Source organism: Phyllobates terribilis, unplaced genomic scaffold (genome assembly GCF_046119375.1).
Source record: "Phyllobates terribilis strain yellow unplaced genomic scaffold, ASM4611937v1 Scaffold_1__5_contigs__length_1240528914, whole genome shotgun sequence".
Taxonomy (NCBI): Eukaryota; Metazoa; Chordata; class Amphibia; order Anura; family Dendrobatidae; genus Phyllobates; species Phyllobates terribilis.
The window spans coordinates 904,463,679-904,607,857 of NW_027362761.1; the positions used below are offsets into that span (position 1 = coordinate 904,463,679).

Sequence of the window (144,179 nt, forward strand, 5' to 3'; positions counted from 1 at the left end):
GTCATTCGTCCAAACTAGTCGGCCATGCAGGCCAGAAGAAGATCTTCCTGCTCATCGCCCGGCATTACTGGTGGCCTTCTCTACGTAAGGATGTTGCGGATTTCATCACGGCTTGTTCCTCCTGTGCCCATAACAAAGTTCCCAGGCATCTTCCCGCCGGCCATCTCCTGCCTCTACCCGTACCTTCCGCTCCGTGGCAACACATTGCAATGGACTTTATTACGGATCTCCCTGTTTCTGCCGGTTGTACTGTCATTTGGGTGGTCGCTGACCGCTTTTCTAAAATGGCCCACTTCATCCCTCTGCCTGGTCTCCCGTCCGCATCTGTGCTGGCTAAGGACTTCATCCATCACATCTTTCGACTCCATGGCCTACCCCTCCACATTGTGTCTGATCGCGGGGTTCAGTTCACTTCGCGCTTCTGGAGAGCTACGTGTAAGCTGCTGGATGTCACCCTGGATTTCTCCTCTGCTTATCATCCTCGGTCCAATGGTCAAGTGGAACATATCAACCAGGTCCTTACCAGCTTTCTTTGACATTTCGTCAATGCTCACCATAGCGATTGGGTTGAGCTCCTACCTTGGGCCGAGTTCTCCTATAACAACCATGAGAGTGAGTCTTCTTCCAAATCCCGTTCTTTGTGGTCTACGGTCAACACCCCTGCATTCCGTTTCCCGTCTCCGCTTCTGTGGACAATCCTGCCGTGGAGTCTCTTGTCAGTGAATTTTCTACTATTTGGGAAGACACTAGATCCACACTTCTGTCCTCTGAGCGGATGAAGAAACATGCCGATAAGAGACGTCTGGATCCGCCTCAATTCATGTTCGGCTCAAAATACCATCGTATAAGTTGGGTCCGCGGTTCATCGGCCCGTTTGAGGTTCTCAAGCAAATCAATCCCGTGGCTTACAAACTAAAACTCCCGGCCACCTTACGGATTCCCAACTCCTTCCACGTATCTCTCCTCAAACCAGTTGTTCTTAATTCTTTTTCTGATGATACAGGTACCACTCCAGCTCCGGTCTCTGCTGAGGACGTCTATGAGGTAGAAAACATTTTGGCCACCAAAAGGGTAAGAGGAAAAAACTTTTTTCTGGTGTATTGGAAGGGGTTTGGCCCAGAGGAGAGGTCTTGGGAACCCAGGGAGAACATCCATGCCCCTCTACTTCTTAAAGAATTTCTAGCTTGCCTAAAAAAGAGGGGGCGTAAAGGGGGGGTACTGTAGCATCGGTTTCTCTGCCCCTGCCAGGCAGAGACGCCGTCCCCCTTACAGCCGCAGTCCTGCTCCGGCATCTTCCGGCCTCCCTGCCACGGCTGCTGGTGCACGCAGCTTCCCTGGCTCTGTGCTTAGGGCACGCGCGCGCTCCCTCCCTCTTAAAGGGAGTGAGCGCGCTTCCTCTCTCTTAATGGGGCCGAGCGCACTGTCCTAAAAAGTCCCCGGCCAATGGCTGGAGGACTTTCTATATAAAAGGCACTTCCTCCAATATGGAGGTGCCCGTGCAAGGTTGTTGCTCTGTGATACTTACTTTGCTTCAGCCCTCAGGTCCTCTGCTAGTCAGTCCTGTCCGCCAGTCTGATCTTCAGTCCAGTCCACCAGTCTGAATACTTTCCAGCCCGACAGTCTGCCTACAGTCCAGTCTGCCAGTCTGTCTATGGGCTCTGCCCACCTGCTTACCTGGAAGCACCTGCCTGTTACCCGCGGTGCCCGCCAGCCTGCTTACCTGGAAGCACCTGCCTGTCACCTGCCGTGTCCGTCTGCCTGCTTACCTGGAAGCACCTGCCTGTTACCTGCCGTGCCCGCTTGCCTGCTTACCTGGAAGCACCTGCCTGTTACCCGCCGTGCCCGCCAGCCTGCTTACCTGGAAGCACCTGCCTGTCACCTGCCGTGTCCGTCTGCCTGCTTACCTGGAAGCACCTGCCTGTTACCTGCCGTGCCCGCTTGCCTGCTTACCTGGAAGCACCTGCCTGTCACCTGCCGTGCAAGCTTGCCTGCTTACCTGGAAGCACCTGCCTGTTACCTGTTGTGCCCACAAGCTTGCCTACCCGGAGCACCTGTCTGGCTATCAGTCGAATCAGTCTGCCTGACTACGTGGACCACCCGTCAGCCTGCCTGCCGTGCTCTTCCGCTGTACTGGTCAGTTCCTGCCTTCTGACCCATTGGAGTCACCTGCTCTCATACAAGGTCGGTCCCAGAGTGGCACCTGGTCCCTCTGCTCGGTCCCTCCCTGGTTCACGGAGTCGACTGAGCCGCCGTGCGACCTTGGTCAGGCCGAGTAGATACTTAGTCACGCCCCTCTGGTCCCTCCTTGCACCGCAGCACAGAGGTTCCACCACCCGGATCCTTAACACTGTGGTTGTCCATATTATTTAAAACATATTTTAGTGATATTTTGTGTTGTTAAAAATGAGGAAAGCAGACACATATGTCGATTATTTCCTTTACTTTCTTCATTCATATTTGTAGAAAATAAAAATATGTATATGAAAATGACATAAAAATTAGAAATATTTGGATAACTGAATGAAAAAAATTATAGCCCTTAAAACAACATGTACGATAACAAAAAATGTACCTGCTCAAAAACAAGAGAAAATGTCCTGATCTTGAACTGATAATGGTCATACAACCTCAGTATAACCTACAGAGCTTCTGTGGAAACATTTCTTCGAAATCACATGAGTTTATTTGTGAAAAAATCTGAAATTTGGCGAAAATTTTGAAAATTTCACAATTTTCAAAATTTTAATTTTCATGCCCTTAAATCAGAGAGATGCAGTACAGACCAAAAGTTTGGATACACCTTCTCATTTAAAGATTTTTCTGTATTTTCTTGACTATGAAAATTGTACATTCACACTGAAGGCATCAAAACAATGAATTAACACATGTGGAATTATATACTTAACAAAAAAGTGTGAAACAACTGAAAATATGTCTTATATTCTAGGTTCTTCAAAGTAGCCACCTTTTGTTTTGATGACTGCTTTGCACACTCTTGTCATTCTCTTGATGAGCTTCAAGAGGTAGTCACCGGAAATAGTCTACCAACAATCTTGAAGGAGTTCCCAGAGATGCTTAGCACTTATTGGCCCTTTTGCCTTCACTCTGCGGTCCAGCTCACCCCAAACCATCTCGATTGGGTTCAGGTCTGGTGACTGTGGAGGCCAGGTCATCTGGCGTAGCACCCCATCACTCTCCTCCTTTGTCAAACAGCCCTTACACAGCCTGGAGGTGTGTTTGGGGTCATTGTCCTGTTGAAAAATAAATGATGGTCTAACTAAACACAAACTGGATGAAATATCATGCAGCTGCAAGATGCTGTGGTAGCCATGCTGGTTCAGTATGCCTTCAATTTTGAATAAATGACCAACAGTGTCACCAGCAAAGCACCCCCATCCCATCACACCTCCTCCTCCATGCTTCACGGTGGGAACCAGGCATGTAGAGTCCATCCGTTCACCTTTTCTGCATCGCACAAAGACACGGTGGTTGGAACCAAAGATCTCAAATTTGGACTCATCAGACCAAAGCACAGATTTCCACTGGTCTAATGTCCATTCCTTGTGTTCTTTAGCCCAAACAAGTCTCTTCTGCTTGTTGCCTGTCCTTAGCAGTGGTTTCCTAGCAGCTATTTTACTATGAAGGCCTGCTGCACAAAGTCTCCTATTAACAGTTGTGGTAGAGATGTGTCTGCTGCTAGAACTCTGTGTGGCATTGACCTGGTCTCTAATCTGAGCTGCTGTTAACCTGCGATTTCTGAGGCTGGTGACTTGGATAAACTTATCCTCAGAAGCAGAGGTGACTCTTGGTCTTCCTTTCCTGGGGCGGTCCTCATGTGAGCCAGTTTCTTTGTAGCGCTTGATGGTTTTTGCAACTGAACTTTGGGGACACTTTCAAAGTTTTCCCAATTTTTCGCACTTACTGACCTTCATTTTTTAAAGTAATGATGGCCATTCATTTTTCTTTACTTAGCTGCTTTTTTCTTGCCATAATACAAATTCTAACAGTCTATTCAGTAAGACTATCAGCTGTGTATCCACCAGACTTCTGCACAACACAACTGATGGTCCCAACCTCATTTATAAGGCAAGAAATCCCACTTATTAAACCTGACAGGGCACACCTGTGAAGTGAAAACCATTTCCGGTGACTACCTCTTGAAGCTCATCAAGAGAATGGCAAGAGTGTGCAAAGCAGTCATCAAAGCAAAAGGTGGATACTTTGAAGAACCTAGAATATAAGACATATTTTCAGCTGTTTCACACTTTTTTGTTAAGTATATAATTCCACATGTGTTAATTCATAGTTTTGATGCCTTCAGTGTGAATGTACAATTTTCATACTCATGAAAATACAGAAAAATCTTTAAATGAGAAGGTGTGTCCAAACTTTTGGTCTGTACTGTATGTCACACAAAGTAGTTAATAAATTACATTTCCCACATGTCTACTTTACATCAGCACAATTTTAGAACCAAAATAATTTTTTGTTAGGAAATTATAAGGGTTAAAAGTTGACCAGCGATTTCTCATTTTTACAACAAATTTACAGAACCATTTTTTTACGGACCACAGGGGTCTATATGACAGAAAATACCCCAAAGTGACACCATTCTAAAAACTGCACCCCTCAAGGTGCTCAAAACCACATTCAAGAAGTTTATTAACCCTTCACATGCTTCACTGAGCAATGTGGAAGGAAAAAATGAATATTTAACTTTTTTTTCCAAAAAATTTACTTCAGACCCAAACTTTTTTATTTTCACATGGGTAGCAAGAGAATGGACTCCACAATATGTTACCCACTTTCTTACGAGCGCGACGATACCCCACATGTAGTCAAAAAGTTCTGTTTGGAGAAATGGCAGAGCTCAGAGCGGAAGGAGCATTATTTGAATTTTGGAACACAAAAAAGAGACAGCGGGCACCATATTCCATTTGCAGGGCCTGTAAGGTGCCTAAACAGTGGAAACCCCCCACAAGTGACCCCATTTTGGAAACTAGACCCCTCAAGGATTTTATCCATGGGTATACTGAGCATTTTGAACCCACAGGTACAACACAGAATTTGATAACATTAGGTCATCATGTTGAAAAAGTTAATTTTTTTCACAAAAATCATTCATTAGCCCCAAATTTCTCACTTTTTCCAGAGGCAATGTGGCACCCCTGAGGGTTCGGTCGCCACAGGGGCACTGCATCTCTTTAATGAGGTGTGGTATCTCTCCTTCGAGGTAAGGATGGTGCAACTGTCAGGACCTCACCTCAGCATCCAACACCACACCTCTCCCTCCTGAGGGGGGCTTATATGCACCAGGGTGCTGCCCCAGCCAGGATAAGTGGAAATGGGGGAACCAAAAGATAGGGGGAACCTAGTAGTGGGTGAGGGTGGAGGACACACTTAGAGGTTGCACAACAAAAATTCATATTTAGTAACCAGCCATCTTGGGCTTATGGTCTTTTGATTGTGAACGTGGCTTTCTGTGTGAACCTGCAGTTGATGGGGACACGGTCCTCGTACTATGGCCTTGAGTCGAGAAGCGGGCAAGAGTTAACGGCGTCCTGCTGCAAAAGGGGTACCGGCCCCTGATATCTGACTCTGTCACTTCACGTCTTAGTCGGAGAAGCCCGGAGGCTCAGTGGATCCCACCGGGTAACGAACGGAGCGGAGTCGCCACCCGTACCCTTGTTCTGTGCATAGTCCAGAGGGATACCTGGCCTTAGTACACGCACCACATACGGACAGGAGAGGACCTAGTGGGAAAGTCTTGGAAAACTCTGGTGCGGGGTCCTGACCAAAGCACCTGAACTACTCGGAGGTTGTCGGACCCCCGGTCCTGGTGGCCGCAGCGTGCCGTGAGGAGCAGGGAGAAGCCTTGCAGCTGTGCATTCTACCGTGAGTAAAGCTTGGAAGACTACCCCTATGGCCTCCGGTTTCTTATTGCAGCGTGGCACCGCACCACATCTCCCACTAAGTCTCCCATCCTCCTGTTGTCTCTGCCCTGAGGCCCTGCTCTGCCTGTGGGGAGTAGTATCATCTCCGGCTTACACTACATCCCGCCTAAGAGGACTGACCGCAGCGCTGGTGGGGAATCACCAAACACCACAGGTGGCGTAGTCAACACAACCACTCGATTAACACCAACACTGAAAGCCCATTACACCCTTTCAATAGATGGCGCACCATTAGATCTTTAGTACTGTTGAGCGAGCACTAAAATGCTCGGGTGCTCGAAGCTCGGGCCGAGCTCACCGTGATACTCGTGTGCTCGACCCGAGCAACGAGCCCAATGTTAGTGCTAGGGGGACGGTTGCAAACTCTTTATTAAATAGGAACGCAACCGACCCCGGGGTCCGCGATGCAGCCTGGTGGACTGCTGCCGAACTCTTCCCGGGTGAGAAGGGAAGACAACCAACTAAAGATAACCCCTCCGTGTTAGCTTCACACCGGACAGGGTATAGCGGTACGCTCTATCTCCGTTGACTGCACGGAGGGAGAGCGACCGGCGACGCACCTAATAAAAACCTTAGCCCTTCGTGTTAAAGCACACGGAAGGGTAAGACGGTTCGCACAATCTCCAAGAACCGCAGGGAGACGTGCGACCGTGGGAACAGCAGTAGACCTGTCTTTGATACAGGCGCTACGCTATGGGGATTGGCGCTAAAGCGGTTCACACTATTCTCCAAGAACCGCAGGGAGACGTGTGACCGGACTAGGAGCAGTAGCCCTGTCTGCAATACAGGCGCAACGCTAAGGAGAAGATGCTAGTGTGCAGGAGTGATTTCCGCCAGGTACTCGTGCACTCAGCCGGCGTGCCACCGAACTGAGCCGACCCGCTCAATATGGCTCTTAGAGGAGCTCAGGAGAGATGCGTGCACAACCAAACAGCTAGCTCAAATGATCTGAGCGCGCCACCATGTTTGTGGGCGGACCTTTTAAAAACTAAGCCCTGCCCCACTGTCGCACCATTGGTGACGTCGCCTGTGACCAATCAGGCGATGCCAGGTCACCGGGTCAGCTGGTTCCTGAACCACCAATCACGATGCGCCATGTCACGGGCATGCTCAGTGCGATGCATTTTAGACTTAGGCTGCGGTGGCATAGTCTCTCTCCGCAACCTGTGCTTCATGTTGCTAGGCACAAATACACAAGATACCACTTGTACCTCTCGTGCATTGGCTAGGCATTTTGACTGATGGCAATGCTGAGCAGCATCAGCCCTGGCTGCACCAGAATGGGAGACCACAGAATCCACTAATGATTCAGAACCCATTTCTGATCCAGCAAGCACCCGGCGCCTAACATTATCCCCCCTTCTAACCTCACCCTCCACTTGATGCTCATATTCCTCAATGAGCAGGGGGCATGAATGTGGTCCACAGGCTCCCAGGAGCGATCCTCAGATCCATGACCCCTCCAATGTACGAGGTAAAAATTTTTCCCCCGAACTATCTTAGACCCCACAATCGCCTGTACCTCAAAATAATCACCCCTGGTGTCTGGAGCAGATTGGGGTTCCGAAAATTTGGTCAGACGAACCGGCTTGAGAAGCGACACATGAAAGGTGTCGTGAATCCTCATGTGTCGAGGTAATTGTAACCGGTACACTACGGGGTTTATTTGGGCCAGGATTCTGAAAGGACCAATAAAACGGGGAGCAAACTTAGCGGATTCCCCGCGTACTCTAATGTTGCGAGCCGCGAGCCACACTCTGTCGCCCGAGGAGAATACGGGGGCTGGACGATGATGAGCGTCAGCCGACTCTCTCATCCGATTCTTGGAAGCCAAAATAGCCTCCTGGGTATGATCCCAAACCTCCCGCGCCTCCTGAGCCCAATCTCTGACCCCAGGTTCCACAGAGGAAACCGGCATAGGAACCGGAACTCGCGGATGTTGGCCATTATTTAGGAGAAACGGAGTCTGACCCGTGGAATCCGCCACTGTGTTGTTTAAGGCAAACTCTGCCCAGGGAAGCAATATCGACCAGTCATTCTGGTTGGCCGAAACGAAATGGCGCAAGTATGTCACCAGCGTCTGGTTAGTAGGAAACTGGCATAGAAACCGGGACTCGCGGATGTTGGCCATTATTTAGGAGAAACGGAGTCTGAACCGTGGAATCCGCCACTGTGTTGTTTAAGGCAAACTCTGCCCAGGGAAGCAATATTGACCAGTCATTCTGGTTGGCCGAAACGAAATGGCGCAAGTATGTCACCAGCGTCTGGTTAGTGCGTTCCACCAGACCATTGGTCTCTGGGTGATAAGCAGTGGAAAGATTTAGTTCAATGTCGAGCAAATTACACAATTCTCTCCAAAACCGGGAGGAAAACTGTGGTCCCCGATCACAGACAATCCTATCAGGCATCCCGTGGAGACGGAAAACGTGACGAATGAACAATGATGCCAGAACCCGAGAGGAAGGAACCCTAGGCAGAGGGACCAGGTGAACCATCTTAGAGAAATGGTCAGACACCACCCATATAGTCGTGTTTCCCCGGGACTTAGGCAACTCCACAGTAAAATCCATCCCAACCAGCTCCCAAGGTCTATCCGCCACAGGTAACGGATGAAGAAGACCAGCTGGCTTCTGACGGGATGGTTTATTTCTCGCACAGGAGACACATGCTTGGACATACTCCTTGACATCCTGGGCTAACCGAGGCCACCAATATGAGCGTTGGAGAAGCTCTGTGGTATGCTTGACCCCAAAATGACCTCCGATCTTAGAGGCATGTGCCCAGGACAGTACCTTGTTCTGTAAATATGGTGGAACAAACGTCCTCCCGGGAGGAACCTGGTTCAGGGACACTGGAGCCAGCGTCCGCATACACTCTGGCGGAACAATCAGCCTTGGCTCGTCCTCATCCTCAGCCATATCCATGGACCGGGACAAAGCGTCCGCCCGAGGGTTCTTCTCTCCTTTTAAGAAATGAATGGAGAAATTGAACCGAGAAAAGAAAAGAGACCACCTGGCCTGCCTCGGGTTAAGACGCTGCGCCGTCTGTAGGTATAACAGATTTTTGTGATCAGAATATACCACGAACGGATGCTTAGCTCCCTCCAAGAGGTATCTCCATTCAGAAAAAGCCATTTTAATGGCCAGCAATTCTTTGTCACCAATAGTATAATTCCTCTCTGCTGGAGAGAAGGTCTTGGAGAAGAAAAAACATGGTCTTGTCCGACCCTGTTCATTCTTTTGGGAGAGAACCGCTCCAGCTCCGACAGAAGAGGCGTCAACCTCCAGGAAGAATGGCTTGTCCACATCCGGGCGATGGAGAATGGGAGCTCTAGCAAAGTAGGATTTAATCTCCAGGAACGCCTCGAATGTCTCCTGAGACCAGTCCTTGGGATTGGCACCCTTTCGGGTTAAAGCGGCTAAGGGAGCCACCAGGGTGGAAAAATGTGGTATGAACTGCCGGTAGTAGTTAATAAAGCCCATGAAGCATTGTACCGCTTTAAGAGAATGGGGCTCCAGCCAGTTCTGTACCACCACCAACTTTTGTGGATCCATAGCCAATCCCTTACTGGAAATGATGTAGCCCAGGAACGGTAACGACTCTCGTTCAAATTGACACTTCTCCAGCTTACACTACAAGGAATTTGCTCGCAAACGCTCGAAAACCCTGCGAACATCCTCTCGGTGTGCGGAGAGGTCCGGGGAAAAAATAAGAATATCATCAAGATAGACTACCACGGAAGATAGCAGCAAATCCCGAAAGATATCGTTGACAAAATCTTGAAAAACCGCGGGGGCATTGCATAACCCGAAAGGCATGACGAGATACTCGCAATGGCCATCACGAGTGTTAAAGGCTGTTTTCAACTCATCGCCCTCACGTATTCGCACCAGATTATATGCCCCACGCAGGTCCAGTTTAGTGAAAATATGAGCCCCTCGCAACCTGTCAAACAGCACAGAAATAAGGGGCAGAGGATATTTATTCTTGATGGTGATGGCATTTAATCCTCTGTAATCAATGCAGGGACGCAAATCACCCCCTTTTTTCTGAACGAAGAAAAACCCCGCTCCCGCAGGAGAGACCGATTTTCTGATAAACCCCCGAGCCAGATTCTCTTTGATATAATCAGACATGGCCTGGGTCTCGGGTACAGACAGAGGGTAGACCCTACCGCGAGGAGGCTCAGTACCGGGGACAAGGTCAATAGGGCAGTCATACGGTCGGTGGGGAGGTAAAGTCTCAGCAGCCTTTTTAGAAAAGACATCCGCAAAGCTCCGGTACTGCACAGGCAGAGCGGACAAGTCAGAAGGAGGCTCAGAGATGGCTCCTCGGGCAGCTGTAACCAAACACTGGGGCACACAGTCTTTACTCCAGGACGAAATTCTCCCTGTACACCAGTCAATGTGTGGAGAGTGATGGCGTAGCCAAGGAAGGCCCAATAACACCTCATCTAATCCCCCGGGGATAATTAGGAAGGAGATAACCTCCCGGTGACCCTGAGGAAACGACATGGTGAGAGGAACAGACTGGTGGGTAATTTGTGTATCCAGCAGGGACCCATTGACCATCCTGATGTTCATTGGCCTAGGCAGTAATTCCATAGGAATGGCATGTCTCTGGGCAAATGCTGCAGACAAAAAGTTGCCATCAGCTCCCGAATCCACCCACGCCTTGGCTGTGACCACTGTTGTTCCGAAGGACAACGTCACCTCATAAAGTAATTTGGAGGACGAGATCCCTGAATCTAACACACCCCCTCCAACGGCGGTTAGACACTCTCGTTTCCCGACTGCTTGGAGACCTTATTAACGGAGTACTCCAGGGGATGTGTGAGTCGGGAACGAGGGGACTTAGACTTAGTCCGGGATATGTCCATAGCCTCAGGCTCCGGATTGGAAACCGCGGGTTTGGAGATAGGCCTAGAGAAAGCGGGTGCTAACTGAAACCGAGGTCTGGAAAGCTCCAGCTCTAACTTGCGTTCTGCATGACGCAGATCAATTCGGTTAGCAAGTGTAATTAACTCTTCCAGAGAGGTTGGGATCTCTCCGGTAGCTAGAGCATCTTTAATGTGCCCAGCCAGCCCCCTCCAAAACACCGGGATAGCGACCGCTCCGGCCAATCCAGTTCAGCCGCGAAGGTTCTGAACTGAATGGCATAGTGGCTGGCGGTGACCGAACCCTGGGTCAACGCAAGCAGCTTAAGAGCCGTATCATGCGTGACCTGAGGCCCCAGAAAGACGCTTTTTAAGATCCTAAGAAAAAGACCTGCATTAGCCACAACCGGGTCATTCCGCTCCCACAGTGGAGTAGCCCACTCCAGAGCCCTGTGGGAGAGCAGCGAGATAATATAACCCACTTTGGCTCTCTCGGATGGAAATCGTGCCTCCATCATCTCCAAGTGAATGGAACATAAATTTATAAAACCCCTGCAAAATTTACTGTCCCCAGAAAATTTCTCCGGGAGAGCAAAGCGGGGTAATGGGGCACTTGCAGCGGTGGCAGCCGAGTTTATCATGTTGGCTGCTAGAGAAGCCGCCTGGGTAGCTACTGCTGTGGTATCAGCAACCGGGACCGTTTGTTCCAGAAACCTGAGTCTGGTCTCCAGTTGCTGTATATAACGCTGCAGCTGCTGGTTGTCGGCCATGTTCAGCAAGACCCTGGCGCTCAGATACTGTTAGGGGGACGGTTGCAAACACTTTATTAAATAGGAACGCAACCGACCCCGGGGTCCGCGATGCAGCCTGGTGGACTGCTGCCGAACTCTTCCCGGGTGAGAAGGGAAGACAACCAACTAAAGATAACCCCTCCGTGTTAGCTTCACACCGGACAGGGTATAGCGGTACGCTCTATCTCCGTTGACTGCACGGAGGGAGAGCGACCGGCGACGCACCTAATAAAAACCTTAGCCCTTCGTGTTAAAGCACACGGAAGGGTAAGACAGTTTGCACAATCTCCAAGAACCGCAGGGAGACGTGCGACCGTGGGAACAGCAGTAGCCCTGTCTTTGATACAGGCGCTACGCTATGGGGATTGGCGCTAAAGCGGTTCACACTATTCTCCAAGAACCGCAGGGAGACGTGAGACCGGACTAGGAGCAGTAGCCCTGTCTGCGATACAGGCGCTACGCTAAGGAGAAGACGCTAGTGTGCGGGAGTGATTTCTGCCAGGTACTCGTGCACTCAGCCGGCGTGCCACCGAACTGAGCCGACCCGCTCAATATGGCTCTTAGAGGAGCTCAGGAGAGATGCGTGCACAACCAAACAGCTAGCTCAAATGATCTGAGCGCGCCACCATTTTTGTGGGCGGACCTTTTAAAAACTAAGCCCTGCCCCACTGTCGCACCATTGGTGACGTCGCCTGTGACCAATCAGGCGGTGCCAGGTCACCGGGTCAGCTGGTTCCTGAACCACCAATCACGATGCGCCATGTCACGGGCATGCTCAGTGCGATGCATTTTAGACTTGGGCTGCGGTGGCATAGTCTCTCTCCGCAACCTGTGCTTCATGTTGCTAGGCACAAATACACAAGATACCACTTGTATCTCTTGTGCATTGGCTAGGCGTTGGGACTGATGGCAATGCTGAGCAGCATCAGCCCTGGCTGAACCAGAATGGGAGACCACAGAATCCACTGATGATTCGGAACCCATTTCTGATCCAGCAAGCGCCCGGTGCCTAACAGTTAGTCTATGGGAGACCCAAGCATTTTTGCGGCGGCATCCCCGGCAGTCTGTAGAAAGCCTAAAAAGTGCCCAAAACGATAGTGACAGTGCTCAAATGATATGGGGATCGCCCCAGGAAGCATTTCTGCCCCCCAGGTCACTGCTGTCAACAACGTGGTCAGAGGTATTAAGCCACTTTTACGGGCTCACAATAAAACGTTCAAAAACTAAACTGAAATTGTTTTCCTGTGAAATATGTTAAGGAACATCCTTTCCAGTGTAATGACTTGTGTATAAGGTAAAATAAATAACCAAAAACAAAAATACTCCTCCACACCTTGGGCTATGTTCACAAGTAGCATTTTTTATGCGTTTTTGCACTTTTGTATTGCTTTCAACCGTGACAAATGCATTCACCGGGAAATGTCATTTTAACATTTTACAACCTTATCTGGCCATGTGCTGTGTGACACATGCATACAGTGCTGAAAAGACATGGGAACAGCATCTCTGACACCCAGGTCACTGCCTAAAAGTTTGCCCATCAGAAGTGATCCTTGCCGCATCAGAAGATGCAGACTTGAAACTATCCCCGTGCAAGTCCTTGTCCCAGGGCAGTGTTCAATTGTACCTCCCCCATTCCTTGCTATGCAAGCGCAAATATGCAGCCAACCACCCACCCACCCGCAGGCTGCAATACTATACTGCTAGCTTGCACTTGAAATGGGGCCTTTTAGTTTGGATGAGGCCGAAGCTGGCCACTACCTCATGGCTGCTTGGGCAGCGAGGTCTCCATACTCAGTCCCAAGCCGCCATTATTTGTCCCGGTAACCTTCCCCACACTTTTCTTAGCCTGGCCTGCTTTAGGGCAGCATTGGACAAGCCCACCAGACAACCAGACTCCTCCGGTGGGCCCTGGCTTCCTCCATCAGGGGAGTTGAGAGTGCCAAAGTGAGGAGCATGATGATGATGATAGAAGTTAGCATCTGCTTTGTTTTCTTGGAATGCAAGCGTAAGTGTGCAGCCTGCCACCCACCCACCCCCTGGCTGCAATACCATACTGCTAGCTTGCTTGCACTTGAAATGAGGCCTTTTAGGCTTGTGGAGGCAGATGCCGGCCACCATGTCATGGCTGCGTCGGCGGCCTGGTATCCATACTCAGTCCCCAGCCGCCCCGCGGCCGGGTGTCCACACTTGGTCCCCAGCCGCCAGGGGGCGGCCGGGTGTCCATACTCGGTCCCCAGCCATCCCTATTTGTCCCGGTGCGCCTTATACACAAGCGCACATACCAAAACATTACCTGTGCCCTCCCTAGAGCATTTAGTGGGACGGACAGCCTATTCCGCTGTAGTGTGTGCACGCCAACCCCCTGTTCATGGCACATGCGAAGATGCCTCCCGCCCTGCACCTGTCATTGCTGACTTGCAACTATCCCCGTTCAAGTCCTTGTCCCAGGGCAGTGTTCAATTGTACCTCCCCCATTCCTTGCAATGCAAGCGCAAGTATGCAGTCTGCCACCCACCCAAACCCAGGCTGCAATACTATACTGCTTGCTTGCTTGCACTTGAAATTAGGCCTTTTAGGCATGTGGAGGCGGAATCTGGCCACCACGTCATGGCTGCGACGGTGGCCTGGTATCCATACTCGGTCCCCAGCCGCTCCGCAGCCAGGTGCCCACACAAGGTCCCCAGCCGCCTGGGGGCGGCCGAGTGTCCATAAACGGTCCCCAGCCGTGCCTATTTGTCCCGGTGTGCCATTTACACAAGCCCATACCAAAACATTACCTGTGCCCTCCCCAGTGCATTTAGTGGGAAGGACAGTCTAACCACAAACACGTGAACAAGTGAATGCCGTGACCACCTGCCTGTCCAGAGACTCTTGCCCGCTCACCTGGGAGAGCTCACCTGCTACCTGCCTGCTAGCCTATCTAGAGACTCTTTCCCTGCTGTCACTTGCCGTGACCACCTGCCCGTCTAGAGACTCTTATCCTGCTGTCACTTGCCGTGACCACCTGCCTGTCTAGAGACTCTTATCCTGCTGTCACTTGCCGTGACCACCTGCCTGTCTAGAGACTCTTACCCTGCTGTCACTTGCCGTGACCATCCGCCTGTCAAGAGACTGTCCCTGTCACTTGCCGTGACTACCTGCCCGCCTTCCCTGGGAGCCACCTGCTTCCTTACAAGGACTGCCCCTTTGTATAGTTGCTCAGAGGTTCCACCTCCCAGACCCGTTACAACGGTTTTAATGCCCCTTACAAGAGCCATGCAGTACAGCATATTAAAAACATTATTCCCATTATTGGGAAGTGGGTCTCCCATAGTCTTTGCCTATGCATTCCAAGCAAAAGCTGCCAAAAATTAGGACGGAGGAACTTGCAATGCCCCTTAAAAGAGCCATGCAGTACAGCATATTAAAAACATTATTCCCATTATTGGGGAGTGGGTCTCCCATAGTCTTTGCCTATGCCTTCCAAGCAAAAGCTGCCAAAAATTAGGACGGAGGAACTTGCAATGCTGGCAACACGTATCACGGTCACCCTGGTGGTATAGTGGTGGTGGAGGCTGAGGATAAGGAGAAGAGCAAAAAACAGCCAAAATGAGGAAGCGTATACCCATTTGTGGGTGTGAAGCGGTGCATGGGAATACACCTCCCAAAATAACAAAGTGGATTTGACTTTATGTTACTCTGCTGTCATTTGGTGGTGATGAGAAGTCTAGCCCAATCCAGCCCTTGTTCATTTTGATAAGGGTCAGCTTGTCATCATTGTCAGTTGACAGGCGAGTGCGCTTATCAGTTATAATTCCCCTAGCTGCACTAAAAACACGCTCCGATAACACGCTAGCGGCAGGGCAGGCCAGGACCTCCAAGGCGTACAGAGCGAGTTCATTCCAAGTGTCCAGCTTGGATACCCAATAATTAAAAGACACAGAGGAATCATGGAGAACGCTGGTACGGTCGGCAAGGTACTCCCTCACCATCTTTTGAAACTTTCCACTCCTTGTGAGAGTACCCCGCGCCTCAGGGCCTTTAAGCTGGGCGGGTCTCAGAAAACTGTCCCAGAACAGTGCTCCCCTGCCTCTGCTGGATTGGCGTTGCGTCTCTCTTGCCTGTACGCCTTGGTTGGGCAACGAACTGTGACCTCTGCCGCTAGCGTGTTCAGATAGGAATTTTTTTAACAGTTCTGCAGCAAGGGCCTTCTGGTACTGCCCCATTTTTGTAGACATCTCCACCTCAGGAATAAGAGAGTGAAAGTTCTCCTTGTAGCGGGGGTCTAAAAGTGTCACCAACTAGTAATGACTGTCACCCAACATTTTGACAACGCGAGGGTCACGGTTATGGCAGCGTAACATAAAGTCAGCCATGCGTGCCAGACTGGTAACGGGCAAGACTTCCGTGTCCTCACCAAGATGACGACTGACCATGCTCTCCTCCTCCTCCCCCCTGTCCTCAGGCCACCCTTGCTGAACCGACAGTATGACAGTTGGACAGGTACTACCATCTACAGAGCATGATACCAGCTCCTGTTATTCCTCCTCCTCCTCCTCTCCCTTATTGTCCCCCAATGCATGTTGGGATGAAATGAGGCTGGGCTGTGTGTAATCGCCCGCTAAGGCTTCTTGATCCATCTCATCATACTCTGGCTGCAATGCCTCCTCTTTAATTCTCTGCAGAGAGCGTTGCAATTGACAGACAATTGGGATGCTGAAGCTAATGATGGCGTCATCGCCACTCACCATCTTGGTGGACTCCTCAAAGTTTGTCAGGATGGTACATATGTCAGACATCCAGGTCCACTCCTGAGGTCTTATGTGTGGAGTCTGACCCGAATATCGACGGCCTTGTTGCAGCTGGTACTCCACAACTGCTCTCTTCTGCTCACAAATCCTTTGCAACATGTGGAGGGTAGAGTTCCAACGTGTGGGGACATCACACACCAGTTGGTGTGCAGGAAGCTGCAAACGCTGCTGCAACACAGCAAGGGCGGCGGAAGCTGTAGCCGACTTGCGAAAATGAGCTGACAGGCGGCGTACTTTGACGAACAGATCTGGCATCTCGGGGTACGATTTAAGAAACCGCTGAACCACGAGGTTAAGCACAAGAACCAGACATGGTACGTGTGTGATCTCGCCTCGCCTCAGAGCCGCCACCAGGTTACGGCCATTGTGACACACGACCATGCCTGGATGTAGGTTCAGCGGTCTCAGCCACAGATCTGCCTGCTCTTTCACAGCTGTCCACAACTCACAAGCAGTGTGAGGTTTATCACCTAAGCTAATGAGTTTCAGCACAGCCTGTTGACGCTTGGCTGAGGCAGTACTGCAGTGCTTCCAGCTTGTAACTGATGTGGTGATATCTGAGATGGAGGCTGAACATGAGGAGGAGGATGATGCGCAGGAGCTGTACACTGTGGGGGCAACTCTGACTGACATAGGGGCTGCAATCCTCGGTGTGGGAAGGATGTGTTCCGTCCCAAGGTCCGACTGGGTCCCGGCTTCCACTATGTTTACCCAATGTGCCGTCAGGGAGATGTACCGTCCCTGGCCACAAGCACTTGTCCACGTGTCCGTTGTCAGGTGGACTCTCCCAGTAACTGCATTGTTGAGGGCATAGCAGATGTTTTGGGATACGTGCTTGTGTAGTGCGGGGATGGCACACCGGGCAAAATAGTGTCAGCTGGGGACCGAGTACCTAATGACGGCCACCGCCATAAGGTTGCGGAAGGATTCCATCTCCACCAGCCTAAAAGGCAGCATTTCCAATGCAAGCAGTCGTGAAATGTGAGAATTTAGGTCTGTGGCCTGTGGGGCGTTGGCTGCGAATTTGCGCTTTCGTTCAAAGGTCTGGGATATGGACAATTGAACGCTGCGGTGGGACGTGGATGTGGACGTTGATGCTGTTTCTTGAGAAACTGCCACAACAAGTGAAGACTGAGAGGAGGGGGCATCTTTGCATGCAGTATGGACAGCGGATTCCCTTGCACGCACAACATGGGGTTCCCTTATACGCACAACAGCGAAAGAAGCAGTGGTGACACCCGCTAACACTGGTCGTGGACCCTGGGGTTCGCCCCACGAAGTCGGGTGCTTTGCTGACATGTGGCTGATCATGCTGGTGGTGGTCAGGCTGATAGTTTTGTCACCCCTGCTGATGCTGGCCTATCAGGTGGTACAAATGGCCTTTTTGGGGTTATCAGCAGAGTCTTTAAAAAAATTCCAGACTCTGGAAGACCTACCGGTTGTACTGGCAACGTCCCTCGTGTTGGTGTTACGAGGAAGGTTTGCCCGCCTTCTGTCTGCTGCCAGCACACTGCTTCTTCCTGCCTGTTGGGGTACTCTACCTCCCTCCCCCTGTGTGCTGCTGGCCTCGCTCTGCGTGTCCACCTGCCACGTTGGGTCAGTTACAAGATCATCCACCACCTCCTCCTCTTCCACTTCTGCACCACGGCCCTCTTCCTCACTTCGTGGCAATTGTGTCTCATCATCATCCACCTCTTGTGACAAATTGCCAGCGTCGCCTTCCTATGGCTGTGGCTGTTCAAATATTTGGCCATCGCTACATGGGATCTCCTCTTCCACCACTTCAAGCGGAGCAGGCGAAGGGCACAAATATGGAAATGGACCAGAGAACAGCTCTTCAGAGTGTCCAACTGTGGGATCAGTTGCTGTCTGACGACACTCGGCATGGTGGGAGGAAGGAACATCAGGGTGAGGAGGAGTATGCGGTCGAGACTCACTCACTAACACTTGACCATGTGGAAGACAGACCGGAGGTGGTGGTACCCAGGTGACTATCTGCTATCCAATAATAACCTGTTCACACTGATCAGTTCGCAATAGTGGTGTTGTTGTGTGCTTCTATAGTAATTCGGTCAAGAACTGGGAGCGAGAAGATGTGGGTGTTGGTTGTGGCACATTTTCACCTTGGCCACGGCCCCGTCCTCTACACCCACCATCACCAGAACGTCCAGTTCCACGTCCCTTGCCACACGCCTTGCCAATTGTAAATGAAGTAAAAGAGCTTACACTCGCACTATCAATGGCAAAAGGGTAATAAAAAGGAGATTTGAACCGTGGAAGAGGAAAACCACAGTTCTAGTTCTCTGGCCTACACCAGAATCTTTTAAACAGATATATTTGTGTCTGAACAGTCAGCGAGACATTCAAACTGGGTTTTTTTATGGAAAAAAAGCAAAAAGGTGGATTGCACCCAGATTTGAACCGTGGAAGAGGAAAACCACGGTTCTATTTCTCTGGCCTACACCAGAATCTTTTAAACAGATATATTTGTGTCTGAACAGTCAGTGAGACACTCAAACTGCTTTTTTTAATGTAATTTAGGCAAAAAGGTTGATTACACCCAGATTTGAACCGTGGAAGAAGAAAACCACAGTTCTATTTCTCTGGCCTACACCAGAATCTTTTAAACAGATATATTTGTGTCTGAACAGTCAGCGAGCCACTCAAACAGTTTTTTTTATGTAAAAAAGGCAACAAGTTGGATAACACCCAGATTTGTACTGTGGAAGAGGAAAATCACAGTTCTATTTCTCTGGCCTACACCATAATCTTTTAAACAGATATATTTGTGTCTGAACAGTCAGTGAGACACTCAAACTGTTTTTTTTATGTAAAAAGGGCAAAAAGGTGGATTACACCCAGATTTGAACTGTGGAAGAGAAAAACCACAGTTCTAGTTCTCTGGCCTACACCAGAATCTTTTAAACAGATATATTTGTGTCTGAACAATCAGCGAGACACTCAAACTGTTTTTTTTATGTTAAAAAGGTGGATTATACCCAGATTTGAACTGTGGAAGAGGATAACCACAGTTCTAGTTCTCTGGCCTACACCAGAATCTTTTAAACAGATATATTTGTGTCTGAAGAGTCAGCGAGCCACTCAAACAGTTTTTTTTATGTAAAAAAGGCAACAAGTTGGATAACACCCAGATTTGTACTGTGGAAGAGGAAAATCACAGTTCTATTTCTCTGGCCTACACCATAATCTTTTAAACAGATATATTTGTGTCTGAACAGTCAGTGAGACACTCAAACTGTTTTTTTTATGTAAAAAAGGCAAAAAGGTGGATTACACCCAGATTTGAACTGTGGAAGAGAAAAACCACAGTTCTAGTTCTCTGGCCTACACCAGAATCTTTTAAACAGATATATTTGTGTCTGAACAATCAGCGAGACACTCAAACTGTTTTTTTTATGTTAAAAAGGTGGATTATACCCAGATTTGAACTGTGGAAGAGGATAACCACAGTTCTAGTTCTCTGGTCTACACCAGAATCTTTTAAACAGATATATTTGTGTCTGAACAGTCAGTGAGACACTCAATGTTAGGCGTTAGCTGGATTCAAAATGGGTCCAGAACCTTCTGTGGTTTCCCATTCTGATTCAGCCAGGGCTGATGCTGCTCAGCATTGTCATCAGTCCCAATGCCTAGCAGGTCCACGAGATGTACAGGTTGTCTCTTGGGTCTTTGTTCCTAGCAATATAAAGGATAGGTTGCGGAGGGAGACAGGGCTGCTAAAGCCCAAGTCCAGGCTTCTCTGTACTGAGCATGCCCGTGACATGGCGGACCGTGATTGGTGGTTTGGGAGTCAGCTGATCCAGTGACCTGGCACCGCCTGATTGGTCGCGGGTGACGTCACCAATGGTGCAACGGTGGGCCGGGCTTAATCTTTAAAAAGCCCGCCCACAAACATGGCGGCGCGCTCTGATCATTGAGCTGTGATGGTGTTGTGTGGACGCTTGGTCTCTTGGGCTCCACGTGTGCTTTAGTTTCTGGCAGGTAGGTTTAGTGGAAATAGGCAGGCTTAGATGAAATAGGCAGGTAGCTTCATCTGACAGTCTGGCTCCGACAAAGGGGTCGCCATACACCCCGAGCAGTCTGCAGACACCCTATTCCGGGTACCACCAGTAAGCCACGTGGAGTGATACTCCTCAGTCTGGTAGCATGCCGGCTGGGAGCACGTATTCGCCTGCGTGTCACACACGCATCCTAGCGCCAACTGTGTAGTCCCTGTGCTGCAACAGGACAACAGATACATTATTTATCGCACATCTCTCGTGCAGCTAACGGAGATAGTGTGAATCCTTATTCCCGTACCGGGAAGGGGATTGTTATTTAAGATGGTTGTTTTACCTTCTCACCTGGAAGGTGTTCGGCCGCAGTCCACCAGGCTGCATCGCGGACCCCGGGTTCGGTTGCTTTCCATTATTTAATAAAGTTGTTTGCAACCGTCCCCTTAACACTCAAACTGTTTTTTTTTATGTAAAAAAGGCAAAAAGGTGGATTAGACCCAGATTTGAACCGTAGAAGAGGAAAACTACAGTTCTAGTTCTCTGGCCTACCCAGGTTTGAACCGTGGAAGAGGAAAACCACAGTTCTAATTTCCTGGCGTATACCAGACTTTTTTAAATTTATATATTTGTGTCTGAACAGTCACCGAGACACTCAAACTGTTTTTTTTTATGGAAAAAAGGCAAAAAGGTGGATAACACCCAGATTTGAACCGTGGAAGAGGAAAACCACAGTTCTAATTTCCTGGCATATACCAGACTTTTTTAAATAGATATATTTGTGTCTGAACAGTCAGCGAGACACTCAAACTGTTTTTTTTTATGGAAAAAAGGCAAAAAAGTGGATAATACAGAGATTTGAACCGTGGAACTGCAAAACCACAGTTCTAGTTATCTGGCTGAAACCAGACTCTTTTAAACAGATATATTTGTGTCTGAACACTCACAGACACACTATTTTTTTTTTTTTCGGGGGGAAAAAATACCAAAAGGTTAATAAGACGGGTATTTGTACAGTCTGACTGAGGAAAGAAAAAAAAAAGAGGATTTAGATGAAAAAAAAAGGATTTTTCCTGGCCCCTGAGACCTGGGGCTAAGTCTAGCAATTTGAGCAGCAGCACACAGGATTGTAATACAGTGTTTGCTGGTATAACCACTGCGTCTCCTATACAGCCTGCCTGCCTGATATCTGGGATGGATATTAGTCCTCAGAAGGACTGTTTGTTTGATTTTGCAGGCTTTAGAGACCCTACACTACCTATAAATCTCTCCCTAGCTCAGCAGCACTCTCCCTACACTGTCTGATCCGGAGCGACTGTGTCCAAGATGGTGGCGCCCGGTTTTAAATACTCGAGGTGACGCTGTGCAGCCAGCCAATCACTGTAATGCCCACAACCAACATGGCTGCGGCATTACAGTGACTGGCTGGCAATCCCTGCATGTTTATTGGCTCTGTAAAGAGCGCCAAACATGCAGGGCGGAGACCCGAGCTCCTGCCCGAGTAACCCGAAAATGCTTGGTGCTCGCCCAACATCCCGAGTAGTAAGATCACGAACAGTGTCGAGCATGCTCGCTCAACACTAATCTTTAGGGTAAATTTAATTCCAGGATCCATTCAAAGCTTAGAGACATAGACCTATTAAACAAGAAAATCCTTCTAGGAATTATTACTCACTGAGGGACGCACATTTGCTGACTTAATAACTTGGTCTTGCTAACAAAACAGTTGTCCTGCAATTGTGTATGTTATAGCAGGAAGAATAAACTGTACTGGAGTGAAGGGCAAAATGTGGAGGAAAATGCAGCCAGCTATGTGGCAAACTTGAATTTGTTCCAAACATGAAAGAACACCAGCAGGGCTGGAATGACGGAGACTTTCAGAGATTGGTCGTACAATGTCCATTTAGCTCCATCAATCCCTATATGAGAGACTAATGTGCCAATAGACACGGTACACCATAGCACGCTCCCGCCTGCCAAGGTAGGAATGGCTATATGCACCAAACAACCAATGTCCTACAGACTCGTGAAAGTAATGTCTGGTAAAGGAGGTTCGGCAAGAACCATGCAGTAAAGCCCTTAGTGTATAAATACAGAACATCCTCATTATTAGAGATCCTCCAATAAAACAATCATGCCAGAATCACCAACATAAATATAAGTAATATAAGTGGAAACAAAAGTTTTGTGTAACAAGACATAGTCATAAAAACAGTCAAACTAAGATAAATGGTCAAAAATATTTATGTGAGTAATCAAGTCCTGGAATTATCAGATGACCTGACTATTTTCAAGAACATTTGTGGGGTCCACATTCTGGGGTACACAGAAGTGGGCATGTGGACGAGAATTTGTCTGATTAGTAGTTTGGTAAGTGATTGATCAAGTCCTGGAATTGTGAAATGGGGTAAAATGTGATTTACTAATGAAAATATTCTCTTCATTACTAGTTCCATAAAAATTACTCTACTGGGGCCCACTAAGCAAAAAATATTAATTATTTGAAAAAAAACAACCTAATGATGGTAAGATGTTTGATAAGTCTCAAAACAGGGGGGATACAAAGGCCTGGTTGGGATGGGCACGTGGGGCAATAGTACCAGGAATCACTCCTTCTACCGTGCTTACTGCAAACCTCGACATCTTTTTTGGAGATACTTTTTGGTGGGATTGGCAGGGACAGAGCAAATAAAATGACGCTCTGCAAGTCTCCGTATATCCTCGGACTCGAAGGCTTCCTCCTGTGCCGTTGATTCAAATATGAGGCACTCGACAGTTTTCTCCTGATATTGGAGAAATGTGAGTGGTCCTTGTTTTTTTTTATAGAGGACGAAGCTATTGTAGGTGGCAATCTGAATAAGGTAGATTGCCACCTTTTTGTACCACGCCCTGGTCTTCCGCTTCAACAGATATGGTTGTCACTTGCAAGTGAAAATGACGCTCCCTTCTCCAAATGTCTGGACACCAAATGTGACGTAAATCCTACTCTGTTTTTCCTGACTGTCCCACGGGTCCCAGTATTTGCAGTGTGGAGGGATTGGTATAGGGGGTTGCTCGTGTAATAGTTGTCCGTACACATGTGGTACCCTTGAAGGAGGAAGGGCGTCAACAGCTCTCAAACAATTTTCCCTGGGATGCCAATTGTCTGGGGGCAGTTTGGGGGGCTAATTTGGCAGTCCCTACCTTCATTTATCATGAAGGTGGATGTGTACCCTGATGAGTTTTCACACATTTCATACAATTTGATGCCGTATTTGGCGCCCTTGAAGGGGATGAATTGTCGGAAGGATATGTGGCACCCCAGGGGTCTGGTTTCCACAGTAACAAGCAATGTTATGTCTGAAAGCAGGTGGGAGGTCTCTTGGCCAGGGATCCTGTGCATGCCACACCTCCTGCCCAGTCTTGGGAGGGGAAGAACTTCCCCTATATAAACCCGGGGCTGAAGCAGGGTTAGGCAGTCAAGGAGAGTAGAGACAAGAAACAGTCACAGGAAGAAACAGCAGAAGCTCAGTGGGAGCAATACTACTACAAGTCAGGGGCTGGCAGCTGCAGAGCTCGCCCTGACTGAGAAGCTTTCTCACCGGACCCGGCGTCCGAGGCTGTGGGGACTAACTCCTACCCAGCAGCAGAAGCCGACCGGCAGGGGATTTCAGGTCCTCAGGCCCAGAAACCCGAAGGCACGGTCACACGCGTGGGACCAGCACCGCCATCGTGGAGCGGAAGCCATTAGAAGGCCCCGAGTCACCGGCCATACGGGTGAGCACCACACGGTACACTCAGGGACGTGAGCTACTTATATCCGCTTCTAGCAAGGTAGCCAGAAGAGTACAGTCAGATTGGGAGGCCTACAACTCCGCCTGGCCAGGGGAGATCCCATCTGCTCAAGGACTGACCAGGCCCCGTTCGCTAGCAAGTACTCCGGGAGGGTCTATCGTTGTTACCAGTAAAGACCCTGAATTACACCGCACCGTCTCTGAGTGGTTCCTGCTACCCCCATTTTCCACGTCGGCTGCCCTGAGGCCATACCCCTCCCGTTGGGGGTTATACTATCACGCTGCACAATTCTACACCGGCCTCAGCGGTCTGCCCTGCAGCGGCAGCTCCATAGCTGCAAATCAACGGGTGGCGTAGTCGACACTCAAATAACATCTATCAAGACTGCCACACATCGAGTTTGACTCCCTGGGCACGGACCAGGTCCCCGCCACTCGGAGACTACAACCCTCATCTGATCCGGTTCCGGGTAAGCCCCGTGCGCGAGACGCTGCGCAACACAGCAGGCCCAGGGGCGCGTCAACTTTGGCGTAGTCGGCAGGATCTCGTGCCCGCAACCACCGGGTACTGCGTGCCTGAAAAAGAGACTTTTCAAACTTACCTGTGGTGAAGATTCCCGCCATCCGGCGCCATCTTCAGCCTTTTTCCCGCCATTGGACGCCATCTTGAGGACGCCGCGCGGGAAGAAGAGGGGCGTGGACTCCGAAAGCGCGCGAGAACTGAAGCCCCGCCTCACGTCCGGACGTTGCGTAAGGTCCTGGAAGGAGTCCAGCAGACGCTGACGTCACAGGAGCGCGACGGAAGGTCCTCAACCATCCACTGCGGAGCCGCGGCCTACGGAAGAGGATCATCGCAAGGTAGGCCACGGTCCACTAGGGGGGAGGAAGATGTCGGATACGGAGGAGAGCTTCACTGCCTCAACCCCCGCCAGCGCTACCGCTGCTGCAGTTATGCCCTTCACCATGCCCTATATCCCGGGAGCAGCTTGGCTACCCCAGTACTCAGGGGAGTCACATACCCTGCATGACTTTAGAGAAAAGCTGCATAGCCTCTTCCAGGTGTACCCCCTCACAGAAGAGCAAAAAGTGAGCATCCTGGTGGCCCAACTAACCGGGGCAGCCAAAAGGGAAGTAAAATCCTGGCCACCTGGGAGGAAGACTGTCGCAGGGATACTAACCCGGCTGAAGGACACCTTTGATACCCGTACCTCAGCCGAGATTAAGCTTAGATTCTACGGGTGCAAGCAGCGAGCGCATGAGAGTATAAGGGACTATGCACTAAACCTACAAGAGGCCCTGAGGGCCATTAAGCAGACCGACCCTGATGGAGTGGGAAACGAGGACAGGCTGTTGACCGAACAGTTTATAGAGGGACTATATTGTAATACCCACCGAACCCAGTTGCGGGCAATGGCCTTGCAGGATCCCCATCTGGGATTTGCACAGTTCAAGGACAGAGCCATCCGGGTGCTCCGAGAACCGGCACCAGGTGGCGTTGTGACCCACAGGCGCCCCACTACCACTTACCACCAGGAGGCGGCGCCCTTGTCGGCAGGGCCTGTGGGAGCTGATGCGCAGGCTTTGGACAATGACCCGGCTCCAGACCTACACCATCAGGTCCAAGAGCTAGCTAAGAGCGTTGCTGCGCTAACCCGAACTGTGCAGTCTTTACAGGTTTCCACTCCAGGGAAGATCCAGCTGGCATCCGGACCGGAGGACATCCCGTGGCGTCGACCAAGGAGGACCCCACCGGCCAGAGGAAGACCCAGTGACCGATACAGCGAGGACGGACGACCCATCTGCCGCCGCTGCAATCAACCCGTACATATGGCAAGGTACTGTTCTTTAAACGGGCACAACCTGGGGTAGAGGGCCAACCCCCAGGAAAAAGATCACCAGGCCCATCGAACTGGCGCGACAGATATGTGGGAGGACGTCCAGTCTTGCCTGTGGTACTGGATGGCATTCCCATGAGTGCCCTACTGGACACCGGGTCACAGGTCACCACCATCCCGTACGTGCTCTTTAAGCAATACTGGAATGACTCGGATATTACCCGCTACCCTGACGACGACTTGAGTATCATCGCCAGCAATGGCCAGCCCATGCCACAGATCGGATTTAAAGAAGTGACCATCAAAATCGGTAGAGTCGAACTGGCAGCACAGGGACTGATCATTGTAGATATTGACAAACATGAGAGTCACCCAAAAATAACTCTAGGAACTAATGTAATTGAAAATTGTCTTGCAGAGGTGATTTTCCTTCTACAGCAGGTTGCCAAGAACGCCAGTTCCGGCGAGCAGCGGGTGCTCCAGAAAGAGATCCGGGCACTGATGCGACGGCAACAGGTGGAACTCTCCGGCGGTGAGATTGGTAGCGTAAGAATGTGTGACCCTTTTCCTATTGCCATGCCCCCAAAAAGTGAAATGATGATTTGGTGCCGGGCAGCTATTGGTCTGAGGGGTAGAGATTACCAGGCAATGGTAGAACCAGTTTACTCAGACAGTAGGCCCACCATCTTGACAGCACGGGGGGTGGTTAATGTACGCCATGGGAGGGTGCCCGTTCGCATAATCAATATCGGGAAGAGGGAAGTGTACCTGCCCCGGTATGCCACGCTAGCCAAATTATATACCATTAGCCAAAATGCTATACAATCTGTGGAACCCTTGCCTCCATCTCACCCGGAGGAAGGTAACGGCTCTAAGAAAGTAATGGAGGATTGGTGTCAGCAACTACACTTGGGAACAGACTCCACTCCCTCCCACCAGAAACAGGGAGTCTACCGGGTGGTTCAAGAGTATGAGAGAGTGTTTAGTAAACACCCGTTAGACTTCGGGCGAGTCAAGGGGGTAGAACACCGCATCCCCACGGGAGATCATCCTCCCATAAAAGAGAGGTATCGACCCGTACCCCCTGCACACTACCAACACGCCAAGGGGATGCTTAGAGACATGAAGGAGGCTGGGGTAATCCGGGATAGCTGTAGCCCCTGGGCAGCCCCACTGGTTTTAGTCAAAAAGAAAGACAACACTATGAGGATGTGTGTAGATTACCGGAAAATCAACCGTATCACACACAAGGATGCGTACCCTTTACCAAGGATAGAGGAGTCTTTGGCTGCTTTAAGATCTGCTAACTTCTTCTCTACCTTGGATCTCACTAGCGGGTACTGGCAGGTTCCTGTAGCAGAGGCGGACCGGGAGAAGACCGCATTCACCACCCCGATGGGACTTAGCGAGTTTACCTGTATGCCGTTTGGACTTTGTAACGCACCAGGAACCTTCCAACGATTAATGGAGTGCTGTCTGGGACACAAAAACTTCGAGACGGTCTTGTTGTACCTGGACGATGTCATCGTATATTCCAAGACTTATGAGGACCACCTGAAACATCTGGCGGAAGTGTTCGAAGCCCTGGCAAGTTACGGCCTGAAGGTGAAACCCTCTAAGTGTCACCTCCTGAAGCCAAAGGTGCAGTACCTGGGACACGTGGTGAGCGCTGATGGAGTGGCTCCCGACCCTGATAAGATCACCGCAATTAAGGAATGGCCAAGTCCCTCCAGTGTAAAGGAAGTGCGGCAGTTCCTTGGGTTGGTAGGCTATTACCGCAGATTTATCCCCGGCTTCACCAAAAAGGCAGCTCCTATGCAGGACCTCCTGATAGGCCAGTCCCGGAAGGCCAAGAACCAGAAGCCGCCCTTCAAATGGGAGGAGCTGGAAGAAGAGTCCTTCCGCCAGCTGAAGATGGCCCTCACGGGGGATGAAATCCTGGCATACCCGGATTATAGCCAGCCCTTTATCCTCTACACCGACGCCAGTAACATCGGGCTAGGAGCCGTGCTGTCCCAGATTCAGCAAGGGAAAGAACGAGTAATCGCCTACGCAAGCCGAAAACTGCGACCCACCGAAAGGAACCCCGAAAATTACAGCTCATTTAAGTTAGAGTTCCTGGCCGTGGTATGGGCAGTCACCGAGCGCTTTAAGCATTACCTCGCTTCTTCCCGGTTCACCGTGTACACGGATAACAACCCGTTGACACACCTGGACACGGCAAGACTCGGTGCCCTGGAGCAGAGGTGGATGGCCCGTCTGTCCAACTACGAGTTCACAATCAAATACCGGGCAGGACGCTCCAATACCAACGCGGACGCCCTGTCCAGGAAGCCCAACCTGCCGGACGGAGGAGAAGATCCGGAGGGACTGGAAGAAGTTGAACTCCCTGCATTCCACCGTCATGGGACTATCCAGTACTCCCACCGGGTAAGGAGTAAGCAGGCTGCTACGTTGAACCCCTTACCCCACTACAACTGGGCGGAAACGCAAGACAGCGACCCTGCCGTCCGACTGGTGAAGGAGATGCTGACTCGGCCGGAGGCTCGCCTTGAACCAGACGCTCCGGAGGAAGCCAAACAACTATGGGCAGAGAAGAGTCGACTGTTCCTTTACAAAGGGAAGTTGTGCCGCAGAATGGTTAACTCCCGGACACATGAATTACTCTGGCAAGTAGTGGTGCCACGAAGAGACGCAGCCATGGTGATGGAGGCATACCACGACGGAGCTGGACACTTCGGGTGGAAGAAGCTGGAATTCCTGCTGCGCGAGCGGTTCCACTGGGTAGGCATGAGGGGAACCATCGAGAAGTGGTGCAGAGACTGTGGCCCGTGCAACCTGAGAAGGAAGGACCGTGCCAGCCAGAAGACTCCCCTGCAGTCCATCATCACCCGGCAACCGTTGGAACTGGTAGCCTTGGATCATGTAAAACTGACCCCAAGCAGAAGTGGCTACGTCTACGCGTTAACCATCGTGGATCATTACTCCCGGTTCTTGGTTGTCGTCCCCGTCAAGGACTTAACAGCTCGGACAGCAGCAAGAGCCTTCCAGCAGCATTTCTGCCGTCCACACGGGTACCCGGACCAAGTGTTGACAGACCAGGGACCTGCCTTTGAAGCGGAGGTCTTCCAAGAGTTCTGCACTCTGTATGGCTGCCGGAAGATAAGGACGACACCCTATCATCCGCAAACTAATGGACTTTGTGAGAAAATGAACCAGGTGGTAATGGATCTTCTGAAAACGTTGCCCCTGGAAGAATGCAGTCTGTGGCCTGAGAAGCTGCCCGATCTGGTGGACCTATACAACCACATCCCGGTAGGTTCCACCAACTGTACCCCGGCTTACCTAATGAGGGCAAGACCTGGTAAGTTACCTGTTGACCTGGAAATGGGAGTCCTGACACCCGAGGACACTTCACCAGAAGCAGACTGGGACACAGAGAGGCAGCAGCAGTACCGGAGAGTACAGGAGAGCGTGGAGCGAAGTCTCTGTCAGGCTAGGGAAAGACAAGAGAAAACTTACAACCAGTATGCTCCCGCTGTTCCCCTGGTACCCGGAGAGCAGGTCTTGAAGAGGAAGAGACGGCTCCACAAGTTGGACGACCAGTGGGAGAAGGACCCGTACACCGTACTGCCCTCAAGCCACGAGAACCCGAAGGTTTGTACCATCAGTAAAGACGGAGGGGAAACCACAGCCATTGTATCCCGGGACCACCTGAAAAAGTGTCCCGAACAACTGAGGAACCCTGAAGAGGAACAAGAAGACCATCGACCCGTAGAGGAAAGGGAAGATATGGTTAGTACTGTGCTCGGGGACTTCCCTCGGTCTTGGACTCAAGTCAATGGTGCAGTTGTGGTACCCGTACTCACCTTCCTCCAACCAGCATCCCAAGCACCTACGGAGCAACAGGTAGAGCTGGAAGAACAGCCGGTCCAGGAGGCAGAAGACCCCACACCAGCAGACCAGGAGGATCAATCCTCTGCTTGCAGTGAGCCTGCCATATCCCTAGTGAGTCAGGGAACTCGTAGACAGCTGCCCAGTTTACCCTTGACAGCTCCTACACCCTGTAGTTTGGGGCCAGACAGTCAGCTCCGTAGGTCCACTAGAGCCACTAGAGGCCAGTTACCCGCACGCTGGAGGATTTAAAGTGTATAAATTGTTTTATTTATGTTTACCTGTGTATGGTTGCTTGTGTATAACTTTGTGTTTCTAGTTATTTGTAGGAGTCCTTGGTGGATTTACCGGGAATCCCTTGTACATAGTTGGAGCGTAACCCAGGATGGACTAAAGACTGTTAAGGACTCGGGGCAGGACAAACCCCTACCTGGTTACGTCTCCCTGTTTTGGTGAAATGGACACCTTTGTTTCTTCAAAGACTGCACCCGTTTACGGACATGCCGTGACCACCTTTATGTGTTTCTTTATTGTATTGTTATTGTTATATCTTGTTATGTTTTTCTAAAATATGTTTAGTCCCGGAGTACTAAATTTCACTAGGGGGGAATGTGGCACCCCAGGGGTCTGGTTTCCACAGTAACAAGCAATGTTATGTCTGAGAGCAGGTGGGAGGTCTCTTGGCCAGGGATCCTGTGCATGCCACACCTCCTGCCCAGTCTTGGGAGGGGAAGAACTTCCCCTATATAAACCCGGGGCTGAAGCAGGGTTAGGCAGTCAAGGAGAGTAGAGACAAGAAACAGTCACAGGAAGAAACAGCAGAAGCTCAGTGGCAGCAATACTACTACAAGTCAGGGGCTGGCAGCTGCAGAGCTCGCCCTGACTGAGAAGCTTTCTCACCGGACCCGGCGTCCGAGGCTGTGGGGACTAACTCCTACCCAGCAGCAGAAGCCGACCGGCAGGGGATTTCAGGTCCTCAGGCCCAGAAACCCGAAGGCACGGTCACACGCGTGGGACCAGCACCGCCATCGTGGAGCGGAAGCCATTAGAAGGCCCCGAGTCACCGGCCATACGGGTGAGCACCACACGGTACACTCAGGGACGTGAGCTACTTATATCCGCTTCTAGCAAGGTAGCCAGAAGAGTACAGTCAGATTGGGAGGCCTACAACTCCGCCTGGCCAGGGGAGATCCCATCTGCTCAAGGACTGACCAGGCCCCGTTCGCTAGCAAGTACTCCGGGAGGGTCTATCGTTGTTACCAGTAAAGACCCTGAATTATACCGCACCGTCTCTGAGTGGTTCCTGCTACCCCCATTTTCCACGTCGGCTGCCCTGAGGCCATACCCCTCCCGTTGGGGGTTATACTATCACGCTGCACAATTCTACACCGGCCTCAGCGGTCTGCCCTGCAGCGGCAGCTCCATAGCTGCAAATCAACGGGTGGCGTAGTCGACACTCAAATAACATCTATCAAGACTGCCACACATCGAGTTTGACTCCCTGGGCACGGACCGGGTCCCCGCCACTCGGAGACTACAACCCTCATCTGATCCGGTTCCGGGTAAGCCCCGTGCGCGAGACGCTGCGCAACACAGCAGGCCCAGGGGCGCGTCAGATAGACGGCCCTTGTAACTCATCAGGGACTCGTCCACTGCCACATTTTGTTCTTGGGTGTAGGAATTTAGAAACAAATGTTGTAGGAGGGAAATTAGGGGTCTCAATCCGATCGTAGTTTGGGTCAATTCTTGAGGGAGGCTTGGGAATTGGCACTGAAATGTAAAAATCTCATCAGGGATTTGTAGGAGGCTCGGGGCATGACAGTTGCAAATACAGGGGCACTGTGGACAGATTCTGTTGACCAGTAGGAGCGGAGTGTTTTTTTTTTTAATAATCCCATGTTCAGGGAAAGACCAAAAAAATTTTTTATTTCAGGGACATTTGTGGGGATCCAGGAACGGGAATGGAAGGATGTGGGCTTTTGGTAGATATACTGACGGGCATATAGATTGGTTTGATGGACAATCAATTGTATAACTTCAGGGGTAATGAAAATTTGGAAAAATTTAAAGGGGGTAAAATTAGTGACGTTTAATTTTATTCCAGGGGCTACTAAGAAAGGGGGAATTTGAGGGGAAAATGAACCGTCATGATACCACAGCAGTGGGGTACTGCGGTACTTGGTCCTGCCTCTGAAGCTTCAGCAGTGATGACCGACTCCGCTAACATTGGGCTGTGGGATCCCGTGGAGGAAGAGTCGTCACTGTCAGAAAACTGCTCTACTTCAGAGGCAGATTCTGTTTCGCTGCCGGAGCAAAGCAGGGTGTACGCCTGCTCCGCGCTAAATGTTCTGCGGGCCTTTGCTTGATTTTATTCGCCTACCTAACAAAAAAACTAAACCTAATTTAATGCTGCTAGCCCTAAATCTAATCTAACACTACTACACCTAAACCTAACATTACTACACCTAAACCTAATCTAACACTAGTATTTTTTTTTAAAAAAACTGTAACCCTAACGCTAACCCTAATGCTAATGGTATCCCTAGTAACCCTGACGCTAACCCTAAACGCTAGTAACCCTATGGAAAAGAAAAAATGATAAAAAAAAAAGTTTAATGAGACACGGGGGATGACACAGAAGGAGGGGGGTATTCAATAAGGTTTTGGGTACGGAGGTAGATATGCGATTTTTTTGACTTTTTTTCTCTGACAGGGCAGCACTCTGACGTAGTATATCTCTCTTCTCTCCCAGAACAACTACAAGGAGGGAAGAGAGATGTACAGCCCCAAATGCTGCCATATTTACTAATATTGGGGCTTTTGATCACTGTGATAGGGTCTATCACAGTAATCAAAAGCCAACAACCAATGAGAAAATTCTCAGTGGTTGCTGAGTGCAGGGAGGCAGAACTCGGCAGGTGCACTGCGCATGAGTTTGCCATTTTCTTTCAGCAGAAGAAGGAGGGGGGCCGGGGGATCACGGATCAGAGGAGAGAGAAATGGATTTTAAATCGGCCTTTTTTTCATCGCTGTTAAATGGTTAATAACGGCGATCACATGACACTGGACCAGAAAAAACGGCACTGATCATGTGCAGACGCTGGGGGACGCTACACTATTATTCCTCAGCGACGCATTTTCACGGCGCTGAGGAATAAGTACCCTTAATGACCCCCGTAAAATGTGTTACGGCGGTCGTTAAGGGGTTAAGTCACAAACACTCCACACACTGCTGTTTCCTTATATGAGCTCTGTGCTGTAATGAAAAGAGCTCCACTCAGTACCAGACATGGCCCAGAGCAGAGCTATACTGTCAGAAAACCAGAGAGACGGTACTGTGCATGATTGATCAGGAGCAATGTAAAGCAAGTCCAGTGGCTACTGGAGGGCATAGAGAACCTAGAGGGGCATCCTTTGGGGAGTGATATGTGCAAATTGTTGGAAATTTAAAACTCAATCATATTAGAACAAATGAATAAATATAAGTGTACATTATTATACGACCACATTGTGACTTTGGAAATAACCCTTTAAATTCCTATGTTTTCAATTCAGAGTAGATGGTTTATAAATATTTATATGACGGGGACATAACATTTCTGTAAGCAGCATTGGTAGGTAATAAAAATAAACGGTGCATAAAATAAATCATTAATAGTTTCTCCTTTAACGCTGGTGTATAACCTACATACTGTACGTCTGAGCTTCACAGAACTGTTAATTTTAGGGTTGTCGTCTTTTGGTCTAGAGCTAATTGTTTCATCAATTCATAATCAGTTTAACCCAGAAATGGCCCTCAAACCTTGTAGATATCCCGCAGTGCTGATAAACTGTATTCATCATTCCTTTACAATCACTCTATAAACAAAATTGTTGGCTTGCAAAGCATAAGTCCACACAACTGTTTCCTTGTAGTGTCATGACAAAGATAACAAGACACAGAACTAGGACTTTAATATCACTGAAAGCAAGAAATGTCATACAATACATACTTTCTAGAATTAGATATTTGCTGTGCCCAGCAACAAGGAATATGCCTTAGTCCATTATCGTCCTTTGATTATGGAGTATGATGATAACATTTGACCTCTCGTTCCCCCCTTTCCAATTCCTGCTGGCATTTTTGTTTTATCCCCACCCACACAAAGTTCAAAGCAGCACGCAGATGTACATACAAATGTTCTATGGAGTGTAAATGAGCCAGTATAGGGATATTGTTTTCAGCTTTGTAGCTATCACAGATAAATGATTTAGATTGTTTATATGTTGGAGAATGAGAGGCATGGATTATACATAGGTAACCTTAAAGGGGTTTTCGGTTCGAATTGTTTTGCATCAATAGGCTTGCACAAGGAAAAAAACATATAATCAGAGTTACTCACCTCCACAGATACAGTGATGCCAGCTGATGAGCCTAGTGATTGACTGCAATAGCCACTTTAGTCAATATGTCACCTGTGCAGCCTGTCAACAAGCAGGGGAGAGGCACTGCATGATCTGCGAAGGGTAAGTTATTCTGATTTTATAATTTTTCCCTAAACAAATAGTGTATTGTTATTGTAATGATCAAGGTGAAATGAAAAGAAACTTTTTAGGTTTTACGATTAAGGAAATTCCAAGTTTCACTTGTAGCGAGTTTAACAAAATTCTAATTAGACTTTAATGGGAACCTGTGATATTGAAAATAGTCTCTGGTCTGCAGGCAGGATGTTATAGAGCAGGAAGAGCTGAGCAGATTGATGTACATTCTTGTTAGAAAAGTTTCAGTAAAACTTGGATTTCCTTCATTGAAATCCCTAATGTTTTTATGCGTACAAGTCCAGTGGGCGGTCCTACTAGTGATTGACAGTCTTCTCTGTATGACTGTGCATGCAGAGATAACTGTAAATCACTGATTAGGTCCACCCAATGGACTCATGCATACAGACAATAAAATACTGAATATGATATACTGAATATTTTGCCATAAACCTATATATCATTTAGTTCAGCTTCTCCTTCTATATAATATGCTGTCCACATATAAGACTGCATGTACAGTGTGACAGGTTCCCTTTAAGCTAAAAATACTGCTTTAATGGAGAATTCCAGCTTGGCTCACTTTTGCATCAGGAAATGAGCTATGTTCATGATATCGCAAGCGCAAAAGCCAGTTATCGTGCCCCTGTCCTATTTCATTAGAATAATACAGTTGCATGATTGAAATGTCATCTTTCAATAGATGTGAAGTTACGAACTCCAATCACCTTCAGAAGTGGAGATGAGTGAAACCAGAACACGCCTTTAAGCTTAGGCTGCATTAACTCATGGAAGACCTGACATCTGACAGATGTCCTAAGCCATACCAGCACATGGTTCCCATTGACCACTGTCAAGGATGACACCGGAGAGATCACGCAGAATCCCACCACTGCCACCAATTTGTCAAGAATCGCCGCACACAGCCTGGGAGGTCAAGCAGATCCACCCGTGCTGTGATCTTTGGAGCGAACAGCTCTCTACTGCCCCCTATAGTCCAGACAATTATATGATTGGTTGCCGATTAACGGAGGAGGCCACAGGCTGTCACCACTACTAGGCTGGTTATCCGGAACTAACAGTGAGCGTATGGTATACACCTCCGATTTCAACTTATGGAATATATGGATATACCTCCAATACGGTCACTGCGAATTCCACGATAACCCAAGGAAGATTATTAGCTGCCACCACCAGTCAGGTTTTATACAGGCTGACTGAAGGCCTAGTAAGTAGCATACGGCTTTGAGGCACAGTTTACAGAACAAAAGAAACAGAACTAATACATTTTGTATTTAATCCAAAATGAGACAGTGTTTATGAAAAATATACAAAAGATTTTACAAAGGGGACAAAACAATACAGCATATACAGTTACAGAAAATAAAAGGGATTAACAAAAGAACTTACTACCACTCACAGAGATGAGTCAACTTAGTGGATGGAAACAATCCATTGAAAACATCATATTTTTCTTTACTTAGCTGCTTTTTTCTTGCCATAATACAAATTCTAACAGTCTATTCAGTAGGACTATCAGCTGTGTATCCACCAGACTTCTGCACAACACAACTGATGGTCTCAGCCCCATTTATAAGGCAAGAAATCCCACTTATTAAACCTGATAGGGCACACCTGTGAAGTGAAAACCATTTCCGGTGACTACCTCTTGAAGCTCATCAAGAGAATGGCAAGAGTGTGCAAAGCAGTCATCAAAGCAAAAGGTGGCTACTTTGAAGAACCTAGAATATAAGACATATTTTCAGTTGTTTCACACTTTTTTGTTAAGTATATAATTCCACATGTGTTAATTCATAGTTTTGATGCCTTCAGTGTGAATGTACAATTTTCATAGTCATGAAAATACAGAAAAATCTTTAAATGAGAAGGTGTGTCCAAACTTTTGATCTGTACTGTATGTCCCATCACTATGGGATTTATACAAACTCCAATATTCCATATTTTCTTTCAGAGACATGTGTCTATTACAGGTGCACTATTTCCCTTACAGGTACAAAAGTGTCTAGTGTAAATTTATAACATTTCCCCTGAAAGGACAATGTATTTCCTGGGACAAAAAGGCTTCGTCAAACTCTGTGTCTATGTGTAAACACAGGTCCCTATGCAGATTGCACATTTTCTGTTAGTACAATAAACCTCATTTCAAGGCAGAAACATTACTGTGTCCAACAGTTATTACATATATCAAACTGAAATAGCTATTGCAAAAACACCAATTTTAAGAAAACATTAAGCTTAAGATTAATAGGGGTGCCCAAACTTTTTCATATAACTGTATATGCCTGTGTGTATATATATGGCTGTGTGTGTGTATATGCCTGCATGTGTGTGTGTATATGCCTGCCTGCGTGTGTGTGTATATGCCTGCATGTGTGTGTATATATATATACTTGCATATGTGTGTGTGTTTATGCCTGCATGTGTGTGTGTGTGTGTGTGGTGTGTTTATGCCTGCATGCGTGTGTGTGTGTGTAGTGTGTATATGCCTGCATGTGTTTGTGTATATGTATTTGAGTGCCTGCATGTCTACTTGTGTATATGTGTCTTCACACGTGTGTGTGTGCTTCCTTGCGTGTCTGCATTTTTGTGTGTGATTGTCTGAGTGTGTCTGTGCATGACTGCGTGTGCATTTCTGTGTGTGCTTGCCTGTATGTGTATGTGTCCCCATTTCTGTGAGTATCTGTATCTGCGTGTGTATATTATGGCTCTTTCACATGTCCTGATATTTACGGGACTGGAGATATCCGTGTCCACCTGTGTGTCTTCCGTGTGACACATACCGGTGCTTGGGAATCAGTGTACAGTTAGCGCTGTTCCCAAGAGCAGGGTGCTAAGCGCTGCCCTCATCATAGATCCCTGCCGGTGCTGCGATCAGCAGCAGGGTCAATGATGAGAGTAATAGTCTACTCCCGCCGTGTCCAACTGTAAAAATAGGAATAAAATAAAAAAATCCTTATACTCACCTCTCCTAAGTGTCACCCGCTGTAATCCGTGCGAGTGCTCACGCCGAGGGGAATGACTCCTGCAGCGAGCGGGCCCCAGAGCTGCGCTCAGTGATTTGACAGGGCACCGCTTGTTGAGCGCAGCTCCGGAGTCCACTCGCTGCAGGAGTTATTCTCCTCGGCGTGAGCGCTCGCACGGATTATAGCGGGTGACACTTAGGAGAGGTGAGTATAAGGATTTTTTTATTTTATTCCAATTTTTACAGTTGGACATGGCGGGAGTAGACTACCACGCTCATCATTGACCCTGCTGCTGATTGCAGCGCCGGCAGGGATCTATGATGAGGGCAGCGCTCAGCACCCGGTGCTTGGGAACAGCGCTAACTGTATACTGATTCCCAAGCACCGGGTGCTAACTGTCATCAGTGTGCGGGACGTTTTGCGGGAGGTGCAGCAGGTAAAAACAGACATGTCAGCGTGTTTTGCCCACGGACACCACATGGTCTGTCTGTGGAAAGTGGACACACACTGACATGTGCACATTCATTTGAATGGGTCTGCGTGTACCAATGTCTCTGGTACGTGTGGAAACTGTCACCGCACGTACTGACGTGTGAAAGAGCCCTTAGTATGTGTCTGTGTGTGCTTGTTTTCGTGTGTGTAAGCGTGCTTCTGCATGTCTGTGTGCTCTTCCGAAGATTTATTATATTTGGGAAGAGATGGGAGAGAAATTTTAGGAGACAAAATGGGGAGATGTGTGAAGAAACAGTATGGTGAACTAGGGGAGGGGTGGGAATGGGTGCGGGAACAGAATGGGGATGTATGAGGAAACAGTATGGAGAGTTGGGGAATAGTGTGAGGAGACAGTATGGAGGGAGAAAAGTGTGAGGTGACACAGCACAGAGACTAGGTAGTGTGGGGGAAGGTATAGAGATGCGGCAGTATGGGGGGAGCAGTGTGAGGGCACAGCAAGGATGGAACAGTATGCTGAGGAGGGGGAGTGTGATGAAGGGGCACAGTATAGAGACTGGGCAGTATAGGGGGGACACAGTGTGAGAGGACAGTGTGAAGAGGGGGCCCAGTATGGTAAGGAGAGGACAGTGTGGAGAGCAGGTACCGTAAGAGGGGTAGAGTGTATGTCATGTTTTTTGTGCAGGGAGCATTGTAAGAGTTAGGTTTATTCAGGGGCTCAGTGTAGATATTTTTATTCAGGAGCATCATAATGACACTGCTATCTTTAAAACCCTCCGTCACATACAATATCGGTTCTAACGAGTTCACATACAATGTGACTGTCAGGCGCAGGCTAGAAAAATACCTATAATATCTAATGTTTGCAATTTCAGTGCTCTAAAAGTGATCAGTGACCTTCATAGGGATGTAATAAAAGAGACTACACATAATCAGGTGCAAAAAAAACCATTTACTTAACATAAAACTAATAACTCTGAAATACAAACATTTCAAAACTCCCACCAAATAAAAGAGATGTGCCTGTCAAGCCTATTGTATGTGACGGAGGGTTAAGGGCATCGTGTCGGGATGTGCTGCAGAATACCGGAGAAGATGGAAATCTGCAGAGACGAGCTGTGGATGAGAAAAGTCATCAAGGGGTCTGGACAAGATGGAGACGAAAAGAAAGCGAACGACTCTAATCAGAGAAGCCGTCTCAGGTAAGATACCTGGATGTAAATGTTCATTTGTGATCCTGCCTGTGTCTCATCAGTACTGTGGTTCCTGTATGGTCCGCAGTCTGATGAAGACTGATAACAACTCCCAGTATCTCTATTGTTAATTACATACTGGGAGTTGTAGGTTTATGCGATACAAAGATTCAGTATATGGGTCTGACCTGACATTACAATTGATGGTGGTTCAGATGATGTATTCATGTACTGATGTGATTGTGCACGTCTGCGTGTTTATGCGCGTCTGCGTGTTTGTGTGCGTCTGCGTATCTGGAATAATATGTATTTTTGTAAGATGCGTGTATGTAACTGTACATTGTGGTGTGTAATAACATTCATATGCTTGAGGCACCTTTACTAAATCTATTAGGTATCTTTCACATGTGTTAGGGAATTCCATTTGTCTTTCCACATTTAGGAACAGACAAGTGAAATTTGCTAACCTTGTCATAACTGTCACCATTGGGATGTGCTTGTATGAAGCGGGTTCAGGAGCTGAACCTGCTCCATACCGGGCAGATGTCGGCTGTGTTACATAGCCAGCGTCTGCATGTAACAGCAGTGATCAGAGCTCGCCTTGATTGCTGCTGTTTTGAGTATTTAAGTGCCCTTGTCAATCACTGACAGCGGCATTTAGATAGCACAATGGCCGGTGCATGCAGTCACCTGTTCCCTTCAGCCCCCTGTGACGCAGTTGCAGGTTGCTGTTCGGTTGCCAGTAGTGCTGAGTGAGCGTGGTCGGATAAGAGACATTACAGTCACCGCGAACTACAAAGTGAGCGTGCTGCAATAACGTCCGGCACCTTGATTGTGACACTTCCATGGAGCCCAACCTCAGGCTGAGCTTCATTGAATGACTAACATGGCAGCAGCACCTGGCAACTAGTGCTGAGCGAGCGTGGTCGGATAAGGTGTGACCCCAGCATGCTCGGGTGTTGTCTGAGTATCTTGTAGTGCTCTGCTAATATGCTCGAGTCCCCGGGGTAGCATGTTTTGCGGCGGTAGACAGAAGCAACACATGCAGGGATTACCTAACAAACAGGCAATTCCTGCATATGTTGCGTCTGTCTACCGCCGCAAAACATGCTACCCCGGGGACTCGAGCATTTTAGCAGAGCACTACAAGATACTCAGACAACACCCGAGCATGCTGGGATCACACCTTATCCGACCACGCTTGCTCAGCACTAGTTGCCATGTGCTGCTGCCATGTTTGTCATTCAGTGAAGCTCAGCCTGAGGTTGGGCTCCATGGAAGTGTCACAATCAAGGTGCCAGACGTTATTGCAGCACGCTCACTTTGTAGTTCGCGGTGACTGTAATGTCTCCCTCCTTGCACCGACCCAATAACAGGAAGCGAGTGGTGACAGGGAGAATAAAATGTAATTTTCTCTGTGTAGCCAACGCTTTTCCATTAAGCCGTCTAACCAGGCTTTAAACCCTATTTACCTGCAGATTACCCCTATATCTGCAGATAAATAGTGTTTTTCAAGGTGACAAGTTACCACTAAAGGGACTCTGGCAGTACGGAATGACTGTTCGAACAAAGTCCTGCTGCTTGGTGCGCCACAGCGTGGCCAATCATGTAACTATAGTGCATTATAGAAAAGCATAACAAGTAATAAAACCGATTATGGTGGGCTGTAGTGTGGGCCCCTAGAGTCAGTTCCCCTGGTGGGCCCTAGGCACCCCAGTCCGACCCTGGTTGGAAGTGTTAGTGACTGAGTGATATTGCTTACTGGTGTAACATCTGCCTGAGGCCACAGACTCAAAAGATTGCCTTGGACAGATTTGGCACAAGCCACTCCATCTGGCAGACTCCAGAGAAATCCCAATACCTTTTGACCCCTGTACAGGAACCTGGTTTAACAATATGACCCAGTGGAATGCTACCATGGAAGGGCTGCTGTTTAGAGGTAGGAATGGTCACCAAGCAGAGTCAGAGTAGAGAGGTCACATCAAGGAGAAAATCAAGATCCATAAGAATAGAAACTAGCCGGGGTCAAAACAGGAATACAGTAAACCAAACAGGAGCAGAAGACGAACACCTAGCCAGGGAAATACTAAGCTGTATCTGGAAGCTTCCATCAGCAAGCTAGAAGCCTTAGTAGTGTGTGGTGCTCTCCAATTGGCTGCAGCAGGGAACCGATAACTTTAGCTGGAAGTACACACACCCAGACTGTCAGACTGAACAGCACTATAGATCCCAGCCACTCTAAACTTAGTGGCTGGACAGAGCCCTTCATCCAGAGCTTCTGGTTCTGATATCTCTATCATCAGAGCCGCCCGCAGAGGGAACAAGGTGTCGCCTGGCGACAGAAGCAGAAGTCGCTGGAGTAGGCTGCGGTGAAGATGTGACAACCGGTCTGCTTACACCCTGGTCATCACTGATATTGACCATATACGGATCCAAGGCAAGAGCTGTTTTCAACTGGATGTGCATTTCCTGGATCTCTTCCCTGCACTTACTTTCCAAGCCACCGGCCTATGAAAGGCCCATAACTGCAGACGGTGTCAAAATCATATAGCAGGCAGCGCAATGAAGTCACTGCATTTTGCAGCCTGCACTGGGAGAAGAAAAATGAAAGAGATGATTTTTGCTGAAAAAGACGCTACAATGCTGAAACAGGTTTCTTGTGCACTCTTTATATACAGTGGGTACGAAAAGTATTCAGACCCCTTTAAATTTTTCACTCTTTGTTTCATTGCAGCCATTTGGTAAATTCAAAAAAGTTCATTTTTTTCTCATTAAAGTACACTCTGCACCCCATCTTGACTGAAAAAAAACAGAAAGGTAGAAATTTTTGCAAATGTATTAAAAAAGAAAAGCCGAAATATCACATGGTCATAAGTATTCAGACCCTTTGCTCAGACACTCATATTTAAGTCACATGCCGTCCATTTCCTTGTGATCCTCCTTGAGATCATTCTACTCCTTCATTGGAGTCCAGCTGTTTTTAATTAAACTGATAGGACTTGACTTGGAAAGGCACACACCTGTTTATATAAGACCTCACAGATCACAGTGCTTGTCAGACCAAATGATAATCATGAGCTCAAAGGAACTGCCCAAGGAGCTCAGAGACAGAATTGTGGCAAGGCACTGATCTGGCCAAGGTTACAAAATAATTTCTGCATTACTCAAGGTTCCTAAGAGCACAGTGGCCTCCATAATCCTTAAATGGAAGAAGTTTGGGACCGCCAGAAGTCTTCCTAGACCATGCAGTCCAGGCAAACTGAACAATCGTGGGAGAAGAGAGAGAGAGAGGTAAAGAGAACCCCAAAATCACTGAGGCTGAGCTCCAGAGATGCAGTAGGGAGATGGGAGAAAGTTCCACAAAGTCAACTATCACTGCAGCCCTCCACCAGTCGGGCCTTTATGGCAGAGTGGCCCGATGGAAGCCTCTCCTCAGTGCATATGAAAGCCTGCATAGAGTTTGCTCAAAAATACATGAAGGACTCCCAGACTATGATAAATAAGATTCTCTGGTCTGATGAGATGAAGATAGAACTTTTTGGTAATAATTCTAAGGGGTATGTGTGGAGAAAACCAGGCACAGCTCATCACCTGCCCAATACAATCCCAACAGAGAAACATGGTGGTGGCAGCATCATGCTATGGGGGTGTTTTTCAGCTGCAGAGACAGGATGACTGGTTGCAATTGAAGGGAACATGAATGCGGCCAAGCACAGAGATATCCTGGATGGAAACCTCTTCCAGAGTGCTCTGGACCTCAGACTTGGCCAAAGGTTCACCTTCCAAGAAGACAATGACCCTAAGCACACAGCTAAAATAACAAAGGAGTGGCTTCAGAACAACTGTGTGACCATTCTTGACTGGCCCAGCCAGAGCCCTCACCTAAACCCAATTGAGCGTCTCTGCAGAGACCTGAAAATGGCTGTCCACCAACATTCACCATCCAACCTGACGGAACTGGAAAGGATCTGCAAGGAAGAATGGCAGAGGATCCGCAAATCCAGGTGTGAAAAACTTGTTGCATCATTCCCAAGAAGATTCATGACTGTAATAGCCCAAAAGGGTGCTTCTACTCAATACTGAGCAAAGGGTCTGAATACTTATGACCATGTGCTATTTCAGTTTTTCTTTTTTAATAAATTTGCAAAAATTTCTACCTTTCGGTTTTTTTCAGTCAATATGGGGTGCATAGTGTACTTTAATGAGAAAAAAATGAACTTTTTTGAATTTACCAAATGGCTGCAATGAAACAAAGAGTGAAAAATTTAAAGGGGTCTGAATACTTTCCGTACCCACTGTATGCCCTAAAAATTACTTTTTTGTCTTAGGTCTAAGGGTTAATGTTTCTCCTTGTGGAGAGTGACATACTGGCTCTGGCATGCCAATGTAAGGAGGCTTATTCACCGTGCAATGCTCCAATGGGAAATTTAATATGCAAATTGCCTCTTCAGAGAGGAAGAGGACTTGAACTCTATTGCGCCAGCTGTTGGAAGCAGCAATCCTACAAATCACTTTCGACCCTTTAATGCGCCAGTATTAATGCTCCATTTTTCCTTGCCAGTCTTTGAAAACATGACAACAGTGATGATGCCGGTAATTGTGGCATGTCAACCAAAAAATCGTCACTGGAGAGTTGGCAGTAAAAAGAGAGAAAGAGAGAGGAATTTTTTTTCCAGGTCTAAAGTTCGGGTCCGCATTGTTTTCAATGGGATTTGGGTTCTGGTTCAAGTTCGGGTACTGTTCTGGTACCCGAATCGAACTTTAAACTAAAGTTCGAGTCGGGTACCAGTACCAGAACTTCCACGGGTCCTCTCATCCGTAGGGACAAGTAGTAAACACTTTTTTTTTCATGTTTCCGCCGTCTACTAACAACCTCTTTAATTTCAGGATCTTTGTGATTCAAGGGTATTGTATTGAGGTTGTGATGTGATGGTGTGGTCTCTAAAAAGGGATGGAACATATTTCAATAAAAATTTGTGACTGATTTTTAGCTCATTTGTCCAGAAATAATTAAAATGGAGGTTGGCAACCCTGGTCACTGTACGTATTAACACTTTGTGAATGCAGCCTGTTGGGGACTATTTTTTAACAGGAATTCAAATAATGATTATTCCTGAAAAATGACCATACCTGTCACACTTTATAAAAGTATATGAATATGAGTACACCTTAATATGTTTTCAGCATTGGAAAATAAAACTTACAAATGGTAAAAATTAGCTTTCAATGTATAACTATTCAATTACATTAAAGGGGACCTGTCACCAGTTTTATACCTTATAAACCATGCCTGTCACCTTTAAAAGCAGGTAAATGGGATTGCTACGACCCCATTATACTCTCATAGGTGCCCCTGCATACCTCCGAAAAAGTATTTTATTCAGATCCCCCGCTGCATGCAAATTATGCCGTCTGATCCAATGGGCGAAACCAGATTGCACAGCACCGTCCCAGTCCTTTCAAACACTACCTCTTCTATCGTGAATCTTGAGGGAAATGGATGACGTTTCTTACATCATCCACACAGTTCTCAAAGTTTTGCACATGTCAGTTGAATCAGATACCTGCGGAGGCACACTTCACTCTGCTCTAGGGCTGAATGAAGACACATAATGTGCAGGGGTCAGCTTCACCGGCTGTTCAGTAGGCGCGCCTGCGCAGGTCTCTGATTCCACTGCGCAGGCGCAAGACTCTGAGCACAGTGTGGATGATAATTTTTGCTTTGTTTTATTCCCACTGTTCCCCTAAGTATTTTTTTTTTCTTAATCGGACATACAGTTCCAGAAATATTTTTTATTTTAGTGCTAATTTGTCATGGCTCACAAGTTTCTCTGTGGGCATGTCTTTAGGCTGCTTCATAGTAGTTATCGTGTAAGCAAGGCTCCCTTTGTAAATACCGTAGAAAAGGCTCATATCCATGAAACTGAATGAAGAATATTATAAAAATATAAAACAGCACACCCAGTGAAGCAGCGTGAATAAAACAAGAGCAAAAATGTATTTCTTGTGACCTGATGTAAGGTCTTATTTTTAAAATGTAAAATATTCAATAATGGAACTAAGTTAACAAGTAAAAAAAGGACAATACATTTTGAAAAAATGTAAAAAAGAAACAAATCAAAGTGGACCATGAAAGAATCATGGAACATGTTTCACCACTAAAAGCACAGTTTTTTTGTAAAAAATAAACGAAAAAAGTATTCTTTTAATATTGCCACATCCACAATCGCCTGTGCTATAAAACTGTCACATTACTTAATCTGTACTAAGAAGCACCATTCAAAAAAACACAAGCCAAACATTTAGCTTTTTTTTATCATACTGCTACATACAAAATGCAATATAAAACAATCAAAAAATAAACATTTCCAGTTCTGAAAATATGCTAATGCAAAAAACAATCTTTCCGTCTGCTTTAGAGCGCAAAAGTAGCCAAACATAAAAAGTATAGAAATATGGCATAGCTGTAATTGAACTGACCTGAAGAATAAGATTGTCGTATCATTTATACCCTTTTCCGGTGGTGTAAGGTATTCACAAAAGTGCGGTTGACCATGGTTTTATGCATGCTTAAAAAGATGGGACGCAGCCTTTACAAAGACAAAAGCGAGTACAAAGTGATTCTGTCTGCCTTATTAAAGTGAATAGTTCAAATGGGGATTCCATCTGAATCATATTTTTGGGGGATTTGGAGTGAAACTCTGACGTAAATACTTGGTATAGAACACTAGAGACATTTCAACTTACCCTTAAAGCAAACAAAAAATTAATGTTATGCAACCCGAAACAGTACCAATAAAAACTTCAACTTATCACACAGAAAACAAGTACCTAGAAGTCTATAATTTGTCATTGGGGAAATAATGGTTTACACTTTACTGGTAGTAAAAAAGCTCCGGAAAGGGGATATTTCTCCCCCCAAAAATCTAGCAAAATCCATGCTTCCAAAGCTAAGTGGCTTTCTTCCCTTCTAAGTCCTGCTGTGTGCCAAGACTTCAGTTAGTGTCCATATGTATGGCACTTCTTTAGATAAAAGGAACCACTTAACAAATTAAGGGGTGCTTATCTCCAGAAGCACAAGTTGGCACAGTGTATTGGGCACTAAGCTGGCATATGTGCAATGTTCACTCTGCAACATTCATTCAGTACTTATTATTGGAAAACGTCTGTGGGGTCAAAATAGTCCCTACACTCGAAGATGGATTCCATGAAGAGTGTAATTTTTGGGTGTTTTCTACTGTTCTGTCACCTTAGGTAGCTCTGCAAATGGCACTAACAAACTATTCCTGTATAATCTGCACTATGAAAGTCAAGCTATGCTCCTTCTTTTCCGAGCCCTGCTGTCTGGCTGAACAGTGATTTCCGATTATATTTGGGTTATTGGTACTTTCTGGAGAAATTGCTTAACACATTGTGCAGTATGATTTCCTTGAATATCCCATGTGAAATGAAAAAATTGGGACTAAAACATAATTTCAGTGGAAAAAAAAAACCCATTACAGTTAATTTTCATGACATGAAGTTCTGTAAAGAACCAAACAGCTTCAAAATACTCACCCACCCCTAGATCAGATGATTTCCTTGAGGTGTGCAGTTTTCAAAGTCATTTGTCACATTACTTGGCACCATAGGAACTGTGCAAATGTGATATGGTATCCACAATCTAATCCAGCCAAATCTGGGATCAAATTGTGATTAAATTGTGTTCCTTCCCTACTGGGCCCGGCTGTGTGACGCCAATAACCACATATTATCTCCATGCCATTAATAAACAAAACCTTGTAAACCAAGGTTGATATAATCAATAATACCCCATGAGGCTGTACTAAGACCAATATTACCAATATAAAATATTAGAGTAGGTAAATCTAGTGACTCACAGGTGATATCCTCTGTGTTTGGAGCTGTTCACTTTCCTTTATATTCTTCATTTGACCCAGATCACTTCTTCCATTCACAGTACATCTGTGCAGAATGTACAGATATATTTGGCTCAACACTTTTACAGCATCCTCCTCACTTTTTCCCATCAATACACAATTTGCATAGTGCTATAATCATTCCATAGTGCCCTAGAGAGCCATAATGTCCCCTCCTCAAGTGCTCTCCACAATAATAGCACCCTCTTTTGCCCACAACACAAAAATAGTTACCTTTTGTGCATCCATACATTAATAATGCCTTCTCTCTGTCTCCACAAAGTAAGGCTATGTTCACACATCATGGTTTTTTCAGCGTTCTTTGCTGAAGATTTTTATGCAAATTTTCAACTGCGTTTTGCAGTACCAGCAAAGTCTATGAGAAACCAGAATTTTCTGTCCACACATCATGATTTTTTGTTGTTGCGTATTTTGTGCTTTGCAGCCTTTTTTGGAAAATAGAGCATGTCACTTCTTTCAGAATTTTTTCAGCCTTTTTTCACCCATTGGAAGTAATGGGTGGTGAAAAAAATGCTGAAAAAATGCACCAAAAACGCAGGTACCTTTTTTTCAGCGTTTTTGATGGCAAAATAGAATGGGGTTCTTTTTTTCACAGAACTTTATGTATATGCATAAAAACACTGACAAGAAGGCTGAAAAAACGCAGCAAAAAATGCAGCAAAACCTGCGTTTTTGACGCATTTTCTTTCCTGCCAAAGATCAGGATTTGCTGCAGATTTGTGACGCCAAAAAAAACATGATGTGTGAACATAGCCTAATAGTGCCACTCTCTGACTCCACACAGTGATAATGCCCAATCTGTGATCCCAACCAAAAATAATGTCCTTTCTGTAGCTCCACGGAGTAAAAATACCCCCTTTGTACCTCCTCACAGTAATTGTGACCCTTTCTGTCGCCACATAGCAATAATGTCCCCAACTAGTAATAGTGTCTACTCTGTATCTTTACCAAGTAATAATGCCTCCTATGTACCTCCACACAGTAATAATGCCTCTTCTGTGGCTCCATACAGTAATAATGCCCCATTGTGCCTTCCCATGTTAATAATACCTCCTCCAAATAGTAATAATGCCCCCGTTGTTCCTCCACATAATAATTTGTCTCCACTTGGTACTATTGCCTCTATTGTGCCTCCACATAATAATATTGCTCAGATTGTGCCTCTACAAAGTAATAAAGCCTCCTCTGTACCCCCCTGCACACAGTAATAGTGCCCCTATAATGACTTTCCAAAGAAATAGTGGCCCTGCTGTACCTCCATCCACAAACAATGCCCCTATTGTGCCAACTCTGTCCTTCTGCATAAGAATATTGACAGACATAAAATGACAATGTCATTTTCCCCTGAGTTCTAATAAAAAATAGATTAAAATCACTTAACTCAACCCCCATGATGAGCGGTAAACTACTCCATCTTCTAGCTGCAGATTGCGCTCCCCAAGGAAACTCCAGTAGACTACAGGCTTAGAGCCGCCTGTGGCTTACCCAAGTAAGTGACAGAGAACCTATGGCTCTCCCTTTTGCATTAATTTTGAATAATATCTGCATCCTAAGGACATGGATACCATTTTAAGTTATGTAGCCCCCAAAGTATAAATTGGTCTACATCTAAAGAGGTCACACCCTCAAGTGGTGATAGAAATGGGGCTAGATGTCATCATTAGTGGTGTCAATAGGGATGGCAAGTAAAATCATTGGTGGTTTATACAGGGTCTATACAAATATACCTTCTCCATTGGGGCTTTTGACTTTTAAGCTCCTCTAAAGCTTTCTATTAACCAACATATGAAAAAAATGTTGAACACTATAAATAAATGTATCATTTATTTTACATCTTTGAAATATGAGAACCTTGGAATCACACATTTTTACACAAGTAGCAAATACAAAAAGAAAAAAGACAACCATAAAAAATAAGAAATGAATACAAAGATAGTGACATTTGTACAGAAATACTTCAAGATTGTAAAACACATCTGATCAAAAACTGAGTAGCAGATATAGGAAAGCAGCCCATAGACCTTAGGTATTTGTAGATGAATACCCATGACAATATTATGACTATGATGGCTTACAAACTCTCCCCCCGATATCTGATGCTCGTTGGAGAAATAGATTGAACATAGTTGATCTATTGGTTTTTTTCAATTTTCTTTTGTTACTTTTAGCTCCCCTCTTCCAGGCAATAAACATGCTTCTCATGGTAACAGAGAATCAGTTACTTTAAGTTCATTAAGTATTGATTTATATTCACTAAAAAAATAAGGAAGAAAGAAAAAGCAGCACTGACCATAAATGTCTTATATCTTTATTTAGTATAAAAAATGTAGCAGCTAGAATAGAACAGGAGGAAACTGGTGCATGTAGACGATGGCTGTTGTGCGCTGCTCTGCGCTTCGTCTGGCCTATGTCACCATGAGTTATCCTAGCTGCTATACTTTTAAATAGAGATACAAGACACTTATGGTCAGTGCTGGTTTTTCTTTCTTCCTTATTTTTTACTGTACTTTATTTCATGCTGAGCACCACTTGTTGTCATCTTTGTTGAGTGGACGATATTATTTGTTTCACGTCTGGTTACATTTGTGCCGTTACAGTAGTTGCCCACCCTTAACCTTCATATACATTTTGTTTTATATCTATGGTCAGCTTTAATTTTTCTAAGAGTGTATTTATTGATATAATCTTAAATTCCCCATACACATCAGACTAACATTGCCTGAATTCACAGATATCATAAAGTCTATTGTGTATGGAAGTTTCCCAACTTATTTTCTTGGCTAGAACAAATGTCGCCAAAGGAGCCAGTCAGCAGCTCTCATAGAGAACGCAGGAGCGCTGGGCAGAGCAAACGCCATGTGTATGGAGAATTTGGATGAGATAGCTGACGGACGAACGATTGGCCAACAGCCATCTGTTTTGTATAAGGTAGTAGGGCAGAGTGACTGGAGGGTCATGTGCCTACAAGCTATACTGCCTCGTTCTGAGCATATAGGTAGCGACTCATGACAGTAACATCAATCATTTACAGCTTTAAAAAGTTATGCCTGTGATTTATTTAATTTTCTTTTGTTCATCTGCTTTTATGATGCTGAGTAATTGTATGGCGCGGATACTTGCTATTGCAGCAGAGTTTGTATAGTATATTATACTATTCTGTTGGTGAGTGATACAATTTAACACCAACATTCAGCCGGTTTCTGTACTACCTATAGAAAGAAGTACAATGCCCTTCATTAATAACATCTTGTCATCACAACACCACCTTGAAAAGGCTGAAAACGCTTAGTTTTGTGGATTAGACTACAAAGTGCTGTCAGTTACTGTGTGTTTTATCTCTTTTTATGCTACTCTTTATACTGGGTGGCCCTTTGAATATGTTTCTTTTAGGCCAACCGCAATACAAATGTCGGCTTTGTACTCCGTTTGATCCATAGTCTATTTTCTTCCTGCCATGTGATTTCTTTACATTTATACTGCATATATCTGTTTAATATACCTATATTATAGATTTAGATATTTTGCGCACATACTGGCATACAACAATTAAACAAGAGAACAGAATGTTTACATACAAAGTTCAGTCTCGATCTTGATTTAGTATGTCAGACAACGGGTAAACTAAAGAAATATATAATCTCGTACTTTTAATTTTTTATGTACATGAATATATGTTTGACAACTTTATACATACAATACATATTTAAAAAATAAACCTGTCTAGTCGGAATGTACAATAGCCAAGGAAAAGGAAAGCTCCAGTTAGGATCAATCTGTAGGTATCAGAAAGGATTTTGCAGTTTACTGTCATAGAACATAAACATTTCAGACAAGACTTTATAAAATAATTTACAGATAGTCTATCATCTCTAGATAGGATTTATGTAAGTATTAATAAGGCCAGAGGACTTGCCTTGGCTATGTATTTAGTAAAATAATTTAGAAGCAGTTCATGCACTGTGTGATGCAATTGGAATTGTCTCTTCTTTCTCCATCATCTACTATTATTACTTCATCTACCGAGAGTCTGATATTGTGCCTTCAACATGATATTGGTCTCTCAAAAAAATCCAGAGAAGCAGCAGGATAATCACTTACAATCAAACCACTTCGATATGTAAACAGGAGTATACAAGTTGATACCATTCTACACCACTTTAGGTTTTGTGTACTTGACAGGTCACAAGCTCTCTACTGCACAAGTAGTCAATCAGTATGGCCATCATAGGATATATTTCACATACAAGTTCACATGGATTTTAACAGAACTTTCTTGTCTTTACAACTTTGCTTTGATATTTGACTGAATGGCCTCCATGACCCATGACATAGACATCCAACACGTAAGACTTCCCAGCCTCGAGGCCTTTTATTGTCTCTGTGGTGACTGCTTTATGCAGGTTCTGACTATAGAAATATTTGCAGAGGACTTTCTCTGATTTCTTTCTGGTGTCAGGACCCAAACACTGGTTTTGTTCTCTTTTCTTTTGCTCTTCATTGTAGTCATCATCCACCTCTTTTTTATACACACAATATTTGTTTCTTTCTTGTGTTCCCAGCCACGCTATTGTGACTGAGGAGCACGTGCGTAATTTGTCAAATGCTTTTATCCTTGTGTCTTCAGGCAGAGAAGGAAAAGGTTGTTTGTTGAACTTTGAAGTAGCTAATATCTTTAACATGGAAGCACCTTTTTTGCTACCTTTAAGTCTGATCATATATTTGGCTTTAGGTTTTCCTCTTAGTTGGAATTGACGCACACCTTCTACACTCTGTGACAAAAGCAGTTTTCCATCTCTTCTAACCTGAATTTGGATACCATCCAAGCAAGAGTGAACTGAAAAGGTGACTTTTTGGTGAGATGAAACTGGAGCAAATCTTAAGAACTTAGCACCTTTTCTCTTGATGAATACATCAGTAACTTTGCCATCTTTCAGCTCCATTGTTTTTTGCTTGGCTTCTTCCTTGGTTCGAGCAAAAGTTCCAATGTAAGCAGTACTCATATTTGTGGCAGAGTTAACTGCAAAAACATCAAAGTAGTACTGGGTGTCAGGTTTCAGATCAGACACTGTAAATATATTTTTGTTTCCAATGCAAACCTTTTGAAGGTCATCCTTAGGCTTTGCTGTCATCTGACGGACCAACTTTGTAGAAAAAGTCTTTGACATAAAATGGCGATCTTTACTTGCATCATTTTCTGACGAAAAACCAAAATGAGCAAAGTCAAAGGGACTAAAGTCCAATCCAGGTTTAGGGGCTATCATAAAGGCATCATCAGCATTAATTTTAGCTTCAACAGCACAAAGACTTTTAAAGTTGTGTTCTTTATTTATAACAACACAGTACTGGATCGGCTGTTTTAATATGGACGATGTAGGTGTTGGTTTCCATGCCAGGGTGACTGTGGTCCTTCCAAGTGATGTTACATCAACTCTTGGATCATAGGGTAATTCTGGGTAAGGCTGATCAGATTCTGGTGTTGTAGTAGCATAAACTTTAAAATGTGTGTCTTTCTCCGTAGAAATTAATTCAAGTTGATACAAACCAGATGGTGAATTGGTAGATACAAAGTATTCCACATCATTGCCTTTATAAGAGAACAACTCTGTACCTTCTTCATTCATAATCTGCTGTTTTTGCTGCTCCAGTAGTTCAGGTTCACCTGCAAATTCAGATAGGAAAATAGATCAGGGTACATGTTATTACAAAGAAATGCAAGTCTGCATTTTGAATACCTGACCTTGCTTAATTATCCTAACTCCTGAACTCAACATCTGCTTGAATTCGTGAATCAGCAGTGGAAAAACTAAGAATCAAACTGTGCCAGATGGAAAAAGTTTAATGCACATAAAATATTGATAGAACCACATGGCTTATGAAGCATAGACCAGCTAGCCACGAAGCCTGCCTTTACTAACATTTGTATAAAGATGGGTTCGCCTAAAGAGAGTGCTGTATTTGTTTGTGGTATGGTAATAGGATGCCATCCTTTCAACAAGAAAGTTTGTCTACCTACCTAAATATTCCACAATCAACTGTGAGTGGTGGTATTGAAAAGTGTAGGTGTTTATGATCAATGGCAACTCAGCCACTAAGTAGACAAACCATGTAGTTAGAGCAATGTTGTCAAGGCTGAGGGTATGTGCCCACGTAGTGTTTTACAAGCGTATATGCAGCGGAATTTCCGCAGCGTAAACGCTTCAAAAACGCATGGTAATCCGCCCCCCATGGTCCTCAATGACAAGCCGCACTGTCAATGCCCATGCTGCGGATTTTTCCGCAGCGTTTATGCTGCGCTCAAAAATCCGCAGCATGTCCATTAATTTTGCGGATACGCAGCGTAATCGCCGTCATTGACTTGCATTGAGACGCATATAATCCGTGTCAGTACATTTGTACACACGGATTATATGTGTTTCAATGTGCGGATGGTACCCAAGTCTGGAGGAGAGGAGACTCTCCTCCAGACCTGGGTACCATAGAAACTGTAAAAAAAAGATTTTAAAATAAAAAATAAAGTTTATACTCACCTTATGATGTCCTCCCGGTGTTATCTCTGCCGCGTCCGCTCCTTTGCAATGCTCCCGCTGTTGTGAAGGACCTGCCATGACGTCACTGAGCCATGTGACCCATCACATGGCTCAATGATGTCACCGTAGGTTCTTCACACCACCGCAAGCCGCCCAAAACACCGGACGCGGCAGAGAGAACACCGGGAGGACACCAGAAGGTGAGTATAAACTTTATTTTTTTATTTTTTACCATTTTATTCTTTTTTTTAACTATTACTTGGTCACACTACTATAAATCCATGCCGGTTGCATGGACTTATATAGTGTGAACAAGTTGTCAAGCACTTTTCCAAGTGATGCTAAAATCGCTTGGAAAAGCGCTTGATAACCCGCATGCAGAAATGCATGCAAAGACGCTTTACAAACGCTTCTACCTGGCGGGAAAAACGCATGTAAAATCCGCATGCGTTTTTCCTGCCAGGGAGATGCGTAAAAAATATGCAGCATTTCCGCAACATGGGCACATAGCCTTATAGTGCTTAAAAGTCACCAGCACTTTGGTGACTCAATAACTGCAAACTTTCATATTTACTTTGCAATCAACATTAGCATAAAATCTGTGTACTGAGAGCTTCATGCCATTGGTTTCCATGGCTGAGCAGCAGCATGGAGGTCTTGCATCACCAAGCACAGTGCCAAGTGTTGGATAGAGTTATGTAAAACACGTCACCACTGGACTCTAGAGCAGTATAAATGTATTTTCTGGAATGATCAATCACCCTTTTCTATTTGACAGTCTCATAGACATCTGCCCCTTATGCTGCATTTACCACATCCATGTGAATTGATGACCTAAGGATAGGTCATCAATAAAAAAGTAGTGGACAACCTCTTTAAGGATATGTTTAATACTGGCCTCATTTTGCTTTGGACTTCAAAATCTTGAGATAGGATGTCCTGATATAAATAATTAATACAAAACACTGTAGAAAATAAATATAATTACATAGATGACATCACACATTATTACCTGATCCTTCTCCACTAGCCTCTTCAGGCAGCTCCTGCAAAGTAAGCTTCCACTCTAGAGGTGCGTCACATGGTGTGACAATGACCGAGAGAGGAGTGTTGTCTTCTTCCACCACAAAAAAATACCTAAAATGAAAATAATGAACATTTTTCACATTTATTATCTGATTTTTCTAAATGTTATTATTTGTTTCTAACATAATATATCAGAAAAATAATAATATATTCTAAGAATCACAATCAATTATCTTAAAGTGGCTTTCAGATGTATCCATGGGTTGCCCAGCCACTTGTCTAAACAAGAGACTTCTAATACTTGGGTGGCTCTGCTTTTGGGACCCCTACTTCTCTGTTAACTCTAATGTTTATGCAGCTGGGAAAACAATAGCAGCCTGTCAAGAATAAACACTATTTTATTCTAGTGTCATGAACATAGATAGATAGATAGATAGCTAGATAGATAGATAATAGATGAACTGGTCTTTAGTTTTGCAGCTTATTTAATAGAAGATGTACCTTTTAGGGTTATCTCTAAATAGATAACCATTGATCTCAGCTCCATCAGGAACTACAGATGAATCGTGGAACGTGGCTTTATCTTTGATCTGCATCTGGAACAGTTCTTCATCTCTTGTTGGCAATTTTTGGCCTTTCAAACAAACCGGCAACAGGACCAACGTAATACACCAGTAAGACAGCAACATCCTGAGGAAAGAATAGAATAATATCAGAGTCGTTCATATGTTTGTATGACATTATGAACAAAATCCAAAATAAACTGTTCATTCTTTTAGATCCAATGTGTTTTGTCAGCTATAATATTGTGTATGCAAAACCACAAGGACTTGATAAAGTCAAAAACACCACAAAAACCTTGCATCGCCTTTGTGCTAACAAAGCTAATGGCATGTTTTCAGATGTGACGCATGAAATACTATTGACGATGCAAAGAACATATTGCTCTCTCACCAGTAGCACTAGACTCCACTCTTACTCCCTATTGTAGATACTTCAAGCACTGACAAGTATAATAAAGGAAGAAGCTGGTCACGTACAACCTGGATGTAACTCAAGAATGATGCTGAGTACCAGCAGGTTCTTGTACCCTTCAGCTATGCTAATTACATAATTATATGGGTACATGCAAAATTGTCACTTTTTTTTGCTAAACTGAAATATCACTAATTTAAAATCATAAACTCAAAGGGAAAAAAATTATGATCTGGGCCAGAAACTCAGTGCACAGTATAGATTTTACTGCACCTTTTCCGACATTAACACAAATCATAGGATGCCCTGTGACATGAGAAGTTTGTCTGCCGGTACGCCATTCATGACTTAATAATCTACAATAAATAAATGTAAAAAAAATTTTGCTATATAAATCCCCCTTATTAAATAGACACATCTTCGGTTATGAGATTACTCAGACCAAAGCCTTACTCCTTAAATTCTTTCGATGAATAATCCACTTAAAAGACTCAAAATATGATGAAGATACAATCTCCATATCCTTTCTTCCTGCTTTAATCAATGTAATTTTTATGAGATTTGTAATCCCTAACTTTATAATGTATTCTTCAAAATGTGATATGAATCCATTCCAAAACTTTGAAATGTATGTCTCACAGTCATTCAAAAAGATAATTGTTAATATGAATTAAAGGGAAGTAAATCAACATTTACAGATCGTGACAGTAAGGTTTACTATTGAGCAAAAGAGACCATAGTGTTTCAAAAAACCCCACATAAGCGTAATTAAACACCATATATTGACTAAAAAAGATATATACTTTATTTGAATATTTAAAAAGAATACATATGGGTATAAGTTACATATATAAACATAACATGGGCATATGAGGCAACAGAGGGTAGATAGAGACACAGCTGGTATCACATTTCCATTGGACCTATAATAGGTCACATAGTCCAACCCATACAATCCATTGATCACAAGAAATGTGTATGCAGAAAAGGTTATAGTAACATAGGTTATATGATCTATATCGAATCAAAATCTAGACAATCATCAAAAAAGATCCTGCAACACATAGAAAATACAAGTATCACATGGATAAGGTTAAATAAGACATACTTAATGGAAATAGAAAGATAACCAGCAGTGCCAGGGGAAGCCCAGACACGTGTTTCCGTACTTCCTCAGGGGGCAGTGGTGGGCTAATAATATTATAATAATATATATAATAATAATGTTTACTATGGCAATATCGAAGAAAATATACAAATTTATCATTGCATTTCTTATTCATTTTCAATGGTTATCTCATTTTGATCACTGAGAAATATGTCAATCGTAAAAGTATATGGCCCGAAAACGGATATTTCCTTTACAAATGTAAGTACACCTCATTGATGCTGATTGCAAATCAATTAACAATAAAGATCCCAGTCCCCTGATGAAGCCATTTTAATCAGTGAAACATGTTAGAGGGATCATGGTGCATAGAATCAATGTGCAGCGTTTGGTGCTTTACTTTGATCCTCTATCCCGAGGGATGTGTGAGCAGGGATTACAAATGAAACTTCGTAATAATTTATAGGCTAGCATTGATAACTATAGGAAACCACTATAATGAGAAAATAGGCAGGGTAAACAGCTAAAAGACAAAGCAATAAAAAAGATTGAATTAACCCCTCAAAAAAACAGAGGAAGTATAAAGAATAAATGGCAGGAATAAGAGATATCACCAAAATAATATGCCTCACATGTTTTAGTATTTTTTATTACATAAATAAACCCGTGAACTAAGCACAGAAAATAAATAATACAATTAAATTTTCAGTAGTTTATTCACATTAATGAGTCCATTAAATGGGCTTCCCAAAAATAAGTATTTAAAGGGAACGTGTAATCACAAAATTATTTCTTTTTATTTCATGTTTTTGTGTTTAATGTATTTTTTAAAAAATGTCAGCATGGTTTTTTTTTTTGTTTTTTTTTTGCACCATATCACAAACTTTATTAAAATTAGAACTGAAATTTTCACACTGGCCACTGAGGCTTTTTTAGACTTTCAGTTGTTTCAGGAAAACTACATGTATATTAGCAGCAATGTATAGACTATGTTTTGTATTGAAGTATCTAATGAGAATGTGCAAAAGTCATTGTGAAGGGAGGAAGAGGGTGTTAGGAGGGCGGTTGCAAACAACTTTATTATAATGGAACGCAACCGACCCCGGGGTCCACGATGCAGCCTGGAGGACTGCTGCCGAACACTTTCCGGGTGGAAAGTAAAGCAACCAACTTAAAAGATAAACCCTTCCGTGTTACTGCACACAGGAACGGGTATAGCGGTTCGCTCTATCTCCGTTAGCAGCACGAGAGATAGGAGGAGAAAAACTATCTGTAGTCCTGTTACAGCACAGGGACTACAGTGGCGGCGCTAGGATGCGTGTGTGACTACGCCGACGGGTACACGTGCCTCCAGCCGGCATGCTACCGGACTGAAGGGTACTACTCCACGTGGCTGACAGGCGAAACCGTGGACAGGACGTCTGCAGGCTGCTCGGGGTGTTAGGCGACCCCTTTGGCTGAGCCAGACTGCTAGACGGAGCTACCTGCCTACTTTCACTAATCCTGCCTGCAGAAACTACGTGGATCACAGTCGTCCACACATAGCAACACTTGCTCAATGATCAGAGCGCGCCACCATGTTTGTGGGCGGGCCTTTTAAAGACTAAGCCCTGCCCACCGACGGGCCATTGGTGATGCCACCCGTGGACCAATCAGGCGGTGCCAGGTGACCGGGTCAGGTGGGTGCCAAACCACCAATCATGATCCACCCGGTCACGGTCATGCTCAGTGCGGCGAATCCTGGACTTAGACTCCAAAAGCCCTGTCTCCCTCCGCAACCTATGCTTAACATTGCTAGGCACAAATACCCAGGAGACAATCTGTACATCTTGTGGACCAGCTAGGTGTTGGGGCTGACAACGATGCTGAGCAGCATCAGCCCCGGCTGGACCGAAATGAAAGACCAAAGAAGGTTCTGGACCCATTTCAAATCCAGCAACAGACCGACGCCTAACATTATCCCCCCTTCTAACATCCCCCTCCACTTGACGCTCATCTTCCTCCATGAGCAGGGGGCATGAATGTGGTCCACCGGTTCACAGGGAAGATCCTCAGATCAGTGACCCCTCCGGTGTACAGGGTACCCTTTTTTAAAGTGGGGGGCAAACTTAGCAGACTCCCCGCGTACTTTAATATTGCGAGCCGTGAGCCACACTCTGTCGCCCGAATAGGATACGGGGACAGGACGACGAGAAGTGACAACCGACTTTCTATGTGTGGAGTCCGTCACGGGTAACAGATGGGGAAAACCAGCCGGACTTTGGCGGAAAGATTTATCTCTCGCACAGACGGGACATGCGAGAACAAAGTCCTTGACGTCCTTGTGCCACGGGGGCCACCAATAGGACCGTTGAAGGGACTTAGAGGTACGTTTGACCCCCAGATGAGCTCTGATCTTAGGGGCATGAGCCCAGGAGAGCACCATATTCTGTAGATTAGGGGAAACAAATGTCCTCCCCGATGGAACCTGGTTAGAGGACACTGGAGCCACCCTCTCTACCTGAGAGTTCTTTTTGACATAGTCTGACAAGACCCGGGTCTTGGGGACAGACAAAGAATCTGTACCGGAAGCCATGATGGTAGAGGGATCAGAAACTACCCTCCTGGTGACAGTAACCATACACTGAGACACACAATTCTCAATCCAGGAAGAAATTCTCCCCGTATTCCAGTCAATGTGTGGAGTATGACAACGTAACCAGGGGAGACCCAATAACACCTCATCTAATCCACAGGGAATAATAAGAAAGGAGATGTCCTCCCGGTGGCCCTGAGGAAATGACATGGCGAGGGGAATCGACTGGTGGGTGATTTTTGTGTCCAGGAGTGAACCATTGATTACTCTAATGTTCATGGGTCTTGGCAGTAACTCCATAGGGATGGCGTGCCTCTGGGCAAACGTAGAAGACAAAAAATTGCCATCAGCACCAGAGTCCACCCACGCCTTGGCAGTAACTGCAGATGTACCAAAGGACAATGTCACTTTTATACAATAACCTGGAGGAAGAAGCCCCCGAATCTAACACACCTTCTCCAACGGTGGTAAGACCTACTCGTTTTCCCGACTGCTTGGAACCCTTATTAACGGGGTACTCCAAGAGATGTTCAGGTCGGGAACGAGAGGGGCTAGACTCAGTTCGGGATATATCCATAGCCTCAGGCTCCGGGTCAGGAGTCGCGGGTTTGGAAACAGGTCTAGAGAAGGATGGTGCCAACCGACACTGGGGTCTAGGGACCTCCAGTTCCAATTTGTGTTCAGCATGACGCAAATCAATTCGGTTAGCAAGAGAGATTAACTCCTCCAGGGAGGTTGGAATCTCTCTGGTAGACAGAGCATTTTTAATATGCCCAGCCAGACCCTTCCAGAACACCGGGATAAGCGACCGCTCAGACCAATCCAGTTCAGCTGCTAGGGTTCTAAACTGGATGGCATAGTGGCTGGCGGTGGCCGAACCCTGGATCAATGCAAGAAGCTTAAGAGCCGTATCATGCGTGACCTGAGGACCTAGGAATACACTTTTTAGGGTCTTAAGGAAAAGACCCGCATTTGCTACAACCGGATCATTCCGCTCCCATAGAGGAGTAGCCCACTCCAGAGCCCTGTGGGAGACTAATGAGATGACATAACCGACTTTGGCTCTTTCGGAGGGGAACCGTGCCTCCATCATCTCCAACTGAATGGAGCATAAATTAATAAAACCCCTGCAGGAGTTACTGTCTCCAGAAAATTTTTCCGGGAGAGCAAAACGGGGTAATGGGGCGGTTGCGGCTGTTGCAGCATTTATCGCAGCCGAGTTAACCAGATTGGCTGCTAGCGAAGCCGCCTGGGTAGCTACTGCAGTGATATCAGCGGCCGGAGCTTGTTCCAGAGTTCTAAGTCTGGTCTCCAGTTGCTGTATGTAACGCTGCAGTTGCTGGTTGTCGGCCATGTTCGGCAAGACCCTGGCGCTCTGATACTGTTAGGAGGGCGGTTGCAGACAACTTTATTATAATGGAACGCAACCGACCCCGGGGTCCGCGATGCAGCCTAGAGGACTGCTGCCGGACACTTTCCGGGTGGAAAGTAAAGCAACCAACTTAAATGATAAACCCTTCCGTGTTACTGCACACAGGAACGGCTATAGCGGTTCGCTCTATCTCCGTTAGCAGCACGAGAAATAGGAGGAGAAAAACTATCTGTAGTCCTGTTACAGCACAGGGACTACAGTGGCGGTGCTAGGATGCGTGTGTGACTACGCCGACGGGTACACGTGCCTCCAGCCGGCATGCTACCGGACTGAAGGGTACTACTCCACGTGGACAGGACTTCTGCAGGCTGCTCGGGGTGTTAGGCAACCCCTTTGGCTGAGCCAGACTGCTAGACGGAGCTACCTGCCTACTTTCACTAGCCTGCCTACTTTCACTAATCCTGCCTGCAGAAACTACGTGGATCACAGTCGTCCACACACAGCAACACTTGCTCAATGATCAGAGCGCGCCGCCATGTTTGTGGGCGGGCCTTTTAAAGACTAAGCCCTGCCCACCGACGTGCCATTGGTGACGCCACCCGTGGACCAATCAGGTGGTGCCAGGTCACCGGGTCAGGTGGGTGCCAAACCACCAATCATGATCCGCCAGGTCACGGGCATGCTCAGTGCGGCGAATCCTGGACTTAGACTCCAAAAGCCCTGTCTCCCTCCACAACCTATGCTTAACATTGCTAGGCACAAATACATGGGAGACAATCTATACATCTTGTGGACCAGCAAGGTGTTGGGGCTGATGATGATGCTGAGCAACAACAGCCCAGGCTGGACTGTAATGGAAGACCACAGAAGGTTCTGGACCCATTTCAAATCCAGCAACAGACTGACACCTAACACAGGGTCAGCAGTGACATCAACTATTGTGATTGGTGGATCCTGTGCTATCAGCTGTGTATATATGTGTTACCTGTTATTGTAATCCTGCCTCTGATGATAAAAAAACCTTCTGAAAACTCTTTAAACAATGATCATATTCTGATGACACATTCTCTTCAAGTATTATGACTTGATTATAACTTAGCAAGCATGAAGGTACAGATCTCATCCTTAGTATGTTTGTTTTAATAAAAAATAGTCAACTCAATGAATCATCTTTGATTTGGTCAGAATGTCAAATGTAACAAATGTTGTGATAACAGGTTGTTTTAGAAATGTCCAAAAAAGCGTATATCACCTGGGGCATATTTAAGCAAAACTTCCACAGACAGAATGCCCACTCAAGCCAGTCAGGTGAGCTATGATTCTTTTTTGCTACTAAGCAAGTTCCTGCATAATAATCATGAAATCTGTCAGCCATGAGATCATTTTGACAAAGAGTTGACACTTCAAGAGGCTGGAGATGACAGCTGTGGATGAAAAGAAGAGCCAAGCTAGTATACTTCTATTAAGTACTTAACACTGCACTTATTACTAAGAGATAACCAGCTAGGTGTTAGTATTGAAATAGATACATTGTTTGGAGCTACAACTCAGCTTTAATAGTCCCTCAGGTTGTAAAACTAGTAGAAAAAAAATGACAATGTGAACACCCTCTTATAATTGGGGATGGGGTTGTGTTCTGAATTAGCCAATCACATTTAAATTCATGTTAAATAGTAGTCAGTACACAGCTGCACTCATTTAAAGTGGTTCTGATGCAACATTTTATTAGTTTCATTCTACAGCAAAAGCCATGGTTTGTAAACAGTTTACACCAAAACAAAGGGGTATGACTGTTGAAAATTATCAGTCTGGAGAAGGGTAGCAAAACTTTTCCCAGGCATTAAATTTACCATGAAAGAAGTCAGTTAAATTTTGCACAACAGTGACCTAGAATTAAGCGCCTCTCAAAAATTGCTGAAAAGACAAAAAGAAAATTGGTCTTGGAGGCTGTCAAGAGGTCTACAGTAACATTAAAGAGGCTACAGGAATCTCTGGCAAGTACTAGTTGTGTACTGCATGTGACAAAAATCACCAGTTTCTTCATATACCTGGCCTGTGGAGTAGGGTGGCATGCTACGAAAAGCATGTGAGAAAATGTGTTATGGTCAGATGAGACAACTTTTAGCCATAATTTCAAATGACATGTTTGGTGCAAAGCCAACACTGAACATCACCAAAAGAATATCATACCCACAGTGAAGCATAGTGAAGGCAGCATTATGCTTTGGTAATGTTTTTCAGCAGCTAGAACTGGGGCTTTAGTTAAGTTGAGGGAAACATGAGTATCTCCTAATATGAGTCAATTCTGCATAAAAACCTTCAGGCCTCTGCTAAAAAGGTGAAGATGAAGAGGAAGAGGAACCTTTCACAACAGCGATTGTAAACATAACTTAAAATCAATTAAGAATGGCTTTTTCCTGAAGACCAGAATTTTGGAATGGCCCAGCCAGAGCCCAAACCTTAATCCAATTGAAAATATGTGAGTGAACTGAAGAAGACGCTGTACACAGATGTCCTTGCAATCTGACAGATTTGGAGCGCTACTGCAAGGAAGAGTGGGCAAAAATGGCCAATTCTAGATGTGTCATGCTGATAGACTCCTACCCAAAAAGATTGGCACTGGAGTTTTAGTCCTCTTCCTCTCTGAAGAGACAATTTGCATATTTAATTTCCCAGAGGAGCATTGTAAGGCTTAAAAGTCTCCTCACCTTGGCATGTCAGGCTTGATATGTCACTCTCCGAAGAACAAAAATTGCCCCTTGGATCCCAGTCAGATGCCTCTTACCCAGAAAAACCAGATCTCACACTTTGCACTGACGAGGGACAATAACCTGAAACACAGTGTCAGAAAATTGAGATTCTGGTTTGGCTTTTATCCTAAGTCGTATGGCAATGTTCGTTAAAGGGTCGATTTTGACTTTTAGGATTACTACTTCCTATAGGTGGCATTAGAGTTCTAGTCTTGTTCCTCTCTGAAGAGACAATTTGCATACCCAAAAAGACTGAAAACTGTCCTAAATTCGAAGGGTACTTCAACAAAGTAGTAGTTTAATTGTGCACATATTTATGCAACCACATTATTTTAGTTCTTTATTTTCCTTTTTCACCTCAAAATATTTCAGTTTATTTTTCAATTGAATTGTACAGGTTATACGTGACATTAAAGATATGAAATGATTCTTCTTGGTATGATATTTTACATGCCAAAAACCTGGCATTTTAGCAGGGGTGTGTAGACTTTTTATATCCAATGTATGTACATATATATTTATATGCCTTAGTATTAATGCTATTTATTATTATGTAATACATACTGTCTAGATGTAGTATGCAGAGATAGGTAAAATAGATAAATGTGTAAAAATGATTTTACATCATTACTTTTGCTGTAATCACAAAAGTGGAATAAGGTCATATGTACTGTGGGAATATTTCATGAGACTGATAAAGCATAGCAGTGTTAATCCACTAACTCTTATTATGCTCCTTTTAAATAATCAAAGACATATCTCACGTAGTGAAGCAGAACTGAATGACTGTGGTAAAGCTTTCTCTCCCTTGTCATCTTTAAATGACTCGTGATATTTCCTATATGAGCTTTAAAACTTCATTACAGGCTATGATCTTCTTTCCATGGACTTCAGCACCCTCTGCAATGTCAGATGTCCTTATATCGCCATGCCAGATTTTATATGACAGAATTCCATAATCCTCTTTTAATACGGGAGGTCTAATTAATAGAATGAAGCAAAAATATTCAGCGCCTGTCTGGTCATTATGCATTAGGATTTTCCTCTAAGTTTTTTGATCCGGATTAAAGACAAGAAAAAAGAAATAAATGGGTTTCATTTGCCAGACACAAAATGAATACTGATTGACTGTCAAATAAACTCTGCAGTTCAAGCAAAATATTACATACATTTCTTCTTATATTTCTACTATCATCTTTGGAAAACTGTGTATTTGGATTATCTGAATTATATAATATTGTCATCATATTCTTCAATGGTTGCATGATTCAGGCAATCCTTTTTTGGTAGATGGATACTTTAACAAAAGGGTATTATGCTAAAATGAACCAAAGTATTCAACCGTAATATATAGCAGACCTCAATAACAAGCATTCAACTCCCCTGCTATAGGACCATAGGACAAATATGGCATAACAGGCTACCAAATGAAATCATTAGGTGATTCATATAAAAGACAGACATTCTGTGTACTTTTGAGAGAAACAAGCCACTCTCCTTCAGGTAATTAACCCCTTCACAATCGATGACGTATATTTACGTCATTGGCCGTGTCCCTGCCTTTGATGCGGACTCCGGTGATTTAATCGGCCATCAAGTGACTCTAACAGCTGCGGGTGGATCTGAGATCCAACCACAGCTGTTAGCAGGTTGAATGTCGCTGTCAATCACTGACAGCAACATTTAACACGCGCCAGCCGAAAGCACATAACAAGTCCCGCCCATCAGCACCCCTTTCACTTGATCGCGGAGTGCCGATGGGTTGTCATTACAGGTCTGCAGAAGACCCCTGTGCCTGTCATTATGATCCTCCTGTGAACGCCGGTTAGTGGCTGGCGTTCATAGGAGATTGTGATTTTTGCTATACATAGCAGGCTGAAGCCCTGCTATATGTAGCACAAGTGATCAATGATCGTAGCTTCAAGTCTCCTAAGGGGACTATTGAATAAAGTTAAAACTGAAAAAAAAGTTTTAAAAGATGTAAAAAAACACAAAAGTTCAAATCACCCACCTTTTGCATCATTAAAAATAAAACAATGAAAAACAATACACATATTTGGTATCACTGTGTTCAGAAATGTCCAATCTATCAAAATATAAAGTAAATTAATTCAATCGGTAAAAGGTGTAACGAGAAAAAAAATCAAAACGCCAGAATTACATTTCTTTGTTCCCCGCAACATTACAATAAAATGTAATAACTGGCTACCCCAAAATGGTATCAATAAAAACAACAGCTCGAGGTGCATAAAATAAGCCCTCATTCAGCCCAAGTTCCCAAAAAATGAGAACTTTACAGGTCTCGGAAAATGGCAACAAGCGCAAAAACTTTTTCATACAAATTTCGGAATATTTTTTCACCACTTAAAAAAAACAAAAAACTATACATGTTTGGTATCTGCTTACTTGAACTGACCTGGGGAATCATAATAGCTGGTCAGTTTTACCATATAGTGAGCATGGTAAATAAAACCCCCCAAAAACGATTGTGGAATTGCCCTTTTTTTTGCAATTTCACAACATTTGCAGTGTTTTTTCTGTTTTTAGTACACTATATCGTAAAATCAATGGTGTCATTCAAAAGTACAACTCGTCCGGCAAATAACAAGCCCTCACATGGCCATATTGACAGAAAAATAAGAAAGTTATGGCTCTTGGAAGAAGGCAAGAAAAGAACTAAAACAAAAAATGGAAAATTGCCCGTGGGTGAAGGGACTAACAATATCCCTATATTAAAGAAGTTGTCCACTACTTTCACGTTGATGCCCCATCCAAAGGATAGGGCATCATTGTCTGATCGGCTGGGGTCCTGCACCCGCCACCCCCGCCGATCAGCTGTTATCAGTGCCAGCGGTAGTCGCCGGCCGGAAGTGCTTACTTGCGGAGTTTGGTAGTCTAGTTGTAGTGGTACTGCACATCTGCCTCGCATTAAATTGAATAGGAGGCGAATGTGCAGTACCCCGTAAACACTGGAGCCATCCAACAGGTCACGACCAGCAGAAGACCACCTGAGCAACGTCGAGAACAGAAGAACATGCTGCTAAGAATAATACTGGGGGCATCGAATTATATTAGTTGCAACACTCCAGCGCTGCAATAAAAAAAAACACTGATCGGTGCTTTAATGTATGTCCAACATCATTTTACAGTTTGCTTGCAAAAAAACAGAATAGAATAGTTGATAAATCTTATAGATAATTTTATCAATATTTATCTTGTACTTGTCATGAGTTACATCCTGTATTTTAATCTAAATCTGAATTCAAAACTCTGCAGACTTCAGAGCTGAAATCTACATTTGTTCTTTAGCTCAACGTCTGCTGATTGTTTCTAGCTGTCGGCACATTGATTGGCCAACAACCAGAGGCAGGCTGAGAGTGATCTAGGCTTCTGGACATTGAAGCTCATTACCCTCTAAATAAATGCTATATCCACAATACGCACTACACCATTATAAACAGCATTGTTTTTGCAGGAAATTTCCAAATCATCAGTCCATCCTTTCAGCAGCAATCTCCCAGGTATGACCATCTTTATTGTCAGAGACAAATAGCTTGTATTCTAAAAGCATTTCTTAGAGATGCACACTCATATCTACTATACCTAAGCAGACTTACAACGACAATTATTTATGATGATGGTAATCCCTGCTTTCTTTCCTCCCATGCATACAGTTATCATTTATTTTCCAAAAGCTTCATTTTTAACTGCTGAAAGGAATTTTAGTCTTTGGGTAACGAGAGCTAATATAAGGATCGCCTTACCCAATAAAAGAAATCCAAAGTACTGTAATCTCTTTTATGGGATCCCTGCACTGTTACACGAGTTTACAGGACGCGGTGTTTAATGTTATACAACCAGCCATGTGCAGAAGAAGAAAAAAAATCAGCATCCTGACTTATGCCAAAGTCATCGCTGTAATAATAAAATCTAATGAAATTAAACTTAACAAAATTACCCTTCCTGCCTTGATCTGGATAAAACATTCACCACAGTGCTGCATTGTCATCAAGTTAAAGAGACATGATTGCAATTTATGGCCTCCACTTCATCTGGTAAAGCTAAAACAATGCATCTGGAACAAATAAAATTCAACGCTTAATTACAGGGAGCAGGGAGCCCATGACTGCAAGTTAGCAAGCTGAATTTTAAGGACGCTGCGTACATTCCACCCTGGCACAAGCTCGAGTATGGATGGCGCTTAAGAGTGGAGTTTGTCAGAAGCATTATATTCTAATCCTTAAGATTTATACCGCTGAGCAGCTTTTTAAGTCGAAAATAAGAGCTGTTTTTTCTGCCACCGCTGCCAAGAAAATATTGAAAGTGTTTATCACTCGTAAGCCAGACGTTTAAAACAGTAATGAAGTCAGAGGAATATAATATATCTGAAATAACTCTAGCATCATCTGAAATGAAAAATGCAACACTATGCAAATTTAACATTGATGTGTATATAAGCTCCAGGGTCCAGTGCTAATCCCATACTTGGACCGGCACCTAATCACTGTAGATGTCATGCTCCAATTATGTGATGATGTCATGCTGTAAGGGATGTTAACATGGCACAGACGTGAAGAATTCATTTATACAGAATGATAGCTCCATCTTGAGTAATTACATCTTTCTGCAATTAGTATCAAATATTATGTCAACTGGACTGCCACTTGTGGTCCAGTTATTCTGATATAGTCATGGTGTATTCCAGGAGAAGAGACCCAGTTATTATTGCAACTTCAATACCCTTCACACTAAACCAAAACCGCAACAATAGCATCAAATTGAGTATATAATATTGAAATATCATTTTGGAAGATGATGTTATAACCAGACATAAATTTAAATAAATTTAAAGGGGTTGTCCGGTCTAAAACTACAAGTCTGAAGCCACCCTATGTGACTGTGCGCTGTGAGGATAAACTCTGGTGCCGGCGCCAGCAGCGAGCAGCCATATGACTGCAAATATGCAATTTGCATACTTCCGGCCACATTCCGACTAGACTATCTAGACTCACTCAATACACTTTCTTTGAGCGAGGTCGGATAGAGTCTAGTTGGCACGTGACCACATGTATGCAAATAGCATACTTGGGGTCATGCCACCTCCTCTCCAGCGCCGGCACCGGAGAATCCTCACAGAGCACAGTGCGTGCAATGTGAGCATTCATAAGTTTGCAGTCACATAGAGTTTTAGACCGGACAACTCCTTTATGGGGTTTTCATGTTAAGGGTAAACATTCGACAGGCAGGATTTTTCATATGCTTAGAAGGCTGAGAGAACTGGATGAGAACATAATCGGCACGTGCAGATCTCATATGTAGCTCATGTGTTGACTGCTCGCACTGGCTTGCAGAGCTGAATCCTAATAATGTATATATTACACACAGTTAGTATTTGGCAAGTTGCACTGCTTGGCAAAAATTTTCTCTGGGGAGGAAAACCCTTTTAAAGGGGTTGTCCACTATTCAGACCATCCCTTCGCAATCACCACAGCTGCCCCATGTAAAACGATAAAAGCTATACTCACCTCCGGTGTGGGCGCCCTTCCATTGATGTTGGTGCCTGCTCTCCTGGGGCTCACTTGACATTATTATGTCATGTCAGCTATGCAGCCAATCTTCGGCCACTTCCCTCTCACTTCTGTTGAATTAAACTTACATCCAGAAGAAGTGAGAGCACGTTGCTGCTTTCTGACAATCTTCTAATGTCAGTTACAGTAAGCAAGTTAGAGGGAAATGGCTGATAACTGACTTCAGGGTTGGTATGGCATAATAATGTCACGCCAGCCCCGGGAGAGCAGGGTCCAACATTGCTGGAATAACACTAGCACCACAGGTGAGTATAGCTGTTATTATTTTACATGGAGCAACTATGGTGATTAAGAAAGGTTTGTCTGAGTAGTGGACAAACCCTAGAGATAAGCCTTGAGAAACACTTGATGCATTATGTGAAACCACAAATATATAAGAACTGCATTAAATAACAAGCTAAGATCTTCTGAATTGATCCACTCAGCTCTGCCTCATCAGGGTGTAAACCTAATCTGACAATTCTATAAATATTTTCGTCTGAGTAATCCATACACAAGCCATGGACGGAATGACCTTCGCTGTGTTTGCTGTTGTTTTGAACCCACAAGGAGAACAATAGGAGACTTTTAGAAGAAGTTGTGAAGTGGCAGACTGTACAAGACTCTTTTATTTAAAAAGATGGAGCTCTCTTTCATCTTACAAAAGGAATGGATATGAAAGCCAATGGAAACAACTTTAATGTAGGACTTGAGAAGATAAGAGGTAATCTGTTCACATGTTTCACAGTGGCTTTTCTTGAAGTTCACGACTTGACAGATGTTCACCGGGTTAAAGTTAATAGTATAGCCCTAATCATGCCATTCTTACAATTACAGACGTAGCAGTGGATAAAACTTGTTGGTTTACATTTAACATTTCTACCTATAAATATCTTTATACAAGTAAAATCTAGTTAGGTATTAATTTATCAAGCTAAATGTGCCGGAATTCTGTCCTTCGTGACCTGCACTGATTTATTAGGCATTTTTGACACTCTGTGCCTTACCAAGGAATACATCTGATGCAAATTTAACTTCTCAGTCCAGTTTGAGTGAATCTGTCAAATTCTAATTTTGGGAGATTCGCTCATCTCTACCTCTTAGGTTGTTGATAAGGTCTATGCTTTCAAGTATTCACAGTGTACCAATGAGCCAGACTAGACAGCTGATGATAAGCAGCGATTCTCACTCACACAGACGACACTGCATCCATCTATCACTCATCATTCCTTTGAATATGGTCCATACATTATTCCTCCTGTAGTGGACACTGCAGAAGAAATAAACTGTAATTGGCAAGTTCCCCCAACAAAATCAGCTGTTTGGCTGTGACGCCTCACCAGAGGTGGTCAGTTAATGAGTAGAATATTATAGAGGATGTCCTTTACACTAGGCTTAGGAGAACACTTTTTTATCTTCTGTTTAGTCTGAAGCTCTAATTTTACCCTGCTATTCAGTTCATTAGTGGACTCAGCTCCCTTCCCCCACCAGCAGTCTCTTTACTACTTTACAGGCCTGTTATATTTATGATGTGCAAACTATATGCTCAGTATAGGTGGAAATCCAACTAAAATTTCTAAAACTGAAATATTGGTTGGGTTTCCTTTGCCTTGCATTAGTCGACCTATAGTGAGAAGATAGTTTTCAAATCGGAAAGATACTGTAACGCTGGTGGGTGTGAACCCACTGCGCCATGGGTTGGGCTTACCCTGGAGGAGCGTAACTAAGTGACATCCTGGTATTCACTAGAGTTTCCGATGGTGAGGATAGGCTTGGCTGCAGGTAGTCACCAGGTACCACTCCAGGGAAGTCCCGGGTCTGCAGCTGCTGACCGGAGGGTCAGAGACACGGTTACGAGGTACAGGAGGAAGAAGGCAAAGATGTGGTCAGAAAATCCGGGGTCAGGGCAGGCAGCACAGGATCAGAGTATAAAGCCGAGCTCAGACAGGATGGGTATACAAGCCAGATCGATAACGAGAGCATCAATAAAACAAGCACATAAACAATATTCTAGTAGATGAATTAACTATAACTAGGAACCAACATTCAGGCAAGGAGTGGTGGCAGGAGCTGCCTATTAAACTCACTGCTGTCTAATGATAGGCTGGGGAAGATAAACCCTGCAGGACACAGCAGGGCTAAGTTCTTGCAGGATCTGGCTGCGCCTCCCTATAGCCAGATGAAGACAGTAGGGAAATGCAGCAGAGCTGGAAGTGCTGCATGAGAACTCTGAGGCGGTCTGACATGAGAAGGAGCATATATACAGTACAGACCAAAAGTTTGGACACACCTTCTCATTTAAAGATTTTTCTGTATTTTCATGACTATGAAAATTGTACATTCACACTGAAGGCATCAAAATGATGAATTAACACATGTGGAATTATATACTTAACATAAAAGTGTGAAATAACTGAAAATATGTCTTATATTCTAGGTTCTTCAAAGTGGCCACCTTCTGCTTTGATGACTGCTTTGCACACTCTTGGCATTCTCTTGATGAGCTTCAAGAGGTAGTCACCTGTCAGGTTTAATAAGTGGGATTTCTTGCCTTATAAATGGGGTTGGGACCATCAGTTGTGTTGTGCAGAAGACTGGTGGATACACAGCTGATAGTCCTACTGAATAGACTGTTAGAATTTGTATTATGGCAAGAAAAAAGCACCTAAGTAAAGAAAAACGAGTGGCCATCATTACTTTAAGAAATAAAGGTCAGTCAGTGCGAAAAATTGGGAAAACTTTGAAAGTGTCCCCAAGTGCAGAGGCAAAAACCATCAAGCGCTACAAAGAAACTGGCTCACATGAGGACCACTCCAGGAAAGGAAGACCAAGAGTCACCTCTGCTTCTGAGGATAAGTTTACCTGAGTCACCAGCCTCAGAAATTGCAGGTTAACAGCAGCTCAGATTAGAGACCAGGTTAATGCCACACAGAGTTCTAGCAGCAGATACATCTCTTCAACAACTGTTAAGAGGAGACTTTGTGCAGTAGGCCTTCATGGTAAAATAGCTGCTAGGAAACCACTGCTAAGGACAGGCAACAAGCAGAAGAGATTTGTTTGGGCTAAAGAACACAAGGAATGGACATTAGACCAGTGGAAATCTGTGCTTTGGTCTGATGAGTCCAAATTTGAGATCTTTGGTTCCAACCACCGTGTCTTTGTGCGACGCAGAAAAGGTGAACGGATGGACTCTACATGCCTGGTTCCCACCGTGAAGCATGGAGGAGGAGGTGTGATGGTGTGGGAGTGCTTTGCTGGTGATACTGTTAGGGATTTATTCAAAATTGAAGGCATACTGAACCAGCATGGCTACCACAGCATCTTGTAGCGGCATGCTATTCCATCCGGTTTGCGTTTAGTTGGACCATCATTTATTTTTCAACAGGACAATGACCACAAACACACCTCCAGGCTGTGTAAGGTCTATTTGACCAAGAACGAGAGTGATGGGGTGCTACGCCAGATGACCTCGCCTCCACAGTCACCAGACCTGAACCCAATCGATATGGTTTGGGGTGAGCTGGACCGCAGAGTGAAGGCAAAAGGGCCAACCAGTGCTAAGCATCTCTGGGAACTCCTTCAAGATTGTTGGAAGACCATTTCCGGTGATTACCTCTTGAAACTCATCAAGAGAATGCCAAGAGTGTGCAAAGCAGTCATCAAAGCAAAAGGTGTCTACTTTGAAGAACCTAGAATATAAGACATATTTTCAGTGGTTTAACACTTTTTTGTTAAGTATATAATTCTACATGTGTTAATTCATAGTTTTGATGCCTTCAGTGTGAATGTACAATTTTCATAGTCATGAAAATACAGAAAAATCTTTAAATTAGAAGGTGTGTCCAAACTTTTGGTCTGTACTGTATATATCTATATATATCTATATATATACATACACACACACATGTATGTATATATATAGTTATATATATATATATATATATATATAGTTATATATATATATATATATATATATATATACAGTACAGACCAAAAGTTTTGAAACACCTTCCTTAGGAGTGGTTTCCTAGCAGCTATTTTACCATGAAGGCCTACTGCACAAATTCTCCTCTTAACAGTTGTTGAAGAGATGTGTCTGCTGCTAGAACTCTGTGTGGCATTGACCTGGTCTCTAATCTGAGCTGCTGTTAACCTGCGATTTCTGAGGCTGGTGACTCGGATAAACTTATCCTCAGAAGCAGAGGTGACTCTTGGTCTTCCTTGTCTGTGGCAGTCCTCATGCAAGCTAGTTTCTTTGTAGCGCTTGATGGTTTTTGCAACTGCACTTGGGAACACTTTCAAAGTTTTCCCAATTTTTCGGACTGACTGACCTTCATTTCTTAAAGTAATGATGGCCACTCGTTTTTCTTTACTTAGCTGCTTTTTTCTTGCCAATACAAATTATAACAGTCTATTCAGTTGGACTATCAGCAGTGTATCCACCAGACTTCTGCACAACGCAACTGATAGTCCCAGCCCCATTTATAAGGCAAGAAATCCCACTTATTAATCCTGACAGGGTACACCTGTGAAGTGACAACCATTTCCGGTGACTACCTCTTGAAGCTCATCAAGAGAATGCCAAGAGTGTGCAAAGCAGTCATCAAAGCGAAAGGTGGCTACTTTGAAGAACCTAGAATATAAGATATATTTTCAGTTGTTTCACACTTTTTTGTTAAGTATATAATTCCACATGTGTTAATTCATAGTTTTGATGCCTTCAGTGTGAATGTACAATTTTCATAGTCATGAAAATACAGAAAAATCTTTAAATGAGAAGGTGTGTCCAAACTTTTGGTCTCTACTGTATATATATATATATATATATATAGTAAATCCAGAAAAACAGCATTAGAGTGTGTCAATGACTGCCTTCTGGACATCTGTCAAGTCAGCAGTCTTCCCAGTGATTATGGAGCCTACTGAGACAGACTAAGGGACCTTTTTAAATGCTTAGGAAGCCTTTGCAGTTGTTTTCTTTTAATTATTCTACTTTACTGAGATAATGACTTGTGTTTTCATTGGCTGTAAGCCATAATCATCAACATTAACAGAAATAAACACTTGAAATAGATCGCTCTGTTTGTAATAACTCTATATTATATACGAGTTTCACTTTTTGTATTGAAGAACTGAAATAAATTAACTTTTTGATGATATTCTAATCTTGTGAGAAGCACCTGTGTGTGTATATATATATGGTATATATCCGGTGAGGCATTGCCAGTGGCTTCTGCTTGTATTTGATGCAGCTGTTTCTGACACAGACATTCCATGCCGAGCAAACAGGATGTGCACGAGCTCAGATCATTTCCTGTTGGTTGTATAAACTTTATTACATAAAATAATAGTTATCATTGAGATATTGTTATCAGCTTCCACAGTTTAGAATAATAATCTAATGACTAGATTGTGTTCTAGAAAATAATGACATATGACCATTGCTGATACTGTTTACTAGTTACATAGGGAAGTCGCTAAGATGTCTTCTAGAAGTCTAACACTCCACCTGTGGTTTACTGTGGGAGTTCTTATATCAATTGTTAGACTGTAGGATTTACTTGTACATTAGTGGGCTGAAAATGAGTAATAAAATAATCAAATAGCTGACTTTTGTAAAATGGGCTTTATCCCAGTAGAAGGATTATTTTGCTTTTGGGTTGTTTCATAATGCACAGAGGGTGGGTCCACTGCTTAGGACCCCCATTAATCAGAGCAAAGAGTCATTCACAAAAAGTGTCTCTTGCTCTGGCAGACCTTGTTCGTTTCCTTGTAATTAACAGGTAGTCCTTAGGGGGTATATATTTCTCGTTCATGTTAAAATGATTCCATTTTTGTTGGACAGTAGAATTCAACATTATTCATTTCTCATCATGGTACTAAGATTTATATGGGAAATATTCAGTACTTCAGCTTCTTTAGAAGTGCTTTCACCCGTGAAGAAAGTTTTACTCCATGAATTCTACTCTAGTCTCCTGTTCCTCCTTGATGGAAATACTGTATGCTGCTGGATTATGAGAGGAAACGGGTGCACAAAACGCCCCTCATGTGAACTAAAGGAAACCATCAAAGCCCATAATAATATCATGATGATACAGTAACAGCTGCATGAGGATTTCATGTCCTAACCTTGCTTATCACTCCTTCCTGATTGCATGGTCCTCATGTTTATTACTTAAAGGTGATTCAAGAAAATGTCTGAATGCTTTTGTATTACTTAAATGGATTGCCCCCTGTGTAAAAAAACAAAAAAAACATTAAACTCACCTACTGGTGTTATTCCAGTGACGTCGGGACTGGGTCTTCCAGCGCTTGTATGACATTGTTATGCCCCATAATTGCTGCAGCCCATCAGTGGTTGCTGAAAGGCTGCAGCACTCATAAGGCATAATAATGTCCTGGGAGGTGAGTATAAGGTTTTTTTTTTATATTAAACAAAGGATTACAGCATTATAGATTGTCCAAGTAGTGGACAACCCCTTAAAGGGAATCTGCCATCAGGTTTTTGGCACCTAATACAAGAGCAGCATCATGTAGAGATAGAGACCCTGATGTGTCTATGTGTCACTTACCGGACTGCACTCTTTAGTTTTGATAACATAACTGTTTTATCAACAGGATTTTATCACTAGAAGACTAGTACTCGTGCTACCATATAGTCCTCCATAGTCATAAACTTTATATAATCCTGCACAGTGTACACAGAAAGCTGCTAATCAGTGATGTAGGTGGGGTAATACAGAGCTCAGCATTCAGAGAGCTGTTAGATCTGCAGCCGATAAAACAGTGATTTCATCAAAACTGCAGTAACCAACTCAGTAAGTGATACATCACTGGCATCAGGGTCTCTGCCCCTAAATTATTCTGCTCTCAGATGGGGTAGCAAAAATATGGAGAGAGATTCCCTTTTATTATTCTCTTGGACATCGTGTCAAAATTATGCAAATGTCAGATGGGTGAGATTATTATAAAATGCAATAAATGAAAAACAGTATATAAATATGAATTAAATACTGTAGCTTCCATTTTAACCCTTTAAGGACAATTTGGCTTTTTTTTAATTAATTCTTATATTGGAATTTTTTTAGTTTATTTCTCTGTCTTTTGGCTAAAAGAGTTATGTTATCAATGGTACCACTTCTGGGTATGAATGCATTCATTAACTTTCATTTATTTTTATGGGACCGGAAATTTTTTCTTTTGCATATACACTTTCTTGGAGCATAACTTGTTTCACTTTTCCATTAATAAAGTTTCACAAGATTTATTTTTTTTTGCTGTTGAATAGTAGCATGCAGTTTATTTTTTTTATGTCAGTTCCTTTCTAACAGTGATACATCGCTGGAATTGGGGTCTCTGCCACTAAATCATGCTGCTCTTATATAGTGTAGTAAACACCTGGTGACAAGAGTCCATTTAATAATACCAAATCATTCTAAATGCAGAATAATAAGCAATAATTGTGTAGAAACTAGAGTAGAGTCCTACATTATCATCTAGGTAGGTTTGGGTTTCTTGCAGGCTTTTGTCGCTCTACATCCTCAAAAGACACTTTGATTACACCAATCACAGTTGTTGTTCGACCTGCGAGAAACTTACGGTACTTGCAACTCCATTTTCATGATCTGATATATCAGTTGCAGGAATATTAGATACAATTCTTCTACATGCAGATGAACATATTCCTATAGATTACAATTGTCACGTGTGTGGTCCCACAATTGGATGCTGACTCTGTCAGACTCTTAAAACAAATGTTTCCTCTACAAAACTTATATTCACTTCTAAAAGTCCTGATATTCTTGTGGTAGCTCTCTAGTACTTTCTTATAGCTATGCGATGGAATATTGGTATTGTAGACAGAAGGGGTAGTAAGTCAGTGTTCTGGGGAACAGCTATATCCTCGCCAAGGATTTGGCACTCCACAAATCAAATCAGGCTTTGATGTCCATTCATTTATGTAGCAGGCTGGAAATGAGCTGTACTCCATTAGAGCCATAATTCTCCAGAATAGGACAGCTGTCGAGGTTACCAGAAAATAGAAGCATTGAGCCGTGGCGCTGGTCACTTACAGGTCTCAGTATTGCTTTTACAATTGATAATGTGCAGGATACCTTTTGAAATTGATTAAAAATGCAAGTAGGCAAAGCTATAGTAATGGCTGTAGGATCTACGTTGTAACGCCAGTATAAAATGTGACCAGTGTACTGTGCCCATGTTTAACAGTCATTTATGGATATGAACCTTGGTTCTTCTAAACCCAACTGCAGCATCAAGTTTGGCTCATTGCCCTCTAGTAGTTTGATATTGCGCTGACGTGGTAAGAACCAGGTCTTTTAGGATGGTTAATATTTGTACAACGCCTTCTGCTGCGCTTTCAGGGTTTAAGATTAATTGTTTTTGCATTTGACATATTAAAGCTACTCCTTGGTCACCAGTTCCACTTTAGCAGACCAGGCCCAGATTGTGTGACAAAAGGGAACATGTGATGTTATCATTTATCTGTGATTATATCTAGCTCGGCAGCATCTTACAGCTGTTCTAAATATGTCTGAACGCAATACCTAATGTCTGAAAATCATAATAGAGATACGATCTAAATCTCTGCTTAAGGCTTCAGTGAGCAGCACATCAATGAGACTGTAGCCTGACACGAACTTGGAAACGCTACCATCCCATATGTCAACCTGAAAAGTGGCCTTGTAGTAACTGTGTGTAGAGGCTATCACTCACTCTTAATTATATTTATTTAGGGTGCACAAATTACTTATTCTGCCAGTAATGTACCATGTCTAATTGCAGGGTTTACATTTGTAATTGTATTAATGATGGAATTACTTATAATAGTAATTACTTGCATGTGTTAAATAAAATTCTTCACACTATCTATCTATCTATCTTAGCAAAAAAATGGAACAACACCAATACTTAAAGAAAGAAAAGGTAGGGTGCAAAGCATCCCAAACAATTAAGTAAAACTGCTAAAGTAAAAAATAGGCAGCACTCCAAAAGTAGCAAAGATAAAAGGATCTTTACTAGCCCATGTGGCGTGGCAGCGACGTTTCGGTTACATGCTGGCTTGAGTAAAGTTCTGTGTAACCGAAAAGTCGCCGCCACGCTCCAGGGGCCATTAGGCCCTTCACCCCAAAGCCTGTTTTCACCTTAATGACCAGGCCAATTTTTTGAATTCTGACCAGTGTCACTTTATGAGGTATAACTTTAGAACGCTTTCCAGTGATTCTGAGATTTGTTTTCGTGACATATTGTACTTAATAATAGTGGTAAAATTTCTTTGATATGCCTTGAGTTTATTTATGAAAAAAAATTCAAAATTTGGCAAGAATTTTGAAAGTTTTGCAATATTCAAACTTTTAATTTTTATGCCCTTAAATCAGAGAGTTATGTCACACAAAATAGTTAATAAATAACATTTCCAACATGTTTACTTTACATAAGCACAATTTTTGAAACATTATTTTTTTTTTAGGAAGTTATAAGGGTTAAAAGTTGACCAGCGATTTCTTATTTTTACAACAAAATTTACTAAACCATTTTTTTTAGAGACCACATCACATTTGAAGTGACTTTGAGGGGTATATATGACAGAAAATACCCAAAAGTGACACCATTCTAAAAACTGCACTCCTCAAGGTGGTCAAAACCACATTCAAGAAGTTTATTTAAGCCCCCGTCTCACATAGCGAGATCGCTAGCGAGATCGCTGCTGTGTCACGGTTTTGGTGACGCAACAGCGACCTCACCAGCGATGTCGCTATGTGTGACACTTTGCAGCGATCAGGCCCCTGCTGTGAGGTCGCTGATCGCTGCAAAATGTCCTGGACCATTTTTTGGTCTTTGCCCTCCCGCTGGTCAGCACACATCTCTGTGTGTGACCAGCGGGAGCAGCGATCAGGCTGGTAACCATGATAAACATCGGGTTACTAGGGGCACACGCTCACCTAGTAACCCGTTGTTTATCATGGTTACGAGCCTGCTAAAGTGAGCGGTAACCTCCCGCTCACCGTAGCAGAGTGGTAACCATGATAAACAACGGGTTACTAGGTGCGCGTGTGCCCCTAGTAACCCAATGTTTATCATGATTACCAGCCTGCTCCTGCTTCAGCAGGCTGGTAACCAGGAGCAGGACATCGTGGAAAGATTCTTTCCACGATGTCGCTGCTCCCCTGATCGTTGGTGAGCCTGCCTGTTGACAGCTCACCAGCGACCACATAGCGACGCAGCAACGATCCCTGACAGGTCGTATCGTTGTCGGGATCGTTGCAGCGTCGCTAAGTGTGACGGGGCCTTAACCCTTCAGGTGCTTTACGGGAATTAATGGAACGTGGAAGGAAAAAATAAACATTCAACTTTTTTTTACACAAATTTTCATGTAGACCCAATTTTTTTACTTTCACAAGGGTAACAGGAGAAAATGGACCCCAAAATTTATTGTGCAAGTTCTCCTGAGTACACAGATATGCCATACATTGGGGAAAACCACTGTTTGGGTGCACAGCAGGGCTTGGAAGAGAAGGAGAGCCATTTGACTTTTTGAATGTAAAATTTGCTGACATAATTAGCAGACACCATGTCACATTTGGAGAGACCCTGATGTGTCAAAACAGTGGAACCTCACCCACAAGTGACACCATCCTGGAAACTAGACCCATCAGGGAACTTGTATAGATATGTCGTGAGCACCTTGAACACCCAGGTGCTTCACAGAAGTTTATAATGTTGAGCCATGAAAATGAAAAAAATCTAATTTTTCCCACTAAAATGTTTTTTAGCCTCAAATTTTGCATTTTCACAAGGGTAGCAGAAGAAAATGGACTCCAAAAAATTGTTGTGCAATTTCTCCTGAGTACACAGATACCCCAAATGTGGGTGAAAACTACTATTTGGGTGCACATCAGGGCTCCGAAAGGAAGGAGTGATGTTTTGGAATGCAGATTTTGATGGAATGGTCTGCGGGTGTCATGTCACTTTTGGAAAGCCTCTGATGGGCCTAAACAGTGGAAAATCCCCACAAGTGATGCCATTTTGGAAGCTAGACCCCCTCAAGGAATTTATCTAGATGTGTGGTGAGCACCTTGGTCCCACAGGTGCTTCACGGAATTTTACAACGTTGATCTGTGAAAATGGATAAAAAAATGTTTCCACAAAAATAGTTTTAGCCCCAAATCTTTTCATTTTTCACAAGGATGGCAGGAGAAAATGGACCTAAAAATTTGTTGTGCAATTTCTCCTGAGTAAGCCGATACCCCATATGTGGTCGAAAACTACTGTTGAGGCACAGTGCAAAGCTCAGAAAGGAAGAAGCGCCATATTGGAGTTCATATTTTGCTGGGCTGGTTTGACAGTGCCATGTCACATTGGCTGAGCCTCTGAGGTGCCAGAACAGTGACCCCATTTTACAAACTACACCTATCAATTAATTCATTTAAAGATGCACTGATCATATTGACATCACAGGTGTGTCACAGCATTTTATACCATTGGGCAGTGAAGAAAAAAATATTACATTTTTAACACCAAAATTTTGTTTTAGCCCTAGATTTTACATTTTAACACATGGAAATTGGTAAAAATGGCACCAAAATTTCTCCCCTAATTTCTGTTGAATGTAGAAATACCCCATATGTGGCTGTACTTTACTGCTAAGCCACAAGGCGAGACTCAGGAGTGTATGAGCGCTATTTGCCTCCTTGAGCACAGATTTTCCTAAAATAGTCTGCAGACTCCATATACAGAGCCCCTGAGTACTAGAAGAGCAAAATCCCCCCTCAAATGACCCCATTTTAAAAACTATACCCATTTGGGAACTTATGTACAGGTGTAATGACAATTTTGACTCCATAGATGTTTTCCAGAAACAAGCAGCAGTGGATGTTGCTGAGTGAAAATTGCAAACTGCTATTATAATGACCAGTACATTGTAGTGATCAGTACATTATAGCGACCAGTATGTTTTAATGCCCGCACATTGTGCCCAGCTCATGCTTTTGAAGACACACACCAGTAAATTATGCAGGCTCTCATCGCTACAGAAAGCCAAACATGTGGACGCTAAATGTGGTTTAGACACACTGGGTCTCAGAAGGGAGGGCGACATTTGGATGTGGGAGTGCAGAATTCGCTGGACTTCTTTTGGGGGGCAAGGAGCCATAGTGCTTTTCGAGAGCCTTTGTACTACCAGTAATGTGGAAGCCCCCTATATTTCCATTAACAGATGGCGGACCTGAGTGGGGGCTTTTTTTGTGGATTGAGTTGAAGTTTTTATTGGTAACATTTTACATAACATTTTGGATCACATTTATCCAGCGCTCTACTTATTTTGGTGTTTCCATCTAAATCTCCGACTGATGTGATTCAGATTAAATCCCTGAGGGATCTATTCACTATAATGAGGCCGCAGAGTTACTCTGGACTCCGTCTGGCCTCTGTTCAGCATTGTCCTTCTTTTCAGTAACGCACAAAACTGTGGCCGACGGCACTTTTATGTACACCAAAAAAGACAGACTCTGCCAGATCACAGGTCAGACAGCGTCCAGTGCCTCTATCTGCTTCATTATAGGGAATCTTCTGTCGGGGGTTCTGTCTGAATCATGTATTTCAGATATTTACACAAAAACCCCGATGTAAGTGCTAAGTGCAGAGCCGGAGATAAATGTGAGCCGAGCCATACTGCGATCTTTGGGAGGCAGAATAAACAAATCAATAGTAGGTAAAGAATTTTTTTATTTATTTTTTATGCAGTTCCTCATGTGTTATAAGTGATATGACGACTTTATTCTTCGGGTCGGTGTGATTACAGTGATACCAGATTTATATCGGGCTTTTATGTTTGGCAGCTGTCACACACTAAAAGACTTTTTTTTTTGCAAAAACTAAGTTTTTGCATCGCCATATTTTGATAGCTATAATTTTTCCATATTTCTGCTGACAGAGTCATGTGAGGGCTTTTTTTTTTTGGGACGAGTTGACGTTATTATTGATACCATTTTCGGGCATATGACATTTTTTGATCACTTTCTATTCCGATTTTTGGGGGCAGAATGAACAAAAACCAACAATTCAGGAATTGTTTTTTTTTTTATGCCCTTCTGAGTGTGGTAAGATTGGTAAGGTAGCTTCATTCTTTGATTCAGTACAATTACAGCGATACCACATTTATATTGTTCTTTCATGTTTTGTCGCTTTTACACAATAAAAACTAATTTACAGAAAAAATAATTCTTTTTGCATCGCTTTATCCTGAGAGCTTTAACTTTATTACTTTTCCGCTAACAGAGCTGTATGGCGGCTTTTTTTTTTGCAGGACAAGATCATGTTTTCAGCAGTACCACTTTTACTTACATCCAACTTTTTGATCGCGTTGCACTTTTTGTCCGGCGGTATGATGATAAAGTATAGTTTTTTGCCTCGTTTTTTTTTTTTTTTTTTTTACGGTATTTACTGAAGCAGTTACCTAGTGGGACAGTTTTATAGGTCAGGTGGTTCCGGACGTGGTGATACCAAATATGTGTATTTTTTTTTTGTTTATTTTTTTTTACATAAATATATTTATTCGATGAATATTTTTTTTGTTCTTTATTTTGTGATTTTTTTCTTTAACTTTTTTACATTGTCCCAGGATGGGACATAAACTTCAAAGTGACAGATTGCTAATCTAATACTCTGCCAAGCTTCTGCACTGCCCTGCAGAGCATCAGATCAGCGTGTGACTGGCAGGGAGGAGGCATGTCAGCGCCTCTCTCTGAGCAGGCGCTGACAAGCCACCTTCATGAAGGACCCTGCGGCCATCTTGGGACCGGGGGTCACAATGGAGACCACCAGCGCTGATATGCTGATGGGATCACAGAGGGAGCTCATGCCCTCTTCATTGCCCTGCGATGCCACTGTCACTATTGACAGCGGCATCACAGGGTTTAAATGCTCGCGATCTGTGCTAGCACCGATTGTGGGCATTGCTGCATGGTGTCAGCAATGCATGCACACCCGCATGTGATTACGGCGGATCTCAGCCTGAGCCCGCTCGATCACTGCGCTGTATATATACTGCTCTTTGCAGGAACGCAGCTCCCGCAGAGCAGTATATATACGGCGCATGTCGGGAAGGGGTTAAAGGTCCTTTTTACTTTGCTGATTTTGGAGTGCTCACCTAGGGTACAGAATAGTAGCTCCTGATAAGAGGTCCAACTGCTGCTGCCTCGTCACTGAGGCAGACCCTGCAGGTAAAATTCACTAGAATTAAAAAATACTTTAAAATAAGCTGCACGGCTGGAAGAATGTCTCTTGCTGCAAAAATAGTAGCTGAAGGTTATTTTACTGGATAATGCATTTATAAGCCGTACTGGCATTTTTATCAAGTAAAAAAAGGTCAAGTCTCTGTTGTTTTTTTAACTTGAAAAAGATGCCAGTACAGCATAGTAACGCATTGTACAATAAAAGAACCATCAGCTACTATTTTTGCAGTAAGAGACTTTTTCCAGCCTATTTTAAAATGTTTTTTCCATATTATGTATATGTCACTAAGTCTTAGTATTCTAGCATTTGTACAGGACGGCCCTTTAAATATACATAAGCACAAATGACTCTCACATTCTTTAGATATACAAGCAACAACATCTACACCGTAGATCTGCAGTATAATTGAGGTTTAACGTCGATGCCTGGCAAATATTTCTTCTAGGCTGTAATATAGTTTTGAGCAAAACGCAGGAATTTTAGCTTCTCTCATCTAAAGAATTCCTTTTGCTAAATAATCCACTTAAGAATAGCATTTTATGTAACCAACGCCTTTACATCCCTCCTCACAATAATGCTGTAAACTGTGCAGAACACTGTCTCTGATGCCAGCATTCCTCACATGCATGTAACAGAAGAGGACAAGTCTTGTATATGCAGAACACATGAATTAGGTAGATGATCCATAACCAAATGCTATACCTTGAGTTTTTCCCTTCCACTACAGTGCTAGGCTACAAAGATCAAGAGAAATGAAAACACTTGCAAAAGCAACTCAAATGTTCTTTTGAAAATGGCATCCACACCTGTTTTTATATATTCTAAGAGAATTAAATATTAATGATATATTTATATAAAGTTAGTGCTTAGAAACCTTCATTTGGCAAAACTTAATTCCCCATGTACATCATTGGATTAAAGTTGTCTGAGCCATCCAATATCAGTGGGATTGGATAGCCTTCTAATGTGTATAGGGCCTCCTGTCTGTTCTCTGACAGATGAGGTATTGGTAATTTTGAATTTAAATTCCAATTCGTTTGTCCTTCCTAAAGATAAGCGAGTACCAGAGTTGTCTGATGGCGGCTTACTTATCTCTCCCCATTCATTGAAAACACATGCACATCCATGGGTATGGGGAGTAGGCATAGCTAGCTGGTGACTGAACAAGCATGCAATGGACATTTATGTAAAAGTGTATAGGCACCTCTAGGTTTTAAATACATGAAAGCACCATTCCAGCGTTTTTTGTTATTGCATCGCTGGAGTGGTGCTTCTAATCTAAGGTTCCTGTCTCATACTTGGCCACCACCGTCTTCACCTTCTATTGCAGCCGCTCCAGTTTGTGACCTGCCAGATTGTTCCAGTGTTTGAGAGCCTCGTTTTGGCTTTCATGGACTTACATTGAGCTCTTGTGACCGTTACTTCTGAATTCCGGTCAGTCAGAAGTTTTGGCCACAAGAAGGCGTAGCAAGACTGGAGGGGCGATGATAAAATGTGAAGGCGGAGGTGGGAAAGTATAAGACTACGGTCATGGAACTTAGATTGGAAGCTCCACTCTAGTGCTGCAATAAAAAAAAACCGCTGGAGTGCTGCTTTAAAGTTCAAAACCCCTTTTTGTGTTTCCATTACCCTTTCCTTTTTTATGGCTATAACTACACAATCTTCATAACTGTCCTTACCATCAAAGGTAAAGTTTGTATATAACCATAACTTGTGTCTATTATCTGTATATTTGTAGCATATACATGTGTTACACTACAGATCCCAGTAGGGGGCAGTGTGACCCATAGTAAAGTGAAGAATATTTAACCCTTCCAGTCCATACTGCCAATAGAGAGGGATGATTATTGCACATTGAAGGATGCACTTCCAGTCCCACCCTCGCTAGCCTAACATACTCGATTGTTCTTCAATCCACATTATATGGCACATTTTGATATTGAAAGTTTAGTTCAATGATTCAGCTCCTGGTATGAGGCATGAAGGTAAAATGCATGGCCCCTGTCTCTTTAAGGGACTTTACTCATACATATTTATATATATTTTTTCGCAGTTAACTTTTCAGTCCAGATGTACAAGATGAAACCAGCGTCTACTCAACCATGTCATTATAGATGAAAATCTGACATGTAGAGTGGGCAGCTACATAAAGAGTCTTTTAATGATAAAACTTTGGCTGAACTGGACTATATTTTACAAGCAAATTTTGTTCTAGGAACACATGTACATTCAATAAGAGAAACATCCTTGTAACCTCTCAGCTATTCCAACTGAGGAGTCGTATTTTTGTCTACCAAGCACGCCAGGGCCTGACTCATCCAATCTTTCCACCAATTATTTGTAAAACTGCAAACCCCATCTTCTGTGGCTGGAAATGATTGTGCATGTCCCAGCTCGTTTCACCATTATTTTGTTGTGTAAACAGGCTGACTAACACCCGATGAACGAGCAAAATGCTCATTCATTGGGTGAAATTATTTTCTTATGCAACATGAAAGATCATCATTCGTGGCGGTGCGTTGTCCTCTCGCTGCCGAGAATAAAGGCAGCCTAGTACTGATCACTCAGTGCGCATCATTCGCTTGGGTTTTCCTGTGTAAACAGGCAGTGAAATGATCGCCGATTGATAAAAGTTTATCCTACCGCAGTCTATTGTGCCGCCGGTTGATGCATGTAAACAGACACTTAGGTGCTCAATTTTTATATTTTTTTAAAACTATTGTATCGTTTATTACTAAACATATTTCTATGTATAAGCAGATTGTAGTGCATAATATCCACTGTCGTCTCTCACCATCATGACATAAGACTAAGCCAAGCACTGGCAACCCATGCCAAGCACTGACAGCAAATATAGATTTCCGGTGCCTCCTGCAGGAAGCGTCCCTCCTATTCAACAAGGCAAATAATAGAAGAAAGGGACAATACAGATAACAAATCTTTCCTGATACAAATGGAAATCAGGTCATTATTGTGACTAGACCAAGGATAGTTTGTGAGAGTTCATACCATTTGCTCCTCCAGATTAAAACCTCACTCACAGGACAGTAATTAGTCCTACTCCTTCGTCAGCTAACGACTGGTTTGGAATTGAATGAAACTCACAAAAACTTTCTTGCTCAGAAAGATCTCTAAATTACTTGTGCAGCATTTCTCATCTTTAAGATGCTGCAGTTTCACCAATGTTCTTGCCGGTTGACGATAACATGTTAACAATCCCATCTTATTTTAAAATCCATTGAAGTTTTAAAATACTCATCTTGAGTCCTATCAGCTACATTTTTATTAATTTCCTCTATATTTGGAAGTTTCTGCTTTCGTCGCTAAGTATTGCATGAACACATATGAGAGGCTGCACTATCTGTGCCTAGTTATAGAAGACATTAATATCTTTACTTACTAACTTGATAGTGAGAGACAGGAGGAAGTTACATACTTAATTTATTGGGAGAAATAGCAAGACTCTCCCATCGTTGGCTATATCAATTATGATGGGTAGAAAGAAATGGCGTTCTGTATGTAGCCTCAATCCTTTCCAGATAGTCCTACCTCACTCTTTCTTTAGAAATAATATCAAATTGCCTCTTCAGAGAAAAAGAGGACTTGAACTCTATAGCGCCACCTATTGGAAGCAGCAATCCTACAAGTCACAATCAACCCTTTAATCAGTCGTGCAATATGACTTAGGATAAAAGCCAAATCAGAATCTCAATTTGCAGACACGGTGTTTCGGGCTGTTGGCCCTCATCAGTGCAAAGTATGAGAACTGATTTGGCTAGGTGAGAGGCTCTGGACTGAGGTGTAAGGGGTAACGTTTCTCCTTGTGGAGAGTGACACAACGGCTCTGTCATGCCAAGGTAAGGAGGCTTATTCGCCATGCAATGTAAAATAATGTAAGCACAGATAGAACTACATTCCCTCTATAAACAAGTAATTTTATATGTGACATAATCATTTATAAAGGAGGTAGCATTATCTGTGCTTACAATATTTCCAGGGAAAGAGCAAGGTAGTACTATCTGTGACTAGTTCATCTATACTTTCTGTTCCTACTTAATTTATGGATAAAACAGGAAAACTGATAATTTTGGATATATAATTTTGTAGGTAAAAGATGTCTTGAGACAAAAGTGCAGAGATAGTGGTCACTTTTTCCTTCACACAAACTTTTATTAGGTTGTCTTAAATTATGTGAGTTACAAAACTTGCAGCTTTTTATAGTAAAGGGGTATTCCCATCTATAACATCCTATCCAAATATGTAGCAGGTGAGGTAAAAAGAATATTAGCAAATACCTCCAATTAGAAATGTAGTATAGTTCTACTGATGTGCTATGTTGCTTACCCCATGTGCAGGGCATTGCAGTAGCTTAGGGATCCAAGGTTACGACCACTCACATAGTGACAGTCAGTTTTTAGTGGTCGTAACCATTGATATCTAAGCTACTGCATTGTCCTGCACATGGGGTAAGTGACATAGCGAATCAGAAGAACTATACTACATCTCTAATTGGGGAATTTTGCTAAAATTATTATTATTATTATACCTACTATATATTGGGATAGGATCTGGGAGATGGGAAAATCCCTTTAACCCAATTCATTAAATAAATATGCGTACATAAGTAGATTTGATTTTGTTCCCAATCTTAGAAATGTCCCAATTTATTCTTAGGATGCCCATAGGAGAGAGCCATTTATGTACAACACCATACAAATGCAGACAACAGACGCACACACGCATCAGCTAATTAATAACATGGATTGAGACAAAGTCACAATAAAAAGGTCAATTAAACCAGATGTGAAGTGAAATTCACCACATCAGAGATAGGGAATTAATGTCTTCAATGTGTAAATGTAGGAAAAGAAAGAAGGGATAAGACAGAAAACCAAAAAATATGTTCAGACGCAAAAGTAAACCTTATGGGTATAACAGTTTGGAAGGAGGAAATTAGAAGTTAATATACAAGAAGCTAGGCTTCCTTCACCCGGGGCGAAGGTTCGGCTTACTATCCTAGCCCTGTATATAAAATCCCTGGAAAGATACAGTGGCTTGTTGATATTTCCTGTTACCCAGCACCCAATACACCTGCATTGGTTGCTCCTTTCTAGCTACGCCCCTGGTTATGGAGAATATACTAAGGTTTGGGGAAAATTGGGCTCTTCAGAGAACTAAATTACTTTTTCAAGATCCTTATTCATTGGGAGTCTTTACCGCATGAGCTAGTGATGAGAAGCTGAGAGGACTCAGTGCTAATAATGTACTGACTTTGCTGCTAGGACCCTAGAACGCTCACCCCTTTGCCACTGAATTATCCTCTTAATGCCATGTCTTGGCACTGACACAATTTTTCAGAGTAACAGTTTTTGCATAAAGTAAAGCAATCTGAAGAATTTAGAAATCCTCCAGAAAACCAGAAAAAAAAGATAAGTATTTTCAAAGATTAAGTAATAGCGATGATGTGCTACCGTCTACACGAGGATTTCTAAAAGGGCATGTCATCGTTCTTCATTCCTCGCGGAGTCTCCAGGACAAACAAGCTGCAGGCGAAGCTTAGAGGAAGCCCTTTTGCGTGCAGTTTAATTCTGAATGTTATGAAAAGGAACTGGAGTGAGACAGTAATAATGCTCAGCAATGTCTATTTCTAGCTCCCCGTGACATCATACCCTATGTCCGTGTAATGGGCGCCATCTCAGAAATGCACCAAGCAAACAACAAAATCTAAAGGAGCAAAGCTTTTATGTAAAGGCTCAAGATATCCTCAAGCTAGATGTTACTTAGCTAGATGCCACATAGGAGTGATAATCACAAGGAGCGAATATTACATGAAGCGTATGCCATGTCCACTGACTATCTATCTATCTATCTCATATCTATCTATCTATCTATCTATCTATCTATCTATCTCATATCTATTTATCTATCTATCTCATATCTATCTATTATCTATCTAACATTTATCTATCTATCTCTATCTATCTATCTATCTATCTTTCCATCTATCTATCTATCTATCTTTCCATCTATCTATCTATCTATCTATCTATCTCATATCTATATATCTATCATTTATCTATCCATCTATCATTCCATATGTCTATCTATCTATCTATCTATCTCACATCTATCTATCTATTTATTATCTTTCTATCTATCTATGATCTATTATCTATCTATCTATGATCTATCCATCTATTATCTATTCATCTATTATCTATATATCTATCTATGATATATCTATCTATTATCTATATATCTATCTATGATATATCTATCTATTATCTATCTATCTATGATCTATCTATGATCTATCTATTTATCTATCTATCTATCTATGATCTATCTATGATCTATCTATCTATTATCTATCTATTTATCATTTATTTATCCATCCATCTATCTATATATCTATCTATATATCTATCTCATAACTATCTATCATTTATCTATCTATCAATCTATCTATATATCTAACTTTCCATATATCTATATATCTATTTATATCTATCTATTATCTATTCATCTATCATTTATCTATCTATCTATCATTTATCTATCTATATATCTATCTATATATCTATCATCTATCTCATATCTATCTATTTATCAATCTACCACTTTTATTTCCAAGAATTATCCTTTTTAGAGTAAAAATTTAACATGACGCTTTTACAGTGGATTTTAAAAAGAAACTTTGGTTGAGTTTGCACTATTTTATGCTACTGCAATATTTAACTACTTGAAGATGGCATAATAATACACACAGTTTTTCTCACATTTTAATAATTATAATAATAATATTTTTTTTAAGGAATGAAATAATCAAAGATTCCATCAGATGCTGCTCTATCTGTAAACCTTCTTGGAAAATATAAAATAAATCATCTTATATATCTCTCATCCCTTATATGTCACTCAATTAATTCATTTATAGCCAAGGGGTATTTAGTGCTTTTATCCGCACTGTTTTCCAAGAGAATGGGTTACATAACGGATAGGATAATTCCATGCGCCATATTCAAGTGGCTTCGGCTAACCCACATTTTTCTGGCTAGTCTTCTAGTCTACATAAAACAGATAATAGAAATGCTGGCAGCTGAAATGTGGTTTATATAAATACGCCATTGCTTTGTATAGAACTTGATTCTAAAAATCTTATTTAAATGTTTCAAGAATGAATCTAACTTGCTCTTGACTTTATTTGGGTTATTAGTACATTTATAGTTACAACATTTTTGGAGCTGCCCTACATCTCATTACTTATTCACCCCTTCTGAACTTCAGTGATCCAGCTTGTGTGATTAGAGGAAAGCGTTCCATATATTTCCCTAGAGTGACCCATAGTGGTAGTAGAAGGGCACAGCATGACACTGGCACAGGGTGACAATACATCTGCCTTCACAACTCAATTTCTATGTCTGACCTATTTTTTGCCTTGTAAAGAGAACAAGAATCCTGACCGATACATGAAGCCAGTGAAGCAACATAAACCGCTTCATCTGATACAGATATCCTAGAATAACAATTTGATCAGCTTCAATCACAAATTGATAAACTAAAATGTTATATCAAATATAAATTGAGGCAAAATAATTTTTCAGGGGTAATAATTTATACTTGCTTATTTTGAATATTCCTATAGCTCTCACTTTCTTCATGGTAATTTATGTTATCAATTATCGAGTGGTATTAAAAAAAAAAATGGAAGAAAATGGAAGTATAAGAACTCCATTGCAATAATTTTATTAAAATGTAGACAACCCTACACACATTTATTCACAATGTAGATACACTGTAAAACATTTTTACAATGTATTTTGTCAGGGTAATTTTAACCTAAACCATCATACTTGTTATAGACCAACTGTGCTCCATAACCCACGAATGACCCTGATAGATGATAAAAGCTAAACTAGGGAGCAGGTCCATATACCACATTAAAAAAGTGACAAGGTTTCACCCATTGTACATCTTGTCTTACCCCAAATCCCCCAAATCAGATCCTAATATTAGCATAGCCTATAATATTCCCCTAAGATATTAAATGATAAAGTAGCGCATACCCGTCCCAGAACAAGATGACAAGATGACGTTCCACTTTCTTTTACAAATCTTTATTTGGAAGCGATGCTGTTAAAGTCTACAGCCTCCCAGCATATCATGTTCATGATGTCCCCTTATCATTTTACTATCCAGTACATCACAAGGAGCAAAATGACCAAAATGACCCCTGCATTGATTTGCCCCGAGATTACAGGATGCCAGCTCATAAGGTCATTGCTATATGTAAGGGATACACTATGAAAACAAGACAGCCATATGTTCCCTACTCAGTGACATGTGTACTGAGAGATTATTGTCTGCTAATCCATCTCTTTTGATCAAGCCCTACCTTTAGCATCCTGCTGATTCATCCCTAATAAATAAATCTGCTTAGGACAGGCAGCGAGGCTTAGCCTCAGCGTAAAGCTGAATTATTAAAACAAACAAGACACAAAATTCAAAGTCGGCCACAACAATGCAATAATATCGAGGAGAGATCATTTCTGCCAAGTTTACCCTACAAGTCAAATACCTCCTCTAGTTACAAGTCATGTCATAAAGCGGCACTGATTGTGCACTGGCAGCGATATCAAAGCTGTAATTTCCTGGGTCTGCTCTGCAAGAAACTTTTCAAAGGTCTTGGAACTTACAGAGACCAATTAACTCATTCAAGGGATCGCCAGACATTCATTCCTTCACTCGCATCCCCAGCCCTTGGGCTCCGCTTGGCAGAGGAGATGCTTAATGTAGTGTAGCAATTTGTGAGATGTTGATTTTTAATATCTTTTCGATATTTGCTTTTGTTTCATAAAAGGAAAATAAAAACAAGATGCAGCAAAAGTGCCCAAATATTTTCATTTTTTGGCTGATGCGTGCAAATCTTTGTAAAGAAGACGGGAATTATTAATAGTGCTTGCTCAGTAGATGAAGTAGATGCTTTAAAGAAGAGCAAAAAGTATTAACAATAGAAGAGATTGTATATCAAAATATAATACCTAAGAAGCGGAGTATAACTTAACTTATTTGTGCTGTATGTTATTATTATGCTTTGCTTGTACAGTGCCATTAATTCCACTGCATTTTACATACATTGTGTCCCCATTGGGGCTCACAATCTAAATCCCCTATCAGTATGGGAGAAAACCGGAGTATCCGGTGGAAACCCACACAAACACAGGGAGAACACACAAACTCCTTGCAGATGTTGTCCTTGGTGGGATTTGAACCCAGGACCCCAGCGCTGCAAGGATGCAGTGCTAACCACTGAACCACCACGCTTAATACAATGTAAGACCCAAATTAACACATTATAAGGCATGATGATAATGTGCAGAGAAAATATATATATAAATATATATATATATATATATATATATGCGCAGAGGTACGTTCCTGCTTACCTCGATATTAGATGCTTCTGACGTCACGTAAATGTCCCTGGACTCTCTGATGGACCCCCCCAAATTTTCTTCAGATTGCACGTTAGATGCAGCCACAGTTTGTGCACTTTTTTTCAGTCCTTCTAAAACTTTACAGAAAGGGGAAAGCTGTATAGTGAGAGGTATATTCTGGTATCCGATATCCTGACTGCAGAGAGGGTGCAGTAGGTCTTGGCATAGATGCTCTGCTGGAAAGTTGCTGAGCCTCTGCGCTGTGTTAGGTATCTGCTCGCTCTCACTCTGATACTGTAGTGCATTGGTGCTGGATGTCAATAGCAGAGCACAGAGCCTTCCTTCCCTCCCCTGTGAATAAATCCCATGCACCTAACCCACCAACCAATGCAGGACGGGACAGATGCCTGAACCAATCGCTGCCCCCTCTCCCTGCTCACTTTCTGAATGGTATGAGGCCCGGCCCACCTTCACTATAAAAACAAAGACAGGGGCACAAGCAGGCACCACAGACTAAGAATGACAAAAGGATGGAGTAGAGGAGAGCTGTAAAAAACAAGGGGGAGAGGGGGCTGTCTGTGAGGCTTGCAAAGGGTTACCAGGACCAGAATACGCTGACAGCTTGTATGGTTTCGATTTATAAGATTTGTTTTAGAAAATAACTCTCCCAACTTGCCAAACAAATTTCAATTTCATCTCATTTGTTTTCACATTGTTTGTTTAGGACGTTTCCCTGGTCATATTTCACGTTGCATTTTGCATATGTAGCAGAGCAGAATTCATCATATGCAGTGCAGCTGTGTTTGTCAGATATTGGAATATCTGGGGTCTTAAGTCTTCTTTATCATGATGCACAGAAAGTGCAGGGCTCGTACAACTAATGACACATTCTGCATCGATATATATTCAGTAGGGGCAAAAGTTATTCTGCGTACTGTAGAAATGAACATGAAAATATAATGTGAGTAGTTCACTTTGCTTGTTTTTCAGGGCAGTGTAGTTTAGGATGGAACATAGGTTTTATTGAAAAAGAAGCCACAGCAGGCTCGGGAAAGGAAAAGAAAACACAGTTGTTTTCTGTATAAATAGTCTTTGCCGTGAAGTTTCCAGACACCAAACCAAATGCAAACTGTTTCATAAACCCTCTGCCAAGCCAAATCTGTGGTTACTGTGCTTTTATTAAAATATGCAGTCATGTATAAAATGCCAAAAGAAAAAAGGCTGAAAATATAGATGTGATCCAGCGTCTTATCTGGGACGAGGCAGTGAAGTACAAGGACCGTCTCGTGTTCTGCATCTGTCGGCCACTTGCAACGTATTTTACAGTTGGTGTATACCACTACTTTCATTTTAATAAGACACCAATTACCAAGTTTGTTTTTACAGTGTCATTTATTGACTCAGGCTGGGGAGGAGGCGGATTTCAACTACTGCCATTTTTATTTCAAATCATAAACATCAATTTTAAGCCATCCGTAATAGATTGTTTAAGTTTGGCAAATCGGATTATATTATTATAAAAAGGAGATCAAAGATATATTGCTATACTGTAAAGTCTCCCAGCTTTGACTTGCATGTGTTGGATAATGAGAAACAGCTCCCTTACACACCGGCTTCTTAACACTGATCAATCACGTGTAGCGAATATAGAGCGATTCAAATCAGATGTAAGCACTTACTGCCTAATGGAGATTGCTACCTACTCCTTACACCTTCAGCATTTGTGTATTTAAGGCATAAGTTCCTTAATAGCAATAATAAATGCCACCTGTATTCAGTGCAATGACTCTGGCAGGAGAGGAGCTGAAAACATTCAGTCGTCACTGCGTGTTGGTATGCAGCGTTATTCTGTGTCCTATGCACAGCCAAGGTCTCATTCTCCTGGCTCTATTCTCATTCACACGGATCTTAATAAAATGATAGCACGTCCTAACACTCGCCATATTTCAGAGGTATTCTCCCCTAGTAAGCACAGTCAGTTTTAGACGGAGGTAAATTGGGTGATCCCATGGTCCTCAAACTCCCCGGTTTCCTGGAGAAAAGTCCCTTGGAACATCCCTGGACTGCTGCAGAAAGAGATTGCGCTATACTATATTTCTCCGATAAAGTCGTCAGGTAAAGTAGAGCATTATTTGGATAATGTATGAAAGTATTATTTATTTTACTATATGGTCATTGAAAGTATTATTTAGTATTAATATCTAATGTTATTATTTTTATTAGTTTTGGAAATGAAGGTAAAAAATGTAAATTAGTGAGCAAGGACTTCTGATTTGCTTTTGGTCACCAATTCTATATTAGTATTTTAGTTTTTCCATTTAAAATAATTATTTACAAAATTGCACTTTTAGCCTTATGCATAGGACAGGGAGAAAATGATTCCGCAAACTGTGCTCCTAACTTTTGGTTAGGGCGATCAGTTGCAATTTTACAAAGTGTTTTGACAGTCCTTCCTTTACATTTCCTCTCCTTTTAGGATTAGCTGAGCTAAAAAATGTAAACAGCATTGTGTGAACCTAGCCATTATGATTGTTTTCAATTCATTTTTATTAAATACTCAAAGAAATAAAACTTTGTGTTAAAACAAATATTGAAAAAAGTGTGACGTATGAAACATAACATATATATATATATATGTATATATGTATTAATTCTACTACAATTCTGATAATTCCTTTGAAAGAGATTACATTAGGAGACATTTCTGCTTCTGTGTTCCACTGAACACTCTGTTCATAAACAGAAATGATGCAACATCTAACTTTGACACATTGAGGCTGTTTGACTAAAGTGGTCTCACGTTTAGTGCAAACCTAGACTAGAAAGTATTAATATGCACTAAACTCAATCATTGTCTTATGCTGGGTGATAAATCTGGCACATTTATATACTTGTCTAGTCTAAGTTTATACCATTTGTTCATATGTCTTACTTTAGTCCACAAAGTTATGACAATTTCAGTGCAATTTTGCATGGGCTTGCCACTCTATAGTCATTTTCCTTTTTCTAATAAACCACATCCCTTGTTGAGCATGTTGAAAATTTGGCTAGAACATGTTTAAAACATAGAATAAATGTGGAACTATGCATGTTCGTTTTTGCATGTAGCTTAATAAATCAGTCCTTTATTCTGTAGGCTATATAAGCTTCTAAGTTTCAAAGGCAAAAAAAAGATGGTGAAAAGTGAAAATGGGAAAAAGTAAAGAAACGATTTTATAATAACCCTGCTATGGCACCCCATATCCTATGTTCTTCTACACCTAAAGATATCTCAACCACAGTGACCAGACCCAGTGTTCTACCACTAGCATTTCCTTAGTTCAGAGACTCTAAGGCTAGGCTCACACAGGAAAGGCGGAAGATGGTGTAGGTAGAATAAGCAGTCAACTCATCTATTACATGAAAACTTTTGTACACTATTGATCCTTTCGACTGAATATGGAAGCTTCTTCACTTGATTGGAGATTGGAAGATCATATTTATTTTCTACATCTTTGATACCAAGGTTCCTTAGGTTTTTTTCTTACTAAATTTCTTTATTTAAATTTAACACGGAAGACATATTTTTGTACAAATTAGATTTTTACTGTCACTGCACTCTCCACAAGTTGAAATATTCCCTTTAGACCCACTGTCTCACTGACACAAATTAGACCTCCTACTTTGTACTGATGAGGGCTAAACAACCCGAAACATGTGTTTACAAATGGAGTGTCTGGTTTAGCTTTTCAACCTAGGTCATGTGGCAAGTCATGTGGCAAGGTTTATTAAAGAGTTGATATTGACTTTTAAGATTGCTTACCCAAAAAAGTTTGCACTTGAGTTTTCCAGTACTCTTCATCTTGGTAGGGGATATTTGGCATATTCAGATTCCCATAGGAGCATTGCATGGCCTATAAATCTCCTTACACCGGCTTGGCACTCTCCACTAAGAGAAATATTCCCCCTTAGACATCCTGTTAGGGGCCTCTAAACTAGCCCAATGAGACCTCCTGCTTTGCACTGATGAGAGTTAAATTGTCATGAAAGTGCCGCATTCTGATGGGATCTGTGGTACATCTGAGATTAGAAAATTGCAGCGATTAGCTAAGCACAGGCCCTCTCTAAATCTACACAGCCACTCATGAGTTAACAGGTTTCTTGTGGCATGGAAAGGGTTTAGAGTTCCTTGTGGTCTCTTGTTGCTTATTGGAACCACACCCTTCCATTATATAAACCTGTGCCTGGTTTCCCTCCATGTGAGCAATAGAATCTTCATTCTGTTCATGGCTTCATTGGAGAAAGTGGTCTGGAGAGTAGCTCTTGTCGTCTTGAGATTGTTGCATGTGGTTTGTTGTGAATACCTTTACCATTCCCTATTGGCATTATTTTGTGTTGCTCTTCTGCCTCTTTATTGTCACCCATTTTCCCTTTGTATTTCATCCTGTGTGTCTGTCGTTTGATTGTGCTTTGGTTTCCGTCTGTCTGTCCAGCCGGGGTTACCCTTTGACTCCTGCCCCTTTCCTCTTTGTGAGGGAGGGTGGAAGCTGTGTAGTTGGGATAGACTAGGGATTCCCTAGATTAAGGGACAGTATAGGGTCTCTCCTCCCTGGCTTTCCTATGGTCACAGTGACTCGCCCCCGGGGCTGTGGGGTACTCGGCAGCCGGGCCTCTGGATGCCGGTGGGGGATATCACGGTGGCTGGCCCGGTCCGTGGCCCACGGCGGTCAACAAAAAGGGGAATTATATTTATAGGGGATTTGTAAAGTGTTCGTGACGCCACCTGTGGAATGCGGCCAAAGAGAGCCGCCATTGCGGAGCAGTCCTCTGGAGCTGGTGTTACAGCAGCAGGGATGGTGTGGCTCTCCACAGGTAGAGCTAGCTCCAGGGCAGTGTAGGAAGTGAGAGTTGCGCTGGGCGTTGTAGTGCAGGGAGGGAAAGATGGCTCAGATGAAAGAATGGACGGAGGCAGTACGGTGCAGTCATCCGAGTCTTTACTCACAGTTCTTATGACAGTTCCACTGGTGCACTGTATGGGTGCCAGCCTCCCATGTCGCGCTGCGTTCACCAGGCAGGGGTTCAGCTCTTCCTCAGGCAGATTAGGAGCACCTGTCGGAACCCCACTTTCTTGTGGTCTAGCTAGACCGTCTTCACACTGGGTCTTTCTCGCTCCTGCCCTGTGCTTCCCCACTCTTAATCCCGCTCGGGTGCTCTGAAGTCCCTCCTGTCTTGTCGGAGTTCCCGGACCTGCTTGATCCTCACGGTGATTAGAATGAGGCTTCGGCAATTGACTATATAAGCTAGAAGCCTCCAGTTTTCCCAGCCGAGACTTGGAGTAACACGGCTGGACCAGGGGCCGGTCCCCTTCTTGCGGACTACGATCCCTCTGTCTTCTGACAGATTCGGGGCGTACGGGTGCTGTCCCGCACTCACCGTACCCCCTGGGATTCCTTCTTTAGATCGGAGCCTACTCCTCTGCTCCCCACCTGGGCCTCTAGGACTGGGCCCTGCTTGTGGAGCAGAGCTCCTAAAGAGACTCTGCTCCCTGACTGTTCTCCACTGACTGTCCTACTCAACTGAACTGTCACCCTAAGATGGCTTCCCATTATATATCTCACTCTATAGTGCTCCCCTAAACTGCTTCCTCCACCCCCAACAACTACTGGTTCCTTTTACCTTTGGGTTCCCCCCACTCCAGCCAGGGTCAGGGCTCAGCTCTACGCACGAATGTTGCACTTTCAGCCGGCCTGGAGCAGTGTAGTGTTGGATGCAAGTGTTGGTGTTCCGGGCAGTACTCCCTCCTTACCTGAGAGAAGGAGACACCACAACTCTTGGTGAGGTGCAGTACCTCTGTGGCGACTGAACCCTCAGGGGCGTCACAACAGCGTGACACAAATACCCTGAAAAACACATGTCTGTCTATGGAGTGTATGGTTTAGCTTTTTATCCTAAGCAATTTAGCAAGGCTCTATATTTATATTTAGAATTGCTTTCACCAATAGGTGAAACTAGATTTATAGCCCTCTTTCTCTTTGAAGAGGATATTTGCATATCCATATACTTTATTATCCTGTTTTTTGTCTTTCCTCATATATTATGAACGTTTCTCCTCAAAAACCTTATTTGACCATACAAAATTATGTACACTGAACAAAATTATTAACTAAACACTTTAGTTTTTGCTCCCACTTTTCATGAGCAGATCTCAAAGTTCTTAGACTTTTTCTATGTACACAACAGGTTTTTTTCTTCTAAATATTGTTCACAAATTTGTCTAAATCTGTGTTAGTGAGCTCTTGTCCTCTGCCAAGATAGTCCATCCACCTGACAAGTGTGGCATATCCAGATGCAGATTAGACACATGATTAATGCACAGGCTGCCCTAGGCTGGCCACAATAGAAGGCCACTCTAAAATGTGCAGTTTTATCACACAGCACAATGACACAGATGTCACAAGTTTTGAGGGAGCGTGCAATTGGCATGCTGACTGCAGGAATGTCCACCAGAGCTGTTACCAGTGAATTGAATGTTCATTTCTCTACCATAAGCCATCACCAAAAGTGTTTCAGAGAATTTGGCAGTACATCTAACTGGCCTCACAACCGCATAACCACGTATAACCATACCAGCCCAGGACCTCAACATCCAGCATCTTCACCTCCAAGATCGTCTGACACCAGCCACCCGGACAGAAGCTGCAACAATCTGTTGGCATAACGAAAAAATTTCTGTACAAACTGTCAGAAATCAATAAGAGAAAATTCCTATAGCACAGAATCATTATTCAGGTAAAGGACTAGAGTTTAACGTCCTACCAAACAGTAAATTAATACCGATGGAGTACTCCAAACATAATGAGCAATTTAAAGAGAAGAAAATTAAAGAGTAACTATAAACCACCAATACATTTTAAAAATTCATAATTTATTGAAAAAATGTTAAAATAATAACCATCAATAAATACATATGTCAAGTAAGGAGGAAAATATGGTGTAGAGCAACAAATGGATCCAACATTTCAGACTGCACTTAAATGTGCAATACACCTATGCAATCAGTCTCAGCGTACCATATATAATAGAAGGCAGAACAGCCATAGACATAGGGTGAGACAGAGGAAACAGGTTATAGATAATGCTGCTTTCCCATGGGGAGGGAGGATCAATATTGAGCCCACCAGCACTGCCCCAAACTGTCAGAAACCATCTCAGGGAAGCTCATCTGCATGCTCGTCGTCCTCATCTGAGTCGCCACCTGACTTCAGTTCGTCGTCGTAACCAATTTCAGTGGGCACATGCTCACATTCCATGGCTTGTGGCATGTTAGAGAGGTGTTCTCTTCACAAATTAATCCCGGTTTTCACTGTACAGGGCAGATGGCCAACTGCGTGTCTGGCGTCATGTAAGTGAGCTGTTTGCTGATGTTAACGTTGTGAATTGAGTCGACCATGGTGGCAGTGGGGTTATGATATGGGCAGGCGTATGTTATGGACAACGAACACAAGTACATTTTATCGATGTCATTTTGAATGCACAGAGATAACGTGATGAGATTGTGAGTCCCATTGCTGAGCCATTCATCCACGACCATACCCTCATGTTGCAGCATGATACTGCACGGCTCCATGTTGCAAGGATCTGCACACAATTCCCGGCAGCTGAAAACATCTCAGTTCTTGCATACCCAGCATATTCACAGGACATGTCATCCATTGAGCATGTTTGGGAGGCTCTGGATTGGCGTATACGACAGCGCGTTCAAATTCCTGACAATATCTAGCAACTTCACACAGCTATAGAAGAGGAGTGGACCAACATTCCACAGACCACAATCACCAACCTGATCAACTCTATGCGAAGGAGATGTGCTGCACTGCGTGAGGCAAATGATGGTCACACCAGATACTGACTCGTTGTCTGACCCCCCTGGACCACCCCAATACTGTACAACTACACATTTTAGAGTGGCCTTTTATTGTGGCCAGCCAAAGGCTCACCTGTGCGATATTCATGTGTCCAATCAGCATCTTGATATGCCACACCTGTGAGGTGGATGGATTATCTCGGTAAGGAGAAGAGCTCACTGACACAGATTTAGACAAATTTGACATCAATATTTGAGAGATAAAAGCCTTTTGTGTCCATAGAAAAAGACTTAGAACTTTGAGTTCAGCTCATGAAAAATGGAAGCAAAACCAAAAGTGTTGCACTTATATTTTTGCACTGTGTAAATCCAATAGTAATCTTGTGTTGTTAATAATCATAAAGCCTTTGCTACAGTGTGTAAGAACTAGGCCTTCTGAAGATACACATATCTGGGTAAATTAGTAATCATTAACCAATTGTTACTTTGAATATCAATTTTACATTATGACAAAATAATACACATATTACAAAATGTCATATCAAATATCTTAAAAACATTTCTGATCCTGATTCTTTTTCCTCTTCTAATAAAGGGAGTATTTATTATAAGCGACACCAGTCATGTATACCAGCTAAACAATTGGCAAAACATTATTGAGTTCGTTTTTTTAATCTTTTTATTTTACATCCAGAGTAGGTCCAAAGTTAGTTGCAACAAGGAAAAAGATTCTAAAAATTCATTTTATTTGCTAAATATTTTTCCTTATTTGAGCAACAGTTGTGAAAGGCATTGCTGACATGGGCATAAAATTCTAATTTATGGCATAGTCATTTACAAAGCCTAAGGCCTCAATGGCTCTAAATACGGGCTGTTTGCTTAGAAGTGTTTAGAAATGTTTTCATGAATATAAAGGTGCTTAGACTCTTTAAGAATCTGTGTCCACTTGCCCTGTTGGTGACAGTCTAGCAAACTGCACATACAAAGCTGATGACAGATCTCAGCCAGACCAACAAACACAGAACAACCTGCTTCGGGCAGAAAAACACATTTTTCTAGTGCTGTAAACATCCCTTCAATAGAGTTCCATTATATTGTTCAGCTAGAGACCATCGTGTCCATGTGAATGGGTTTTTATTGTAAAGTTAACCATAAACCCCAAAATGAATAAGTATATAATGATTATTCATACTGGAAGTTCTTTTATTTATTTTACTTACATAGCACCATCATATCCCACAGCGCGTCACAGACATCATAGCTGTTCCCACTGGAGCTCACAATCTACATTCCCTATCACTATGTCTTTGGAGTGTGGGAGACAACTGGAGAACCCGGAGGGAATCCAAGCAAACATGTGGAGAACATACAAACTTCTTATAGATGGTTTGATTTGATCCCAGGACCCTATTTAAAAGGCTTCACCACTACTTTGATGTTGATGACCTATACCCAAGATAGTTCATCAATATCAGATAGGTCAGTGTCTAACGTTTAGCACTACCACTGATTAGTTGCCTTCACCCTTGTAGGCCCAGATGTAAGCAGTATACAGAGCAGAACAATATAAAAGTAGTGGACAACCATTTAATGATGACTGATCAACACTGTGCAGGAATATTCACACGTATTGCTTCATATTTTGGCACCTTTGAGTTTTGAATTGGAAAATATTGTTGGAAATAGTCAGTTGGCATAATGTTGTATGACATGTATGGCCTGAGTATGGAAGAAGGGTCCATAAGGACTGGGCTACAGCACCAATGAGAAAATGCTAAAACATAACTTTTACTGTTCAATTAAAAACATTGTGAGAAAAAGGAAAAAAGATCAAAAAAAGATTAAGGATCTGCAAGGTTAGGCGTTTGGGGTTAGCAACCCTTGTTCATAGCTGTTATCAGGGCCGGCCCGAGAGATTACGGCGCCCTAGGCGAAACTATTTTGTTGCGCCCCTACTATTCTTGGCAGTAGATGAAAACTTGGGATATAAATTTAGGAGCAAAATAAACCACAACAACAATGATTAATTAACTCTCTCCTAACTCTTTAATCTTCTGAGAAGTTGTATAGGACAAATATATACAAAGTAATCAATAACACAAAACAAAAACGACCATAGGTAATTAACATTTTTGTTTCCTTGCCTTTTTTTTGAAAAGGATGACACTAAGTTACCGAGATTAATTTGTTTAGCAACTTCAGATTCTATCGAAATTGTTGCCAACCCAACCAACCTCTCTTGCATCATATTTGCCCTTAAATATGTTTTAATTAGCTTTAGTTTTGAGAAGCTTCTCTCTCCTGAGGCCACGGACACAGGCAGAGTCAAAAGAATTCTTAGAGCCACCACCAGGTTGGGGACACTTTCTTTCAAGTCAGATTTAAGCAAAAGTTCAAGAACGTCTTTTGGTGATGAATCTTCTGGAACACGTCTTGACATTGCCTGCAGTTCACCACATAGCTCTATGGCATCGATGTATTTTACTTCGTTGTGTGTAAGAGACTTTTCCAGAGCTTTACACTTATCCAGAACAAATTTGCTTGGTTTTCCCTCAAGTGAACGGATGCGGTACAAAAATCCAAATTTCAATTCCATTTCTTTCAGCTGAGTGAACCGCTCATCAACTGAATTTATAGCAGTATCTAAGATCGCAAAGTAAAAGTTAATTTTGAAACTCTGTTTCTCATCTCTTATGGGCTCATCTTTCCCTTCATAAGAGAACTGTCTGGTTTTTTTCTTTAAACGTTTTGGCGCAGAACTTGACTCAAAATTAGCTGGTATGCCAAGCTCTTCTGCGATTTCCCTCGCATCAACTAACAGCTTCTCAAATTCTTCATCGCTTCTTAATGATTGCAGATATTTCTTTGTTTTGTCAAGGTGTTGAGAAGCAGCTGCTAAATCGAATTCTTGTGACTGAAGAAACTTACTTGTCAAATTGATTTCATACAAAATGTTGAACCATACTAGAACAGATGTAACAAAAGAAAAGGTTCCAACTTGTTTAGCAAGACCTTGAGCTTCTAGCCGGGAGACATTTCCAGAGCTTCCTGTGAGACTAATATTTTCAGCTATGTCCATTAGGGCATCATGGACTTCGCTCAATTGGTAACGGAGGGGGGCTAGAGCATCAATTCTACTTTCCCACCTTGTTTCGCTTAGAGGTTTTAGAGTCAGAGATGCAAATGACGCACGAGTACTTCCCAACGCTGTGTTGACGAAGAGAAAAATATGTAGAGATTTTGAACTAACAGGAAAAAAGTTGTCGCTCCAAAACAACATTTAGCGGCATCGTTGACGACTAAGTTTAGAGAATGGGAGCTGCAAGGCACAAAGAATGCACGTGGGTTTATGTCCAAAATTCGTCTTTGTAGTCCAATGTTTTTTGCCGTCATGGTGCTCCCATTGTCGTAGCCTTGCCCTCGTAAGTTGTCCACAGAGAGTGACAGTTCTTCAAATTTGTTCAAGACAGCGGCTGTCAAACCACCTCCAGTTGTATCAGAAACAGGAATGAATCCCAAGAAGTGCTCTTTAATTTCAAACTTTTTGTCTTCTGATGTGGAAACAAACTGAACAATGATAGTCATTTGTTCAACACGTCAGAAGTACAATCCAGCACTACAGAAAAGAATTTTGCAGTTTTGACATCGTCAAGAATGTTTTCCTGAATACCATTACTTAGCAGTTGAATCATCTCATTCTGTATTGTTTTTCCCAAATAATGTGCATGAATCTCTTTGTCCCGGATTTTCCGAATGTGCTCACACATGACGGGATTGAACATAGCCAAATACTCCACAAATTTCAAAAAGTTCCCATTATTAGATGCAAACAATGCATCATTTGATCCACGGAACGCTAAGTTTTGCGTACCTAGTACCCTCACTAGAGCTATCAACCTTTCTAAAATTTGATGGCAGTATTTTTCTTGCTCTTCAATTTTGCGTAAGTGTTCTTCGTCAATGGTCTTGTTCATCTTAAGTCTATTTTCGAGTTCCTTCCATTTTTGAAAGCTAATCATGTGATCTTTGCTTTTTTCGTGGCTGGCTAAAATAGCAGATATGTTTTTCCAGTCATTTACACCATCAGTACCTAAGGCTGAGCGTTTGATGATTCCTAGTTGAAGTGATGAGTCTGGAAACAACGTGCAGCAAAAACAAAAAACTGAATTTTTCTGAATAGAATACGTTAGCCAATTGCGTTCAAGACTTTCACCGTTGACAAGACGACGTTTATAGTGAACACAAGAAAATTTTCTACGATTAGTGTCCAAAGGAAAATCGAAATCTTTAACTTGTGTGGGGCCGAGTTTTACTACATCTAGGCGTAAGTCATCATTGATTACGGTCCACGTAGCGGGATCGTCCGAATAGTCTTTGCGTAGTATTTCTATAGATCTACCAGCCTCCATGTCAGTACTGGTACTTTGATCAGATCTACCACCAGATATTGATGGTTGTAGTTCACTATTTTCAGCATGAGAAACAAATTCTATTTCCACATTCGATATTTCCGAGGCAACAGAAGCCTGTTGTTCCAACGTTTGGAATTCCGTGTCTTCATTTCTATTGCTTAGATATTTTAAAAATGACCCTTTGATTTTTGAAAGTGATTTCTCCTCCTCAGCTTTTCTTTTACGGTTCTGAAACCCCGAAAGTTTTTTCTTCTTATCAGCCATGACTCGTTACAACACACAGCATTTACCTAAAAGTTAACGCGCCGATTAAAATTGTTATCTGAACATTATATAATACGATTTTACTTTTAAGACAAAAACCACAAATTTCTTTAACAATTTCCAATGTTTCCAATATTTTTGAAAATCAAAACAATATACCTACCTCGCAGCGCCTAACACTTTAGAACCTAGGCCAAAATTTTACTAAAAACCTCCTATTTTCTATTTGCATTCATGAAACCTCATGGAACAATGAATCTAATGAATATGCAAAATAACAGCAATGGCTCACATGATAAAGCATGCAAACAGTAGAGACATACCTCGAAAATATTATAATCGCGCGTGCCGATATGCAAAAAACGTAGATACTATCTCCCTTGCCTTAGCTGGCCTGACTGGCAGTCCAGGCAGTCTACGCCAATGCGTCAAAACAGACTCCTCCCACTAGCCGCATCGACTGCTGATGACATCTATCAATATAATCGCCAACTAGTACCTAGTACCTAAAGTCCAAACTACGTATAAATAGGCCATATGGTACACCTACCTTTTAAGTATACGTATTTTTTTCTCTCTGGCACCCCCTTAGTGTAGTGTGTGCATTTTTGGTTGTTTGCTTTGCTTTGCCAACATTTGAAAACTTAGGAGCAAAATAAACGCACGGGATCAAACACCTGTCAGCAGACGATGCAAACGACTCACGTCCGTAGTTTAGCACCTCCTTTCCGTGCGTAAATTGAAGCTCAACCGTTTTTCTTTTAAATTTATGGTAAAAAAAAATTATGTACACTTTTCTTTCCATCCCTAAAACTTTTTGCCTTTTGAAAAGATTTATAATTTTTTTGATTTTTTCTCTGGCACCCCCTTAGGGTCGGCGCCCTAGGCGGCCGCCTTGTTCGCCTATACGTTCGGGCCGGCCCTGGCTGTTATAGAGAGATACGTGGTTAAGTTTTAAATAATAAAAGGAAAAGGTGGAGTCTGATCAAAGAGTTTGTTGTAACCAATGACAGATCAGCATAAAGAAAGAATAAATGATTACCCTTCTGTTTGGATATATGCCTAAATCAAGGAGCAAAAGAATAAATGATAGTAAGGGTCTGTCTACACATTGCAGATTTGTCGCACTCATGGTGCCCCCTTTCCTCTGTGTAATTTTATCACAAAATCTGAGAGATTCCCCAAGGTCAGCAAAGCGAGTGAAACTCCCAGAACCCCATGCACGTTGCAGAAAAAAAAAGCCCCATGCGACATGTGTGAAAGTGAACATGCATTACAAGACTTCTTGGCACCTCTGAAAATGGCAACCAGTGAGACATTTTGGTTACTCTTTATCCTGGCTTAAATTGGGGATGGGGATCCTGAGTGGCATATGGTCAGGGGCTGTGTCCCTACAAAAAGAGCCATGGTCCAGACAAAACTCAGGTTTTGAGTTTTGCTGAAAATGTTACTTTTTCTACAATCTTCATGAAGTCAATATTCTAGGTGGGTAGCACTAGCTAGATTTCTGTACCGTATATTGTGCAGAAGCATGCACATTTTCCTGGAGTAATGGCATGGAATGAAATGAGCAGAGATCAGCTTCCATGTCAGCTCTACAAACTTATCACAACTTGTAAAATAATGACAAAACAACTCAAGGTGATTGCTCAGCTGAGACACCATGACACAACAGCAGCCAGCCTTGGTCAGGGCTAGGAACAGTATTGAGAAGGCTTTCCTTATAATCTTAGGGATATGCTCATATGCTGTAGATTTTCCATAATCCATGCAGGGCCAGTGATTCAATTAAGGCAGCACTCACTAGCCCAGAGTTGTCAGTCAACATAAGGGAGGTGCGGAGGAATGTGATTGGAGGAGCATGGCCAGTCTCTCCAATTACAGTCCTCCGCTCCTCCTTTATGATGACTGACAGCCCTGGGCTAGTGAGTGCTGTCTTAATTGAATCACCGGCACTGCACAGATTAAGGAAAATCTACAGCACAGGAATACATATGGTGTAAATAGCGAACAATGTGAACATGCACACTTTATCCTGAACTCACGAAGGAGGAACTTCTTATAAGCAGGAGGGAGTTTGTGCTCCCGATATCATTGATGAAGACAGAGGTTCTCTGAAACGTGTAAGATTTGAATAGTGTTGATCCAAGCGACATATGGAAGCTAGTGTTGTGACGTCACTGTCAGAAAATGGAAGTTTTAATTTTGGGAGACGGACATACTGGTTAGTTGCCACCGGTCAGGGCACTAGCATAGACGTCCATTGCATTTTAAGCTGGGAGTATACAGGATTAAGCAAGTTGTTCACGGCGCTATTTACATGGATTACCGGACTTTGGATTAGTGTTACCACAAAAAACAAGCCCTGATATGTCTATGTTGATAGAAAAATAAAAAATTTATAGCTCTTGGTAAAAGGAGTGGAAAAATGTATGCAGCGTTATTTTTTTGGTAAAACAATGAACATCATTGACTATGTTGGAATCTGTTGGGCAACATTGGTGTCTATAAATTAATCAATATTGCTCAGCCATTAGTTTCGTTGTTTGGCCTATGACAGAAAAGAAATCAGACATACAAGCAGCTTGTGAACATAGCCAAACTCTAACTCTATGATATGTTAACTTTATTGGTGGTCTTTTTCATCTTGATTGGTGGGCACATGTATGATTTACTATTTAAAACCCAGTTTACGTATTAGGTATTCTTGATAAAGACCTATATTGGGTTAGCAACAATATATTACATAAAATAAATTCTTCGTTTTTTTTTTTTTTCTTACAATTGGACATTCTCCATCTTTTTGTATTTGTGGATTTTTTCCTAGCTGGATTCCTTGGTTTATGGACACGTGCCCTTCTAATGGGATAGTGCTGCTGGATGCTGTACATGAGCCTAGTCTAACTGTCACAGCTAGTAAAGATAGAAGTACAAACACTTTACTGCATTGTAAATTAATTTAGCGTAACAATTCACTACATTAAAAAGAGGCTAGCTTGTGTTTTACTTACCAAGACCCGCTCCCAGCCAAGCTCAATCTACATTTTTTGCCAACAAAATGAATGGTATATCAAATGGCTGTTCTTTTATTAGTGATGGTTCCAACTTGCCCTTTAAATTTGTAGGCTTTTAACCTTATATTAAATTTAGGGTCCTAGCAGAGAAAGTTCACTTTCTCACCGCTATGTACCTACATTGTTATAACCATATTCTCTACTAGCAGCCCGAGTTCCGAAACAAATAACTTTCGGAAGCTAGAAAAGCGTGCTCTACATAATAAAAACTAACTCAAATTACACATGTCTATTTACTTTCGGCCTTTTTATATGATAAACAACAAAGTTGTCATAATTAATAGATTAGTAAATGGCATTACGGAAAACAAAAATAAAATTTAGAAGATTACAGAGACGTTTGCCAATTGAAAAAGTTAATTGCCCAGGGCAGATCGCGTGGAATTCTCTCTGTATGCCTTATCACCTTCAGCTGATCCTGTTAAAATCTCTGCCTCAAGAACATTTCTATTCAATGATGTTACAACTAATTGTATACCATTGCAGAGTCCTCGTTTTGTATTTGTATAATTTCTGAACAACATAATAATGCTGCCCACCTTTAAGTCTAAGGCAATGACTTGGCATGGCTGATGGGGTAAGCTATTAAAAAATTCAGTAGGAAAATGTTTCCTTTCATCGTCGTCATCTGCAACAACAGAGTCATCGCTCCAACGTCAGCTGATGTTTTTCTCGGACTCACCTCAACATTAAGCTCTTTATGTAGTAAGATGGCAGTAATGCAATTTACATTTCATATATTCATTATTTGCATAATATTAGAGCTTATAGAGTGCCGCTTTATTATTCTGTTTGTATATTACATTCACACTTGCTTTATTCTGATAGGAGGTGCTGGTCAGTTTTATTTTTATTTTTTGGAATACTAACAGTAGTACACCTTGAAACTTGGGGTCCTCAATGCAAAGTCTCCAACAGGGTCCTAAACTATCATGGGTCTTTAATAATATTGGTTTTCTCATATGGAGCAAAGGAACTATGTGAGCCCTCTAGCCTCTAGGGCTTAGGTACAACTCCAACCCTTGCACCCGCTGTAGTTAAAATCCCTGAAAACCAACAAAACACATAGTCTACCCATAGGTATAGAAAGTTTGCCTTTTACAGTAAACAGAAAGAAGTGACTGCAGACTTGAACCCCAAGCCTGGACAGCCTCTTAACATAAGCCTACATACTGGAATATACTGTTTAAATAAAGTACAAATTCTAATTTCATAGCATGAACAGATCGCTTCATTATTGACACCTGGTGAAAATAATTAGTGTAACACCCCTTTGAACCGTCTCCATGGGCAGGGTGTCTGGTGGTTCCCACGTCAATATGATACTTCCACTCGAATCTTGCCGAGAGCTCTAGGAGAATGCAAAAGGGTCTTCCTCTTCTATCAGGGGTCGACTAGAGAGAATCCATGTCCACTCTCCGTACAAATTCACAAGAGATAAGGTTGAAGCACTTAACAGGTTTATTTATAGGGAAATAAGTGGTAAAAAAAGCAGGTGGCATAAAAAGGAAAAGCAAAACAAATAATATCACACAAACACAGCCGATATGGGACAGTCTTAAAAGTAAATTGCAGCCAGCCTAGGTGTTGTGATAGCACAGGGAAGTCCCTGGAGGGTACCACAGTAGAGCACTCACACACAAGTTTTAACTATGCTGTTGGCCCTCGGTAAAGGATGGGATTTTCCCTTTAAGTGACAGCAAACACATTCCTAACAAATAGCACTTAACCCAGGAATGGCTGCAGCAGTTCAAGTAAAATAGTCCAACGATGGGGCCCAGTTGCAGCGGATATTGGCGCGCATACAGGAACCATTGGTGCAATTTAATGTCACTATCAAAGCAAAATCCCTTCAGTAACAGTTCTCTCATGAATCTCATAGCAGTAGAACCACAAGTCCCAGTAATATCTTCTCGACAACTATTCTCTTATTAACTCCTCAACAGTGGATTCTTAAGTTCCAGCAATCGAGCAGTAGCTAGTCACTCCTTGATTTAGAAGATTGGGGTCACCCAAGCATCCAGCTGGGGCAGCAGGGTCCAGATGACTGGGGCACATGGGATGGATTGTGGACTCATTCCCTTAGTTAGACCAGGCGGAGGTGGACATCTCCTGGTAACCTGGCCGGTCTGCAGATGTGGTTCAGCTGTAGGATTATCTCCTCCCCTCACACACTGAGCGGTCGGACTATTAGCCCTCACTCTGTGCCTCTGTACCCTGCTCTCCAGGATCAGACTCTCACCAGTCTGTAATGGAGGATAGCACACATCTTTCTATCTCCAGCTAGCTCGACCATTCTTCTCCAAAGTGCTCAGCCAATCAGTCCTTTCCTCAGCTTCTCCTGCTTTTCCATGATGCATGATGCAGAGAGGAGCAATGTCTTCTGGGAGTTGTAGTCCAGGGCAGTGCAGCAAGAGAAGCTTTTGGCTATGTGCCCACGATGCAGAAATGCTCAGGATTTTTTCCGCTTCTCCCTGGTAGGAAAAACGCATGCAGATTTTACATGCGTTTTTCCCGTCAGGTAGAAGCGTTTGTCAAGCGTTTTTGCATGCATTTCTGCATACTGGTTATCAAGCACTTTTCCAAGCGATTTTAGCATCACTTGGAAAAGTTCTTGACAACTTGGTCACGCAATATAAATCCATGCAACCGGCATGGATTTATATAGTGTGACCAAGTAATAGTTAAAAAAAAAGAATAAGAATGGTGAAAAATAAAAAATAACGATACTTACCTTCCGATGGCCCCGGGTCTCCTTCTCCGCTCCATCCCTTCTCCCCGATGCTGACGTCAGCGGTCACGTGACCTGTCACATGGCTCAATGACATCATGTCAGGTCCTCACACCACCGCGAGCCGCACAATACACCGCACGCATCGCTGAGGAGGCGGGGGGACATCGGAAGGTAAGTATAATCTTTATTTTAAATTCTTTTTTTTTTTACAGGTACTATGGTACCCAGGTCTGGATGAGAGTCTCCTCTTCTCCAGACCCCGGTACCATCTGCACATTGAATCGCTTCATATCCACGTGTGCACATGTAGTGATGTGGATATTATGCGATTCAATGCAAGTCAATGGCGGCAATTACGCTGCGTGTCCACAAAATTAATAGACATGCTGCGTATTTTTCCGCAATGATAATCCGCAGCGGAAATTTCCGCAGCATGTGCACAGCACATGTGGATTATCATTGGGGACCATGGGGCACATATTACCAAGCGTTTTTTAAGCGTTTTCGCTGCGGAAATTCCGTGGCAAAAACGCTTGAAAAACGCATAGTGGGCACACAGCCTTACTGTCTGCTGCTGTGAATGTGGGATCCCAACAGTAATATCTCTGTCCACATAGCTCTCCCTGCAGGTGTTACTTTAGATAATATTTGCCTCTCTAAAGTCTTGTTTTTGACCTGACAGTCATATTTTATCTCAGATTACTCAAGGTTTGAATTTCTACAATACTGATGAAGAATTATCACAAGGATCAATGTCAATGGTATGACTTATGCAGTAACGTTCTCTAATGTTGCACTAATGACAAAAAATGCAAGTAATCTTTATGAGATTGGACATTTGCCCACTTTTCTTAAATAACTGCAGAGACAAAGAGTGAATTTATCATTTTCTTTGTGTCTGTACTTTGGTTCATTTTGTGCAATTTTTACCTTTTAGATACATTTGTAAATGCTGTGTACCATTTTTATTGCATTTTGCACTTAGTCCATCGTTATTATTATTTTCAGCTATGTTAACCATATCTATGACATGCAACTTTTTTATTTTCTATCATGTCCTTCTGGGAGTTCTGTTTTGTTCAATTTGTTGAACTGATAAAAGGATATCATGCCCAATGCAGATTATTTTGCCAGCTGATGTGAACGGAAGCAGAGGGGCAACATTAATTATGGAGTCCGTCTGGTTTCCGTTATGTGTCCATTTTTAAAACAGAAGAAAAAGTGCAGTGGGCAGAAGTTTTTATTCCATTCAAAAAAAAGTGACACCAAACAGAATCCAGATGGTTCCCATAAAATGGAACGGACAAACAGAACTACTAAGCGTATATGTTAACATGTGCAAACCATGCAACACAGTGAAATGCAAAAGTGACCTAAAAATTTTCAGCCAAAGTGTCCCTTTAACCTCTTACCGACATTGTACGTACCAGTGTGTCCAATGTTGGGTCCCTGTTTTTCCTGGTAGATGGGTTATTCAGTCATCATCTACCTATAACAGTAGCATGTGGAGCCGAGCTTTGCCTGCTGTTAACATGTCAAGTGCCTCTGTCTAAAATTAACATAGCCGTGAGGCCCGAAGGTGCGATGATTTATGCGTCAATCGTCCCCCTTACTATGAATTGTGGGGTGCCAATGGATTGCCATGACAGCCAAGAGTCTGCTAAAGACTGTCATGATGGTACTCAATAAAAACCCAGCCTGTGGCTGGCATTCATAGAAAACCATATTTTTACTACTGTATATACTGCAATACCATAGCATTAGCTATATAGTGCAATACTGTAGTATTGCAGTATATAGTTTAAGTGATTGGATGATAGCAAGTTCAAGTCCCTTAAGGGGACTAAAAAAAATGTAGTAAAAAGTAAATAAAATGTTTTTTAAAAACAAGAAAAATGTATAAAAGTTTTTCCCCAATAAAAATAAAGAAATAAAATTGTACTCAAAAGTCCTATCTATTAAAATATCAAATGAATTAACACGATTGGTAACACTGTAAAGAGAAAAAAAAACACATCAGAATTATGGGTTTTTTTAAGTTGGGACAAAAATAATGCAATAAGAGGCTATCAGAATGTCATATCTGCTCCCATAATAGTATCAATAAAAATGTCAACTCAAAATGCAAAAAAGCATGATGAAAAATGAAGACATTACGGGTCTCAGAAAACATCAGCACAAACAAATTTTTTTTGCAAGTTTTGCCACAATTACCCTATTTTTTGGATTATAAGAAGCACTTTTTTCCTCAAATGTAGCTTACCGGCTGCGGTGGAGCGAGGTCCCAGGATTGCTGCTGCAGGAAATAGACAGCGGCGGCAGAAGTGCGGCGATGCTGTGGGTCCCAGGCTGGTAGGAGGGGTTGTTTGGTGGTGAAGGGGATCTGCCGACATTTTGTGAAAGCCTGGAGCCACCGCACTTTCCATGGTTTTCAATGCGATGAACTTGAGGAAAATGGTCGGAGATCTCAGTACCAAGATTTCAGGAGCGGAGGCAAGAGTGAAGCGATGCTACAGAGGCGATGCTGCAGAGTCTTCAACCAGCCTCAGGCCTGCAGCATCGCCCCACTCCTGCCTCCACCAGCTTACTGCAGCAGCAACCCAGCCTCCTGGGACCACCAGGTAAGCTACCATAAAAGTGAACTATAAGACGGACCACCATTTTATTAAAAATTTCCTGTTTTCCTCCACAAAATTTGGGGTGCGTCTTATTATCCAACGCGTCTCATAATTCACAAAAACCGGCATACTGACCTAGAGAATCATAATGATAGGTCATTTTTCCCGAATAACGAATGTTGCAAAAATAAAGCCCAAAAAACAATAGTGGAATTATGTTTTTTTTTCCAATTTTGCACGACTTGAGATTTCTTTCCATTTTCCAGTATATCGCATGGTAAAATAGATGTTGACATTTAAAAGAATAATTCGTCCCACCCAAAACAAGCCCTTATAAAAAAAAGCCTTGGGTCTTGGAAAAAAGGGGAGGGAAAAAAACAAAAGCGCAAAAACAGAAATTTTCCACGTCGGGAAGAGGTTAAGATACAAGCTACGGTGTACAGCTACTCTTTCTTGGGGGTTCAATAATAACAGTAGGGTTCAGAGTTTATCCCGCCTGCCTAGAAACCGCAGGTCCTTACTTTTTTCACTGAACTAACGTAATCCAGAATTATTTTCCCCTTTTTACATTAATCTTTCAGACACTGTAAAGGATCCAATGTTTATTTTTTTTTAAATTTGGAAACTATACCCATAATGTTAAAGTTAAGGAAACATAAAAACAAGTTTGATGAAGAACTAATGACTTTATTAGAAATTCTCTAGGTGGTAATTTTTTAAATTTTCCTAGATCCTGAAAAGTCACATAAAATCCCAGTTGATTGCACAGAGGTGACAGCGTGCCACATACCACCCATGTTGAAAACAGAGTCTAGCTCCACTCCTGTGGTTAATAAACATGCCCCTGACTCCTTAAGTGAATAAGCTCCATATCTGTTTGATATCTCTGATGAAAGCTGAGCTTCCACAAACACCTGGTCGTGTCACCCTCAGCGCAGGGAGTGCAGACAGTGCAGAGTGATGTGGAGCACACAGATGCTGGCAGCGCCTGTACAGCAGATACCAGCACCTCATCTATGTTTTCTTTGCCACATGTGATGATTTTATTACCTTTTTTTCTAAGATACAGAGAGTTCACTTTGTCACTATCAGTTCTCCCTTCCAGAAGCATTAACGTATTCCCCAGGCGCTATTCTATCTTCTTTGCAGCCGTTTAACACATTTGTTTTCCTATAATTTCAGGGATGACAGTTTGAAATCAACTACTGAAGCTGTAAGCATAAGAAAAGAGAGCACGCTCATCTACCATAAAAATAAAAGCATTAAATTATATGTATAAAAGTACTTTTTGTGGACCGGAGAGGTTCTTCCTATTAGAGAGAACACCCATTGTATTACATTGCATAGTAGATATGCCATAGCTGCTTGTCTTCAGATTTGAGGCTGCAGCAGCATCTACTGATGAAAATTGTGAATTACAGCTACCAAACAGAGAAAATATATAAATCTTTATTGAACAGTTTTTTCTCATGCCATTTTTCAACGTTCTTCATTGCCCCACAAGTTATTTCTATAAATTATCTTTACAAAAAAAAATTGTTTACAAGAAAAAAAAAAAATTTCTTTAAAAGGGAATAAGTTACAGCAAAAAAAGCAATAAAGCCAAAAAAGATTTGTATTTGGGCTATAATATATGTACCTTACTAATTTATTTTCCATTTATGTTAAAAATGAGTGAATTGAGTTGTATGTAATTTTTCTTTCACGTGCAGAAGAATGTGAGCCAATGTCTTGACTTATTTTTGAGCTTCAAAGTGCACTTCACCATAGACGCAAGTTGCAGTAACAATGGACAGGAAAAGTATGTGCCTTTCACAGCCCTCTACATGAATGTTTTCAGAAGCAGCAATGCACCACCACAACCAGGAAAAGTGGTGACGCCTCAACAGCTTGGTGCTACATCTGGCTCCACCACTATCTGTCTTCTCCTAAATCTCCTTCACATCCTCCTCGACAAACATGAATCCATCTTCAACAGCAACACGGCACGACATTACATCCTCTGCCCTCATTCTTTTTGTTCATTCAAGGCAAAGTGCTGAAAAGCAGTTTTACAGTTTGAGAGCATTGTTGTCAAAGCCATACAATGGATCTGCTGCTGTTCATCAAGTAGCAGATATCATACTGGATTACTCCCCATCAACTGCAACTGGGCATTGTCATGAGTGACAATGCCTAGAACATTCTGGCTGCCTTACGACAGGGCATAGTTAGTCACTAGGGTTGAGCGAGTATGTTCTGTCCGAGTATGCTCGGGCCGAGCTCCGAATATTTACAGCTGCACGGTGATAAGGTTAAATCGCTCCTGTGTGCATGATTTCAACTGTTTGACAGCTTTATTACATGTGAGGAATGTGTAAGAAATAGACATTCCTCACATGTAGTAAAACTGTCAAACAGTTGCAAATCATGCATGCGATTCAACCATATCACCGAGCAGCTGTAAATACTCGGAGCTTGGCCCGAGCATACTCGGCGAAAGGGTTAATAGAACATACTCGCTCAACACTATTAGTCACACGTTCTACATGGGGCACATCCTGCACTTAATTGTAGTAAAAAATTTTAAGAAATATATTTATTTGAGGAAGGTGGTATCCATGGCCAAGAAAGTTACAACAATTCTTAAATGGCAAAGCATGTCCTCCAGACTTAACAAAAAACAGAATGGCCCGCCTGAGGGCCACCTGATTTGCATCATTACAACCTGTTGGAATTCAATGTTACATATGTTGAAGTGTCTTTACAAGCAGCGTAGACCAGTGATGGATTATATCATGCACGAGGAAAACTGGAGCTTCAGTTATTTTGAAACCAGGTCCTGAGATGTATGTGTTGACTGCTAATGCAGTTATACTAAATTGTGCCCAGAGGGAGAACTGTGGCGTCAACGATGCAGTCCCGTTCAAATTTATCTTGTTAAACATTCACAAGGATACAACAGGGTGTATGTTCATCATTACCTTGTGGTTGTTGAAGACTCTCAAGGTCAATGTCACATGAAAAAGGATGTGGGTGAGGAAGAGGAAGACCAGTAGTAGTTGGATGTGGAGGGGGAATTAAGTTATCATGGCAAAAATGATAATGAAGAAGCTGATGCTGTCCATGATGAACAATTGTCACAGTTGGGTGCTGAAACAAATTTGAACTAATGGGTCCCTTGGTTGCGCTGGCAAGCATGATAAGCTCTATGTTCAATTGCATTTTGAATGAAAAGTGTATTGTTAACATCAAGCAAAGAAATGACTTTTGGAGAACTATGCATTTAGTCCTTGGCTATAAAATCAAAATGGGGGATTTTTTTCAGAGTCAAAATTGCTGCATTACCAGTATTATCGTAACTGGACTTCTCGAAACTTGACAATGCCCTTTCTCATTCCGATACCTTGACTCCCAACCCCCCGGACTTCTCTGTCTGAAGATTGCACCAGTGTCACATAACTGCTCAGTTTTCCATGCTTGTACTGTCATGGGCAGCTTCCAGTTCACTGTAAGAGAGGGTATTCAGCATGTCAGGTGGCTTTATTATTCCCAAGTGTATGAGATTGCACTTTGCAAGCAGGGAAAACCTTGAAATGAATCAGGCATGGATTAGTGATAATTTTTATACATCTATGGCTTCACGCCACTAATTAGATCAACTATAGCATCTGTCTGTCCATTGTGTTCTACACTGTTTCCTTCCTATCTATCATATTATATGTATACTGTGCTGTTCCTGGGCTACTAGTGAGTGGTGTCTACACACAAATCCTAAGTACACAAATTGCATATAAAAATAAAATGTTTTTATTTTTCATTTACACTCACTAGAAACAGCAATTCTGGAACTTTTTATTTCTATTTCAACAATTTTTTTAATGACTTTTACCATGCAGTATACAGTATATTAGATATGAGTGCATTTATTTGAGTTGAATTGAATTCTTACATTTTATAAAAATCCATATTCTACAGAATTCGGGGTTTTTGCAATGTTCTTCACATGATTTCGGCAAAATAGTGACCAGTACTGATTGACATTTTGCTGAACTATAAAGGGCCAGGCAGAAAGTTAGACATTATTACTACTGTCTTCTCCGTTCTACTGTCCTGCTGCCTCTGCAGCTTGCCATCCGGTCGGTGGCGCCTCTTCTTTTCCCCTTCTCATGTCTCGAGCATTCTCTTTGGAGTCTTCACTCAGGCTAGGTCTTCTGGCCGGAAACGGTATCGGCATCACTGCGCAACATCGCCTGAGTGACAGCATGGTGCACAGTGACGTCAGTCTGAAGCCTTGCAGTGCTGTAATCAGTCTGAAGTGAAGAAGGCCGAAGAAAATGCATGTAACGGGAAGGAGAAAAGAATAGTCACAGGCTGTGTGGACACTAGGACAGATGATCAGTGAAGGGAGTATTTTTTTTTTTTATATCTTAGTCATATTATGGTTTGGTGATTGGAGAGACCATAGAACATAATCTGGAATGTTCAATTAGCTGAGAATAACTTTGTTGCAAATCAAATATCCTTGTAAAATTGACAAATTTAAATCTCAGCGTTCATCACTAATATAAATTACATACTAAGTTTATTCTGTGAGTCAATATGATTGCAGCAACACCAACCTCATAATAAATCATTTATTTGTTTGCCACTATATTCTGAGAGATACATTTGCTGACATTGATGTCACTAATTTTTATTATTAGTAAAAAGGACTAATACTATTGACTCCTATGTTGTGATAAATAGCCCCATATGGTGAACAATAAAAACATCACACACCATATTCTTTGATGGATGTTGGTATACCACAGCTTTACTATTTGCTTACCTGTAAACATCAAAGCACTTTACAAGTTCTGCAAACCCAAATGGGTACGAAGTAATGTAGAAAAAATATTTCAGCTCACCTGGGTGAGCCTGCTCGGTCCACTTTCTCATTAGGCGCGGTGCTCGGATTGTAAAGATCCCCATCTGGGAGACATTAGGTTGTGATGAAGAGGTAGTTATCCAGCAACTCGTGAAAGTGACTTAAAAAATAGCCTTTATTTTGAAAAAATTAAAACCATGAGACCATGGTACAAATAAAAGCGTGCAGAGGCTTACGCGTTTCGGATACATAGATCCTTATTCATAGCATAATACAATGTTGAAATGGAAAAACTTTTAAGGCATATGGATGTAACACCTGCACATGCTGGAGAGAGCGCGGCCTTGTCACCCTGTGAAGCAAGTGACATCAAGGACTCGGAGCGTTCTGCCGGCACTCCCACCATATAAAGGGCTGAATCCTGCCGCCCCCAGCTGGTGTCCAGGGAAACATACGACCGTTTGAGACGCACCGTGAGTGCCCTTCTGAGACTTGTGGTTCTACCAGCGCTATTTACAGTGAGTACACTACAACCCAGACTATTGACATTAATATTCATCTAAGTGCACCAACGGTTATAATTTGCGCGCCAACATCCGTGGCAACTAGGCCCCAACGTTTGGACTGAGTTAATACAAAAAAGGGAAAACCTGCTACGTTATATTTGCAGGGTCGGGGTAGAATTAGATTGTGATATGTATATGACTTTTACAGAGCACCGTTACTTGTATTGTATGTTATTTCTTTAAATCCACCTCATTTCTGCTGCATAGCAATAAACCTGTTAAATAGTTTTACTCCTGTTCCGGGTGAGTGTGTACTGAGCTGTAGCAGGGGCTTCCCGAATCAGTCCCTGGCAGAAGATAACAGTCCTTCTGCAGTCCCAGTGAGAGCTCCAATCAAGATTGGGGTGGAGGCACTGCGCCCTAGAGAGGTGAGACCCCCCATAACACCCAGCGTACCGTGGTAGCCCTAAAGGGGTGTTACAGTGGAGGCACTGCTGAGATCCAGAACTAACACAGGAGTATTTACTATGGAGACTTTAACAGAGCAAGAAGTGTATTTGTGATGTGAAGAGATGGATGTTACAGCTAAACAAAACTTTGCAGTGAGTAGTGAGCTCTGTGATGCGTCTGATGAAGAGATACTGAAAATAGTTAACCGACTCACTGAACTTGCCCACCCTAAAGTGGTCGACCGCAGGAAGGAAAAGGGGGGACAGTTACCCACAGCCCTGATCTCAACCGGGCAGATCTTGAGGAAAGAATACTTCCCATCCATGATAGCTGCATCCCCAGAGTATGGTCGACAATGGAAGAACACTTGGCCTACTGAGTCCGAAGTTGAGACCCGGCAACAGGAATCAACCACTCAGCCTAGAAAGACTAGTATTTGTCCGCCCTCTACTCCACTTAGAGTCAATCCTGAAGAGACAGCGGCCCCTGCTGATGTGCTTATGACAGCTATGGAAAAGTTAGTCAGTCAGTTTGCAAAGATGCAGCCAGAAGGGAACTACCGTCATTTAAGAACTTTCTCGGGTGCCCTCCCCACCCCTGCTGGAGAAGAAGGATATGATACTTGGAGGGATGTCACTTTACTGTGCTTAGAAGAGTGGCAGTGCACTGATGCCGTAAAGAAGCAGAGAATAGTAGAAAGTTTGAAGGGTACTGCTATGGAAGTGGTGCAGGCTGCTTGGCGGAGCAAGCCACTAGCAACTTATCAAGATTATATGAGTGCTTTAGAAGATGCTACTGATCTACTCTATAAACTCCGTACCACCTACCAACAACCAGATGAGAAGATGTCCGACTATTTATACCGACTAGATAAGCTGGTTCATAGAATAGTATCTAAAGGTGGAGTCAGCCCTAACGAAGTTGATCAGTGTCGTCTGGACCAAGTACTCAGAGGAGCTCTCACTCATGATCCAATTGCCCAGCAGATGAGGTCTTGTGATAGGGAGAAGATTCCTGGTTCTTTTCATGAGTTGCTTAAGGAAGTTCGCAAGGAGGAGGTTATTTTGGCCGAAAGAGAGAAGACATCCCCTCGGGTGACTACTGTTGCCCTGAAGCCAGCAGCCGATTGCCGAGAGACAGAACTGTTGAAAGTCATCGAGAAACAGGGGGAGCAGATTACACAATTGTTAAGTGCCCAGGTCAAGACAATACAGTGGCTACAAAGTGTTGCAGAGGTAGCCGAGAAGCAAACCCTGGCTTCAGGAAGAGAGAATGATGACCTCTGTAGAGTGGAGAGTAGAAAACCAGAAGGGTGCTTTGTCTGTGGGAGTCCAGGCCATATAGCTCGTCAGTGTCCGAAGAGGTGGAGCTCAAAGAGCTCTTCACATCTTCCCCATCACCCTCAGAGGCAGTCGGGAAACGGGAAAGGGGGCCAGTAGAACCCCATACTGAGCCCCCATCAGCAACTAAGACCTACTCTACCTCCCCATCCAATAGTGCCTCATCGAAAACACTGCCTGGAGGGTTAGTGGGACCAGCCCCACATGTCTCCGCATATATCAATGGTCAACCTTGTTCAGTGTTGCTGGATAGCGGATCTCAAGTGTCCATCATCTTCGAAGGATGGTATAAGAGATATTTATCCAATCTGCCTCTGAAACCGTTGTCTGGACTCGTGGTGTGGGGACTGAGTGAGCACAGCTACCCCTACCGAGGATACGTGTCCGTGACACTACGATTCCCAAAGACTGTTGTTGGAGTGGATAAAGATATACCCATCATAGCGCTAATCTGCCTGGAGGCAGAGGCAGATGAGAGACCAACACCTGTCATAGTGGGAACAAATGCCAACATCTTCCGTACGTTAGCTCAGAGGTGTCGTGAAGTTGGGGGAGAAAATTACTCGCAGACCCTATCCATCCACCCAGTCTGTCTGGAAGCCTATGTGAGGACGGAGGAGGAGAAGAGGGAACTGCAGCCTGAAAGCTTTGACCCTTGTTTTCAAGGAAGTGAGCTGAAAAGAGAAGAGAGGGGGTTGGTCATCGATGGCATGATGATGCGGGGGGCAGCTTTCTCTTTAGGCGAATGGGACATGGGCCTCGCCCAAGGAGTAGAGCATCGCATTCGGTTGAAGGATCAAATGCCTTTCAGAGAGAGATCCTGAAGATTGGCCCCTGCGGATATTGAAGATGTCAGGCAGCATCTACGCGGTATGTTAGACACAGGAGTCATCATAGAGTCTAGTAGCCCCTATGCTTCCCCCATCGTGATTGCTCGAAAAAAAAATGGAGCTATTCGGATGTGTGTGGATTATCGTACCTTGAACAAATGTACGGTCCCTGACCAGTACACTGTGCCCCGAATAGATGAAGCTTTGGATTGCCTGCAAGGGAGCCAATGGTTTTCTGTGTTAGATCTCTGGAGTGGCTACTATCAGATACCCATGTCAAAAGAAGATCAGGAGAAGACCGCTTTTATCTGCCCCATTGGGTTCTTCGAGTTTCAGAGACTACCTCAAGGATTTACAGGTGCTCCAGCCACTTTTCAGAGATGTATGGACAAAGTAGTGGGGGACATGTACTTACGTGAGGTTTTGGTTTATCTAGATGATCTTATTGTTTTTGGGAAGACTCTGGAAGAACACAACCAGCGGTTGTTCAAGGTGCTGGTCAGGCTGAAGGAGGCTGGGTTGAAGTTGTCCCTTGACAAGTGCCGGATTTGCCAGACGACTGTGAAATATGTGGGGCACATAGTCAGCAGAGAAGGAATTTCCACCGACCCCGCCAAAGTGGAGGCTGTGGTAAACTGGCCTAAGCCCACCAAGCTGAGGGAGCTTAGGTTCTTTTTAGGATTTTGTGGATACTACCGAAGATTTGTACCCCAGTACTCTTGGATTGCGAAGCCGTTAACTGCCCTTACCCAGGGGTATCCCCCATCCGGCAGGACAGCCCACTCCCCAAGGTCAGGAAAGAGGGTCTACTACCGAGTTAATGAACTTTTTGGGAAAAGATGGACTCCTTTATGCGACGAGGCATTCGAGAAACTGAAGTCATGTTTGACTCAAACTCCAGTGTTGGCCTATGCAGACCCCAGTAAACCATATGTGTTACATATAGATGCTTCTCTCGACGGACTAGGAGGGATTCTCTATCAGGACCATGATGGCTGTCTACGTCCCGTTTGCTACATTAGTCGAGGATTGACTCCCAGTGAACGCAACTACCCAGCTCACAAATTGGAGTTTCTGGCTTTGAAATGGGCTGTAGTGGACACGCTGCATGACTACCTCTATGGGGTACACTTCATGGTTCATACCGACAACAATCCATTAACCTACGTGAGAACCACCGCAAAACTGGATGCCATGGGGTACCGGTGGCTTGCCGCACTCTCTTTGTGTGATTTCAGCTTAAAGTATCAACCGGGGATCAGTAACATTGATGCAGACACACTCTCTCACCTGCCTAGGGAACCTTTAAATGAGGAAGAAGAAGGAGGATGGATAGAGGTCCCTGACCCTGAGGTGAAGACTCTGTGCCTTAGACGTCAAACTAATGCCCTCCCTATGCAGTGCTGTGCTAAATTCTTAGGAGTATCCAATGAAGTGCTCCCGTTGTTGTACTGCCGAGTGACAGATGTGAATTCAGACTCTCTATCAAGTCAGAAAGGCGCAGCAGGAGGATCGATCAGTGGGGGTAGTCCGATGGTGGGTTAAGAGGGGCTGGAGGCCTGAAAAGAATGCATTAAGAACAGAGGAGTCTGTCCTGCTGACTCGGCAGCTAGAGTCTCTAGTAATAAGAAATGGACTACTATACTGGGAGGCAAAGTGCCAGAAGGGAGAAGTCCGCAGACAGCTGGTGTTACCCACCCGATTTCGGAGGATGGTCATGAAGTCCCTGCATGATGACAATGGACATCTTGGCATCGAGAAGACCACGAGTCTTGTGGCCGACCGATTTTACTGGCCTCTCATGGAAGCGGATATTGAAGAGTACTGCAAATCATGCTCCCGGTGTGTGTTGAGAAAAACCTTGCCTTTGAGAACATCCCCCCTTGTGAACTTTACCAGTGATGGCCCACTTGAGCTAGTGTGCATTGATTTCCTCTCCATTGAGCCTGATGAAAGCAATGTCAGTAATGTGTTAGTGGTCACTGACCATTTCACCCGATATGCCCAAGCCTACCCCACTAAAGATCAGAGGGCAATTACTGCGGCAAAAACACTATGGGAGAAGTTCTTCGTACATTACGGGCTGCCTGCCCGCATCCATACCGATCAAGGAAGAGATTTCGAAAGTAGACTAATCAAGGAGCAATGCGCTCTCTGTGGGATCAAGAAATCCAGAACCACACCATATCACCCCCAAGGGGACCCTCAACCTGAGAGATTCAATCGTACCCTTCTGAACATGTTAGGCACTTTGGATCCCAGGAAGAAGGGACACTGGAGCAGGCATGTGAGCCAGTTGGTTCATGCCTACAATTGCACAACGAATGAGTCAACTGGATACTCTCCTTATTTCCTCATGTTTGGAAGAAAAGCCCGACTACCAGTGGATATTAGTTTTGGGACATCCATTGACCGTTCTAATGGGAAGACCTACTTAAAATATGTGTCCCAGCTAAAAGAAGTTTTGACAAAAGCTTACAGATTGGCAGAGCAGGTCTCTGGTCGGTCAGGGAAGTGCAATAAGACTCGCTGCGACTGTAGGGTTCGAGAACAAGTTTTACTGCCTGGAGATAGAGTCCTTATCCAACTTCTGGGCCTTCCTGGGAAGCACAAGCTTGCTGATCGGTGGTGTCCTGACCCTTATGTGATGATGGAGAAGTTGCCCGGTGTCCCGGCCTACAGAGTGAAGCCCGAGAAAGGGGGCGGAGCTGTCAAAACCTATCATCGACACCATCTGTTGTGTGTGGGAAAAAACATCCCTTTACCCCCATTGTCAGCTCAAGGAGGTCATACAACCCTTCCGTGCAATAGGAGAAGTCGTAGGTGTCAAAAAACACCCCAGCCTGGGGTTGCCTCAGGAGGAAGTGACAGCGAGTCTTGGGATGAATGGGGACCCGACGGTCAATGGAGCTACAGGTGGACCGAGAACCCATGCCCCATGGGCGCGGACCCTGTAAACCAGACTCCTGAAGTAGAAACAAAGAAAAGGGACCCTGCCCACAATTGGAGGAAAGTTCAGAGAGGGACATTTATTGAATGAAGAGATCCACCTGGAGGAGCCCGTTCTTGAGAGACAAGAGTCGGGGACTGAGGAGGGGGCCCCCTCAGTACACACTCGTCCCAAACGGGACACTAGGCCACCCTTGATGCTGACCTATGATAGAATGGGACATACCACTGAGGTCCCCAGGCTGATACACCCTAATTCAAATTCTGTTTGGCCTTATTTCCAAGTATCTCCCATGTGTCCAGGTGGTGGTTTGTGTGCATGTAAATTTGGTGTTAGTCAGGATGCCTTAACCCCCATTCATGTTTCAAGTGGTGAGTCCTCATGTCGTGATGGGACACTTTCAATGACTCACCAGGGGGAGAATGTAACACCTGCACATGGAACTGTCAGATCAGCTACTGGTATACTGGGACTTACAGACACTAAGAAGAGCTTTGCAGCTGCTGTTAAGCAGGGACCTATAGACATTAATCATTTTTCCCCTGAGCTGCAGTGGACTACAATTCCCAGGGACCCTTGTTTCAGTCAGATGACACAGCCTGGAAGGATAGAAGGAGAGAGAGTGGATTGGAGGAGGAGGGACTTGGGGGAGGGAGCTGGGCAGGAAGTGAAAGTAAATTTCAGAGGAAAGAGCGTGGCAGCTTTCTGTGAAAGACGGAGCGCTGTGGATTTGTATTCCTCTACGCTGCAGAGTGTTGCCGTCCGCTCTGATATACCCACGCTGCTGGAGAGAGCGCGGCCTTGTCACCCTGTGAAGCAAGTGACATCAAGGACTCGGAGCGTTCTGCCGGCACTCCCACCATATAAAGGGCTGAATCCTGCCGCCCCCAGCTGGTGTCCAGGGAAACATAAAACCGTTTGAGACGCACCGTGAGTGCCCTTCTGAGACTTGTGGTTCTACCAGTGCTATTTACAGTGAGTACACTACAACCCAGACTATTGACATTAATATTCATCTAAGTGCACCAACGGTTATAATTTGTGCGCCAACATCAGCAGCAAATGGGCCCCAACGTTTGGACTGAGTTAATATAAAAAAGGGAAAACCTGCTACGTTATATTTGCAGGGTCGGGGTAGAATTCGATTGTGATATGTATATGACTTTTACAGAGCACCGTTACTTGTATTGTATGTTATTTCTTTAAATCCACCTCATTTCTGCTGCATAGCAATAAACCTGTTAAATAGTTTTACTCCTGTGCCGGGTGAGTGTATACTGAGCTGTGGCAGGGGCTTCCCGAATCAGTCCCTGGCAGAAGATAACAGTCCTTCTGCAGTCCCAGGGAGAGCTCCAATCAAGATTCGGGTAGAGGCACTGCGCCCTAGAGAGGTGAGACCCCCCATAACACCCAGCGTCCTGTGGTAGCCCTAAAGGGGTGTTACATGGAGAAAGTAGCCACCCACCAACATCACCTGTTCAGAAGCTCAATTACACATGAGTCCAGAGTCTCAGGAAACTCAGTTTTAACCCTAAATGAACTGACTGTTTCTATTTTAAAGGGGAAAAAAATAAATAAATAAAAAAATAAAAAAAAAATTTGGAAAGTTGCCAAACAATTACAAACACAATAAATATAACTCGCTAAATATAAGTCACATAATATCAACCTACAGACAGATAGTTATAATGAATTTAGCAGGAAATCAGCTAGTGTAAAATAGTGCAGGTGGAAATAACTGGAATATTAATACAAATACATTAATTAATTTCTCATATTTAAACCTGTTGGATATCTAGTATTTAATTTCAAAATCCACTGTGCTTCTTTTTTCCATAATAATTTAACCCTGTCCCCACCACGATGAGATATAGGGACAGTTTCCAATGCACTTACACGTAAGCAGCCGATATTACCTCCATGTTCATGCAAAAAATGCCTGGAGGCTCCTGACAAACTACGAGTAGTGGGATTTAGGACATCGTATATGTGTTCTGACTAGTGTTGAGCATTCCGATACTGAAATATCGGGTATCGGCCGATATTCGCGGTATCGGAATTCCGATACTTAATTCCGATACTTTTACAATATCGAATACCGGAATCGGAAGTTCCCATAATGCCTGCGCTCTGCAGTGTCTCTGAAGTATGACAAGCTGGATGGCAGTGCTCAGCTGAGATCCAGCCTGTCATCAGAATGCCATCCCAGCGTGGGAGAATTCTCCTGATCGTTTAAAAGCCGGCGGGCTGTAAAAAGCCGCCGGCTTTTAAACAAACATACAGCCCCATACTGCTTCCCCGCAGCCTCCCACCCCGATCCTCCGCTCCCCTCGCCACCTCCCATCCCGATCGTAAGTTAGGACCCGGCAGGGAGCGCAGCACCAAGGAGCGGGGAGTGAAGGACCCGGGCGGGGAAGCCGGCAGTGAAAAGACTTCACCGCCGGCTTTCCCGTTCTGTGCTGCGCTTTCCCGCCGGTTATTTCAAATGAACAGCTGAGGTATCAGGTGATGCTGATCAGCTGTTCATTTGAAGTAGCCGCGGTGCCCTCAGAGGGTTCATGTGAGTTCATGCTTGACTGCATTGCATGAACTAACATGAACTTTCCCACGGTCGCACAGGTCAGCCTCACCTCCCAGACGATCAGCCCGTCATGATTGGTGTGTGTAGGTGTCTGTGCGAGTGTGTGCGGGGTGTCTGTGCGTGTGTCTGCGAGTGTGTGCGGGGTGTGTCTGCGAGTGTGTGCGGGGTGTGTGTGCGATGTCTGCGGGTGTGTGCGATGTCTGCGGGTGTGTGCGATGTCTGCGGGTGTGTGCGATGTCTGCGGGTGTGTGCGATGTCTGTGCGATGTGTGCGCGGTGTCTGTGCGATGTCTGTGCGATGTCTGTGCGATGTCTGTGCGATGTGTGCGCGGTGTCTGTGCGATGTGTGCGCGGTGTCTGTGCGATGTCTGTGCGATGTCTGTGCGATGTCTGTGCGATGTCTGTGCGATGTCTGTGCGATGTCTGCGAGTGTGTGCGGTGTCTGTGCGATGTCTGCGAGTGTGTGCGGTGTCTGTGGGTGTGTGCGGTGTCTGTGCGATGTCTGCGGGTGTGTGCGGTGTCTGTGCGATGTCTGTGCGATGTGTGCGGGTGTGTGCGTGCAGGCAGACATAGGCCGATGTGACACTACTACTCCCATCGGCCTATGTCTGTCCCCCGTCCACTCGTGCCAGCAGGATCAGCTCGATGGGAGCAGTAGTTCCCATCAGCCTGATCCTGCTATTTAAATTGCCCTACTGTGTCCCCAATAAATTTTAAATACATGTCATTAGTGGCCAGTGGTTACCTACAATAAATTAGTTCATACATTACCTGTCCCCGCCGATCGCCACCTAAAATAAAGTAAAAAATAAAAAATTACACCTATACTCACCTAGACACCTAATTCCCCGAAGCCATCGATCTCCTGTAATAAAATGTAAAATAATAAACCACAACCTTATCCTTACCCCTCCGTAGTAGTCCACGAGTGTCCCACGATGATCTCCAGGTTAGAGCAGCCACATAGAATGTGACCGCTCTGAACCGCTGCCGCTCCTAGAATGATGGGGCCGTAAAGCAGCCCCATCATTGCATAAGCGGGTTCGCCGGAGTTCAGGCAGCGCTGCTCCGGTTAGCTCCTTTACGGCCCTGCTGTATCGTGAGAAATTCCCACGGTACAGCACTGCCGTAAAGGAGGTCTCCGGAGCTGCGCTGCCTGAATGCACTCCGGTGACCTCAGTCTGTGACTCCCGCTGCCGGGAGCGGACGTGTTCCTGGCAGTGTGAGTTTACAGCAGCAATGACAGCTGTCACATCTCCAGATGTGACAGCTGTGCATGGGAGATCAGCGCAGGAACGTGGACAGGTAACTATTTTTTTTAGTAAACTAAGAATTAAATAAAATTGTGTGTTTTATTTCAAATAAATTATTTTTTTCTGGGTGTAGTGTGTTTTTTCTTTTTAACACTTTGTAGGTCAGTAATGGGGGTGTCTTATAGACGCCCATCATTACTAACCTGGGCTTCATGGCAGCTGGCGCTGACATGAACCCCAACCCTATTACCCCCTGCCACGGCACCAGGGCAGCGTGGAAGAGCGAGGCTAAGTGCCAGAGTTGGCGCATCCTATGGATGCCCCAGCCGTCTGCTTAACCTCCGCTAGAGCCTAAAATTATGGGGGATCCCACGCCAATTTTATTTTAAATAAATCCTTTATTTTAACACTAAATGACATTTGAGGAGTTAATAAAGATGCAGTCCCTAAATTATTATTTATTTTTGAATTAATTTTTCCCAAAAATTTTGATGTGGGCTTTGCCATATTTTTGTATGCCAGCCAGAAGCCAACAATCTCCTGCAATAAAAGAAAAATAATAAAGCAACCTCATCCTTACCTTTCCATGGTTCCCACGACAGCTTCAGCTCTGCTACATCGAGATGACAGGCTGGACCGCAGCAGAACGCTGCCATCCAGCCTGTCATCCTGCAGACACTGAGAAGCGCAGGCTTGCTTGCGCTCCTCAGTGTCTCTCTGTGACGGCATAAAGATGAGCCGAGGTCATGTCCAATGAACTCGGCTCACCTCATGCACGTCACGGACAGCGTGGGAAAATTCTCCTGCACTCAGCGCTTCAGCGTGAGAATTTTCCCACGCTGTCAGTGACGTGAATGAGGTGAGGTCATGTCCAATGAACTCAGCTCACCTCATGCACGTCACTGACAGCGTGGGAAAATTCTCACGCTGAAGCGCTGAGTGCAGGAGAATTCTCCCACGCTGTCAGTGACGTGCATGAGGTGAGCTGAGTTCATTGGACATGAACTCGGCTCATCTGGATGCCGTCACAGAGAGACACTGAGGAGCGCAAGCATGCCTGCGCTTCTCAGTGTCTGCGGGATGACAGGCTGGATGGCAGCGTTCTGCTGCGGTCCAGCCTGTCATCTCGATGTAGCAGAGCTGAAGCTGTCCTGGGAACCATGGAAAGGTAAGGATGAGGTTGCTTTATTATTTTTCTTTTATTGCAGGAGATTGTTGGCTTCAGCTGGAATGGGCGTGATGGTAAGTATGGTTTCATTTAGAACAATAAAGAATTGTGTGTTTATTTCAATTAAAGGACTTTATTCTGGGTGTTTGTGGGTTTTTTTTTAACTTTGACTATGGGGTTAGTAATGGGGGTGTCTTATAGACGCCTCTCCATTACTAACCTGGGCTTGATGTCAGCTGGCATTATAAGCTGACATCAACCCCAACCCTATTACCCCACTGCCACCGCTACAGGGCAGTGGGAAGAGCGAGGCTAAGTGCCAGAATTGGCGCATCCTATGGATGCGCCATTTCTGGGGCTGCTGACGGCTGGTGTTTCTAGCCTGGGAGGGGGCCAATATTCATGGCACCCTTCCTGGGCTATTAATATCAGCCCCCATCTGTCTGCCTAGCCTTTGCTAGCTATTAAAATAGGGGGGACCCCACATCATTTTTTTGAGGGGGTCCCCCATTTTAATAGCTAGTAAAGGCTAGGCATTCAGCTGGGGGCTCATATTAGTAGCCTGGGAAGCTCCGTGGGTATTACCCCCTTCCCAGGCTTCAAACATCTGCCCCAGCTGTCTGCTTAACCTCCGCTAGAGACTAAAATTACGGGGAACCCCACGCCAATTTTTTTTAAAATAAATCCTTTATTTTAACAGTAAATGACAAGTACAGTAATCAACACTGTCACTGTACTTCATATATATGTGACTGACATGTTTCTATATATCTATGTATGATTCTCTATTCCTTCTATTCTAAATTGTCGGGTACAGATGCTGAATTGCCGGCCGGCTTTTTTAAAGAGACGATGCATGAAAACACTATTATTTTTTTTAATAAATCCTTTACACTAAATGACAAGTACAGTAAGCAACACTGTCACTGTACTTCATATATATGTGACTGACATGTTTCTATCTATCTAATCTATGTGTGAAGCTCTATTCTGTCTGTTATAAATTGTCGGGTACCGCTGCTGAATTGCCGGCCGGCTTTTTTAAAGACACAGTGCATGAAAACACAATTATTTTTTTAAATAAATCTTTTACACTAAATGACAAGTACAGTAAGCAACACTGTCACTGTACTTCTTATATATGTGACTGATATGTTTCTATCTATCTAATCTATGTGTGCAGCTCTTTTCTTTCTGTTGTAAATTGTCGGGTACCGGTGTATGCCGCTGATGAATTGTCGGCTTTTCGCGTAATACATTCTACATTATTCTTAGTTGTTTTACTTCATGTAGAATTAACCTACAAGGAAAGAAAGGGTTTATTTTCATTCCGATATTTGTGTCCCATTGACTTGCATTGGTTTCCGGTATCGGAATCGACGATATCCGATACTTTTTGGGTATCGGTCCGATCCAATCCGATACGATATTTCCTGATATCGGAAGGTATCGCTCAACACTAGTTCTGACACGTTTTTTCAAAGTGCGGCTTGTGGACCCAACATACTGTTTATTACACTGTGTGCAGAAAATCACATAAACACAATGATTACTGCTACAGTTCATAAATGTCACTAGATGGTATGTTTGTCCCTCATTATTAATTACCGATTTGTTGTTATTGATCATATACGGACACGGAATATGAATCTACAGATGGAGAAGCAGAAGGCAGTGATGAAGTGGGCTTTATAATATCCAGTGAAAGGTCTTGCTCATCAAAAAACAGGACTGTTTTAAATCAGGATCAAAATCAGCACCGAAATCAGCATTGAAATCAGGATCAAAACAGAGACCTATTAGAAGATCGGGGCGCAAGCACAAACATAAGAGAAAGGAGACCCAATTACGGCACCAGATTTCGGAAATAAATCAATTCACGGTTTTAAATTTATCTGCCAATATCCTTACTAAGAATGATTTAGATGTTTCTATAATCAGGATCAGGAAATAACGGATATTAATGATATTTTGCTACCGGAGAATATTTATAAACGACTTTCCTTTCAGGAACAGTTTTCCATCATACAACTGAATACCCTGAATATAATCGCTGCACTGCTGGATTTTGGTGCACGAGTAAGGGCTGAACCCATTAACATATCAGAATAACCTCGGCACTCAGGTATTGGTCAAGGAAGTGAAATTTTTAATGCAGTCCATTCATTTACAAAAAACGTTTCGGTCTAACAGACCTTCGTCAGTAAACTGCAGAATATAAATACAGGACAATGTGAGCAAAACAATAAAAAGTCAAAAATAAACACAAAGATAAACACATAGAATAAACTTCAGTACAATGAAGATAATCATTGACGTAATTGGTAAGGAGGGAGGGATGGTAGGAAAGGGGATTGAATCTCAAGGGGAATAGACCTTACTAGGGATGCGGATGAAGCGGTACATAGTATTGGTAAAGGTGGATTAATAGGGCACCTACCAGACTGTCTGTGATATAAATGAAGTAGTTGTGCTTGGACAGCATAGGCTGTGTGGGAGCCTGGTATGAGGTCTCCTGAAAAGTATAAAAGATAAGAGGCTATGTGCTGGATTGAAAGTTATGGCATATAGGGTAATTGCAGAGTGCAGGAGTATAAAAGGTACTTTACCTAATTTGCAGATTTGGTATATGTGGCACCTTGACGCGGTGTCCACCGCTTGTTGATGCTGCCTTGTCTGTGTGGGAGTGTCCCTATATATAGGGGAGTGATTGGTGGTGTGGCCAATGGTAACAGAGCTGCAGAGTGTCTGGCAGCGCAGGGCGGAAGTGCCCGAGTGACGTCACCGGAAGTGACGCTGTCCACTGACGTGTGCGTTCCAAGGGCTGTGGGCTTGCGTTCCATGAAGTAGGAAGTGGGCGTGCCTGGATAGAGGAACAATGTGGAGTGTTCTGAAGAGGTGTGCTCACTGGAGCTTAGGTGCTGGAATGGATTGAGATGGAATTGTTTGTCTGGAGGAGGGAACAGAGGTTGGGAGGTCTGGAAAACAAGAAAGTGGAATGAGATTGGGAGGAAAAAACAGTTTTTACATATATAACAGTCAAATGTAGAACACTTAGTATCTATGATCTATAACTAAACATCCATTTAGTATGACAGGTGAACCCAGGCAGTGATAGTAAATATATAAATAAAATTAAGTACTCCTCAGTATGCTTAGAGACTGCTAAGCTTGACATAGTTCTCCACTAGGAAATAACACGTGTAGTCCCCTGATCATAATGGTAGATGTTAATGGAAATCCCTAATATACATGTAATAGAATTGGTATTGACATGAGCAATAAGGTCTTCAAATGAATTGCATTGAAAGCTGAAGAATGGGTGAAACACTAGATGTTACTGGTTTGTGAAAGTGCCCATACTGTGAAATTGTTGTTCGGTTTATAAAAAGGATAGTAGATCGTATTCCCTATTTAGTCCTTTGGGTGATAGGGATTCCATCTCATGAGTCCAGTAGGCCTCCCTTTGTTTTAGGAGGCGGATACGATCACCACCTCGGTGATACCTGTTCTAGGATTTGAAATTTCAATTGAGAAATATTATGGCCTGTGGTGATGAAATGGTGCGGGATGGGTAATAGCAGGTTCTTGCACCGTATTGTGGATTTGTGTTTGGATATTCTTTCTTTAATCGCTTGGGTGGTTTCGCCTATGTATATCAATCCGCAAGGGCATTTAATGAGGTATACCACAAACGAACTATCACAAGTGAAGTAGCCCTTGATGTTATATTTTTTGCCGGTGTATGAATGATGGATGACGCTGCCTTTTTAGGACGTTGTTGCACTGCCGGCACTGGAAACATGGAAATTTCCCTGTTTTGGGATTGTGGAGGAACCGTTGTGTAGGTCCCTGTTTATTACTGCCGATATCCGCACAAATTAGTGTATCTCTAAGGTTGGGGGCCCTCTTGAAACACGGCATAAATGGTTCCTGAAAACCACTTATGGTGGGGTATCCTGTCTGCAAAATGTTCCAATGTTTGCTGATTGTTTTATGCAGGATATAAGCATATGGGCGATATGTATGCACGAAGGGGATGGGGTCTGAGTTATTTGGACGTGCCATACAGGGGCCCTCCTCCTGGGATTTTAGGACCAAGGGGGGGTAACCACGTTCAATAAATTTAGACCGCATCTCTTCTAGTCTCTGTTCTCGGATTTCAGAGTCTGACACTATCGGTTCAACCCTTTTGAATTGTGATTTGGGTATACATTTTTTCATATGGGCGGGATGGTTGCTAGAGAAATGTAAGAGACCATTCCGGTCAGTAGGTTTGCAATAAAGATCGGTTGTAAGAAAACCGTTCATATCCTTGATTACCATTGTATCAAGAAAGCTTACCCTGTGGTTATCATAGGTTATGGTGAAACCTAAGTCAGGCCAGGTGGAAGTCAGGTGAACAAAGAAGGTTTCCAGGGTTTCTAAAGGGCCACCCCAAATGCAGAAAATATCGTCTATAAATCTTTTCCACAGTATGGAGTCTGATTGGAAAAGAGGATTGGTATAGACGATTTGGCTCTCAAAGGCGGCCATGTAGCAATTAGCATAGGGTGGGGCTACATTCGAGCCCATCGCGGTGCCCTTCATCTGTAAATAGTACCTATCTTGGAATAGAAAATAATTTTTCGTAAGTACCAGGGTTAACAGTTCAATGCAAAGCTCGATAACGCGTGGGTCAGTTTGTGATTCTGTTAGTAAAGATCGTACAGTATCAATGCCATGGTTATGCGGTATGGATGTGTAGAGATTATTCACATCAAAAGAGACTAATATGGCCGTTGGTGGGACCTGCTTTAAATCAGATAATACCTTGAGAAAGGAGCCAGTGTCCAGGAGGAAAGATGGACTTTTCTGTGTCAGGGGTGTGAGGATTTTTTCAAGGAAGATAGATAAAGGGGAAAGGACTGATTCGGTGGATGCTACTACACTGTGTTCCAAATTATTATGCAAATAATATTTTCTCAGATTTTCCCAAATTACCTATATGAATTGCAGTCATTGTAATTTTCCAGTCAAATAACTATTAGAGTACAATTGAAAGGTTTTTGTACAAACTGCCTATGATAACAGTATATTTTTTAAAAAATAAAAAACTCAAACTGCACTCAAAATGCATGTTCCAAATTATTATGCACAGCAGAGTTTTCAACCTTTTCATTTTAATAAAGAACAAAAAAATGGTCATTTTTGAAATTATAAGCATTAGCAGGTTATTACAAACTGAAATCAAACAGTTCTCAACTCAAAACTTTATTCTAGGTGATGTTACATTTGCACATAGGACCCCTTGTTCGAAAGGAGCTTCTGAACTCTCTCATCCATTGAATTTGTCAGGTTTTGGGTGGTTTCTGCTTTAATTGTTTTGCATGAGGACAGAATACCCTCCCAGAGCTGTTGCTTAGATGTGAACTGCCTCCCGCTATCATAGACACTCCTTTTGATGATGCTCCAGAGGTTCTCAATGGGGTTGAGATCAGGGGAGCCACACCATAAGTTTGTCCCCTTTTATGCCCATAGCAGCCAGAGATGCAGATGTGTTATGTGCTGCTTGAGACGGGGCCCGGGTACCATAGTACCTGTAAAAAAAAGAATAAAATAAAAAATATACATTATACTTACCTTCTGATGGCCCGCAGTGTCCTTAGCGATGCGTCCTGGCTGGCCGGCAGCTCGCGGTGGACAAAAAGGACCTGCCATGACGTAATTTAGTCATGTGACGGGTCACGCGACCGCCGACGTCAGCGGTCGCATGACCCGTCACATGACTAAATGAAGTCACCGCAGGTCCTTTTTAGACCATCGCGAGCTGCCGGCCAGTCAGGACGCATCTCTAAGGACACTGCGGGCCATCAGAAGGTAAGTATAATGTATATTTTTTATTTTATTCTTTTTTTTACAGGTACTATGGTACCCGGGTCCGGAGGAGAGTCTCCTCTTCTCCAAACCCGGGTACCATCCGCACATTGAAACGCATGGATTCCACATCTGCAGATGCAGTGATGCGGATGTCATGCGATCCAATGCAAGTCAATGGCTGCGAAAATGCCGCGATTCCGCAAATTAATTGGTAGTGCTGTGGATTTTTCCGCAATGATAATCCGCAGCGTAAATTTCCGCAGCATGTGCACGGCACATGCGGATTGTCATTGGGGAACATGGCAGACCTTCTACCAAGCATTTTCTAAGCGTTTCTGCAGCGGAATTGCCGCTGCGGAAACGCGTAAAAAACACATAGTGGGCACACTCTTACTGTAATCACAGCGACATAGGAAACCAATGTCTAGAGAAAACTCATTGGCTTCTATAAAGACATTTAGCAGGCAAAATCTATGACTTGTGAAGACTCCAACTGCACAGGACTTGGGGGAAGGAGTTAGCAGTTTTGCAATGATTGCTCCTGTGTTTTAGCTTCCAGTGTTATAATATAAGTTTTATCTATATAGGTGCTACGTTACATTGTAATCCTGCCTATAATAATGAGATGACTGCTGAAAAGTGACCTCAACAGGGTAAAAGAATGTAAGCCCACTGTAAGGCTCAGTTGCAAGATTTAAAGATTTCTTTTTAAATGCACTATTATAACAAGAAAAATAAACATATGGTTAACATACAACTTGATTTAACCATTTAGCTTCTTCCGTATATATCAATTGTATAGATATGCAATGGGCTCAAGTCCTGAGCCTGCACTTATGTCAGTAGATAACTACAATCCTGCTTGGTTTACCTTTCAAATGTCATAAACTATAGCCATTATAGGCATTGTAGAATCTAAGCTGAATAAATGGGTTTCCATGAGAGTTGGGGACATAATAGATGTTCCTATCCTATTACAACAATTAAGTCACATTCATACTGTACATCAATTTTTCATATACTTTTATTTCTGTGTTTTTTTTTTTTCAAACAGATCATGGACCCATGATAGTCTGTGGGTACGTTTATGTATCCTTTTTTTGTGGCCTAATTGTTGTTCACAAAAAAATAATTGAAAAATGTTTACCCAGTTTGTAGATCAAAGCTTCCCACTCAAGTCAGTTGATCACTGAAAAAAATGGACAGCACATGGATGGCATATTGGCTGCATTCTTATACTGTCTGTTTTTTACTGTCTAATAAGAGAAATTTAAAGCTGTGTACTCACAATGATTTTTTTGTGAGTTATTGACGCTGTGTATTTTTGTTGTGTCAAAAACGCAGCATTTAGTTACCTGCGGTGCGTGTTTCAAATCTGCAACATGTAAATTTCTCTTGCAGATACTCTGAGTTTCATATGCAGATCTTTCCTAAAGACTTGCATTTGATGCAGAAAATCTGCAGGTTAAAAAATGCACAGGCGGTTTAATGCATTTCCATGGCGGAAATTCATCAAAAACGCATGTAATTCGCACATGACTGTATCAAAAAAGTTTTCTCAAAGCCAAATACCAGAAAGTATCAAAAACAAAGCAGATTTGTTTTAAACATGACACACCAACAAAGGACAAAAAACGTAGTGAAAAATGCAATAAAAAGGCATGTAAAAAAACGCACACAAAAACGCAATGAAAAAACGCAAGTAGCCTAATTTACTTAATAAGTGCAGAACTTCTGCACCATCAAAAACCCACCAAAAACTTATTGTGGGCACAAATCCTAACACTTTTTTTTGCATACACAAAAAAACAGATGCCACAGTTTTGGTGAAAATGGTCACATATCCATAAAATGAATTAAAATTAGATAAAAAAAAAATTCATCAATATCATTCCATTTCTTTCTGAATGATAAAAAAAACTATCACAGTTATTGGTTGGGACTAGCCCAGAGTAGGAGGGGCTAAGCTGAAGGGAAAAGAGACAGCCCCTGTCAGGAAGGCAGAAAGGGTGCCTAAAGAAAAGACCTAAGGTCTCCTGGGACCTTTTCAAAAGAGGAGATGGAGACAGAGAATAACGAGATCTTGAGCAGAGAAGTAGAAGAGAAGTGACTGAAGGATTAGAGTGATCGGAGGCGGGTCCTGGGTCAGGACACCTAGAAGTGCTGTCTATAGTTTATAACTCAAAAAGGTAGCGGGCCTAAACTGGACAGAGTATGTAAGATGAAAAGAGTGCTCCAGGCGAGAGTTCCAGAGAATCAGAGACAGAAGAGATAAGTACCGGCCATACTGGTAAAGCAGCTCTCCTAAGGCGAAAAGGATGCAAAACAGCAGGTGGAGCTTAAGACTCTTATAAACTGGACTGTAGTACTGAGCTGGGTTGTGGCAAAGTGAAGAAGAACAGTAAAGATAGACAATAAGAGCATTAAGAGAAAGGAATTTAAACTGTGTGGAAAATGCTCTGTACCATGAAGGAAACTTTCAATAAGTTGTGTACCCGCTATCTACTGTACATATTCCCTACCAAGTTTCCTTTTAGTAAAAATGTTATTTTTGAATGGTGGTCTCCTTTATTGAACTGTGAAAACATCTAGTCCTGGAAAACCAGCGTCATTGGTTACTTGCGGCCACACACCCAGCCAAGACCCTCACCTTCATATAACGTGCCGGGGCATAAGAAACCAGTACCTCGCCCATGGCTACCGCGTTGCTCCATGTTACACTTGGCATAGTCATGGGATGGTGAGCTGTAAAGAACCCCACTTACCGAAGCCTTGATGGGCACAAAGTGGCGGAAGAGATGGTGCCATTTGCTGATTGGAAGTCCGAGAAGGTGCAGTGCAGTATAATGATGGCAGAGCATGCTGGATAAGGAAAGGATCAGACGAGGATGGCTGCGCCAACTGATGGCGATGATGGAGGCAGAAGTGAGTCCGAGCTGCCCAATAGAGGAGATGAAGGCCGGATGTGAGCAGGAATCTGAGTCTCTGACGACGGCCTGGTTTTCGGTCTTCAGAAAGGCCAAGCAACTGGAGGCCTTAGGGGGCCATATGCTGGTGGGTTTCCTACCAACCCCAAAAGTGGTCCCCGTCCCTGGGCGGGTGCCCCCTGTCACCAAGGCATGATGGATCACCAGTATAATCTGGGACAAGAAAAAAAGGGAGGCGTGAGTATGGACCCAGCTGGATGGCCATGGAAGCAATGACCTGGCATGGCAGATAACTTGGGGAAGGTCCTGTGCTTTAGCAGAGAGAGGGGGTATGGTTTTCTTGAAAAGGAGCATACTAAGCATACGGTGTATGTCAATGGTCGGTCTGTGCAGCGCGGTACCAGTCCTCCTTACTTGCAGACCCTACAATCAGGAGACTGGGTACAATTTTTATAAGAGAACGAACAGAGAGGGTGGTTCGTGGTGGCCGGCTACAAAGTGAACATGGAATCTGAGACCCAGAGACAGTCAACGCCGGTGCCACCCTGAGTAGAGATGCCCATCCTGAGGGTCCTGTTTCCCCCATGCCCAAGAGCTTGTGTGGAGGAGGCAGTTAGGGCCGCGGTCCCAAGTTCCTGTAACTCCATGAGGAATAGGGGGCCATAGGTGAAGTATCCTTGGAGAAGCCTACAGGACCACGAATCCTGCTCTGGTGTAAGTTGCCCAGGACATGCACTTGCTGTGTACAGTACAGACCAAAAGTTTGGACACACCTTCTCATTTAAAGATTTTTCTGTATTTTCATGACTATGAAAATTGTACATTCACACTGAAGGCATTAAAACTATGAATTAACACATGTGGAATTATATGCTTAACAAAAAAGTGTGAAACAACTGAAAATATGTCTTATATTCTTGGTTCTTCAAAGTAGCCACCTTTAGCTTTGATGACTGCTTTGCATACTCTTGCCATTCTCTTGATGAGCGTCAAGACGTAGTCACCTGAAATCGTTTTCACTTCACAGGTGTGCCCTGTCAGGTTTAATAAGTGGGATTTCTTGCCTTATAGATGGGATTGGGACCATCAGTTGTGTTGTGCAGATGTCAGGTGGATACAAAGCTGATAGTCCTACTGAATAGACCGTTAGAATTTGTATTATGGCAAGAAAAAAGCAGCTAAGTAAAGAAAAACGAGTGGCCATCATTACTTTAAGAAATGAAGGTCAGTCAGTCCGAAAAATTGGGCAACCTTTGAAAGTGTCCCCAAGTGTAGTTGCAAAAACCATCAAGCGTTCAAAGAAACTGGCTCACATGAGGACCGCCCCAGAAAAGGAAGACCAAGAGTCACCTCTGCTTCTGAGGATAAGTTTCTGAGTCACCAGCCTCAGAAATCGCAGGTTAACAGCAGCTCAGCTTAGAGACCAGGTCAATGCCACACAGAGTTCTAGCAGCAGACACATCTCTACAACAACTGTTAAGAGGAGACTTTGTGCAGCAGGCCTTCATGGTAAAATAGCTGCTAGGAAACCACTGCTAAGGACAGGCAACAAGCAGAAGAGACTTGTTTGGGCTAAAGAACACAAGGAATGGACATTAGACCAGTGGAAATCTGTGCTTTGGTCTGATGAGTCCAAATTTGAGATCTTTGGTTCCAACCACCGTGTCTTTGTGCGACGCAGAAAAGGTGAACGGATGGACTCCCACCATGAAGCATGGAGGAGGAGGTGTGATGGTGTGGGGGTGCTTTGCTGGTGACACTGTTGGGGATTTTTTCAAAATTGAAGGCATACTGAACCAGCATGGCTATCACAGCATCTTGCAGCGCCATGCTATTCCATCCGGTTTGTGTTTAGTTGGACCATCATTTATTTTTCAACATGACAATGACCCCAAACACATCTCCAGGCTGTGTAAGGGCTATTTGACCAAGAAGGAGAGTGATGGGGTGCTATGTCAGGTGACCTGGCCTCCACAGTCACCAGACCTGAACCCAATCGAGATGGTTTGGGGTGAGCTGGACCACAGAGTGAAGGCAAAAGGGCCAACAAGTGCTAAGCATCTCTGGGAACTCCTTCAAGACTGTTGGAAGACCATTTCCGGTGACTACCTCTTGAAGCTCATCAAGAGAATGCCAAGAGTGTGCAAAGCAGTCAAAGCAAAAGGTGTCTACTTTGAAGAACCTAGAATATGACATATTTTCAGTTGTTTCACACTTTTTTGTTAAGTATATAATTCCACATGTGTTAATTCATAGTTTTGATGCCTTCAGTGTGAATGTACAATTTTCATAGTCATGAAAATACAGAAAAATCTTTAAATGAGAAGGTGTGTCCAAACTTTTGGTCAGTACTGTATGTGCAGGAGCCAGGAGCAAACACAAAGACCTTGGTCTGAGCAAGGAAGGAAAAAAGGTATCCCAAAAAAACGGAGTCGGAAGCTGAACTAAGCTATGTTGTGCTCGTTGCATATCATCACCGCGAAAGTTCCAAATTCAGGAGGGCCAAAGTTTCATCAGGTCTATGACCCATGTGTCCAGCACTCCCCTATGTTAATGGCCACCATTGGCCAAAGTGTGTTCCCCCTTGCTTTTATGTTTTGCGCATCCCCCTGCTGGATTAAGAGACACCCTCAGACAAGGACTGAACCTAATACAGGATGGACCTCATCCCTATGGTAAGGAACTAAGTGTTTGTGCCCGTCTCGTGACAGGAGTGGAGTTGAAGGACTGTGCACCCTTTCTAAACAATGAACTGTGCCCTTAATATGAAAAGCTAACCTTACAGGGATGGATTGTGCCGTGTTGTATGACTTGAGGGCCCTTACCAAGAGGGGCCGAAGAGGGACTGGTGCCGGGTTCACAAGGACTTGGTACAGTTGTGGTTCCGGGTAACTAACCAAGTAGGACCAGATTTGCGATACTCTATGAGATGAAGAGGACCCTGCACTGTTGTATGTGTGTTGTGTGGTGAAATGTTTGGTGTCTTTTAGGTTTCAGATTGCTGAGGATGGCCATCGTTAAAGAAGGGGGAAATGTACAGAGATGGAAATGCTGCCCATTTTCCCCCTTTAAGAACAAATGTTATTGTGATGTGAATTGTGACTTGCTTTAGTAATGCTGAGAATGTTTGTTGTTTCACAGTAGAGACAGTGAGAGTTAATTGTTGAGACTAGCCCAAAGTAGATGGTGCTAAGCTTAAGGGAAAAGAGACAGTTCCTGTCAGGAAGCCAGAAAGGGCCCAGTGTGCATAAAGACGTAAGGTCTAGTGTGAGCAGTGCTGTATGTTGTGGGTGTCCCTACCGACAGAGGAGATGGAGACAGAGGATAGCGAGATCTTGTACGCAAGACAGAGTACGTAAGATGAAAAGAGTGCCTCGGATGGGAGTTCCAGAGCATCAGAGGCAGAAGAGATAAGTATCGGCCATACTGGCAAAGCAGCTCCCCTAAAGGGAAAAGAAGGCGGAACCCTGGGTTAAGCATAGGACTCTTACAAACTGTACTGTAGTACTCAACTGGGATGTGGTAAAGTGAAGAGAAACGGTAAAGATAGAGAATAAGAGTAAAGAGGAAGGAATTTAAATGGTCTGGAAAATGGTCCATATATTGAAGGACACATTCATAAAGTAAAGTACTCGCTATCTACTGTACATATTCCCTACCAAGTTCACGCTCAGTAAAAAGTTTATTTTTGATTATTTATCTCCCAAATTGAACTGTGAAACATCTTGCCCTGGCAAACCAGTGTCATTGGTTACAATCGACCTGCACAGGCATATCACCCTCACAACACAAGTCCATACACCCAACCAGTACCCCCACCTTCATGTAACATGCCGCAGTGCAAGAGACGAGTACCTTGCCCACAGCTACCACGCCACATTATACTTTTATTCAGATAACACACATTTTATCCTTCTTGCAGAAAAAAAAGCAGTATAGAATGTAAAACTCTCTCTCTGCCTTTCCTTCTCTGTACTTCTTTCCCTCTCTCCATCCCTCTCTCTTGATAAACAAATAAAACAGATTGGATAACAGATAAAGTAGATTGGATACAGTCTCGAGGGACTGCAGAATGCTATACATGGCTTTTTAAAGGCAATTGGACTGCTTGTGATTTGCTAGAAATAATTTAGAAGAGAATCTAATTTTTGGAAAAAAAATTGCTGAAACTGATAAATTGAAATTTCAAAAGATTCCATCATCTCTACTACTGACCCATATGATAAAGTTAATGTTATTCATTCCACATGGTAAATATATTAACAGTAAAACACAAAAATTGCAGACTTGCTGTGTTTGTTCATTATCTTTTTCTTTAAGGGGTTAAACGACAGGTTGTTTTCTGAAATAATATTGGAAATGAGTGTTTGCTTGAAATAAGATCTGTTTATAGTGTGTTTTATCTGTTTTCAGGCTGCCATGAAATGATGTATGGACTGGAGAACTATGCTGGAAGTTAGACACCAGACCACACAGAACCTGTCTATAGAAATTTACACTAATACAAAACCCTCTCCTTCAGTTTACAATAGCAGTGGAAGTTCATCAATCTGGAACATAGATGACAATGTTGTCATGCATCACCATGTCTCCGGCAACACAAAACTGCAAGCCTCTCCCGTCATGTCTGCTGAGAAAACATGCAGCATATGCACATTATTCTGTAATTAGAACAGTCATACAATGACAAATATGACATGTTCATTTGCATTTCCACAGTTCATAACGTAGGTTCTGTTCTCCGTCTGTTGTGTGTCTAAGACATGTTTAGTCAGCTGTAGACTGAATACAGTATAAAGCTTTAGTTTTACCATACGCTCATTACCGTTCATACAGTTGTATAGCTAGTTGATTTATCACTATCAAATTTAATGAATACATAACAGAAAATCAGATCTTAAAAATTAACTTAATTTTTGTACAAGTGTCTCTGTCTTCTGTTGACTGGCGGAAACAATCACCTGACACCTGCCCCGCTGAAAGAGCAAGCCAGGAGAATGCCCGGAAACTGCCCAGAAACACAGACCGTAGAACAAAGGTGCTGCAGAGCTCCGGCAGGTGAGAATGGTTTTTATTTATTTTTTAATTCAGACCACCTTGGGTTCATTATTAAAGCAACAATTAGTTGTTAATAGGTTGGAGAAAAAAAAAAAGCATGATCCTGGTCTAGAAGATATGTCAGTAGTCAGAGGCCACCAGTCAAGAGTCCTTTTCATCCACAATGCCTCATCTCATTAAACAAAACCCAAAAAAATGAGTCCAAGCCTTTGTTTGTATATGTACAATGCATAGGTGTGCTTTCCAAGATAGACACAAAAATCATGGTGGGGTGCCTTTTACACTTTTTTTTTATCAAACTATTGTTAATTAAGTACACTATTTTATTTACATGTACTACTACTATTTATTTACTTATATTTGTCTCATTTTTTTTGGGGGTGGGGTTTGTTTCAGTTTTTTGTGCTTTTAAAAGCAGCGGCGTGTCTCCCCTTTTGAGCCATCCAATTTGTTCATATGGCTTTCCCAGATGGGTGGCTGTACAGTTGGAACCCGGTCCTGCTCTATCTATTTAGACGTCTGCTGACACATAATGAGGTGAACTATAAGAGACTTAAATGGACTCATTTTTGGGGGCTTTTGTTTCAGTTATTTGTACTTTGTACAAGCAGGGGCGTGTCTCCCCTTTTGGGCCATTGAATTTGTTTATGTAGCTTTCCACAGGCTGGTGGCTGCACAGTTGGGACCCGGTCCTGCTCTACCTTTATCTATTTGGACGTCTGTGGACACATATTGAGCTGAATTACATGAGTTAGGTACTGTCCTGATTGGGTACACCTTGTCGCGGTGGGATATGCTTTTTTGATCAAAATAGTGTTAGTTAAGTACCTTATGTTATTTACATGTACTATTACTATTCATTT

The 144,179-nt window shown here is 43.3% G+C and overlaps 1 protein-coding gene across 2 annotated transcripts; it reads right to left on the reverse strand.

Annotated features, from left to right (window-relative positions):
* Nucleotides 1-48,821: 48,821 nt before the first annotated feature.
* On the reverse strand, nt 48,822-93,129 carry NDNF (neuron derived neurotrophic factor). 2 transcript variants are annotated; one of them, XM_073641150.1, is made up of 4 exons: nt 92,611-93,129; nt 55,069-55,257; nt 54,554-54,678; nt 48,822-52,673 (listed from the first exon to the last, which is right to left on the reverse strand). In XM_073641150.1, the coding sequence occupies exons 2-4, from the start codon at nt 55,254-55,256 to the stop codon at nt 51,274-51,276; spliced, it is 1,713 nt and encodes a 570-aa protein (XP_073497251.1). In that variant the 5' UTR covers nt 55,257; nt 92,611-93,129; the 3' UTR covers nt 48,822-51,273. The 2 variants fall into 2 exon arrangements, with proteins under 2 accessions (XP_073497251.1, XP_073497243.1); XM_073641142.1 differs by lacking the exon at nt 92,611-93,129 and adding an exon at nt 63,306-63,421.
* Nucleotides 93,130-144,179: the final 51,050 nt, after the last annotated feature.

Excerpts from the sequence above, each read along its gene's own strand:
- NDNF (XM_073641142.1), bottom strand. Across the intron at positions 54,679-55,068 it reads TTTAGAGATAACCCTAAAAG|GTATTTTTTTGTGGTGGAAG; the intron begins GTACATCTTCTA and ends TTTTCATTTTAG. Across the intron at positions 52,674-54,553 it reads GGCTAGTGGAGAAGGATCAG|GTGAACCTGAACTACTGGAG; the intron begins GTAATAATGTGT and ends CTGAATTTGCAG.